General features: G+C 47.9%; 5 protein-coding genes and 1 non-coding gene across 12 annotated transcripts in view; 3 read left to right on the top strand and 3 right to left on the bottom strand.

Moving 5' to 3' along the window:
• Window positions 1-5,260: 5,260 nt before the first annotated feature.
• Window positions 5,261-30,488, top strand: BACE1 (beta-secretase 1). Its single transcript, XM_030837707.3, has 9 exons — window positions 5,261-6,045; window positions 20,159-20,247; window positions 21,752-21,968; window positions 22,468-22,605; window positions 23,310-23,444; window positions 24,428-24,529; window positions 24,890-25,039; window positions 25,303-25,474; window positions 26,340-30,488. Exons 1-9 carry the CDS (start codon window positions 5,794-5,796, stop codon window positions 26,579-26,581), a joined length of 1,497 nt encoding a protein of 498 aa, XP_030693567.1. The 5' UTR covers window positions 5,261-5,793; the 3' UTR covers window positions 26,582-30,488.
• On the bottom strand, window positions 23,012-81,122 carry RNF214 (ring finger protein 214). Of its 3 annotated transcripts, none has more exons than XM_030837653.2 (15): window positions 81,050-81,122; window positions 79,358-79,473; window positions 76,345-76,855; window positions 75,596-75,655; window positions 70,585-70,725; window positions 67,567-67,706; window positions 34,827-34,923; window positions 34,524-34,612; window positions 33,844-33,934; window positions 33,542-33,640; window positions 32,967-33,343; window positions 32,700-32,832; window positions 32,381-32,485; window positions 32,010-32,105; window positions 23,012-31,098 (listed from the first exon to the last, which is right to left on the bottom strand). In XM_030837653.2, the coding sequence occupies exons 2-15, from the start codon at window positions 79,468-79,470 to the stop codon at window positions 31,033-31,035; spliced, it is 2,118 nt and encodes a 705-aa protein (XP_030693513.1). In that variant the 5' UTR covers window positions 79,471-79,473; window positions 81,050-81,122; the 3' UTR covers window positions 23,012-31,032. The 3 variants fall into 3 exon arrangements, with proteins under 3 accessions (XP_030693513.1, XP_030693553.2, XP_060160081.1); XM_030837693.2 differs by having other exon boundaries at window positions 76,810-76,855; XM_060304098.1 differs by lacking the exon at window positions 32,381-32,485.
• On the top strand, window positions 48,997-49,134 carry LOC115844942 (small nucleolar RNA SNORA8). Its single transcript, XR_004036268.1, has one exon. It is a non-coding gene; the product is annotated as a small nucleolar RNA SNORA8 (small nucleolar RNA).
• A 129-nt stretch (window positions 81,123-81,251) lies between the features above and the next one.
• On the top strand, window positions 81,252-105,302 carry PCSK7 (proprotein convertase subtilisin/kexin type 7). Of its 3 annotated transcripts, none has more exons than XM_060304096.2 (17): window positions 81,252-81,752; window positions 83,313-83,434; window positions 83,873-84,355; window positions 85,083-85,217; window positions 85,824-85,989; window positions 87,175-87,265; window positions 88,169-88,223; window positions 88,678-88,816; window positions 89,622-89,722; window positions 92,186-92,353; window positions 92,804-92,911; window positions 93,329-93,431; window positions 101,481-101,637; window positions 102,329-102,423; window positions 103,239-103,332; window positions 103,548-103,665; window positions 103,914-104,167. In XM_060304096.2, the coding sequence occupies exons 3-17, from the start codon at window positions 83,885-83,887 to the stop codon at window positions 104,031-104,033; spliced, it is 2,121 nt and encodes a 706-aa protein (XP_060160079.1). In that variant the 5' UTR covers window positions 81,252-81,752; window positions 83,313-83,434; window positions 83,873-83,884; the 3' UTR covers window positions 104,034-104,167. The 3 variants fall into 3 exon arrangements, 2 of the variants coding, with proteins under 2 accessions (XP_060160079.1, XP_030693483.1); XM_030837623.3 differs by having other exon boundaries at window positions 81,253-81,752; window positions 103,933-105,302; XR_004035385.3 differs by lacking the exons at window positions 103,548-103,665; window positions 103,914-104,167 and adding an exon at window positions 102,662-102,743 and having other exon boundaries at window positions 103,239-103,284.
• A 250-nt stretch (window positions 105,303-105,552) lies between these two features.
• On the bottom strand, window positions 105,553-111,133 carry TAGLN (transgelin). Its single transcript, XM_030837721.3, has 5 exons — window positions 110,971-111,133; window positions 107,145-107,336; window positions 106,864-107,041; window positions 106,474-106,576; window positions 105,553-106,132 (listed from the first exon to the last, which is right to left on the bottom strand). Exons 2-5 carry the CDS (start codon window positions 107,322-107,324, stop codon window positions 105,988-105,990), a joined length of 606 nt encoding a protein of 201 aa, XP_030693581.1. The 5' UTR covers window positions 107,325-107,336; window positions 110,971-111,133; the 3' UTR covers window positions 105,553-105,987.
• A 1,811-nt stretch (window positions 111,134-112,944) lies between these two features.
• SIDT2 (SID1 transmembrane family member 2) overlaps window positions 112,945-122,636 on the bottom strand; it is a 16,882-nt gene continuing 7,190 nt past the window's right edge. For 2 of the 3 annotated variants that reach the window (XM_060304094.1, XM_030837592.2), the window contains 16 exons: window positions 122,300-122,371; window positions 122,073-122,153; window positions 120,892-121,010; window positions 120,518-120,591; window positions 120,344-120,410; window positions 119,716-119,789; window positions 119,448-119,571; window positions 118,585-118,702; window positions 117,960-118,096; window positions 117,650-117,758; window positions 117,341-117,417; window positions 117,120-117,166; window positions 116,753-116,858; window positions 116,012-116,122; window positions 114,485-114,598; window positions 112,945-114,411 (listed from right to left, as the gene is read on the bottom strand). In XM_060304094.1, the coding sequence (XP_060160077.1) occupies window positions 114,349-114,411; window positions 114,485-114,598; window positions 116,012-116,122; window positions 116,753-116,858; window positions 117,120-117,166; window positions 117,341-117,417; window positions 117,650-117,758; window positions 117,960-118,096; window positions 118,585-118,702; window positions 119,448-119,571; window positions 119,716-119,789; window positions 120,344-120,410; window positions 120,518-120,591; window positions 120,892-121,010; window positions 122,073-122,153; window positions 122,300-122,371 (1,493 nt within the window). In that variant the 3' untranslated portion in view covers window positions 112,945-114,348. The remainder of the gene's footprint in view (window positions 114,412-114,484; window positions 114,599-116,011; window positions 116,123-116,752; window positions 116,859-117,119; window positions 117,167-117,340; window positions 117,418-117,649; window positions 117,759-117,959; window positions 118,097-118,584; window positions 118,703-119,447; window positions 119,572-119,715; window positions 119,790-120,343; window positions 120,411-120,517; window positions 120,592-120,891; window positions 121,011-122,072; window positions 122,154-122,299; window positions 122,372-122,636) is intronic. The other variant, XM_060304095.1, reaches the window with a different exon arrangement.

The raw sequence follows: 122,636 nt of genomic DNA, 5'->3' as shown, positions 1-122,636 counted from the left end.
AAGGGTATAATAATATCTGTCATAACTATTTCTTTTTTTAATTTATTTATTTATTCAATTTTGGGCTGCACTGGTTCTTCGCAGCTGCACGCGGGCTTTCTCTAGTTGCTGAGCGCGGGAGGCCACTCTTTTTTGCCGTGCGCGGGCTTCTCATTGCGGTAGCTTCTCTCGTTGTGGAGCACGGGCTCTAGGCGCGCAGGCTTCAGTAGTTGTGGCTCGCAGGCTCTAGAGCGTAGGCTCGGTAGTTGTGGCACACGGGCTTAGTTGCTCTGCGGCGTGTCGGATCTTCCCGGACGAGGGCTCGAACCCGTGCTCCCTGCATTGACAGGCGGATTCATAACCACTGCGCCGCCACCAGGGAAGCCCTGTCATAACTCTTTCCAACAGTCTATTTAAGAAGGAAAAAATGACAGTGTGTAGCCCCTCCACAAACCCTGCCTGGCAGAAGGGTTACTACTAATATAATTTAAAAGGCTTTAGTTTTGTTTCCACGAGGGCAAATCTTCCTTTCTCTTACACGTCCTCAACCTCCAGAAGTTAAGAGCGGCAAAGACAGCTCTGGCCATTAAATTAATGGGAAAACTGGGGAGCAGAAAAGTGAAGAAAGTTAGTCGTTTGGCGAGGAGGATGGAGCCCTGGAGCAGCTCCTGGCAGGCTCCATGGTGGGGACGCGTCTGGCTCCTGCTAAGTCCTGAAACTAGTCCCAGCACCACTGAGGGCCTGATCCCAGGAGGAGGAACTCAGACTGCTGTTCCCGTGGATCCCAAAGCAGACATCCAGAATGTATTCATGTTTAACGTCAAGTCTCTTCTGTGGCAGTTCTGCCTGTACTTCCTTTTTTCTGCCTGCAGATGACAAATCATTGCTCCCCCTTCCTCTCCACACACCTTAAAAGTCTCACAGAGGAGCCAAGGGAGCAGAACGGGAAGGACACTGAGAGCTCACCAGTTCATCCACCACAGACCTTGCACAAAATCAAGGTTCATAAAACCATTTGCAGATTTTGTCCCCCTGTCCGAAAACTTGCAATCAACCTGGTTGACATTAATTGCCATGTTCCTCAGGTCCCTTGCTCTCTAATGTGGAGAGCTAATAAAATAAGGGTTACTATGGGATTAATGAGGTTACTCCACACAGATAAGCAATTTACATTTTATCAGGTTTCCCTATAGACTTGTACTTAGAAATGCAAACTAATTTTTAAATGCCCTTAGGCAAACATAATTAAGAAAGCAAGTCTTTGGGGGGAAAATAACAAAAATGACACACCAGTTGATATGCCAGTTAATATACCCAATGAGTGAGGAGAGAAACTGAGAATTTCACACAGTGTAGATTATCTTTTGCCATCAGGAATGAGCATTTAGGGGTGATTTTGTAAAGATGGGGGAGGAAAAAACCAAATCAGTCTCAATTATGCCCTACCCCCAGGTCAGAAATTTTACTGTTATAACTTTTTCTTCTCTTTTCATCCTGTTTACTTGTAAAATACAGAAAACCATCCACATAATAAGAAAGACAAACACTCAATCCTACCATTGTTTTCAAAAGATGTGAAATGTTCTTTCTACACCTTCAATTCACCTTATGTAAAATTGCAAACTGGGAGGACATCCCTGGTGGCGCAGTGGTTAAGAATCTGCCTGCCAATGCAGGGGACACGGATTTGAGCCCTGGTCTGGGAAGATCCCACATGCCACGGAGCAACTAAGCCCGTGCGCCACAACTACTGAGCCCACGTGCCACAACTACTAAACCTGCACTCTAGAGCCCGCGAGCCACAACTACTGAAGCCCATGTACCTAGAGCCTGTGCTCCGCAGCAAGAGAAGCCACCGCAATGAGAAGCACGTGGGCCGCAACTAGAGAAAGCCCACACACAGCAACGAAGACCCAACGCGGCCAAAAACAAATAAATAGGTAAGTTTATTAAAAAAAAAATTGCAAATTGCCCTTCCATCTTCCTTCTCTGCTTTATTTTCCCCCATTGCACATATCACCATCTGAAATGCTATGTATTTTATTTATTTATTGTCTGTTTCCCTGCATTAGAATGTAAGCTACATGAAGATAGGGATTCTGTTTATTTTAGTTATTGTTGTGTCCACAGTGCCTAAAACAGCCTTTAACATGTATTAGGCATTCAACGCATTTGCTGAATGAATGAATGAGCAAAAGAAGGAGGGAAGGAATTCCACACTTTAGAGGAAACCACTGTTGACATTTGGGTTCCCACATTTGCTGAAGGCTTTTTAATTCTTATGCAGATATAAATTTATATGCATACATGTATATGAACATGTGCATACTTCTTTAATTTTTATAGAAATGAGATCATAATGTACATATTGTTCTACAATAGGCTTTCTTTTTTTTTTTTTTGCCTGCACCATGCAGCATGCAGGATCTTAGTTCCCCGACCAGGGGATCGAACCCGTGCTCCCTGCAGTGGAAGCACAGAGTCTTAACCACTGGACCACCAAGGAAGTCCCTTTACTTTTTTCATTGAACATGTCATAAACATCTTCCAAGGTGAGTTCATAACAAGTTACTCCATTCTTTATAATGGTTACATAAGATTCAGTTGATTGAATGTCTCATGTCCCTATTGGTAATTTTTTTTTTTTTTTGCTTCCAAAGTTTTGATGTTGTACACAATGCTGAAATACTGTTGGATTTTTGTTGGATAGGATCCTAGAAGTGACACTGCTCAGAGTTTACATTTTTTACATTTTAATAGACGTTGCCAAAATTCTCTCTAAAAATGGAATAATTTATAGTCCAACCAACACCTTCACCAACACCAAATATTACCAATGTGAGAGGCAAAAAAAATTCTGATGATGTTATCTAAATATTGTTTTAATTGTGTTCTTTCACTATTAATGACTTTTTTTAAATATTGATTTACTTATTTATTTGGCTGTGCCAGGTCTTAATTGTGGCATGCGGGATCTTTTAGTTTCAGCATGCAGGATCTAGTTCCCCGACCAGGGATCGAACCTGGGCCCCCTGAATTGGGAGTGTGGAGTCTTAGCCACTGGACCACCCGGGAAGTCCCTCTTTTGCTATTAATGAAGTTGAACTTTTTTCATATATTTAGTGGCCATTTGAATTTCTGTCAAATACTTGTTCACATTCTTTGTTCATTTTTCCCCAAGTTGTTCGTGGCAGGCGGGGGGGGGGGGGGTTATTGACTTGTAAAAGCTGTTTGTATATTATAGACATTTACCCTTTGTCTCTTTATTGTGCAACAAATGTCTCCTAGTCTGTGACTTATCTTTTAACTTTGTAAACGTCATTTTTCTCAGAAGTTGTAGTGGTAATAACACTAATAGCTAACCTTCATTGAGCATTTACAATGTGCTAGACACCATTCTAAGTGCCTTACATGGAGTATCTCATTTAATTCCTACATTACAAAGTATGTACTATTGTTATCCCCTTTTCTCAAATGACAAAATTGAGACACAGAAAGAATAAGTAACTAGCATGGGGTATCCCAGTTACTAAGTGGCAGAACCAGAATTGGAATACTGGAAGCCTGATTCTACAGAAGTTTTAAAAATGTTAGTCAAGCCTGTCCATTTTTTTAAAAATATCTTCTGAGTTTTGTTAGAATTTCTTCAATATAAGATTTTTTAAATATTCTATTTTTTTCTGTAGTTTTATTTTTAATGTTAAGCTCTTTGACCTATCTGGAGTTTATTTGTAGATGAGTTAGGGATTTAGTTTTCTTTCCTCCCAAAAGGTAGCCAGTTGTCCCAACAACAGTTATTGAATAAATGTATCTATTTCCCTCTAATATGAATGCCATCTTTATCATATACACAAAATTCCCATACATATATCGATCTATTGATTTGTATTGTTTAACCTGTGTCTAACTACCGTATTGGTTAGGATATTTCTATCCATATTATATAATCTGCAAATAATAATCCTTTGCTTTCTAATATTTGCTCCATTTTCTCATCTTATTGAGTTAACTAGACTGATCTAAGCTATGTGGGATAAGAGTAGTAATAATGACCTTCTCTTTCCTAAGCCTGACTTTAATGGTAATAACTTTAGCCTGTCACTATTATGTTTTCTATGATTTTCTGTTATCTTGTTTAGGAAGTTTCCCCTTGGTTTTTCGTGGGGTTTTTTGTTTTTGTTTTATTTTTGGCTGCATTGGGTCTTCTTGCTGTGCGCGGGGCTTTCTCTAGTTGCAGCGAGCGGGGGCTACTCTTCGTTGTGGTGTGCGGGCTTCTGATTGCGTTGGCTTCTCTTGTTATGGAGCACAGGCTCTAGGCACGCAGGCCTCAGTAGTTGTGGCACATGGGCTCAGTAGCTGTAGTTCGCGGGCTTAGTTGCTCCGCGGCATGTGGGATCTTCCCGGACCAGGGCTCAAACCCCCGTCCCCTGCATTGGCAGGCAGAATCTTAACCACTGCGCCACCAGGGAAGTCCCTCTTCCTTGGTTTTTATCAGAAGGACTGCTGAATTTTAACAACAGCTTTCCACATTTGATAAATAATATGTTGATATAATCATATGTCTTTTCTCCTTCAAGCTAGTTTAGCTCTAAAGCTTTTCGTTTTAACCTCTTACCTATTAACATAAAGATACTTCTTGGAGTGATAACACTTTAAAGCTGACAACAGCCATTTACCCTCAGCTCACTGCCAGCACAGAAATCTGGATGGGCTTGAAGATTCACAGAACCTGGGGTGGAGGTCAGGGCAGGTAGCCCAAAGGCACAAAAGGATTCAGCTGAGAGAAGCCCCAGCTGGCTCTCACCTCCCTGCAGATTGCAGGCTCCAGTGAAGGCGGACTGCCCCCTGCACTTTCCCCTTTGCCCTTGCTTATTCCTTTGGCTGCGTAGAATACCCTTCTATCCCCCTTACTCTTGCTTCGCAAATCTCTGCTCTTAGAAATTCCACCCATTCTTTAAGGTTCAAATTAAATACCACCTCCTCCCGCTGAGTCTTCCCAGACCCCCCAGACGTCCCCCCAATCCCTGCTCCTTAATTCCCCATCATTTTGTGCGGTGCATATGCATTTTATTTCTCTCTGTAGCCCCAGGGCCTGGCAGCGTGCCTGGCATACAGTGGGTGCTCCAGAAATGCCCAATGAAAGGCTGACGGAACAAGAGAGGTCTGCCGCCACTCCATCCCGATGGCCCTTCTCATCCTGCCAGGGTCCTGCAGGGTGGACTCCATCTCGGCAGAGGGCATCCCAGACCCCTCACCAACCCCGGAAGCCGGGCTGTCTGCCACGGGAAGACTACACTTCCCAGCGATCCCAGGGAAAAGCGAAAACCCTTTGGCTTTGACAGCCGCTGCCACAAGTCTTTCCGTCTCCCCAGGCTGCCTGGGAGCTGGGAGCGGGATTATGGTGGCCTGAGCTGCAAACGCAGCTGTAGGAGCCCGGAGCCCCTGACCCTTCCCCTGCTGCCGCCCCGCCAGGAGGACCAGGAAAGCAGCCTCCGACCTGCCATGCCCGCCCCGCCCAGCCCCCCGGGGGGCCCGAGCCGGCCTCTCCCGGACCTCTGTTGAGGTTGGACCGCTGGCCAGATGTAGCCAGGCTCCGGATCCGTCTTCTCCCCTCCTGTCTCTCTGTGGATCTCTCCTGCCCGCTCCCCACAGCCTGGAGCCAGGGCTGGCCGAGGGGCCTGCAGGCGCTGGAGCCCTGATGTCTCACCGTTCACTCTCCTGAGAAGCCACCTCCAGCGCCCAGAGTTGGGGTCAGGCCACAGGGACGGTCGCAGGCTGGAGTGAGCCCAGAGCGCCCCAAGGCCAGGGCCCACCATGGCCCAAGTGCTGCCCTGGCTCCTGCTGTGGATGGGCTCTGGGGTGCTGCCTGCCCACGGCTCCCAGCCTGGCATCCGGCTGCCCCTGCGAAGCGGGCTGGGGGGCGCCCCCCTGGGGCTGCGGCTGCCCCGGGAGACCGACGAGGAGCCCAGCCGGAGGGGAAGCTTTGTGGAGATGGTGGACAACCTGAGGGGCAAGTCCGGTCAGGGCTACTACGTGGAGATGACCGTGGGCAGCCCCCCACAGACGGTAAGCTTGTCGGGCCAGCCCTACCCTCCCTCCTGCACGAGCCGAGGGGAGACAGGCTGGGGGTGCAGCATGCTGGCTCCTGTTAAAATGGGCTGCACGGTGCGGGCTGGAGGGACCCTCACCCAAACCTGTCCTCTGGGATCATACTGGCAGCAGTCAGCCCCAAAGCCCCCCTTCTCACTTCCCTTCCCCTCACAGGCTTCTGTCTGCCCTCCCCTCTCTCTCTGTCTTACACACACACATGGCTCAGGAAGGATTTGGGGCAAGAGAAACTTGTCAGTGGGGGGAGCCTGACCTGGAGAAGAGTCCAAACCACAGGGGTGCTGTGAACAGGTGTCAGCCCAGACCGAGCTTGAGTCTCCCAGCCCCACTGCTCTGGATCTTGGTCACCCAATCTTGGCATCTGGGGTTCTGACCATTGGTTCCCAGCATCTTGAGGACCAAGGAATCCTGGCAGGAGTTGGACCGGCCCTTTTCTCCCCGTGTCTGAGCTGCCACAGGACAGCGAAGCAAGGTTTCCGAGTTCCTTGTGACCTCCAGAAGCCCCGGGCTGACTCTTGCCTTCCCCTGCCCCTACTTCCTCCCCAGCTTTGCATCCTGCACTCCAGTCCCTCCCCTACCTGATGCCTCCCAAGTACTGGCCAGAGGGAACTGAACTGAGTCTGGGGAAAGGACAGCTCACACACTGCATAGAGCAAAGGAGCCAGAGCCCCCTTCTAAGCATGAGACTCCCTCCACGAGCTGATAGGTGCTCAGGGGTGGGGGATGGCAGCGACGGAGAAAACACTGCCTGCCAGCTCCCCCCATCCTTCCTGACAATCCTCCAAGGTACACTCAAGGTGGCTGGTTGGAGGTTTCACCCTCTGTACCTCCGACAGGGTAGGAGTGTGCCATGAGCAGCCCTCCGCGGGGTGCCGTGGCTGCCCTCTGTGAGCATTTGCCTCCTCTGTGGTTGAGCCCGGGCACGGGTGGCAGGATGGCTCTGTGTGTGCTGGTGAGTGTCACCTTGAATCTGAGCCCGCACATCTCTGAGCCACCCCCCTCCCCCTGATCTGTGTCTGGGAGGCTTGTCCTTGGGAGGGTCTGTGAAGGTGGGAGTGTGTCTATGGTGTCTATGGGCAGAGGGAACCACCACACTTCCTGGACTTCTAAACAGCTCTCACACCAGATCTAGCGGGAAAACAAGCCTCCGTTTCCCAATTACCTGATGGAAGCAAGCCTTCCGAGGTCCATGCCACCCAGGCCTACCTCCCACCTCTCAGCTGATCCAAGGCTCTGGTCTTCCCCACTTACCCCTCCTCTTGCCTATGTGCTGTAAACAGTCTTGAATCAGTGTAAGGACAGAGCCTGAATCCAGGCCTCTAGCAGCCTGAGCCAACAGGATGCCAGCTGTTGTCAGGGAGAAGGAGGCTGTGTGGACCTGGTTCCTCGTCCCGTTTCTGCTACTGATGCACCATGCAAATTGTGCAGAGACCCTGTGACATGGACACAGAACGGGGCTCTGGGACCAACAAGGGCTTTGGGGTCAGAGAGACCAGGAATTCCAGCTCCACAACCCACAGCTTTCCCTTTTCCCAGCTGTGTGTCCTTGGGAAAATTATATAACCTCTCTGAGGCTGTTGCCGTGTCTTTAAAAATGGGTGAAATGAGATCTCCTTTGGAAGGTGATTGTGAGGATTAAGGAGACTAGGCAGGTGAAAGCACCTAGAACAATGCACCTGGACACACACTTGTCCTCCAGTAAATGTGAAGTCACTTTCTCCTACTTGTCTGGCCACTCCTGCCTCTTCTGTGCTCTGCAAGGAAGCATAAAAACCTGGTTGTTCTGAGCCTCCATGTTTTACACGTAAAACATGTAAATGGGGGATCCCATTACTGTACTTCCCTGGACCCCTGAGATAATATGTACATCCCCCAGCCCAGAAACTGGCAGAGAGTAATTGCCCAATAAATGTCAGTTCCTTCCCGCTCCTTCCTAGGAGAAGGGAAAAGTGGGCTTCAAGTTCAGCACCAGTCCAGGAAGCCAGTGGCAGGGAGACCCCAGTTAGAGCCACCCTATGAGTTGGCTTACGGCTCCATACCTGAGCCAACGCCAGCCAGTCTGTGCTCTGTGGTGACTTGATTCTGCCCCCCGCAGTCTGCGAGAAGGATGCCCTTTCTCCCGACCCAGTGGGGTTGTTATAAGCACCAAATGAGAATGTGAAAGGCACAGTACTGTAAACGAGCAACAGTGAAACTTGGGGAGCACTTTCTATATGCCAGGCAATTCATTGCTGGTTTTGGGGGACTGATCCACAAAGAGACAGAAAATACATTTTCTACCTCAAGAGCTTAGTGTGGAAGTGAAGGTATAAGTGCTTGTACAAAGTAATCTGCAGCAGTTGTACTCAAAGTGAGGACCCCAGACCCTTGTCATCAGAGCCAGTTAGAAATGTAAATTCTCTGGCCCCTCCCCACACCTACTAGGTGAGAACCTCAGGGGCTGTGTCTCAAGTTTGAAAAGCATTGATTTATAGCAGTACCATGAGTGAGTGCTACGGGTGTTCTTTTTTTTAAAATTTTTTCCATCTATATTCTTTTAAGGGAGGGGTTCTTTTCTTCAGTTTATTTTTATTTATTTATTTTTTTGGCTGCACGGCATGCAGCATTTTAGTTCCCCAAACAGGCATCGAACCGGAACCCCCTGCAGCAGAAGTGCGGACTCCTAACCACTGGACCACCAGGGAAGTCCCTATAAGTGCTCTGAAGGAGGTAAAATCAGGCAAGGCCTCGTGAAGATGTGCTATGAGCATGGTCTTGAAGGATGGATAGGAGGGTCGAGACCATTCCCAGCACAGAAAAGTCCTCCCGAACTGGGATCGCAACTTCATTTGTGTGTCCACTCCTTCCCACCCTATCCCCTGAGACCAAGCGAGGACACAGTGAATGAAGAGAATGCGTTATGTGTGTTTGGGCTTATGCATGTTCATTCAGGAGACAGTGAGAAACCCAGGCCAGCTAATGTTACAGGTTTGGGTAAATAAGAGAGAACCAAGTGGCCAAAAGCCTTAAATGTCAAGCCATAAGGTTTGGACTTTGGTCTCTGCAGAAATAAGGGGGAAATTGAATTTATTTGTGCAGGGGAATGACAAAAAAGCAATCTTTTAGGAAGAGGCATCTGAATTTTAGAAAGAATGGAACTGAGAGATGCAGGCAGCAGGAGGCTCTGTCACAAAGGTCCAAGTGTGGAGCGCTATGACAAGGACAGAGTGAGGCTGTGATCAGGTGGAAAAAGGAGGGAAGACTGGGATGCAAGGCTCGGTGACATTGGTGTGAAGGGTGAGGAGGAAGGTGTCAAAGGTGATTTCAAGATTCCGATCTGGGATGAATTGGAACATGACAAGACCATTTGTGAGAAAGTTGGCAGGAGGGGATGGTTTAGGACTATGGGTGTACAAATATATCCTTGTATTTATGGTTACAGTTTATAAAAGCTTTTTAAAATTAATTTACTTATTTTTGGCTGAGTTGGGTCTTTGCTGCTGCACGCGGGCTTTTCTCTAGTTGCGGCGAGCAGGGGCTACTCTTCTTTGTGGTGCGCGGGCTTCTCATTGTGGTGGCTTCTCTTGTTGCAGAGCATGGGCTCTAGGTGCCCAGGCTTCAGTAGTTATGGCTTGCGGGCTCTAGAGCGCAGGCTCAGCAGTTGTGGTGCACGGGCTTAGTTGCTCCACGGCATGTGGGATCTTCCCGGACCAGGGCTCGAACCCACGTCCCCTGCATTGGCAGGTGGATTTGTAACCACTGCGCCACCAGGGAAGTCCTATAAAAGTTTAAAATATATTCTACATAGACTATTTTGTTCTTTACAGTAATTCCTGCAGTATATAAAAAGGTCTTACTATTTGCAGCTTCTAGCAGAAGAAATGGGGACTGAAAGATTAAGTAATTGGCAGGTCAGTAAGCTAAGACCGTGTCTCACCCTTGACCTCCCTACTCTTCCATACCACCTATTTGAGAAGAAGAGAGAGTTTATCAGAGATCCCGCTTCCATTCTCCTGACACCAACTCACGTCTTCCTTACTACACTTAGGAGCACGTGTCACTGTTTCTGTGTTTGTTTCCCTCATAAAACACCAAGCTCTTGAGGACAATGTCTTTTTTAATTAATGAATTTTTGTAGTGTTTTATTTCTCTTTGGCTAGTATCTATGACAGCGCCAGGCTCAGAACAGGCACCTAAAAAGTGTTGAGCAAATGAATAAATAAAGAGTAAGACCTTTCAATAGAACTGTTGATGGGCTGCTGTAAGTACAGAAGTGGAGATCTTGGAGAAAGCATTTTCATTCTCTTTGCTTAAATGAAAGGATATCATCTCATTATAACAGTACAAGCATCGCCATCCAAACACAGGCCAATAATTTATTTGTTAGGATTGAAATCTGGTGATGGTCAATTTTCAGTTTAACAAATATTTATTGAGCACCTACTTACAAAAGAGAAGCATACGTCATAGTCTCAGCCCTTGGAGTGCTCACAATTTGGTGTGAGACACAGACATGTAAACGCCTAAATATCACACAAGACCAAGTACATTTGGTACAAATAGAAGAACAGTGAGTCTTGGAAGTATAAAGAAAGAAGCAGCTACTTCTGACAGACTGTTAGGAAAGGCTTGCTAGAAAAGGTAGCATTTGAATATGGCCTAGAAAGATGAGAAAGCTTTGCTATTTGGAGAGTGGGGAGAAAAAACTTCGTAAAGAGAGACGTGAACTATGCTAAGAAGCTGGAAGCTGTGATAGGGATGCTGTGAGGCTGAGTGGGCGTTGGGTTTCATTCTGGGGGCAGCAGAGAAATGGTCTAGTGAATTCTGGTTTTAGGAAAACTGCTCCAGGGTGCAGGATAACTTGGATGTTCTAGAGTCCGAGACAAGGATTTCAATTAGGACACACGGGCCTGAAAGAAGATATAAAAGAGGAGAAGTCTTCAGAGAGCCAGCATTCACCTGTCAGGTCAACCAGGTGTTCCCTGTCCCTGATGGGTGAGAGAGAAGAGAAGAAGTCTCCCTCCTTTGAACTTCTCTGACTGTGTTTGCAACAGGACACACAGCAAAAGGAGCAAGCTTTTAAAGCACAATATAGTTTACCAAACTTCCATGTTTATTACTCTGCTTTAATTAAAAAGGGCAAGGTATTAGCATGTCTGTTTTGGGCAGGAGGAAACTGAGTCTCAGAGGGATTAAGTGGTTTGCCCAAAATTACACAGCTAGGGAAGAAGAGAGCTAGGGTTCAAATCCTGGTCTTTGGATTCCAAGTCCAAATACTTGCTTCTTTCCAGCATTCCATAGTCTGGGACATGTTGGTTGAGTTCGAGATGCCAGTGGACAATTCTTGTGGATGTATCCAGCAACCAGCTGAGAATGGGGAACTGGAAGCCAAGAGACAAGTTGGGACTGGACAGGTAGACTCAGGGGTCACCTGTAGAGAGGTGCTTGTGGAAGCCAAGTTAGCAGATGAACTTGTTTGAGAGAATGGAGAGAGAAGAGGAAAACGATTAGGGAAAGAATATCGGATGTAGACGAGGGATCAAGGGAGCAAAAGAAAATGATCAGAGAAGTAGAAAACTGTGAGGATTCAGGATCTCAAAACCCATGAAGATGCCAAGTGGTTTTCCTGACCCCCTCCCTAGAATGGTTTTCAAACTGAGATCTGTGGGGTTCTGTAAAGGGACCTCAAGGGTGAGAGAGAGGTTAAGAGAAAGGTAAGAGGCAAGACTGTACCTTCTACCTTTCCCCTCACCAAGCCCTCCCCTGTCCCACCTGCCCCCAAATCTCCCAGAATAGGTCAGCTTTTGTTGTATTTATACAGTGGAATTCCAGGTTTGTTTGATTGATTGATTGATTGAGTTCTGGTACTTAAAAGGTCGAAAACCTTTGAACTCAAAGAATCACCCTCCAAGTTAGATGACCCTGAAGCCCAGACCCCGTCAAGACAGTTTTGGCCTCAGGCACTGGGAGGCAACCTAGAGACTGGGGTTGGGCTTCAGTTGCACGTAGGCCTCTGCTGGGACTCTTAGGCTGTCCTTTCACACCTATCTCTTGCTCTTCCTCCCCAGGTCTGGAAAGAAAGAATTCAGCTGGGAGTGAGAGAGGCATTGAGAAAGACCGTGCCCCCTCACTAAGGTAGATGGTCAAGGGCCCTTCTTGGGTATCTCCAGTAAAGAGCTAAGCAGAAATTTTGGTTGAAAATCCAGGAAGAGAAACATCTCTCAGGGAAGCCCTCCTACCTGCCAACTAACTTCTCTGTCTGCTGGGAGCCATCTCGCTTGGGGGGCCTGGGCAGTGGGGAGTTCTGGAAAGGAAACACCATTTTCCTGGTCCTAGAGCTGCCCTGAGCTTCCCCTGGCAGGATGGGCCCAGTGGCTACCCTGTCTCCTGGCCACTGTAACCCCACTATGTACAGGCTGGATGTCTCCTTGGTTGGCCTCTCAGGCTTGGTGAACCCCACCAATTGTTCGACTCCAGCGCCTGTGGAGTTTTCACCCAATAGCACAAGGCATGAACCCTGGCATCTCCCAATGGCTCAAGCAAACAGACCTATGTGCTGAGCACAACCGGGTGCCATGGAGGAAAGTGGGCTTAGGCCAGAGATCAGCTTCATTCTCACCTGAGGACAGACTCAGAGACTATTACAGCCCCTGTAACCTGTGGACGGGACAAGGTTAGACAACAGGAACTGTCTGACAATGAAAAGCAGGTAGCAGTGGCTGTGCTACCCTCCAAGCAGGATTTCCCAGATGGGTTCCGTGGAGGCTGAAGGTGCTAACGAGACGCCTCGAGAGCCACCACAGGGAGGGGATGGAGACAAAGAAATAGAAGCTCTCCCTAAAGCAGAGCATCTCTGCTTTTTCTCTTTGGTACACTGGGATCCTGAATGAGATTGCAAAAGGGTTCTGCTGCTTGAAAAATAAGTTTGAAAACCATTGTCTTAGATCTTTTCTTTAAGAACAGACAGGTAAGCTTTTTGACCATTCGCATCATCATCTCATTTGAATAGGAAGCACTGATAGATATTAGTTGAGCTGGGTTTGAGCCCGGGGGAAATGGAGCATCCTGTCTAAAGGGGGAAGGCTGCCCTAGATAAGGTTTGGGATGACCCAGCCACCTTGGGATTCCTTTTAAAAAACAGCCCAAGATGGGGTGAGTGGCACCAGGGAGCCTGCTTGCTCCCAGGTATTGATTGCCAGCTTCAGCCTGGAGAGCGAAGTGGAAGCAGAGGATATGTCTGAGAAAGGAGTCCATTTCCATTGGGTCAGCTGATTTGGTCAAGGTGGGAGGAGCCTGGATGGGACCCAGTTGCCGGACTCAGTTCGAGGCAGGAGCTGTGTGCTGCGCTGGCTCTCAGCCAGGACCAGCTGCTGACTTGAGGTTCCTCATGTCCTTCCTTGCCCCCATCTCTCAGCCTCGGGCAAGCTCAGGTCTGGGAGTGTCCACTTAGGGAAGCAGATGAAGCTAACTCAGAGGACTCCGGGAGCAGCGAGTCCTGACATCACTCCGACTGCTCTAAGAACCTGGGTGGCTACTCAGTTTCGTGGGTACAGTGGGCATCCATTGCCATCATCACCATACACAGTACCGGATGGAAAATCACCCCTGCAAGGACCCTGGGGCTGAGAACTAATGGCAAGACTCTAGAGTCACAGAGACCTGCAGCAAATGAGGCAATTACAGTTAAAAACAATTGCTACAGAGCACCTACTGAGAGCTAGGTAAGAATTAGATAATAAGCACAGAAATGTGCTCCCTACCCTGTGGAACTCATAGTGTGTAGGACAGACAGACATTGGATAAATGGTTTCAAGTTGGATGAAAGGGTAGGCAAAGAAGCACAGTTGTTCTTGAGGACCTACGAGAGGAGGAACCTAATCTGGGCGGGGGGCATCAGGGCAGGACCTTTGGGAGAAAGAATGTTTAAACCACGACTTGAAAATTGAACAGAAGTTAGATGGAACGGGGAGAGAACATTTCAAGAAAAGGAAACGGCGTATGCAGAGGTGACAGATCATTGTGCTACTGAGAAACTTGATGGTGAGAGAGGGGAAAAGTGATAAGAGATGGTATTTGGAGTTGACCGATGGGTGGGTAGGGGCCCCAAAGTCAAGGATCTCAGGATTTAATTCAGGTAGTTTTGTAGCAGTTATCTGATGCAGTGTAACAAACTAAAACGAGAGCCGTTGCCTCTCAGGATTCTGTGGGCTGGCTGTGGTTCTACAGATCTTACCTGGGCTCCTCGTGTGGCTGCATTCAGCTGGTGGGTCAGCTGAGGGCCGGACTACGCCGGGCCTGCTGGACCTCTTTCTCTGTGAGGTCTTTCATCCTCAAGGAGGCAAGACTGAGCCTCCTCACGTACAAGCTCAGGGCCGCATTCCAAGAGGCCAGTCTCCCCAGTGCACAGAGCACTTAACAAGCCTCTGCTTTCCTCCTTTGCTGATGTCCCGTTGGTCAGAGCAAGTCACATGGCCAAGCCCAGCGTCCATGGCAGAGGGGATCGCACCAGGGCATGGATACAGGGCGTCGGATTCATTAGTGTAACGATCTACCATGTCTTTCCTTTCCCAATGAGAGAGACAGGAAGGCCAAGGAGATGAAAGAGAAGACTTGGGGCTTGGTCAGAGCCGAGGGGCTCTTGTCCTAGCTTGTGGCTTCTGCGTAAGAGGGGTTACGTTCTTATTTACCCTTGGTCTCAGTCTCCTCCTCTGTGAAATGGAAGAAAGGCTCCTACATCTCAGCTTCAGCTGAAAGGCTTATACTACGAGAATATAAGGGCTCTTCCCCCGTAAACTCTGAGGCCCACACAGAAGATAACAGACTTTCCTTTAGCAGGAGGAATTAAAGCCCCCTCCCAGGGACTCCCCAGCGGTCCAGCAGTTAAGGCTCCGAGCTTCCAATGTAGGGGCACAGGTTCGATCCCTGGTCGAGGAACTAAGATCCCACATGCCACATGGTGACGCACGGCAGGAAAAAAAAAAAAAAAAGCCCTTTCCCAGAGGTGTGTGAAAGTGGTAAGACCCTAGCGCAGGCTGCCAAGAAAGGTTGTGGATCTTAATAACTAGAGATCTTTCGGAACTGGAACAAGCTCCCATATCTCCAGGCCAATGGACAGATGACTCCTGAAGGCTCTTTTCACCCAGAAGAATCTAAGTAACTCCCATCTGCTAGTGAGAGCTGGGGCCAAGACAGGTGGGATTTGTGAACAAAGAGCTTACCCTGGACTCAGCAGCTCCACATCTGTCTCATTGCCCAAGATCTATTGCTGCAGACTCCTCCAGGGGAGCCTTGCCTGCAGGATGGAATGGGCAAGTGTGCCTTTCCCTGTGGGGCTTGTTAGCACTTCCCATGAAGCTGCAATCCCTCAGAGGCCCCCAGGGGCATATTTGTTTGTTAAGTGATTGGCACTGACCTAGCCCTGACTCCATGCTGCGGTCCTCTGGGCATCTAAAGGCAAGCTCTACAGGGACTTCTGAGTTGGCCTGGCCCCAAGGGATAGGGAAGAAGTAAGATGGCTCCAGGACTCCGGGCTGCCTGTATCAAACCAGGGGGGCTGGCGAGAGGAAGGCAGGTCTGAGCTAGAGCCACACCTATAACCTAAAAACACCCATAGTTTGGGGGCCACTGAGAGATCCCTCCCTCACCCCGAAAATAGGGTAGATTAGCTCTTTCTCCTTTTTCCTTTAAGCATTCATTAATTCAAGAAATACTTATTGCCAGCCACTGTGATACCCAGTAGGGAGACAACGGGGATTTTTTTAAAAATTAGATACAAGGGGAGATGAGATTCAGTATGACATTATAGTGGCAAGTCCTACAGAAGCATTTTAATCAGAGAATATGACCTGGTCTTTCTCCCTTAGGAAGTCCCTTTTTTTTTTTTGGCTGCGTTGGGTCTTCATTGATGCACGCAGCTTCTCTTGCTGCACACGGGCTTTCTCTGGTTGCAGCGAGCGGGGGCTACTCTTCGTTGCGGTGCGCGGGCTTCTCATTGCAGTGGCTTCTCTTGCTGTGGAGCATGGGCTCTAGGTGTGCAGGCTTCAGTAGTTATGGCACGCGGGCTCAGTAGTTGTGGCTCGTGAGCTCTAGAGCGCAGATTCAGCAGTTGTGGTGCACAGGCTTAGTTGCTCCACGTCATGTGGGATCTTCTCGGACCAGGGATCGAATCCGTGTCCCCTGCGTTACCAGGTGGATTCTTAACCACTGCGCCACCAGGGAGGTCCCTAGGAAGTCCCTTTTGAGCTCAGACTGAAGGATGATAGGAGATGAGTAGACAAAACTGCAAGTGGAAAGGAGGATAATCCAGGCAGAGTGAATGACCAACAGCATTTGCGGGAGGGACCATGGCTGATTGGAGGACCTGAAATGAGCCCAGTGTGGCTGGTGGGCAGAGGGCTTGGGGGAGTATGGGACAAGCTAGGCTGGCTATGTAGGCAGGGCTGGACCATGAAGGGCCCTATAGGAAATGTTAAAGCTTTAAGTCTTTATTATAATAGCAAAGGAAAGCCATTGACACGGGAGGGTAACTTGGTCACATCTGCGCTTTGAAAAGATCATTCTAGCCACAGTGCAGAAACAGGTTGGAGAGGTCAACAGTGGATGTACCAAGATCAGTTGAAAAGCTATTGTGGTATTCCAGGATGAGATGATGATAGCTTGGCCAGGAGTGGCAAAGGAGGTGGCAAGAAATGAATACATTCGGAGACTTTCAAGAAGGTTAATTGGACAGGACTCGTTGATGCCTTGGATGGAGATGTGAAGAAGAGGAAGGTGTTTGGATGTCTCTGAAGTTGCTGACTTATGGAACAGATGGATGGTGACTAATGTAGGAAACTGTGAAGAAAAAACAGATGGGCAGGACCAGGTAAGGTCAGCCATGGACATCCTGAATTCGAGGTGTCTTTGAGGCAGTTCGAAGGGGAGGAAGGGGCTAGAGCTGAAAGCTCAGGAGGTATAAGGACATAGGTGGTAATTGTAGCCGCTGCCATGGATGAGATGGCCTAAGGACAGAGTAGAGCAGGAGGGGAAGAGGACCAATACCCAGGCCTTGAGAAGTGAGCCTGCAAAGTAGACAGAAGATCCTATCAGAGAGGTAGGAGGAAAGCACGGGATAGGGTGACAGGGAAGAGTGTTTCAAGGAGGGAGGGGTCGGCAGCGTTGAATGCTCCAGAGAGGTCAAGCAAGATGAGGATTGATTTGAAAACCGTCTTTTGTATTTGGTGACACAAAATCATTGGTAACTGTAGTAAGGGCTGTTTTATAGTGGAGGGAGGGATAGAGGCGAAACTCAGTTTGAGAATGGGTTGAGGAATGAGTAGGAGGTGAAGAAATGAAGACAGCTTGGCCGAGAACTTTGGTTGTGAAGGGAGAGGAGAGAGAGGGTAGCTGGAGGCGGATGTGAGATTAAAGATTTTTTTTTTTTTTTAAATGAAGAGACAAGCATTTGTAAATGCCAACAGGAAGAATCCAGATTTGGGGGTGGGGGGTGTGGCATGAGGGGTGGATCCTCCTTAGGCAGGAGGAGGGATTGTAGAAAGGCAGGATGGACGACGTGGGAATGATCTTGTGGGAGATGGGGGGAGGGGTCATCTGACGGCCCCCTGCTGGGTGAAATTAGAGGGGAGGGTGTCTGCTAAGGTTGGACGCACGCAAACCCTCCTCCTTCAGGCTGCCCAGGGGGCTCATGATAGAAATGTTGGAAGGACAGGATCAAAATCACTTCTCTCGGAAGCAGGATCACAGTGCAAAGGGCAAACAGACAGAAGGACATTTGCTCAGGAGGAAGAGGCAACTGTTTATTTTGGTTTCCCTTTTCTGTGTGCGTGGAGGGTGGAGAGGGGGCAGCAGAGAGAGCAGTGGTGGCTTGAATTCCTGGTATTGGGGCTGGGGGTTTAAAGAGAGAGCAATGGGAGGGGAGGGGTCATTCCTCCCCAGGCTTGACCCCCTTGGGGGCGGAGTGGGGAGAACTTCCTCAGGTGAGGAGAAAGGCTGGAACTGGAAGGACACCAGGGATGATGGGCCCCCGGGCTGGGGGGGGCGAGTGGCCTGCAGAGAGGGCTCCTCCCGTACAGGACAGAGAGGAGTGGGGAGGAGGGGGCCTGGATCAGCCGAGCCGAGCCCCCAGATACAGCTCCATTCCAGTGTCAAAGGTGGTTGGATTCTCCTAGAGCCGGCCAGGTACACACACTCCAGGCGGTCCCCCCTACCACCACCGGCGCCAGCGCTGTGGAGGAGACCCTCTTTCTTTGGGGTCCAGTGATAGCAGGGGCGCCTGTAAGCCTGAGGCCAGCCGTGGCGCGGAGACCAGAGTCCTGGCAGGTGGGAGAGCGGGTTCTGGGGAGTGGGTGGGTGAAGAAGCCTTTTTAATCATTAACCTGGCTGATTGAAATCTGAACTGCTGTGCCTCTAGCACTATTGATTCTCTGAAAGCACAGCATCTGGGGCCAGTGGCTGCTTAGAGACCGGGGAGAGGGACACCAGGGAGAGGTAGGGGCGGGAGGGAAATGGGAGGCAGGCCAGGAGTGGGGGCTGGGAAGGAGGGAGGAGGCAGGGTCAGAGAGCTAGGGGACAGTGGCCATGGGGAAGCCAGGAAGCCTGAGCGGCCGCTGGGGGAGGTGCGGTCAGCAGACCTACCACCACCGAGAGCAGGAAGGAGCCGGAGGATCCGGCAGAGGGGACGAAACACAGTGACCTGCCCTATGTGACAAGGTCGGAGCCTGCAGCAAGGCCAAGTTCAGCTGACTTCACTGCACTGAGGAGAGGTGATGCAGAAATGGAGGGCCCTGAGGTCAGAGGAGAAGCTGAGGTGAAGGACACACAAGTGGGCAGGAGAGGATTCACTTGGACTTCCCTGGTGGTGCAGTGGTTAAGAATCCGCCTGCCAATGCAGGGGACACGGGTTCGAGCCCTGGTCCGGGAAGATCTCACATGCCGCGGAGCAACTAAGCCCGTGCGCCACAACTGCTGAGCCTGCACTCTTAATAGCCCGTGAGCCACAGCTACTGAAGCTCCTGCACCTAGAGCCCGTGCTCCGCAATAAAAAAAAACACCGCAGTAAGAAGCCTGCACACCGCAATGAAGAGTAGCCCCCACTCGCCGCAGCTAGAGACAGCCCACACACAGCAACAAAGACCCAACACAGCCAAAAATAAATTTAAAAAATAAATTCATTAAAAAAAGAAAGAGGATTCACTTTATAGATTGCTGTGTTTTTGAGGACAGGGGCCTTTCCTTTTTGCCTGTGAGGATATAGGAGGCATCAAAAAAACGGCTGACTGGCTGAGGAGGGGTCAGGCCATCTCAGGAGGAAGGAGGACAAAGTAGAAGAGACGTAGAAGGAGCTGCACAGAAGGAACAGCAAGACAACACCTGTCCATCTTCAATGAGCCAAAACCAGGGCCCCGAGGAGATGGCTTTTCACCAGGACCTCATACAGGGCTCCTGGCTATAGTCCCACTATTTCTGACAGTGGGACTCATAGGTCTGTGTCACCTCTGAGACAGAAGGGGGCCCTTCATGGGGAGCCACATTCTGGCAGCCAGGGTCAGAAACACGTGGGCCTCAACATGCCATTGTGGTCCCCACAGCGCCCCTGGTCAGTGCCAGCTCCTAGAATAGCTCGTCTCTGAGCTGGAGGGGGATGAGCCAGGCTGCCTGCCGGTGATGTGCTTCCCAGGAGAACCAGAGAGGAGGGGAAGGGGCAAGCTCTGCAGACAGACTGGGCCAGTACAGAGTGAGGAAGGGCATCTGCAGGTAGATAGAAATAGGAATGGAAACACACACACACACACACACACACACACTCACACCAGTTATATGGCTCTGATGACACAGAAAATGTTCCAATTCTGCAGAGAAGACAAAAGCAGACACAAGGTTTCTGAGGCCATGCTGAGGGCGTCACAGGACCCCATGTTCTGACTGTGCTCATGGTACTAGCAGGGCCAGCCTGTCCAGTCCTGCATCTGGAAGCTTCACCCTGGACACTCCAAAGGAAGACCACATAGCCGGGGGATGGGGAGGGTACCGGACAATGAAGGGAGTGAGTCCAGGCCTCCTGTCCTAGCATCTTTCTCTCCCTTTTCTCTGACAGCTCAACATCCTGGTGGACACAGGCAGCAGTAACTTCGCAGTTGGGGCCGCCCCCCACCCTTTCCTGCACCGCTACTACCAGAGGCAGCTGTGAGTGCGGGGAAAGGAAGGGGGAAGGCTCTTCCCAAGGATCCAGGGCAAAGGAGGGTCGGGGGAGGGCTGCAGGGAGAAGGACCAGCTCCACAGAGCCTTTCTTCCTGCTGGGCAGGAGGGAGGGAAAAGAAGGCAACAGTGACCAGAAGAGAAGAGTGCAGGGGCTGGAGGGTTGAGGAGGTAAACTATGGGAAGGGTAAATTGAGGGGCAGCCAGGAAGTGCGTCAGCTCCGAGATAGGGCAGCTTCCTGGGGGAGGGAAAGCAGGAAGGAGAGCAGCCCCAAAGCTCCCAGTGCAGTCTCGAGGTCTCCTTCTCTCTGCCTGAACTGGGAGGCCCAGGGACTCCAACCCACACCCCTCAGTGGCTCTGGTTTTCTGACGCCACCACCTAAGTCTAGGCTGAGCAGGCTGCAGTGACAGCTCCCTTCGCTGTGTCCTCGCCTGGGGGCTACTCTTGGTGGCTTTGCACGGTTCAAGGAAGGGAAGGAAGAGCCTTCCACGGCTCCACTGCCTGGCCTGATATCAGGGACTGAAAGCTAAATGCTTCCCTGCCTCCCGGGAGTTCCAGCAGCTGGACTTAGCTAACAGGTGGGAGGGAGGGTGGAAGTGGGTTTTTAAGGTAACAGAGGCAGTGAGAGATGATCTGGGAGCCCCTTTAACAGAAAAGCAGGAAGTGGCGAGAGGCCATCTAATGTCTGAGGTGTATGTGTGTGTGAAAACATGTGAGTCTAGACTGACACCCCATTCTTGGACTTCTAGGCAAATGCCAAAGGCGCCTTCTTAGGTCCCTTGCCCTTTAACTTCCCTATCTAAAGAAAGCAGTCAGGGAAGGGGGCATGGCCAGGGTCCATGAAAGGGAATTCATTCCAGCTGCTTGCCCGTGTCCCATCACTGCCCCCATCATACACACCAGCCCTGGTCAGAGGCGTGATTCCACACAGGTGGGGGTGACACGTGGTGATAAGCATGCTCCATCCGAGTGGTGCGTCTTGCCTGCTCGCCCTGCTGAGGTGCCCGTGCAAACTCCTTCCTTGGAAGAATTTGCTGAAGAAGTTCCATGCTCACCCGCTTGGTACTTTCTCTACCACTCAGATGGTACCACTGGGTCCCAAGGCAGCAAGAGTCAATGGCTCCTTTTCTTGAAGAGCGTGATAAGGTCAGGGGGCGGGGAGTGGGAGATGCCCGCTAGCTGTCCCTTCAGCAGCAGCAGTCACAATACACAAAGCTAGACTTGTTCTTCCAGGGCCTGAGCTCCAGATCTAGGAATACGAGCTATGGACACAGGAGAGCGAGCGCCAGAGACAGCTCCCCACGTCTGTCTGCAAGGTCACTTATTCTGTTCCCGGTGAAGGAGCTACGGATGTTCTCTCGAGCAGCCTGACAGCATCCTGTCTTATGTAGACGACCGAGATGAGATTCGGCGTCTGGGAGTAGGTTAGATGCTGGCTCCATGTACCAGCTGTGGTTACGCACCCAACAGATCTCTGCCTGCTTTGCACAGGTCCAGTACATACCGCGACCTCCGGAAGGGCGTGTATGTGCCCTACACCCAGGGCAAGTGGGAGGGGGAGCTGGGCACCGACCTGGTGAGCATCCCCCACGGCCCCAACGTCACCGTTCGTGCCAACATCGCTGCCATCACTGAATCAGACAAGTTCTTCATCAATGGCTCCAACTGGGAGGGCATCCTGGGGCTGGCCTACGCTGAGATCGCCAGGGTGAGAGGAACAAGGGCTAGCCCTAGACACTCTGCCTGAACGTTGCACACTGCATGCTACACAGGGACCAACATGCTACACAGGGACGGAGTTACGGGAGAGAAGGGGAGGGAACTGAATAAGGGAGGGAAACAAATCAGTTTAAAGAATTACTTTACAGGTGGATAGGGTAGCAGTCTGAATTTCATCCCTACAGAGGGCAGAACTATGGTGACAGGTAGAGGAACAGGCTATCTTTTCTATTGACACTAAGATCTTTAAGAATAAGAGAGGCCCCCGTAACTCTGAAACAGGTTAAGCAGATGGGGATCAACGATCCTACAGATCTTTCCTGTTTGCATTGCCAGCGTGTCTTGCTGTCCCTCTCTCCACCAAATCTCAGTACCTCAGGATGGTCGTTCCCAAGGAACATCCCCCAAGTTTTGCTTTTGCCCTCCCATTCCTCTTTCCATTAGGGCCCTCTGTGCGAGGATTCACTCCTTGTCTCTCTCTGTCACAGCCTGACGACTCCCTGGAGCCATTCTTTGACTCGTTGGTAAAGCAGACCCACGTGCCCAATCTCTTCTCCCTGCAGCTCTGTGGTGCTGGCTTCCCCCTCAACCAGTCGGAGGTGCTGGCCTCAGTTGGAGGGAGCATGGTGAGTAGGCCCTAGGAGAGGGGAGGCCCGGGCACTGGGCAGAGACGGGAGCACCTGCTGCCTCCCTGCCCTCTGAGGCCACACCACAGCCTCGGGCTCCACCGCTGAGAATCGAGAGAAACCTCTTCATGTTCCCCACCTCCATTTTTCTTTTTCTAGCCTTTTCTTCCTTGCATTATTCCAGAAGGGACTTGAGGCTCCTGTGGTAAACTTGGAAAGGATGACAGATGATTAGGAAAATTTCAAAGGAAATGAAAATAAGGCCTCTCAAGTCAAGACTGTTCAGTCTGCTGATGAGAAGGCGGAGATGTAAGGAGTGTAAAAGTCTATTTATTAATTCATTTAGGACAACTGGTGAACTCTATCTCCAACAAGCAGAGAAAATAAAACTTACAACAGAAGCAAATTATCATTCACTCAACATTTATTATGCCAGCTTAGGTTTAAATAACTTTACATCAAGGGCTGTGTGATTCTGAAACAATTAAAAATCCTGGAAAGCCTTTTCCCCTGAACACATCCTTTAACACATTTAAGGAAGTATCGGTCGCTTTACGGCGTGGTTTGATTAGAAGCAGGAAGATGAGAAAGGTGAGGTGCAGAGCGCCTTGCCACCCCAGAAATGACTGATCCTATGCTTGCCCTCTGGGTGACTTGTTGTCCTTCTGTGTTGGCACACGGGTACTGGCTCTTCTGCTCCCTAGATCATCGGGGGTATCGACCACTCGCTGTACATGGGCAGCCTCTGGTACACACCCATCCGGCGGGAATGGTATTACGAGGTGATCATTGTGCGGGTGGAGATCAATGGACAGGATCTGAAAATGGACTGCAAGGAGGTAATAAAACCTGGGGGAGGCAGGGAGAGGCAAGGGGGAGGCAACATCGCGTGAGGCCAGCCCCCGAGTTATGAGGCTGGGAGGATGAGGTTGAGGTGCAGGGCCTGCAGGAGGGTTGGGGGCTGAGCCTAGAACAGCAAGGAGCTTAATGGTCACATGGCGGGACCTGAGGTTTGGGGCTAGGGACTGGCTTAGCACTTCCCCAGAGGCTGCATGGCATAAGGTCTGGTACGGAAAAAAGCATATCTGGACTCCGGTCACTGCCTTGCTTTATGACCTTGGGCAAGTCGTCCGCGAGGCAGTGTAACATGACGTAGTAGAAGAGTCTGGCTTCGGAGTAAGAAAGACCTGGGTTTCTAGCTCTGCTCTAGCTATGTGTCCTCAGGCAAGTTACTATTTTGTGTCTCAGTTTCCTCACCTGCAAAACAGAAGTAAAAACAGCTTTTCCAAAGACGGTGGTGAAAATAGAGAAAGTGAATAAAGTGTTTATCCCAGTGCTTGACACACAGCAAGACCCAATAATGGCAGTTAAACTATTTGGGTGTTCCTTACCTAGATTCTTCATGTATGTTAACTTAGAACAGATACAAACGTATTATGAAAAGTTAAAAGCATTATACAAGGTATTTTTATTTTCAAGATTTAGAGAATGTCTACCCACCCAAGATAATAAGAGTTAACATGTACTGACTGCTTCCTATGTGCAGGGCACAATCCTAAACACTTCAAATATATTAATTAATTTAATGCTCTTTATTTAATAACTCTTTGAGGTAGGTACTATTATTATCCTCATTTTACAGATGAGGAAACTGAGGCACAGATGTTAAGTAACTTGCCCAAGGAGATCCACCTAAGAAGTGGCAAAGCCAGGATGCCAACCCAGGAAGGACCCCAAGCAGTCAGCCTCACCCCTCCAATTCTGGCCAAAGCCTGGCATCAAGAAGGCTTTTGATGTTCTAACCCTCTCTTCTCCCTCTTAGTACAACTATGACAAGAGCATCGTTGACAGTGGCACCACCAACCTTCGTCTGCCCAAGAAAGTGTTTGAAGCTGCTGTCAAATCCATCAAGGCAGCCTCCTCGGTCAGTGGGACTCAGGACAGGGGTACAAGAGATGACAGAGTGTCACAGGAAGTCTGTGAGAGGCACGTTCCTCCACAAGAGCCAAGATGTCTACCCTTAGATCCCTCTACTTAGGTCTCTTAAACAACGGTTCTCTGCTATGGGCCTCAGCTTGCTCAGCACACAGTCCCCCAGCCCAAAGTTTTGGCCTTACTCTCTTGCTCTCTTCCTCTAAGCCTTGGGTTTCGGCTGACCTTTCCCCAGTTTGGATATTTCATGGAAAAGCAAGTAAAGGGCCCAGTAAGTGTTATCTGAAAATGGGAGAGGCGAGATGGTGAAAGAGGCCATTTCCTCATCTTTATCCTTTTCCCATCAACACAGACGGAGAAGTTCCCAGACGGTTTCTGGCTCGGGGAGCAGCTGGTGTGCTGGCAAGCAGGCACCACCCCGTGGAACATTTTCCCGGTCATCTCACTCTACCTAATGGGTGAGGTCACCAATCAGTCCTTCCGAATCACCATCCTTCCACAGGTATGTCCCTGGCCTGAATCAGGTGGGATCCCAGGACGAGAACAAAGGATATATTGAGAAAGAGTGAGCAGGCATGGCTTCCTAGAACTTGGAAGACAAAATAGATGAGGATCCAGCGGTAAAGGGCTCTGGGAAAAACCAGCCTCTCGGAGCTCAGGGCTGGCAAAGGGAAGGGCAGCCTAAGGGCATCGATACCAAGAAGGCAGAGATGGGGTGAAGGGTGGAGGAAGACATACTCTCACTCTTTGCTTGCTTATCCTTAGCAATACCTGCGGCCAGTGGAAGATGTGGCCACATCCCAAGACGACTGTTACAAGTTTGCCATCTCACAGTCATCCACGGGCACTGTCATGGGAGCCGTTATCATGGAGGGCTTCTACGTTGTCTTTGATCGGGCCCGGAAACGAATTGGCTTTGCTGTCAGTGCTTGCCATGGTGAGAGCACCAGGGACGAGGCTGTGGGGTCAGTCTATCCCCGTTCTCCCTGTCCAGTGGTGAGGGTACCCGGGCCCCTGTCAGTCTGGGAGGGAGTAACAGTTGCCTCAAGCCAGAGTCCACGTATTGTGTAAAAGCTAGTGTCAGTGCTTGTGCTTTTTTTTTTTTTTTTGTGGTTCGCGGGCCTCTCACTGCTGTGGCCTCTCCCGTTGCGGAGCACACGCTCCGGACGTGCAGGCTCAGCGGCCATGGCTCACGGGCCCAGCCGCTCCGCGGCATGTGGGATCTTCCCGGACCGGGGCACGAACCCACGTCCCCTGCATCGGCAGGCGGACTCTCAACCGCTGCGCCACCAGGGAAGCCCCGGTGCTTGTGGTTTTTTTGTATCGCCTGGCATGCTGACCCCTGCCTGGACTGGCAACCTCTGTTGGAGACCCAGAACAGCAAGAGCTGCCTCGGCACCTTGGGAAGCTCTAGATCCAAGGGTGGCAGGCTGGCCTATCGTGACCCTGTCAGCTGCCGTATGCCGAGGTTGAATGCTACTGGCAGGGTCTTGCAACTGAATTTCAGCAGGAGCAGGTGAGTTTACTAGGTATATGTAGGGCTGGCTTTTTGGTCAGCTTAGAATGACTGACTTTTAGGGCCCTGTCCTATTGGACAGGTAGACAGGAAAGGGTTGTTGTCCCCAGTGGCCTGGAGGAGAGCCATGCCTCCACGTAGCAACGGCTTTCTGTCCTGCTCCTAAACATCTCCCAGGAGGGAGACTCTACGGCCTCCTCAGGGCCGGTTTCAAGGCCTGTCCCGGGAAGTTCTTTTGGGTGTGTGATCCAAACTGCTCTGTGACTCACATCTGCCCTTTCTCCAGTGCACGATGAGTTCAGGACAGCAGCGGTAGAAGGTCCTTTTGTCACCCTGGACATGGAAGACTGTGGCTACAACATCCCACAGACAGATGAATCGACCCTCATGACCATAGCCTATGTCATGGCTGCCATCTGCGCCCTCTTCATGCTGCCCCTCTGCCTCATGGTGTGTCAGTGGCGCTGCCTCCGCTGCCTGCGCCATCAGCACGATGACTTTGCTGATGACATCTCCCTGCTGAAGTGAGGAGTCCCACGGGCAGAAGAGAGAGATCCCCCTGGACCACATCTGGTGGTTCGCTCTGGTCACAAGGAGGAGACACAGATGGCACCTGTGGCCAGAGCACCTCAAGACCCTCACCCACCCACAAATGCCTCTGCCTTGACAGAAAAGGAAAAGCTGGCAAGGTGGGTTGCAGGGACTGCACCTGTAGGAACCAGGAGAGGGAAGAAAGAAGTGCTCTGATGGCGGGAATACCCTTGGTCACCTCAAACTTGAGTTGGGAAATTCTGCTGCTTGAAACTTCAGCCCTGAGCCTTTGTCCACCATCCCTTTAGATTCTCCAACCCAAAGTATTCTTCTTTTCTTAGTTCCAGAAGTAAGGTGACCCCAGTGTGTGTCTCTGCAGTACCCTAGCAGAGAAAGGGCCAATCTTGTTTCCCTGCTGGCCACAGTCAGTGGGAATGGACGCACCGTTTGCTGTTTGCTTTAGAGATAGGGACTGTATAGACAAGCCTATAACATTGGTGCAAAGACTGCCTCTTGAATTAAAAAATAATTTAAAAATAATTTGTACAAATAATTTGTACAAATGGGGGTGGCTGGACGAGGAGAAGGAGAGGGAGTGCAAAGACAGGGAAGCTGGGATCAAAGCGAGGCAAGGCCAGAACATGACCGCTCGCCAGTCCCAGTTTTAGACGGCATCTCCAAGATAAGAATCCCACCTTCTAAGATGGGTGTTGCTTCCCAATGTCTTCTTTTCTGTGGTTGCAGCCTGACCAAAAGTGCGATGGGAAGGAGGGCTTCTCTAGCCAAAAAGCTCTTTTTAACTCTCTTAAAGGAAAAGTGCCCACTAAAACGTTCCGTCTAACAAATGAATTTCTACCTTATTAATTCCTTGTCCCTACCTGAACCTTCTACCGTACACGTGACTGGTAGCACTGAAACATCCCCAACCCTGGAAGCCCCAGGTGCCCTATGGGAAAGCAGCTGGAATAGAGCAAATATAACAGGGCTGCACTTTGTCTTCCTGGCTACCTGTTCACCCCCTCCCCCAGTCCTATTTCTCCAGAGCTTTGTAGCTGAGGTGCTAAGAATAGATAGGAAACCTCTCCTATCTAATCCTTGAAAGCAGACTCTTGAAGATTCATTCAACAGGGATAGAGTTGATGCCCTATACCCCCTGCCTGGAGTTCCTCCTGTTCAGCTGTAAGTGGTAGTAAGATCTTGACATAATACAGAGCAGTTTCGTTGCCTTCTCCCTGTCTCTAAGGTCTCCCTCATTTATTCGGCTAAGGCATCCCACAGTGGCACTAGTATTATACCAAGAATGTCAGGAACACAGGCTTTCTGGCTCCACCAGCATCGCATTCAGTATCAAGGCTGCGTGGAAAAAGGATGACAGCCTCCGGGCTTCCTAATTCCCTTCACCACAAGAGCCCCTGATGGAGGCCATCCTTTGCCCCTATCCTGCTCTTTATTCCCCGCTCCTAATAGTACTTGGGTACCCAGGCTGGTTCTTGGGCTAGACAGTGGGGACCAAGTTCATTTCCTCCCTATCAGTTCTAAGCCAGTCGACTATGATACCAGTGTTAATGGGAAGAGCTGAATTTTCTTACTATTCCACTGGATCCTATTCCTCTCTGGTCAACACACTGCTTCCAAGTATGGGACCCTCACAGCGTAGAATTACCTGATGAGGGAGAGGGAAATACAAAGAGGGCCTCTGGAGATCCTGGCCTCGGCCAGCTGCCCACAAGCCATAAACCAATAAAACAAGAATACTGAGTCGCAGTTTTTTATCTGAGTCCTCTTCATTCCCACTGCACCTGGTGCTGCTTTGGCTGACGGGGAACACCCCATAACCACAGAGACTGACAGGAAGACTGGAGACTGTCCACTTCCAGCTTGGAACTTACTGTGTAAATAAACTTCCAGAACCGCTACCGTGAAATGAAAATGCCACATTCCACTTTATAATTTCGACCCACGTTGGGGAAAACCGGTTTTTCCCCAGCTCTTTCCAGGGTATAAAACTCAACCCCTTCCTTAGTAAGTCTCATTGTCCTATTTTTTTCGTTGAAAGAGAAAACTTATACTTATTTTTCTTTTAACAGTTTCTTCCTTTCTACCCTGAAACCGTGAACTCTGAAGTGTAAAAAAAAAATCTAGACAACAGCTTCTTCCTTGTAAAAATATGTATTCTATATTTCTATTTTTAAATTCTATGCCAGAAAAATGACTGTCCCATCTCCACTCCCTGCATCAGGGGCCTTCCCCAGGGGTCTGCACAGCTTGTACCAGTGCAGGCCAGTGGAGAGAGGGAAAAGGGAGAACGAGGGTGGCCAAAACTTAACTGTTGCTTTCGGATTGATCCTGAACAAGAAGGAGCAAAGAGCGACGATGAGTCCCGGCCCCCACGCACACCCTCCACCACACTGTCTTCCTGCTGCAGCTGGTTTCCAGGGGCTTTCACTAGGAAGCAGTTAAGCCCCCCATCCCCTCCTGTTTTCTCTTTTCTCCTTTGGTGTCAAAGATTTGTAGAAAAGAAACAGGATATTTTTTAGACCCACTTCTAATTTCTATATTTTCATTGGATACTGAAAAATACTGCAAGTGGCCCAAAGGCTGCTGCAAAGTTAAGGGGAGATAAAATCTTAAGATTACAAGATAAAAAATGAATCCCCCCCCCCCACCAAATGAAAAGAACAAAAGAACTGGTCTTCCATTTTGCCACATTCCCTGTTCATGATGGCTACCAAACTAGAGTCATTAATATTTCATTAACCAAAGAAAGTGGCTCATCTGACCTCTACAGTGGGGAGTACTCAGGCCATTTCCATCACCCTAAAAGATGCCAAGGAGATCCCAGGAAATCCATTTCCTTACACTGTTGCCAGTCAATAAACCGGGAAAAGTAAGACCAGAGAAGAGAAAGAGTATGTTCATGAGCTGCTAGGCAAGGATGAAAGACAAGGAAGAGTAACATAAAGAGAGAGGAGAGAATTATTTGGCTCTGAAAGGAAAAATCTTTGCTACCCTCATATGTACTACTAGTGCGAGTAAGCATTTCCAGGTCCCAGAATGGGAAAAATTCACCTGTTGGTAATATAATAATATCCTTTCCTGGAGCTAATTTTTTTTTATTACTGCTTAATTTTTACTTGTTTAATTCCAAAAGAGAAGGGAGCTGAAGCCATTTCCATTAGGAGTAAAGATAAAGCGACAGGAAAGGATTCAAAGCTGTAATAGAAACGCAGCTTTCCTCGGTATAAACCTAGAAACTGGAAGTGCTCAATAAGCAGAGGTGGAAAAATGACCTCGCTCCAGACAGCTACCCACAGAACAAATGACTTATAAACCTGAAATCTAACCTCCCTTCTTCATAGCACTTTGGTCTCCATTTGTCCCAGGACAGGAAGCATGTCCCCCATAGCTTTCTTGCTTCAAAAATTCAAACCCATATCCCAAGATCATCCGGAAAGGAATTTTGCACAGACATCTCCTCACCCCAGTGCCTGCCTGGAACTCACCCAAGGTCACCAAACAACTTGGTTGTGAACCAACTGCCTTAACCTTCAAGGGGAGGGGAGATAGCTAGACTAGAAGACCAGAAGTGAAGGGGAAGTGGTGAGGACTTCACAAGGTTGGTCTGAAGGTTGGTCTGTGAAAGCTTGATCAGAAGCCAAGTCAGTGGTGGAAAGGGATGGCTTGGCCCAGGAAAGACCTGTGGGCTATGCTAGTTTCTAAAGAGATGGCTATCCAGGAAGTAGGGTGGACAGAAGTTTGTGGAGGCATGGGGGAAACGGGACCTGGTTATGTTGTTATTCTTGGACTGTGAATTTTGCTGATGTAAACAGACTATTCTGTAAACCTAATGTCTATGTACAAATAATGAGTGTTAACACAGTAAAATGTTCAACGAAAAATCAAACTATCAGGGTTATATATTTTTTCCTCAATCAGTCTCATTTTCTCCATTTGGAGTAGGGGGGCTAGAATAGCACTGAGGCTTCCGGAGGCTTTCAATAAGCAAGGCATCTGGCTGGACAGCAGGTGAGCACCAGGGTTCAAATCGGCGTACATGAGCCTTAAGAAAATGAACTAGAGGCTGAGCCAAATCAGAGCAGGGTGGCCTTAGAGCAAGAGCAGTTTCCTAGATGGTTTTTATATTGCATCTGAAAACAGCCCTAGGCAGGAATATCATAATTTCAAGGCCAAATTAAATACCATCTTACCTACAATCTGCTTCCCCCAGAGGAACTGAAAGGTGAGGGGGACAGACCATTTCTGCATAATATACATACTTTCATTTACGAACATCTGGATACAGACTTTCTATACACACATTACCTATATAATAAAAATGTACATGGCATGAGTATATGTCACTGTATAAATATAGAGTTTTAGAAATCTTGAACCCGCGCTTCCTGTTCACATCAGTTTCTCCTCTTCTTCCTCCCCAGTCAGGTCCGTCATTTAAGAGTTGGACAAAAGGGACAAGTGTCATTTGTGTTGGTCTGGGCCCAGAATTTGATACACTGGAAAGAAAGACAGACATACCTCAGGTTCATCAGGAAAGACGGAGGGAAGGAGGGGAGAGAGCGCTGTTAAGGTTCAACAGGTCTAAGGGATGTTTACTGAGTCAGAAAAGCTCACTGGGGGACTGGAAGGGCTGCTTCACTGGCTTTTACCGCCAGAAGAGTCTTCAGAGCAGGTGAACCTGATCTTGTTTTACAGGGAACATTAACAATCAGCTAATGACAGTGAGAAGCTGCTTCCTGCTGACTGTCTACAGACTTGCTCCTTCTTGCCATCTATTTAGCCTGAGATGAGCTTCCATCCCATTGCCCTCAAATCTTATTCAGGATTTTCCCTTACCAAGAATTTAGATATAAATTCAGTTTCTACCTCTTAGAAAAACAAAATGAACAAAACAAAATAGTAAAAAAAAAAAAAAAATCATCCCTGGTGCTAAGAGATTTAACTCTGTCTGGTACCATCATAAAAGACAGGAATAACTTGTCAGTTTGTGAAGCTAATCTCTAATAGGTCAGCCTTCCAACTATTTTATTAATGGAGTTACTAATCTCATATTCAGGTTCCCTATTCCATTCCTCTCATCTAAGCAAAGTCTCTTGGAAATGGTACGTCTGAAACAATGGTTAGATATGTATATCTTATTGTCAATTTTCCAAGGCAGTGACTATCGGTGTTCTAGTATGAACTGTTTACCCAGTCCAGTCCCCTACAGGGAATGGGGTAGAAGGAAGCTGGGAGAGCCTAGCTGCCAGTATTCTGAATTCTGCTGACATTTAAGCCACGGTTTACTGAAACCTTATGTTTAGATATTAACGATGAGCGTCAACACTGTACAATGTTCAAGAAAATTAAACGATCTCAGCTGTCAAAAAGAAAGAGTGGAAAAAAGAGGAAGGCATGCAGCACCCACCTCCTTGTGCAGCACATGGGTGCATGCCATTGGGTGCAGCTCACTGGGCTGGACAAGTTTCTGGCACATTAGACACAGTTTACAGGTGGCTGGAGCCTGTACAGCAGAGGAGGGACAGTCAAAAGAGTAAGGAACCTCTGGGCCTCCTTGCCTTATATGCCCATGATTCCATCTACTCTTTCCATGTAGCAAAAAGATTTTACACCAAAAGAAAGAAAAGTTCCAATACAGAGTACCTGCATTTTCCCAGCTGGGGCTGTCAACAACCCAGCTGAGGAGATGACGGCTTCTTCCTGCGCTCCACCTATAAACCCACTCCCTCCTCACCCCCAGCTTCTCCACATCCCAGTTTTCAAAGAATAGAGTCTTACATGTGAAGACCTCCCAGGATATGAAACTTGGGCAGAAGGCAAGAACATTGGGGTACTGATTTGGGCCAATGGAGCAGGGAACAGGGCCCGGATCCGACCAAGGGGCTGTGGGCAGAAACGTTGTCACAGTGAGGGAGGAACATCTGAGAAACAGGGCATTTAACAAAGAGAAGTCATTCATTTCCCAGCGCAGCAAAGGAAGAAAGCAGGCCAGATACCCCCGGCCGCAATGCTTCTTCCCACCCCAAATATTTCTGAAATCTACCTCTTCCCCAACATCTCCGCAGGTCTGAGCTCTCCGCCAAGTAGCTTTTCTTACCTGAGCACTTGCTGCCACCCGCTCGTGCTCTGCCAGTCGCGCAGCTACCAGCTGGATCAGCTCCTCCATGGTCAGACCTGCCATGGTGGTACGTGCTGTCTTGATCTGCTGAAGAATGTTGGTCATCTGGGCCCTAAGAAAGAAAAATGTTGAGGGGGAGAGATTCTATACTACACTCATGAGGAATATCTATGAAACCTCTCCTATTTTAACCCATAAACATTTCTCTGAAAAACACTTTTAAAATTAATCCTTAAAGATACTTACTTATTGCATTGTGGAAACCGAGTAAGCAGCTTCTCCAGAATCTTCTCCAGTTTGTCTACTGGTTGGGGCCGGGTAGTTTCAGTAGAAGCCTTAACACCACCCAAGCCTGGGGGAGGTGGGATGGAGGCGGCAGGGGGCACGTGTGGACCATGGGGGCCGACAAGGGAACCCAAGCCAGGGCTATTTCTCCCATGGGAGCCAGGAAGGGGTGGGGAAGGCTGGTTGGGCTGGGAAAGGGCAGGGTTCAGGATCGGGAAAGACAAGGAACGGGGATCTGCACTGGGCATAACCATGGGCATTGTGACCTGCCCAATGGAGAAAGGCATCCGAGGAGCCAGAGAGGGACTGGGTTGAAACACCTGAAGCATGAAGTCTGTCTGCAGAGGGGACGAGGTGGAAGACAAGTGGGAGAGAAAGAAAATGAAAGTTTAGGAAACTGGAGCAGAGATCAGTGAGCAACTGTTTCTTGTACCAAATAAGGATGGTCCCGATATCTTCATAAAAAGAACAAGTGAAAGACTCTAGGCTCTGCCACCAACACACAAAGGTAGACTCCCCAAAGCCAGTGCTCTTACCTCTGATGGGGGTGGAGGCAAAGTGGGAGTCGGGATCTGAGGAAGGCTGCTCAGCTTGGCTCCATTCCTCACTAGCTGGATATGACTATTAAATTGGTCCTAGAAAAGAGAGAAAAGCAAGAATTATCCTTTACTGCTGAGCAGAATGAGCCTGCCTAAAAAGAGAGCACCATCCTATATCAGGAAAGCAAGAGGAGTGGTAGAACAGGCCCTAAGGGCAATGCAAAAGGTCCTGCCCTATCACCAGAAGTGTTTAAGCACAGATTAACTCTGACTCAATGATCGCGCATCACCACACTTACCCGAACATTCTTTTTCATTATCCGAACTCCATTCAGTCTTGTCTCCCACTCCTGTTTGGAACGAACTGTCTCTAGTGTTGGGGGAGTTGACCTTTCAAGAAACCAACAGTAATTTACAGAATTAAAGAAAACCCAATTCCTAACTCTCTGAGATAGCAGAACAGTAGCTGGCTAATGGGCCTGGAGAGAAGAGGTCGGAGCATGTGCAGGAGAAGGTCAAGGTTCTAAGCCGTTTGCCTCACTTTAACTCCAGCATCTTGCAAAACAAGTATTGGAGAAAGCGGACCAACCACAGAGAGAGGGCTCTTGTCTGGCTGAAAATGCCACGGGGGTCCTCAAAATTTCACGGCAGAAAGAGGAGAAATGACTGTATAAGAAACAAATCTCCAAAGACATTTGTTATGCTTGACAGCATAAGAGATACTGTTTATCCAATTGGAAATAATACAATAAAAAGTACAAAACTATAAGACTGTAGAAAGGGAAGAGTCAGAGAGTGAGGAAGTTTAGAGTATGGGAAGAGAAATCACTGAACAAATTACTATCATACAGAGATGACTCCCCGTGAAGACAGAATAAGTGCCAGACTAGCTGGCCCAGGGCTTCAAAACCTAAAAAGAAATGCCTCCAAAACACAAAACTGCAGGGTCATTAAGACCCCAGAAATGGAAGGTACTTACTTGAGGTAAGTAAGGTGCAGTTCTGCCTCTTTTTCTGCTTCTTCTAGTTTCAATACCAACAACTCTTTCCGACTCTCTAGTGATAAGATCTAAGGAAACCATACACACAAACACACACACACACTTTATTAATTTTACGTACACAAAGCTACCCTTAGATAGTTAAAACAATGCTTAGTGGCTCTACGGCATAATACTTAAATAGCTTAGTGTGCAGTATTGATGCTATACCAAAAGTACACACCATCTGGAAGCCCAAAATCAAGACCTTCAACATAGCTTCAACATAGCGGCTATTCTCACCTCTGCCTTCCAGGCACGTTCTGTCTCTTCCATAATGTTCCGATTTATTTCACCATCTTGATTCTTGAGTCTATCCAGTTCCATTTCCCACACTTCTCTGTAAGGTAAGAAGCCAAGAACAAGACTTAGGAGAGAAAGACAAGCTTGCTAAGGAACACCAAGGCGAAAGTAAAACCTGAAACTGGTCTACCTAGTATGTTAGAGGAAGTGTTACTCTAAGTATTAACTATAGATATATACAAATTATGTTTAAAGTGGTCTGAAATTGTATAATCACCCTATATTTGAAAGTAAAAATGTTCACATCTCCATTTGCTAAAATAAAGTTACCCAGAACAAAGTGCGTACTTAGAACCAAAACCCACTGAAGGCAGAATGTTCTTCTATGATCCAGGAGTGCTCAAATCAAAATGGCATTCCTCTGACTCCTTGTCTTTTGGTATGGGTACTGAAGAATGCAGGACTAAACCCAAAATACTTATCCCTAAGGCAGCAATCACTAATTCACTACTAACCACAGAGATACTGGCTTACTGATTTTCACACAATCTTAGCTATAGTAAACATTCTTCAAAAGGAAAAAATGTTGTCTTCATACCTCAGGACTTTTCCTTTCCATCAGTTTCCTTCATTCTTACACCAGCTCCCCAGCCCCATCCCTAGAGTGTAATATACACCCTTAGGATTAGGGTGACCAACTGTCCCAGTTTGCCCAGGGATGAGGGATTTCCCAGGATGTGGGGTGGTTGATCATTCTACTCAGGACCGAAGATGCCAACAAAGGAACAGAACCGGCAGAAGAATTTCCCTGTATTACACTTGACTGTAATGTAATGAGTTACATAGCTAAAAGCAACAGGATTACCCAGATCAGTGGACAGAATAGTATGGAGATGTGTACATTATTTTCACTGAATTTCTAAAAGGTGAAAATAAGAAGAAAAGATTGGGAAGGATTCTGTCTTAAAAAAATGTTCCCACTTTTCTACGGTGAGAGAAATAATTTTATTCATCTTCTGGTTTTTTTAGTAACCTTAAATATAATATGAAAGGAAAAAATCCACTTAACATAAGTGTTTCAGGTCCCTTTTTTCATTGTCCAGTTCTCCACACACCCCTGGCTAGCTATTTCATAAAGTACAAGTGTGTATGTCTGTGTGTCTCTTACACACACATTCATTTATTGATTCACTAACATCCGTCTGGCCCTCTGCTGACAAGGTCAACTCATGTAATAGATACAGCTAGGAGGGCATATTCTTCCTTCATCTCCATGTGTTGTCCTCTCCAAATAAACTTCCTGCCAGAGGAAGAATTCTCTAATAGTTCTTTTTTTTTCTTTCTCTAACAGTTCTTTAGACAAAGGTTTATAAGTAGATGTATTTTCCTAATACAGCACATATTCCTCAAGTGAAAAAATATATGAGGAGTCAGAATCCTCTTACCATAAGAATATGTGATATACGTTGAGGGGTCAATCAGCGGTCCATTTAGCCTACTAGACACTCTGTGACGATGGGATGATTGTAGGAAAACATGGCTGCTGCTTTCTGTGAATGATGCTGTTCTTAAAGACTATCGGTGTTCATCGAACACCTCTAATTTTCATTAAATTCATTTATCAACTAGGGATTACAATTATATTAGAAAAATACTGCCACGTCCACAGGGGACATCCCACAAATTCACACACAGAAAAATCTTCTTCTTTGGGCATCTGGCAACATCTATCTCCTTGGGATCCAACAAGACAAAAGGAACTACTAGCAACCACAACAGAAATGGTTAAGGAATTCTTAAACAGTCATAAAAATGGTCAGCCTTACCATACGTTCACTAGCCTGTAAGATATGTAACAGATTTCACTTCACTAAGGGGTACTAACTGCAACCCATGCTAGAAAAAAAAAAATCACTTGCCCATAGTAGACGCCCAAAAAATCCTTGATATAATAGAAACCACTGAGTATGTTTTAACTCTTTAAATGCTTGGTCTAATTTCTTTCAAGTCCCATGCTTCTGTTATTTTGCTTAGCTAGTTTAAAGAATCAATGGTTCCAATGAATAAATCCTACCAGACTGTACAAGTCTGACTTGTCCCAATACGTTTGCATACTTTAAAAAATTAATTTTGCTTTTCATCATGTAAATAATACAAATTATAAAAAATTTAGAAAATACAAAACAGAAAGAGTCTACTAATTCAAAACAATACATGCAAGGGCTTCCCTGGTAGCACAGTGGTTAAGAGTCCGCCTGCCAATGCAGGGGACACAGATTCAAGCCCTGGTCCGGGAAGATCCCACATGCGGCAGAGCAACTAGGCCTGTGCACCACAACTACTGAGCCTGCGAGCCACAACTACTGAGCCCATGTGCCACAACTACTGAAGCCCATGCGCCTGGAGCCTGCGCTCTGCAACAAGAGAAGCCACCGCAGTGAGAAGCCCGCGCACTGCAACAAAGAGTAGCCCCCGCTCTCTGCAACTAGAGAAAGCCCGCTCATGGCAACGAAGACCCAATGCAGCCAAAAATAAATAAATAAATTAAACAAAACAAAAAAAACATGCACCCCAATGTTCATAGCAGCACTATTTACAATAGCCAAGACATGGAAGCAACCTAAGTGTCCACTGACAGATGAATGGATAAAGATGTGTATACACACACACACACACACACACACACACACTGGATATTACTCAGTCATAAAAAAGAATGAAATAATGCCATTTGCAGCAACATGGATGGACCCAGAGATTACCACACTAAGTGCAGTAAGTCAGACAGAGAAAGGCAAATATCGTATATCACTTATATGTGGAAGCGAAAAAAAAAAAAAAGATACAAATGAACTTATTTACAAAACAGAAACAAACTCACAGACATAGAAAATAAACTTATGGTTACCAAAGGGGAAAGGGGGAGGGAGGGATAAATTGGGAGCTTGGGATTAACAGATACATACTACTTTATATAAAGTAGTTAAACAAGGTCCTACTGTATAGCACAGGGAACTATATTCAATATCTTGTAATAATATATAATGGAAAAGAATCTGAAAAAGAATGCCCATACATACACACACACACACACACACACACACACACACACACACACGTAAAACTGAATCACTTTGCTGTACACCAGAAACTAACACAACATTGTAAGCCAACAATACTTCAATTTAAAAAAAAAAACAGAAAGAGCCTAATACAGAGGTCCCAACTCTTCTACTTACTGGTTGTATGACCCTTGACAAGTTACTTAATCTTTCTAGGCCTCAGTTTCTTCATCTGAGAAACGAGTAGGACCTACATCATGCGACTGATGGGAGAGTTCACTGAGAAAACACACATGAAGAATTTAATATGGTGCCTAGCCCATGGGAAGCATCCAACAAATTGCTCTACAATTACAATTGCTCTACGCACAAAAAAATCATTATTATACTTCTTTTCAGTCTTTTAAAATAAATTTGTATATTTATATATGCATATGTAACATATAAATCCATCATATACGCTTTTCAAACAAAAACTGTGGTTTTTATCTTACTTTTTCATCCTAATGTATTTTTCCATATCATTAAGTATTCTTCAAAACTGTGATTTTTAAGTAACTATCCATTGTACATATATCCCATTATTGATTTAGGTATTCTCTTATTTTCAATTTCACAATTATAAATATTATAATGAGCATCTATCTGTGCATGTGTACTAACATAGGTTAATGATAAAAGTAATTAGATTTGAGAGGAAGCTTCTCACAGCAGTTAAAAGCACAGCTTCTGGAGCCAAACTAAACTCACAGTTCAAACCCAGACTATTACTATCTACTATCTGTGCAACCATTGGCAAATTACTTAACCTTTGCCTCATTTTCCTAAAGAAAAATGGGGATAATAAAATAATCTACCTCTCATACAGAGCCATTATGCAGGTTAAATGAGTTAATACATGCAGAACATATAGGACAGTCTCTGCCATATAGTAAGAACTTAAGAAATGTTAGTTATCATTTGGATGTTAGAGAAACTAAAATACGTGAATACATTTTTTTCCACCAAAAGTGGTGGTAGCAATCATGTGATTTTAATGCAGAGAAGCAGATGATAAGTGTCTTGTGAAATATTCTCAACAGTCAAAGACAGAACTAAAAATTAAGATGTTGAGTCCTCAGCTGAAATACCTTCCTTTCAGAATATATTATACTCTAAACAAGGCAAAAGGAAACAAAACAAATACCGGTGGATGCATTAATATAGATAGGAGTTGGCTGTCCTGAATTTGAGTTAGGTTATAAAAGTCTTTTCTCTGAACTGAAGCTAATACAAACCAATATATTGGGTGGGCCAAAAAGTTTATTTGGTTTTTTCCGTAAGATGGGTCCAGTAGCGCTTAGTTGTCTTTAACTTCATTCGAGATAATTTTGTTAGGCTGTATTGTGACTACTGTCATATCAGCATACGTTTAAAAAAAAAACTTATCAAAATTGGTGAATTTTTGTGTAGCCATTTTAATATTGAAGATGGAAGAAAAAAAGCAACATTTTCGGCATATTATGCTTTATTATTTCAAGAAAGGTAAAAACACAACTGAAACCCAAAAAAAGATTTGTGCAGTGTATGGAGAAGGTGCTGTGACTGATCAAACGTGTCAAAAGCGGTTTGCAAAGTTTCATGCTGGAGATTTCTCACTGGACGATGCTCCGGTTGGGTAGACCAGGTGAAGCGGAGAGCGATCAAATCAAGACATTAATTGAGAACAAACAATGTTATACCACTCGGGAGAGAGCCGACATACTCAAAATATCCAAATCAAGCGCTGAAAATCATTCGCACCAAATGATTTTTGCACCACATCATTGGTTATGTTAATCACTTTGGTATTTGGGTTCCACGTAAGTTAAGCAGAAAAAAACCTCTTGACCATATTTCCACATGTGATTCTCTACTTAAACGTAACAAAAACGTTCCATTTTTAAAACAAATTGTGACAGGTGATGAAAAGTGGATACTGTACAATAAGGTGGAATGGAAGAGATCGTGGGGCAAGTGAAATGAACCACCATCAACCACATCAAAGACAGGTCTTCATCCAAAGAAGGTGATGTTGTGTATATGGCGGGATTGGAAGGGTCCTCTATTTTGAGCTCCTTCTGGAAAACCAAACGATTAATTCCAGCAAGTACTGCTCCCAATTAGACCAACTGAAAGCAGCACTCGATGAAAAGCATCCAGAATTAGTCAACAGAGAACACATAATCTTCCATCAGGATAACGCAAGACTGCTTGTTTCTTTGATGACCAGGCAAAAACCGTTACAGTTTGGCTGGGAAGTTCTGATTCATCTACCATATTCACCAGACATTGTACCTTCGGATTTCCATTTATTTCAGTCTTTACAAAATTCCCTTAATGGAAAAAATTTCAATTCCCTGGAAGACTAAAAGGTACCTGGACCAGTTCTTTGCTCAAAAAGATAAAAAGTTTTGAGAAGATGGAATTATGAAGTTGCCTGAAAAATGGCAGAAGGTAGTGGACCAAAACGGTGAATATGTTGTTCAATAAAGTTCTTGGTGAAAATGAAAAATGTGTCCTTTATTTTTATTTAAAAACCAAAGGAACTTTCTGGCCAACCCAATAGAACGAATGAGATCAGACAAAAAGAGAAAAAACTTTACCCTGAGATGCACTGCAAAGTTTTTGTTTATGAGGCTAGAGTTCTTCCTTGATTCAATTTAACTCAACATCTACTAAGCAGCACAATGTCACATTTCTGCTAAAAGCTGGGGATATAAAGATGCCTAGTTCCTGCCCCCAAGCAGCTCACAATTCAGTAACTTTCCAAGTGAACAAAAGGAACAGGAAATTCTCGGCAGATCAAACAGCATATGCAAATGCCAAAGAGAAACAGAGCACCAAGCAGAGGAAATAGTCCAGGCAGTTCAGCAGGCAACGGATATATAAGTAGTCTGGGCTGGGATACAGATGAGAGTGTCACTAGCAGAGATAGTAGTAGAAGCCCTAGGTATGGAAGAAATAATCTAGAACAGCAGTTTGCAAAACACAGTCCATGGTCCCCAAAACCCTTTGAGGGCCTGGTCTATGAAGCAAAATTAGTTTCATAATAACACTAAATTCATTTGCCTTTTTCACTCTCATTCTTTCATGAGTCTACAGTGGAGTTTCCCTGAGACTACACAAAGTGTAACGAGATCATCACTCTGATGGCTAGTGGAATATATGCTTCTGTATTCTAACGTTTTCTAGCATTTTTTAAGGTAGTAGGTTTAGGGTATAATTTAAGGTATTTTCCTTCTCAGTACTTCTGTTTGTGCTCTTACAGCTATCTTTAGTTACACTTACTATAATCTCATTACTATTCAATAAATCATTACTGTAATATTTCAAAGTTCACACATCAGGTAGAAACAAGTACTTTTTGTTATTTTGTTTTACAATAACACTTCAAAAATTTTTGGAAAACTCTTCTCAATTTTTAAATTATATCTAAAATGTATTATTTTAGAATTTATTTTTTTCTAAAATAAAAGAAAATTTATTTGTAATTTTTCATTTATATTTAAGAATGAATCATTGACTCCAAACAGGGAGATTAGAAGACTTACTTTTTCAACCCACAACTGCAATACATACATTTAAAGATACTAAAAAAGATGCAACTGGCCTAGAGTTATCTGACTCATGGAAAGGAAGAATCTACTCCAAAAAAACTAGGCAAAATTGTAAATATGAAACCAAAGTATGACAAGAGTCATCTTTCTCTTGACTTTATAGATGTTAATAATTTATCTTACTGTATCTTAGGCAACACAACATTTTCTAATTATATTATGCCAGTTAAGTTATAGTGACATTTTGAGATCAATCATTCAGAATTTAAAGAAAAAGTAGTTGAATATTTTAAATGCAGATGTGATGAATTCTTTACAAGTCTTAAAAATTGTTAACACCTTTCAAGTTAGAAATGAAAAAGCCACTGAAGCATCTTAGGGTAAGTTACTGTACTTCCTTAACTGGAGAAGCACGACTTGGTACAGGTGACATTGCTATATGCCTGCTGAATGAAGTCAGTAAAATAAATCATGGCAGTGCCCCTTTTTTAATGATATATTAATTCACCAAATTAAAGATTTTGCTGCAAATTTGAAGACTTGGTTAATAACTCATCTGCAGAATTGTAATTTTACTTTACAAATAGACGAATCCACAGACAAGACTAATCTTGCTATTTTGTTTACATTCATCTAGCATTGGCACCAACTAATCACTGAAGATGATGTCGTGTATGAATTCCTGGCAACAAACACAAGTGATGCTGACCTAATCCAAGATGAATAACTCTTTTGAATCTCATGGTTTATCTGAGAACAATTGTGTTGATACTTGCACTGCTCCTACTTGTATGAAAATTATAGTGGATACAAATATTGGCACCATACACAAATGAAGGCAGTGGCATCAAAATTATACTACTAGTCATTGTATTCTTTACTGCCACACACTTGCAGTTGGGAGTGGGGGGGCACTTTTACTTCAGGATGCCCTTGATGAAGCCATCAAAAGTAATAATCCTCTTAAATTTCAACCCTTAAATACATAACTGTTTAATATTCTGTTTATGAAATGCTACATGCCAAAATACAATGGTTGCCTTGAGGAAAAGCACATGTGAGACTGTTTGAGTTGAAACTTGAACTAGCCTCTTTTTTCATGAAAAATCATTTTTACTTAAAAGAACAACTGAGAAACTATGGTTATTTGAATTTGAGTACTTAGCAGATACGTTCTTGAAAAATGAACAAATTACTCTTGTTATTTCAAAGAAAACAACTGACAGTGTTTGTTGCCAACAATAACATTTGAGCTTTCAGGTAAAAATCAGAATTTTGGAAAGTCTGCATGGGCCACTGGGAGCTTGAAGGCTTCCCATTACTTAAAGACTATTCTGATGAGATCCACAGTGATATAAACAAATGTGATTCTTCTTTTTTTTTTCTTTTTCTTTTTTGGGCCACACCATGCGGCATGCGGGACTTTAGTTCCCTGACCAGGGATCGAACCTGTACCCCCTGTATTGACAGCAGGGAGTCTTAACCACTGGACCATCAAGGAAGTCCCAACAAATGTGATTCTTTAAACATTGTATAATAAAATGTATCAACACTTGGAAGAGCTGCATAACTCTGAAGCAATATTTTCCTAATTATCAATGCATTGTTTTACCAAATCAATGATGGGGCCCACTTGGAACCCACGAATTGGTATAAAGATTATTTTAAGATGAAAATACTTGTAGACTTCCAGGGTGGTGCAGTGGTTAAGAATCTGCCTGCCAATGCAGGGGACACAGATTCGTCTGGGAAGATCCCACATGCCACGGAGCAACTAAGCCCGTGCACCACAACTACTGAGCCTGTGCCCTAAAGCCCGTGTGCCACAACTACTGAACCCACGTGCTGTAACTACTGAAGCCCGCACACTTAGAGCCTGTGCTCCACCACAAGAGAAGCCACCGCAATAAGCCCGCGCACCGCAACGAACAGTAGCCTCCGCTCGCCACAACTAAAGAAAGCCTGCACAGAGCAACAAAGACCCAATGCGGCCAAAAAAATAAAAAATAAAATGAAACAACAACAAAAAGATGAAAACATTTGAGATTCAACAGACACAGGAAAGAAAGCCTTCTCAGAGCTTTCTCTAGCTAACAGCAGCAATTTCTGGGAAATAAGACTGTCCTAAACACCTCTTCAGGGCAGAGCTACTCCCAGAAGAAAGAATGTGAATAAAACCTACCCTCAATCTCTTCTCCAGTGGAATTTTATGGCCCTGAAGGAGACGGAGAAACTATTCATACCTGTACATATAAATATTATCACAAATTTAAACTCCTGCTTGTTCTCCTGAAAACCCATTTATCCTTCCAAAAGCCCAGAAAGTGTCCTTTCTCCCCCACTTTAAGAAGTCATTTGTTCTCCCATAAGCCCCAGATTCTAACTATTCCTTTGAGCTACTCATTGCTGAATTATTTCACTATATGCATGTTGCATGCATAAACTGGGTTTTTTCTCCTTACTCTGTCCTTTGTCAGGTTAATTCACAGGCCTCAGAAATTGAACTTACTAGGACAGAGGGAAAAGGTTTTCCTTCCCTAGCCAACACAGTTAAAAGATCCACTCAAAGTGCAAGTTAAGACAATGAATTTTAATAAAACAGTACAAAATCACTGAAGTGGTTTCAGTTTCCACGATGCAACGAAACTTTAAGAAACTATCATCTGTCAAGTTTTGGAGCACTGTCAAAGAAGAATATTCACAGTTATCTAAAAAGTCTATTAAAATACTTCTTGCTTTTCCAACTGCATACCTGCATATCACTAGATTTTCTTCCTGTACTTTAACCAAAACAACATATTGCAGGAGATTATATGCAGAGGTAGATAGGAGGATTAAGCTTGTTCCATTAAAGAGGCTTACAAAAATGTAAACAATGTCATTCTTCTAACTAAACTGATTTTTTCTTTTTTCGGTTAGGCAAAGATTTCTTGGGACACAAAATGCAGGAACCACAAAAGAAAAAACTGGTAAACTGGACGTCATCAAAATTTAAATTTTTGGAAATAAAAGAAATTCAAATTGGAAAGGAAGGAGTGAAACTGTCACTGTTTGCAGATGACATGATACTATACATAGAAAATCCTAAAGATGCCACCAGAAAGCTACTAGAGCTCATCAATGAATTTGGTAAAGTTGCAGGATACAAACTTAATATATAGAAATCTGTTCCATTTCTATTCACTAACAAGGAAATATCAGAAAGAGAAATTAAGGAAACAATCCCATTTATTACCATCACATCAAAAAGAATAAAATACCTAGGAATAAACCTACCCAAGGAAGCAAAAGACCTGTACTCCAAAAACTATAAGACACTGATGAAAGAAAATGAAGAAAACACAGATAGAAAGATATACCATGTTCTTGGATTGGAAGAATCAATACTGTTAAAATGACAATACTACCCAAGGCAATCTACAGATTCAATGCAATCTCTATCAAAATACCAAGGGCATTTTTCACAGAACTAGAACAAATAAATTTAAAATTTGTATGGAAACACAAAAGACACTGAATAGCTAAAACAATTTTGAAAAAGAAGGTCAGAGCTGGAGGAATCACGCTTCCTGACTTCAGACTATACTACAAGCCTACAGTAATCAAAACAGTATGGTACTGGCACAAAAACAGACCCATAGATTAATGGAACTGGATAGAGAGCCCAGAAATAAACTCACACACTTATGGTCAATTAATCTATGACAAAGGAGGCAAGAATATACAATAAAGAAAAGACACTCTCATCAATAAGTGGTGCTGGGAAAACTGGACAGCTACATGTAAAAGAATGAAATAAGAACATTCTCTAACACCACATACAAAAACAAACTCAAAATGGGTTAAAGACCTAAATGTAAGACCAGATACTATAAAACTACTAACGCAGGGGTCCCCAACCCCCGGTCTGCGGCCTGCTACTGGTGCATGGCCTGTTAGGAACCGGGCCACACAGCAGGAGGTGAGCAGTGGGTGAGTGAGTGAAGCTTCATCTGCCATTCCCCAATGCTCTCATTACTGCCTGAACCATCCCCCCCACCCCAATGGACAAAATGTCTTCCATGAAACCGGTCCCTGGTACCAGAAAGGTTGGGGACCACTGTCCTAGAGGAAAACACAGGTAGAACACTGTATGACATAAACTGCAGTAATATTTTTTTTTGGATCCATCTACTAAGTAAAGGAAATAAAAGCAAAAATAAACAAACAGGACCTAATTAAATTTAAAAGCTTTTGCATGGCAAAGGAAACCACCAAGAAAATGAAAAGACAACCTACTGAATGGGAGAAAATATGTGAAAAGGATATAACCAATATGGGATTAATATCCAACATACATAAACAGCTTATACAACTCAACATCAAAACAAATAAACAACCCAATTAAAAAATGGGCAACGTGTGCCACAACTACTGAGCTTGTGCTCTAGAGCCCGTGAGCCACAACTACTGAGCCTGCGTGCCACAACTACTGAAGCCCGTGCTCCTAGAGTACATGCTCCGCAACAAAGAGAAGCCACTGCAATGAGAAGCCCATGCACCACAATGAAGAGTAGCCCCCACTCACCGCAACTAGAGGAAGCCCGTGCACAGCAATGAAGACTCAACACCGCCAAAAATAAATAAATAAATAAATTTATTTTTTTTTTAAAAAAAGGGGCAAAAGAACTGAATAGACATTTTTCCAAAGAGGAAATGTAGATGGCCAAGAGGCACATGAAAAGATGCTCAACATCACTAATCATCAGAGAAATGAAAATCAAAACCATAATGAGATATCACTTCACACCTGTCAGAATGGCTGTCATCAAAAAGAACACAAATAACAAATGTTGGTGAGGATGCAGAGAAAAGGGAACCCTCATACACTGTTGGTGGGAATGCAAGTTGGTGCAGCCAATTTCCATCTGTGGAAAACAGTATGGAAGTTTCTCAAAAAACTAAAAGTAGAACTATCATATGGCCTGGCAATTCCACTCCCGGGTATATATCCAAAGAAAAACAAAAACACTAATTCGAAAAGATACATGTACACCAACGTTCATAGCAGCATTATTTAAAATTGCCAAGATATGGAAGCAACCTAAGTGTCCATCAACAGATGAATGAGGGCTTCACTGGTGGCACAGTGGTTAAGAATCTGCCTGCCAATGCAGGGGACACAGGTTCAAGCCCTGATCCAGGAAGATCCCACATGCCACAGAGCAACTAAGCCCATGCACACAACTACTGAGCCTGTGCTCTAGAGTCTGTGAGCTACAACTACTGAGCCCGTGAGCCACAACTACTGAGCCTGTGTGCCACAACCACTGAAGCCTGTGTGCCTAGAGCCCATGCTCCACAACAAGAGAAGCCACCACAATGAGAAGCCCGCGCACCGCAACGAAGAGTAGCCCCCGCTCACGGCAACTAGAGAAAGCCTGTGTGCAGCAACAAAGACCCAACGCAGACAAAAATAAATAAATAAATAAATTTTTAAAAATCTTAATTTCAGAAAATATTTTTTAAAAAAACAGATGGGGGCTTCCCTGGTGGCGTAGTGACTGAGAGTCCGCCTGCCGATGCAGGGGACGCAGGTTCATGCCCTGGTCCGGGAGGATCCCACATGCCGCAGAGCGGCTGGGCCCGTGAGCCATGGCTGCTGAGCCTGCGCGTCCGGAGCCTGTGCTCCGCAACGGGAGAGGCCACAACAGTGAGAGGCCCGCGTACCGCAAAACAAACAAACAAACAAACAAAAAAACAGATGAACAAATAAAGAAGATGTGGTATATATTCTATCTATCTATATTCTATATATATATAGAATACTACTCAGCCGTAAAGAAGAATGAAATTTTGCCATCTGCAGCAACACAGATGGACTTGGAGGGCATTATGCTTAGTGAAATAAGTCAGACAAAGACAAATACACTGTGTAATATCACTTACATGTGGAATCTAAAAAATACAACTAGTGAATATAGCAAAAAAGGAGTAGACTCACAGATACAGAGAACAAACTAGTGATTGCCAGTAAGGGGAGGGGGGCAATATAAGGATGGGGGAGTGGGAAGTACAAACTATTGGGTGTAAGATAGGCTACAAGGATGTACTGTACTACACGGGGCATAGAGCCAATATTTTGTAATAACTGTAAATGAAGTGTAACCTTTAAAATTGTATAAAAAATAAATTTTTTTAAAAAATTAAAACTTTTGCATTTCAAAAGACACTGCTACAAAATGCAAAGCAAGTTATATACTGGGAAAAATATTTGCAAAACGCATATCTGATAAAAGGACCTGTATTGACAATACTCAATAAGAAAACATGTTTTTAAATGGGTAAAATATTCAAATAAATACTTCACCAAAAAAGAACAACAAATGGCAGACATGCACATGAAAAGATGTTCAACATCAACAGTCATTAGGAAAATGTTGGAACTTCCCTGGTGGCGCAGTGGTTAAGACTCTGTGTGCCCAATGCAGGTGGCCGGCAAGCTGTAACTAAGAAGCCCGTGAGCCGCAACTAAGGAGCCCATGTGCTGCAACTAAGGAGTTGGCGAGCAGCCACTAAGAAGCCTGCCTGCCAAAACCAAGACTGGGCACAACCAAATCAATGAATTAAAAAAAAAAATAGTTGGGGCTTCCCTGGTGGCGTAGTGGTTGAAAGTCCACCTGCTGATGCAGGGGACACGGGTTCGTGCCCCGGTCCGGGAAGATCCCACACGCCACAGAGCGGCTGGGCCCGTGAGCCATGGCCGCTGAACCTGTGCGTCCGGAGCCTGTGCTCCATAACGGGAGAGGCCACAACGGTGAGAGGCCCGCGTACCACACACACACAAAAAAAGTTATTAGAAAAGTGCAAATTAAAACCACAATGAGATACTACTAAACGCTTATTAGAATGGCTAAAACTAAAAAGACTGATAACACCAAGTACTGGTGAGGATACAGAGTAACCAGAACACTTATGCATTGCTGGTGGGAATGCCAAATAGTAAAGCAACTTTGGAAAACAGTTTGCCAGTTTCTTATGTTAAGCAAACATATGGTCCAGCGATTCCACTCCTAAGTACTTACTCAAGAGAAAAGAAACATGTCCACATAAAGACTTGTACATGAATATTCAGAGCAGCTTTATTTATAACAGACAAAAAATGGAAACAACTCAAATGTCCATCAACTAGTAAATAAACTTGGTATAATCTTATAAGTAAATGCTACTCAGCAGTAAAGAGGAATTAAATTACTGATACATGCAAAAACATAGATAAACTGCAAAAGCTTTATCTTAAATAAGAAACAGACAGAAAAGGCTATATATTCTCTGTTCTATTTACATAAAGTTCTAGAAAAGGCAAAAGCTACACTGAGAGAAAGCAGACCAGTGGTTGCCAATGGCTCAGGAAAGAGGAGGCAATTGATTCCAAAGAGTCAGGAAGAAGCTTTCTGGAGTAACGGAAATATTTCATACCATGATTGTGGTGGTAGTTATACAACAGTATACATTTGTCAAAATTCATCATTTAAAATGGGTGAATTTTATTGCACCGTGTGGTACCTGCATTCAGCAGTTTATTCTGCTGGGAGTTCAAAGGACAATGCTAATATAAATTCAGTATCTGGCATCATCGTTTTTCTTGGCTTTGTGCATGTTAAACCTGGTATTTTTACTGATACAGTATTCCTATAGTTTCTCATACTGTTCAGTTTGACATACTCTTCAATAGAAACTGATGCTTCTCTTTTTCTAGAGTGTCTAAAATTCAGAACCAGGCTGATCCATCTTGTCTGACCCTAAACATGGTCCTAAAGTAAACTGCTTGAGAAAACTGGATCCCAAAGATTACACGTGGGGAATTTTTGAAGTGTGTCCATATTTCACTAGAGAGCAAAGAAGCCCAACTGAAAAAATTGTGGCAAGACTGACTGACAATGATAACTGTGGATTGGGCAAAAATTCTTGAAAGGACTATCTTGAAGAGTATGACCCAAACACTAGGTTATGGAATAACCTAGAGATTAAAGGTTAATGCTCTGTAAGTTGAGAACCGGTGTTCTATATAATAGACAAATTGCTTATCAAAGAGTTTTTAAATTTTAAGTAGAAAATATAAAGAGGGCTTTAAAAATTGGTAAGAAAGTGAGTCAACAGTGCCCAAAGGAGAGCCCAGTAACTGTGTCATTGGGAGCTGCTAGGAGAGTGGCCCATGGAGAGGGGCCGATCACCTTCCTATGACCTGGATGCTCTTCTCTCCAGATCCCAGACCTGGCTTCAAGCACCATCCACCTGCCCGAGAACCCTCCCTGGTCTACTCTGTAACTCCTTTAAATTGTGTGCTCAGCTTTCCTTAGTGAGCCTAGCAATGAGAGGAAAAAAATGAATTCTTTTTCTGGGAGAATCAGGGAGACATGGATAATAATAGGCACTAAAAATCTTTATGGAATGGGACACTGAGGACATAACTATAGCAGAAAGATCAGTGACAGCTGACAAGTGGCAAGGAAATACTTAGTTAGGGAAAACGAAATCACTGCCTTCTATACCAAGGCAGGGTTTATCTGCTTCACCTGTTCCTAAATAAGCATGTTAATTCTGGGGGAGGATCATAAGAAATACTTGTAGACAAAAGTTTAAAAACATGTAACCAACCAAGAGTAAAAAGAAGATAAATCTGGTGTGACTTTTCATTTACTGTTAGCAGAGTTAAGACAATGATCACATTTAAGTATTGTGTGGACTAGAAATTTACCCTGGCATCATGCATTGACATTTTTTTGGTCATTTTAACATAGCTTACTTATGTAGAACAATTTTGGCAGTATATCTTCAGTCACAGGTAAGACTGTAGGTGGTGAGATCGTAGACAAGCAGTTACCTAAATTTAGTGTTTACATTTTTGATGTTTTTCACTTATTGGATTTTTATTAATATGCTGACTAGTTTATCTACTTGACCAGTCGTTGCATTAAAAAGTTGCTCTTTGGGGTTTCATTGCCTTGATGTTTGAGTGTAATCTAACATTTTCACAAAGTGTTTATTTTGCATGACCTTAACAAATGTTTTAACCAATTAAAAAAGAAAGCAGGATGTTGTTGACACTGTATGTTGAAATGTTAACATTTTAGTACTTACAGTGTTTATCAGTCTGCAGTATTGTGTAATTAGTAATTATTTCAGGGGCGATACTTCGTTCCTTTTCACGTGAGTAGATGCAGTATAATATCACTGTATACTGTATCACTGTATTCTTTAGATTGAGAAAACAATACAAAAGTTGCATGCTAAAAAAAAAAACCCACTAAGGTGCTTGGCAGTGGGTGGAATCAGAAAATGTGAAATTTCTCAAAAACTTATTGACTTAAATAATTTTGCCTATGTTACACATTAAAAAAAAAAAAGAAAAACTTTACCCTTTTTCTTTTCTTTTCTTTTCTTTTTTTCCTTTTTTGGCTGCATCACATGGCATGTGGGATCTTAGTTCCCTGACCAGGGATTGAACCCACGGCCCCTGCAGTGGAAGCATGGAGTCTTAACCACTGGATCACCATGGAAGTCCCCAAACTTTACACTTTTTGTAGGAAAAAAAACGGTGTATTTTACATAAAGTATACCTCCTTAAAACTGAATTTAAAACAAGAATTTACAACCTCCCCTTCAAGGCCACTGCCCTAAACCTGCTCCACTTCCTATATTCATCATCTCTGCCATTCCAGCCATCTCACTGTCACTACTCCTCTTCTTCCTCTAACAATCAACAAATCTCAGCAATCCTACCTCAGAATACCCCTCCTTTCTCTTTCGCTGCCACTGAGATCAGGCCCTCATTTTATCTTGTTAAAACTGTCTTCCTGACATAAGTTTATCTGCACTTTAGCACATCTAACGTAATGCAGCCACAGTCGTCCTTCTAAAAATTAAATCTGGAGAGTTTCCACTTCCACTAAGGGCAGAGTTGCTCCTAATAGACCAACCATTTCTGCAGATAAAAAACTATAGATTCGGGCTTCCCTGGTGGCACAGTGGTTGAGAATCTGCCTGCTAATGCAGGGGACACGGGTTTGAGCCCTGGTCTGGGAAGATCCCACATGCCGCGGAGCAACTAGGCCCGTGAGCCACAACTACTGAGCCTGCGCGTCTGGAGCCTGTGCTCCGCAACAAGAGAGGCCACGATAGTGAGAGGCCCACGCACCGCGATGAAGAGGGGCCCCCGCTTGCCGCAACTAGAGAAAGCCCTCGCACAGAAACTAAGACCCAACACAGCCAAAAATAAATAAATTAATTAATTAAAAAAAAAAAATCTAGTGGTTTTCAAAGTGTTGTCCTGGACCAGCACCTGGGAATCATAAATTCTTTAAAAAAAACAAAAACAAAAAACTATAGATTCTACACAAAATGTAAAAAAACACCTATCTAAAGATACTAAAGGGGGCTTCCCTGGTGGCACAGTGGTTGAGAGCCTGTCTGCCGATGCAGGAGACACAGGTTCGTGCCCTGGTCTGGGAAGATCCCACATGCCGCGGAGCGGCTGGGCCAATGAGCCATGGCCACTGAGCCTGTGCGTCCGGAGCCTGTGCCCCGCAACGGGAGAGGCCACAACAGTGAGAGGCCCGTGTACCGCAAAAAAAAAAAAAAAAAAAAGATACTAAAGAACAAACAAAAACCAGGAGAAGACCTGACAACTGGAAGAAGTAAATACCACTATTGTTTCTTGTTTTCTTAATGGCTATTCATCTTTCACCTAAGGACAAACCCCAGACAGCTCTGTGCTGATGACTAAAACTGAGATAGAAGCCTTGCAGTCTTACCAGCTCAAGAGCCAAAGGACAAAACTGGGAGCTACCATAACAGCTAGAAAATGAGGGAGAAATCCCCAAAAGATAAAAGCCACAAATGGGGAACCCCCAATTCTGCATATAAATCTATCTAAATCTCTGGATGATCCCTGAACCACGCATGCACAGAAGAGACTCCAAGGAACCCATCTACAGATAAATGAACTCAACAGAGACCACAGCTGCTGCCCACCAAACATGTATGTATGATGTTTAACCTCAACCAAGGAAATAGCCTGATAAAACAAATTTAAACAAACAAACCACAAGATTTAATGGAGGAATACAACAGAATCCAGAGTCTCTACAATGTATTATTCACAATATTCAGGATTCAACCCTAAATTACCAATGTACAAAGAAACAGGAAAAGCAGGGTCTGCAAACTATGGTCTGTAGGTCAAACCCAGACTGCTATCTATTTTTGTAAATGAAGTTTTATTGGAACACAGCCATGCTCATTTTGCTTACTTACTGTCTATGGCTGCTTTCATGCTACAACAGCAGAGCTGAGTAGCTGTGACAGGTGGTCAGCAAAGCCTCAAGTATTTACTATACGGCAGTTAATCCCTTCCCTCTACCCTGAGCCACTGGCAACTGATCTGCTTTCTCTCACTATAGTTTTGTCTCTTCTAGAACTTCACATAAATAGAATCATACAGTGCATACCTTTTGCGTCTAGTTTCTTATTTAGAATAATGCTTTTGATTCTGACTCCTGGTCAAGAAAAAAGGCAATCAATAGAAAGGACTCCAAAGAGACCAAGATGTTGGAATTAGCAGGTAAAGATTTAAGGCATCTATTTTAACTATGCAAAAGAACATAAAGGAAAAAATATGCTCACAAGGAGTGAACATATAAGAACTCTTCACGGAGAAATAGAAACTATAAAAAAGGCTAAACTGAAATGAAAGAACTGAAAAATACAATACTGGAAATATAAAATTCAATGCATGGGCTTAATAGACTGGAAATGATATAATAAAAAGTAAACTTGAAGACACATCAAGAGAAATTATCCAATATGCTGAACAGAGTAAAAAAGAATTGGAGGGCTTCCTGGTGGCACAGTGGTTAAGAATCCGCCTGCCAATGCAGGGGACACAGGTTCAAGCCCTGGTCTGGGAAGATCCACATGCCACAGGGCAACTAAGCCCGTGTGCCACAACTACTGAGCCTGCACTCTAGAGCCTGCAAGCCACAACTACTGAGCCCACGCGCCTACAGCCTATGCTCAACAAGAGAAGCCACTGCAATGAGAAGGCCGCGCACCGCAATGAAGAGTAGCCCCCACTCGCCGCAACTAGAGAAAGCCTGTGCCCAGCAACGAAGACCCAACGCAGTCAAAAATAAATATTAAAAAAAAAGAATTGGAAAGAAATGAAAGAGCCCCCATGAGCTATAGGACAATATCAAAAGTTCTAACACATGTGAAAGTGGAGTCCCAGAAGGAAAGGAGGGAATGGGACAGGAAAAATATTTGAAAATTATGTCAAAATTTCACAAATTTGGTGAAATACATAACTTTACAGAATAAGCAGCTGAGAAAACCCCAAACAGGTAAAACAGGAAGAAAGCCACACCTGGGAAAATCAAAGTCAAACTGCTGAAAACCAAGGATAGAAAACATTGAAAGAAACCATAGGGAAAAAATGACACAGTACACAGAGAGAAACAACTGTCACTGACTTCTCATCAGAAACAACAGGAGACAGTTTATATTAGAAGAACACCTTCAACTGAGTAAACAAATTGTTGGATATTCACACAATGGACAACTACTCAGCATTAAAAAGGAATGAACATCGATATCTATTTTAAAAATTGATTCAATAATTAATAACCTTCCAAAACAGAAAATACCAGGCCCAGATGGGTTCACTAGTGAATTCTACCACACATTTAAGGAAGAAATTATACCAATTCTCTACAATCTTTTAGAAGACAGAAGCAGAGGAAATACTTCCTAATTCAGTCTATGAGGCCAGCACTTACCCTAGTACCATAACCAGACAAAAATAAAAGAAGAAAAAGCTACAGACCAATATCTTTCATGAACACAGATGCAAAAATCCTTCACAAAATATTAGCGAATCAATACAAAAAAGTATAAAAAGAATCATGACCAAGTGGGATTTACCCCAGGTATGCAAGGCTAATTCAACATTCAAAAATCAATTAATATTATCCATCACATCAAAAGACTAAAAAAGAAAAATCAAATGATCATGTCAACAGATGCAGAAAAAGCATTTGACAAAATCCATCATCCATTAATGGTAAAAATTCTCAGTAAACTAGGAATAGAGGGGAACTTTCTCAACATGGTAGACATCTACAAAAAAGTCTACAGTTAACATCATACTCAAGAGTGAGAAACTTGAAGTTTCCCAAGATCAGGTACAAGGTAAAGAAGTCCCCTCTCACCACCCCTTTTCAACATCATACTGGAAGTCCTTGAAAATGTAATAAAGCAAGAAAAAGAAATAAAAGGTATACAGACTGAAAAGGAAGACATAAAACTGTCTTTGTTTGCAAATGACATGATCATCCACTTATAAAATTGGAAAGAACAGACAAAAAAACCCTCCTTGAACTAATAAGCTGTTAAAGCAAGGTTGCACAACACAAGGTTAATATACAAAGGTCAATTGCTTTCCTAAATGCTAACAACGAACAAGTGGAATTTGGGACTTCCCTGGCAGTCCAGTAGTTAAGACTCTGCACTTCCAATGCAGGGGGTGTGGGTTCAATCCCTGGTCAGGGAACTAAGATCCCACAAGTCACATTGTGCGGCCAAAAAAAAGAATAAGTGGAATTTGAAATTAAAAACACAATTATCATTTACACTACATACACTTAGGTATAAATCTAACAAAATATGTACAAGATCTGTATGAGGAAAAGTACAAAACTATGATGAACAATATAAAGAAGAACTAAATAAATGGAGAGATATTCCATGTTCATGGAAAGGAAGACTCAACATTGTCAAGATGTCAGTTCTTCCCAACTTGATCTACAGAGTCAACACAATCCCAATCAAAATCCCAGCAAGTTATTCTATGGATATCAACAAATTGACTCTAAAGTTTATAAGAAGAGGCAAAGGATCTAGAATAAGCAACACAATATTGAAAGAGAAGAACAAAATTGGAAGACTGATGCTACTCAACTTCCAGACTTACTATAAAGCTATAAAATCAAGACAGCGTGGTATTTGTGAAAGAATAGGCAAATAGATCAGTGGAACAGAACAGAGAGCCTAGAAATAGAACTCCATAAACACAGTCAACTGATCTTTAACAAAGAAGTGAAGATAATAAAATGGAGCAAAGAGTCTCTTCAACAAATGGTGCTAGAACTGGACATCCACATGCAAAAAAAAAAATGGATCTAAACACAGACCTTACACCTTTCACAAAAATTAACTGAAAATGGATCATGGACCTAAATGTAAAATGCAAAACTATAAAACTCCTAGAAGACAACATAGGAGAAAACCTAAATGAATGATATAACACCAAAGACATGATCCACAAAAGAAATACTTGATAAATTAGACTTCATTAAAATTAAAAACTTCTGGTAATTCCCTGGCAGTTCAGTAATTAGGATTCCACGCTTCCACTGCCAAGGGCCTGGGTTCAATCCCTGATCAGGGAACTAAGATCCACAAGCCATGCAGTGAGGCCAAATAAATAAATAAAATTAAAAACTTCTGCTCTGTGAAAGAAAGTATCAAGAAAATCAGAAGACAAGCCACAGACTGGGAGAAAATATTTGCAAAAGACACATCTGACAAAGGAATGTTATCCAAAGGATACAAAGAGCTCTTAAAATTCAACAATAAAACAAACAATAAGGAAGTTCCCTGGTGGCCTAGTGGTTGGGATTCCAGGCTTTCACGGCCGTGGCCCGGGTTCAATCCCTGGTCAGGCAATTGAAATCCTGGAGGCCACACAGCACAGCCAAAAAAATAGGAATAAAATTAAATTTAAAATATCATCTCTCAGTTTAAAAACAAAAAAGATTTTAAAAATGGGCCAAAGACTTTAACAGACACCTCACCAAAAAAGATATACAGGTGGCAAATGAGGATATGAAAAGATGTTCTACATCGTTTGTCATCAGGGAAATGCAAATTAAAACAATGAGATACCACTACATACCTATTAAAATGACCAAAATCCAGAACACTGACAACGACAAATGCTGGCGAGGATGTGGAGCAACAGGAACTCTCATTCATTTCTGTTGGGAATGCAAAGTGGTACAGCCACTCTGGAAGACAGTTTGCCAGTTTCTTACAAAACTAAACATACTCTTACCATATGATCCAGCCATCACACTTCTTGGTATCTACCTAAAGGAGCTGAAAACTTATGTTCATACAAAAATTTGCACTTGGATATTTATAGCAGCTTTATGCAAATTGCCAAAACTTGGAAGCAACCAAGATGTCCTTCAAAGATGAATAAATAAAAAACTGTTGTACATTCAAACAATGGAATATTATTCAATGCTAAAAAGAAATGAGCTATCAAGCCATGAAAAGACATGGAGAAACCTCAAATGCATAGTACTAAGTGAAAGAAGCCAATCTGAAAGCCTACATATTGTATGATTCAACTATACAGCACTCTGGAAGAAGCAAAACTATGGAGACAATAAAAAGATCAGTTGGGGAGTGGGGGATAAACAGGCAGAGCACCGAGGATGGGCAGTGAAAAATACTCTGTATAATAATAAATATATGTCATTATACATTTGTCCAAATCATAAAGTGTATAACACCAAGAGTGAACCCTAAGGTAAACTATGTACTTTGAGTGATTATGATGTGTCAATGTAGGTTCACCTTTGGTAAAAAATGTACCACGCTAGTGAGTAACGTTGATAAAGGGAAGACTACGCATGTGTATGGGCAGGGGGCATAAGGGAAATCTCTGTACCTCCCTCTCAATTTTGTTGTAAACTTCAAACTGCACTAAAAAAATTAAGTCTTTTAAAAAAAAGCAATGAACTACTGATATAGTTCACATTCATCACATCATAGATGAATCTCAAAAATGTAAGTGAAAGAAAGGCACGAATGTCTAGAAAAGATAAGTGTAATCTACAGTGACAGCAGATCAGTGTTTACCTGGGAATGGTGGGGAGGAAGCACAGTGATTAAGAAGGAATACAGGGGGCTTCCCTGGTAGCTCAGTGGTTGAGAGTCTGCCCGCCGATGCAGGGGACACGGGATCATGCCCCGGTCCGGGAATATCCCGCATGCCGCGGAGCAGCTAGGCCCGTGAGCCATGGCCGCTGAGCCTGCGCATCCGGAGCCTGTGCTCCGCAACGGGAGAGGCCACAGCAGTGAGAGGCCCGCGTACTGCAAAAAAAACAAAAAAACAAAAAAACAGAATACAGGGAAGATTTTAGGGTAGTGGGTATGTGCTATACCTTGACTGTGTTAGTGTTTACATGTGTGATTAATTTGTCAAAACTCATCAAACTGTAACTTAAAATAAGTGCATTTTATTGCATGTAAATTATACCTAAATTTTTTTGATTTTTTAAAAAAATCTGAAGGATAATTCTAAGTTGCAACAATTAAAACTATGAAAATTTCCCAAATACTTTATTCAAGAAAATTACAACTCTTTCTAATATAGCATAATCAACAGGCATGTAGTTTGTCTTTATGATGCATGTTGCCAGTGAATTAAATAGATGTGTATTCTGGGTGGAAAAGGCCAAATTAAAATGGAATTCTAAAGAATAGTCAATGAATTAACATTCAATTCACAAAATAAAAACGTAGACCTAAATCTAATCATATCAATAATCATATTAAATACAAATACACTAAAAGCCTATTATTAAAATTAAGCTTGTCAGAATAGATCAAAAAGAAAGACCGAGTTATATGTTGTCTACAAAACATATAAAAATGTAGATAGGTTGAAGGTAAAAGATGGCAAAATATATACTGTGTAAAGAGTAAGCATATATAACTGTAATATCTATATTAATATTACATAAAATAAACATTAAGAGTATGACCAAGATAGAGACATTTCATAATGATAAAATGTCAATGTCAATGATGAAGATAATTCATCAAGAATACATAACAATCATAACTGTATATGCATCTAACAACACAGCTTCAAAATATAAGAAACAAAAATGGACAGAATTAAAAAGAAAAACAGAAAAATCTATAATCACAGAGATTTTAACATCGCCCCCTCAGCAACTGATATAACTAAATTTTTAAAATAAAAAAAATACAGAATACTGTTCCTCAATAAAAGTAGACATAAAAATCCTTCAAAAATATTAGCAAGTCAAATCCAGCAATATATAAACAATAACATATCTTGCCCAAGTTGGGTGTAATCACAAGAATGGAGAATTGGTTTAACATTTGAAAATAAATCAACGTAATTCACTATATTAACAGAATAAAGGAGAAAAAGCATTTGATAATTTTAACAGATGCAGAAAAACCATTTGATAAAATTAAGCATCCAATCATATTAAGAACTCTCAGAATATCTGTTGTTTTTGTAGAAAATGATAAGCTGCTTCTCAAATATATATATGTAAGTGCAAACAACCTAGAATATCCAAAGCAATCTTGAACAAAAAGAAGACGACTTTGGGACTTCCCTGGTGGGGCAGTGGTTAAGAATCCGCCGGCCAATGCAGGGGACATGGGTTCAATCCCTGGTCCGGAAAGATCCCACATGCCACGGAGCAACTAATCCCGTGCACCACAACTACTGAGCCTGCGTGCCACAACTACTGAAGCCCTTGCGCCTAGAGCCCATGGTCTGCAACAAGAGAAGCCACTGCAATGAGAAGCCCGTATACCACAACGAACAGTAGCCCCCCCACTCACCGCAACTAGAGATAGCCTGCACACAGCAATGAAGACCCAACGCAGCCAAAAATTAATTATTTTTTTAAAGTTAAAAAAAAAAAGCAGAAGACTTTGCATAATCTGACTTCATGACTTACTATAAACCTATAATAATTACAACACTGTGATCTGACATAAAGATAGGCAAATATATCAATGCAATAGATTGGTACTGTACTCAGAATAAACCCACTATTTATACAAATGACTCATACTGCCATTTGGTTTTTGGCGAAGGTGTCAAGCAACCCAATGGGGAAAGTCTTTTCAACAAATGGTGCCAGAACAACTGGATATCCACATGGGAAAAAATTAACTTCAACCCCTACTTCTCACCATACACAAAAATTAATCTGAGATGGATCAGAGACATAAATATTAAAAGCTAAAATGATAAAGCTTCCATAAGAAAACAGAGGAGAACATCTTTGCTACTTCAGGGGAGGCAGAGGTTTCTTAGGACAGAGAATGCAATACCTGTAAATGGAAACTTGATAAATTAGACATCATTGAAAGTAAATTTTCTGCTCACCAAAAGATGCAATTTTAAAATGAATAGATAAGTCAGAGACTGGAAGAAAATTTTCACGGAACATGTAACTGACAAAAGACTATTTGGAATATGTAAAGAGCATCTACTATACAGTCATAGAAAGCCAAAACCTCAATTCCCGCAAAAAAGGTGTGCGTAGGGGGGAATATTTGACAGGACGCTTCACAAAAACAGGTAAATTAATGACCAGTAAGCACATGGAAAAAGTGATCAACATCATTAGTCACTAGGGAAATGCAAATCAAAACCACAATGAAATACTACTGCACAACCACTTGAATGGCAAGGATATGAAGCAACCCAAACTCTCAAACATTGTAGGTAGAGTATAAAAAGGTATATCCACTTTGGAAATATGTTTGGCCTTTTCTTATAAAACTAAACATATACCTACCCTACAACCCAGCAATTGTATTCCTAGGAATTTATCCAAGAGAAATAAAAGTATATGATCACACAAAGACTTGCACTTGAATATTCACAGCTTTATTCATAATAGTCAAAAACCTGGAAACTGCTACCTACCATCAACAGGAAGATGGATAAACTGTGGTATATTAACAAGAAGAATACTACTCAAGAATAAAAAAGACAGCATGAAAACTACCAAAAGCATTATGCTGAATGAAAGAAAAGAGTACATGTTGTATGATTTCATTTATGTGACATTCTAGAACATACAGAATTAGTCTTCGATAAAAAAGTCAGAACAGTAGTTACCTTTGGGAGTGTAAGGACAGGGAATGACAGGGAAGGTACATGAGAAATTATCTGGTTTAATCATAGTATTCTCTATATCTTGATGGGCTTTGAATTACAAGGGTATATACATTTGTCAAAACTCACTGAATGGTACAACTTAATATTTATATATTTAACTGCATATACAATTTATTACCACAAAAAAGGAAACACAAATAATATTAAAGTCTAATTAATGATATACAAGTTTATGAGTTTATAGGTGAACTTACTGATGACTACATCTTACTCTAATATGCATAAAAAACAAGATGGACTGATGAATAGATAGAGGGAAAGATACTGTTGAAACAAATTTAATAGAACGTTAATTGCTGAATCTAGGTGGTGAGTGTTAGTGTACGATACTTGCAGTTTCTCTGAATGTTTGAAAATTTTCATAATAAAATATTGGGGGAAAAATCAATCCAATAACCTAATTCCTCTACCTAAAAATCCCTATTGGTTACATTCAATAATTACCAATAGCGGGACTTCCCTGGTGGTGTAGTGGTTAAGAATCCGCCTGCCAATGCAGGGGACACGGGTTCGAGCCCTGGTCTGGGAAGATCCCACATGCCGCAGAGCAACTAAGCCTGTGCATCACAACTACTGAGCCTGCGCTCTAGAGCCCATGAGCCACAACTACTGAGCCTGCACACCACAACTACTGAAGCCCGTGTGCCTAGAGTCCATGCTCTGCAACAAGAGCAGCCACTGCAATGAGAAGCCCACGCACCGCAATGAAGAGTAGCCCCGCTCGCCGCATCTAGAGAAAGCCCGAGTGCAGCAACAAAGACCCAGTGCAGCCAAAAATAAATAAATAAATAAATTAATTAATTATTTTAAATTACCAATAGCCTTTAATCAGACCTGGTTCTCATTTCCTACCCTATAGTTTCTGACGCTGTTAACCACCTTCTCCCGTTGAAACCCTATACTACTATTTTAAACTGCTTCCTTTTCCTTCTCTGATTATTCTTTTTGCCTTCTCTTCCTCTTTCTACTCCCAAACTGCAGGTGTACCTCAAAGTTCAGAACTGAGCCCTACTCTATACTTTTTCCCACAGAAAATTCACTCCTATCATTTTAACTATCACCTATATGCAACTCCAAATGAAGACATAGCATCTCTTCTGTATTCAAGTCTCCCATTTCTAATTGCCTACTAAGTATTTTAACTTGCATGTCCCGTATCATCAAAAGTATTACTTTATCCTCAAAATTTAGAACTGGTATTCTACTTCCCGATTACTGTCCATGGCGGCACAGAGTTACCCAGGGTCAAAACAATGAAGTTATTTTTGACTTCTCCCTCTGTCCTAATCCTTAAAATAATCCGACACCAATCCCTCCTAAATCCATTTCTCCCTTTTCATTCAACCACCATTAGTCTTATAATAATTCTTATAAACTCACTTTATTGTTAAGAGCTTACTGGTTGATGTCTCAGCCTCTGTCTCTCCTCATAATTCATCCTGCATACTTCTAAAACACCTCCAATTATGTAACCCGTTTATATAACTTCTATGATTTCCCGTATCTAAAAGAAACTATTACGTGCTCAGCAGAAAAAGTTAAACAAGATGTGTTACTTGCCGTGGTAGCAAATCTCCAAAAATGGAGTCATCCCAGTGAACCAGGCCTCCTCCTCGCAGTCCCCTCCCACACTGAATCTGGGCTGGCCCTGTCACTCATGTTAACCAACAGAATGCCACAGTAGTAGCACTGTACTGGTCCCAAGTCTATGCCTTAAGAAAGCCTGGAAACCTCCACTTTTGTACTCTTGGGAGCCCTGAGCCACCAAGTAAGAAATCTGGCTCCTTAGCTGGAAAGACCACCTGGAGAGGAAAAAGTCCTGAGACAGCATGGAGAGATAGAGTGAAAAGGCCTAGACATCCCAGAGTCCCACCGGAACTCAGCTTTCCACGTGTCCCTGCCAAGGCAGAAATATGAATGAAGCCATCTTGGACATTCCAGCCCCAGTTGCCACATAACGGCAGCTACAGGAAAGACTCCAAAGGACACTAGAAGAACCATCCATCTGAGACTCAATCAACCCAAAGAATTGAGAGAAATAATAAAATATTGTTGCTGTTTTAAGACACTAAGTTCTACAGTGTTTTTTTGACAGCGATAGATAATCGAAATACCTGCCCTCAAGAAGCTGACTATATAATGTGGGAAACATTCCAGTAAACACAAAAGACCATCAGAGGTCAGTGTTATGACAGAAGCATACACACCGTGCTAGGTGAATACGGAGGAGGGTCATCTAAATTAAATGGTCAGGGTGTGTGAAGGGGAGGATAAGGGGAGTATCTGGGAAAGCTTTCTAGAGCAGTTGATACAGGCTGAGTTTTAAGTGAGTTCAGGATACAACATGTAGTAGTTAGGTATAAACTAGCATGGTGGTTTGGGGGAATGGTAAAAGATGCAGCTAGGGACATAAACAGGGACTAGATAATTGAGGGCCTCTTATAGTAAACTAAAGAGTTTAAACTTTACCCTAGGAACTATGAAGGACTTTAAGCAGGGAAATGACATCATCAGATCCGTATTCTTTGACAGATTTCTTCGACAGATTTGTACTAGACCAATTAAAATGGAGGAGACTGGAGGCAAAGAACGTTTAGTAGCCTGCCTCAGAATCTAGGAGAACTGACAGAAACCTGAACTAAGAGTGGCAGAGTGAATGGAGAGAAAGGGACAATTAATATTAAGAATCTACAGGACTTGGTAAAGCAGAAAGGGGTTAAGAGAAGAATTCAGAATGACTTGGTTATTCGGCTTAGTCACTGGAGGAGAGTGTGGTGTCACTTACGGAGAAGTGGGAAAAGCAAGAGGGAACAGGATTCACACACAGGTAGTTTAGACTCAGATACAAGGACAGGAAGAAAAGATGGATGTATCTGCTGATAGGAAACTGAAGGAAGGTTTACTCGATGGCCCCTATTTTTTCAGTCAAATAAAAGGCAAGATCACTTGCTAAGACTAAGGAGAGAAGTGGTGGAGACAGAAAGTTTAGAAAGAGAGGTAATAGTTAGGGACAGCCCTCAGAGGAAGAGGGAGTCCTGAGGGTCCGGGTGTTTTTGAAAGTCAAATTTATTCTGTCAAATTTATTCTGGCCTCAAGACACACAGTGTGATCTCCTGCAGCAGCCCTCAGCAGCCCAAGTATAAGAAGAATAGAGATAGATGTAGGAGGGGGCAGGGTGGGGGGGTAGGTGTGGGGGTTGACTTGGCCCAGGACTGGAGTACTATGGAAAAATGAAAGGAAAGGAACAAGCCTCCACAGAATTGATGGTAATGGTAAGGGAGAAATTCAAGTAATGGACCATGAGTCCAGTCTGGCTAGGCAAAGAAATGCTTCCAGGGAGCTGGAGGACTGGGAGAAACTGGAATGAAGTCAAAAAACAAGAAAGAGGTCTTGATGTCAAAGTGTACATTTACTGGGAATGAGACAGAAAGCTGGAAGGACTGAAGGCTGTGGTCAAAATACAGGATGCTGAACAGTCTGGCTCACTGCTTTGCACCTAAGAAATACTCACTAGATTTACTGATTGCCAGACAAGCTATTAGGACTTCAAAGCATACCAGTTAAATAAACTAGCATTTAGTGAGAAATTTCCAAAAAGAATCCTCTTGTACCCTGTCAATTTCAATATAGCATAAACTCTTATACCACATCCAAAGTAATGCTTCCAACATTAACTCCCTTGATCTGCTATTTACCTATCACTCTATCACGAGTTCATCAGGCAAGCTCAGAGCATTTTAAAAAAGAAGACCCGGGCTTCCCTGGTGCCGCAGTGGTTGAGAGTCCGCCTGCCAATGCAGGGGACACGGGTTCGTGCCCCAGTCCGGGAGGATCCCACATGCCGCAACTAAGACCTGGTGCAGCCAAATAAATAAATAAATATTTAAAAAAAAAAAAAGAAGACCTTTGGTTGATATTGCAATTTTTCGGCTACTGGTCCCAACCTACCTTTGTGAATCAACCGATGATGTCTCTTAAAGCGCAAGCTCACCATCTTTATTCAAGAAGAGCCTTATTTGCTATTATTCTCGATGAGTCACTATTAAAGGCAGGGAGCTTAAAAAGAAGTTCGGCCGTAGAAGAGAACTAGCTTGGAAGCCTCACCTTTCTAATACCAGCAATAATCTTGAAGGATGCAAGCTGGAAACTAGAAAGTGTCCCCACAAAGGCAAGACAATGTCCATTATAAAGCAGCCAAGTGTCAAGGAGAAAAAAAATCAAATACGTGACTAAACTGAATATTTGGTCTTTTTTTTTTGGTCAGTTCATCGTGTCTTCTTTAAAAATTATAATTACAATAAAAAACACAGTAATTACCTTCAAACAGTACAAAGCACTTAGCAAATTTCTATTACGTAAATTCATCTATAATATCAAGGTGAAATTTAATTTCCTATCCAGTAATTCAACAAATATTTGTCCAATAATTATCAGTATATAGCACTGAGCTAAGTGTAAAAGAACACAAAAGAGTAAAAAAAAAATTTTTAAATACATATGAAGAGGGAGAGTCCAGTCTTTATCCTCAAGAGGCTTACAATATCAATGGCCAGCCAAGACATACACAGGTAGAAAAAAATGTAGAGTACAGTATAATACAAAAATAAGCAAAATCAGGGGGCTTCCCTGGTGGCGCAGTGGTTGAGAGTCTGCCTGCCGATGCAGGGCACACGGGTTCGTGCCCCAGTCCGGGAAGACCCCACATGCCACGAAGCGGCTGGGCCCGTGAGCCATGGCCGCTGAGCCTGCCCGTCCGGAGCCTGTGCTCCGCAACGGGAGAGGCCACAACAGTGAGAGGCCCGCGTACAACAAAAAAAATTTAAAAAAATAAAAATAAAAAAATAAGCAAAATCAGCAGAGAGCTGTATAGATGTTCTGAGGAGGGAGAGATTAGTTCAGGAAGAACTGGATAAGGAAGATTTTACAAAGGAGGTAGAATTTAACTTGAAACTTGTAAAGTGGGTAACTAAATAAGACATCTTATTAGAAAACCCCATTATTTCCCCAATTTTCCAAGCCAGAAATATGGGCGTTTCTATAACTCTTCCCTCTCCACCTATTAGTGCTACCCCTAACACCTTACAAATGGATTCACATCTCTCCTCCCCACTGCAGCACTTCAGTTTTGGCCACCATTATTGTAACGCAGATAAGTCTCAGACAGATAAGTCTCCTAACTGGTCCTCTACACTACTCCAGTCTATTCTCCAACTGGCATCATCATCTATCTAAACTGAAAATCTCTATTTACAGTTGCCAAGATAGGGAAGCAACCTAAGTGTCCAACAACAGATGAATGGATAAAACAGATGTGGTAATACATACATACATACACACACACACACACACACACACACACACACTGGAATACTACTCAGCCATAAAAAAGAATGGAATTTTGCCATTTGCAATAACATGGATGGACCTGGAGGGCATTATGCTAAGTGAAATAAATCAGATAGAAAAACACAATACTGTATGTCATCACTTACATGTGGAATCTAAAAAGTGAAAAGAATGAATGAATGTAACAAAACAGAAACAGACTCACAGATACAGAGAACAAACAGGTGGTTGCCAGTGGGGAGATGGGGAGGAGGGGCAAGATAGGGGTAGGGGACTAAGAAGTACAAACTACTGTGTATAAAATAAATAAGCTGTAAGGATATAGTATACAGCACAGGGAATACAGCCAATATTTTATAATAACTTTAAATATAATCCATAAAGGTTTTAAATCACTACGTTGTACATCTGAAACTAATATATTATAAATCAACCATACTTCAATTAAAAATTTTTTAATTAAAAATAAATAAAGTGCAAATCTCATCCTCTGATCCCCACCCCTCCTTAAAACTCTCTAGTCTCTCACTATCAGGGAAAATCTCAAACTCCTTACACGGGATCTGAGCCTTTGTGATCGGGCTTCTGCCTCCTCCACTAGCCTCATTCCTCTCTACCTCAGGTCTCAGTTGCTAATCTCTCTCGTCTATACGTCCCCTGCCTGCAATGTCTTCTTCCCTATTCGTTGCCTGGCTAATTTCTCCCTATATCTAACCCCACTCCTGCAACTTTTTCTTTGAAAATTTCAAACCAACAGAAAAGTTAACAGAATAGTCCAGTGAACACATGCCCTTCATCTGGATTCACCAGCTGTTAACGCTTTTTGCCACATTTACTTTACTTCTCCCTCTGAACCACCTGAAAGTTATAGACATCATGACAACCCCTAAAACTTCAGCAAGTATCTCTTAAGAATAAGAACCTTCTACATAATCACACACAAAATATTTACCATTGATACAATATTACCTAATACGTAATCCATATTCAAAATTTCCCAATTATTCCAAAATGTCCTGTCTTATTTATCATCTTTCCTCATTTGCTGAATCATTTTCCAAGTATCCCGCTACTTTTCACTTAGCTCTCGGACACATTAGCAAGCCAAGATTTTCTTGATAAATAAAAATGCATTTTAGTAGAATTTAAATAAAATCACAATATTCACAACTATTTTGACTTCCAAACAGGTCACATTAAGAAACTTAGAAAATTGAAACTATGACCAAATTCTATGCCCGCCTTAGCCTTGCTGCAGTACCCTGAAAAGGACACAGATCCATTAAATAGCTTTGCAAACAGCTTGCAATGTTAGTTTGAAATTTGGTTTTGGTGCTGAATTTAACATAATCAAAGTAGCCTCATAGCCTAAACTGTCAAACATCAGATAAGGCAAGTGAAATAGGTGTTAGATATATATCAAAATCCTGATCAGACTTTGGACCAAACAATGAGCTGCTGTTATTTCAATGTACTGATGAATCCCTGAAACATTTTTTATTAAATTTAACATAGGGTGCTGAAAAAGCTAAAATCACTCAAGGATTTTAATTTGTGCACTTGTTTTTCAAATAAAAATTAGACTGAAAGAAAAGAAAGTAGAAACACAAATAGAACCGGCCTGTTATGTACAAACACACACACATAAACCCAGGGTTTTTATTCTTAACAGCATCATTTACCTTCTGCCCTTCTCACAAAGCTTCTCAATTTCAGCTTTCAGATCCTGCTCCTTCTGCAAAAACTCCTTCTTTTCTTTCTCTATCTTCTTCTTTGTTTCTTCTCGCTTTATTGTTACGTCCTGGATAGCCTTTAATATCTCCTAAGTCCCGCACAATTATAGTCACACACAAATAAAGAAGGAAATGAATTAGTTCTTTTGGTCTGAAGGTTACTTTCAACTATCTCAAATTAACATATTGACTTTAGTGATTTCAAATTGAATTGAAGGAATCTGGTGATGAGTAGTCCCAAAAGCAGTCAAAAAAGTCCCAAAAGGGAGTAAGTTATAATAAAGCAGATTTCAATTCAACAGGAGAAAAGAATTTCTAACAATCACAACTGTTCAAAAACGGAATTTACTGCCTTGTGAAGCAATAAGCTCTCCATTACTGGTGCTCATATAAAGGCTGAATGAACACCTGTCAAGACTGCTGAGAAAGGCATTCTTGCACAGGGTGGGAGTTTGCTACTTCCAACAAATATGGTTTTGTTTTGTTTTGTTACGGCTCTACTTTATTATGCGTAGGGGTTACCTTTGTTCTTTTTAAATTATTTAACTATATACATATATATTTATAATAAGAAGTCGAACAAAAAGTAATAAAGTTAAGTCACCCCTAATGCACACCAATTCCACCCATAAAGTAATCAATGTGTTAAGCGTTTTGTTCTATGCTTTCACATCTTTCTCCATTCTTACACAAATACATGTGTACTTACGTACGTATTTGCTTTTTTGTTTTCTTTATAATGAGGTAATTTTATATACACTATTCTGCATCTTGCTTTTGTTCACCTGACATGAGCATACTATCGATAAATATAAATCAAATTAAAAAATAGCTGTATAACACGACATGACATGTATATAACGAATTTAGTCAACCAGTCTCTGTTAAGAGTCCATCCTAAAAAAAAAAAAAAAAAAGAGTCCATCCTGTTAAGGCTGATTTCAGTTTTCTTGTAACTACAAATAATACTACAATAAACATCCTGTATGCCTATATTTTCATACAAAAGCTTTTATTTCTGTAGAATAGACTCCTAACAATGAGACTGCTAAATCAAGGTATATATACATTTTAAAATTTTAAGTGACAATTCCTAATATCTTTTTTCTTCAGACTTTATTTATATACTTATTTACTTGTTTATTTATTTACTTAACTTTTTGGCACGCTGCACGTCATGCGGGATTCTTGGTTCCCCAACCAGGAATTGAACCTGTGCCCCCTGCATTGGAAGCTTGGAGTCTTAACCACTGGACCACCAGGGAAGTCGCCCTAATATCTTTTCTAAAATGGTCATACCAATTCACACTCCTACCAATGTCTAAAAAGAGTTCATTTTTCCTTACCTTTGACAACTTATTTCATTTTTCCCAATCTCTTGGGAAAGAGGGAGGAATGGTATCTAGTAATTTTAATGAGCATTTCACTACCTCCTGTTCTTTTACTGTTTTTATTGTCTGTCTCCTCCAACTAGAATAAGCATTCAATGAAGGCAGAGACTGTTTCGTTCACCACTAAATCTTCAGAGCGTACATCAGGAACTCAAAAAATATTTGCTATACAAATGGATCGACACTAGTAAGGCTGAGTTTATTTTCATACATTTGTTACCCATTTGCTTTTCCTCTTCTGTGAATTACTGTTTGTGACTGTTATGGGCAAAATAATAACCTCTTCCCCACAAAAATGTCCATGTTCTACTCCTTGGAACCTATGTTACCCTCCATAGCAAAAGAGATAGGGAGACAATCCTGGATTATCGGGGTGGGCCCAATCTAACCACAAATGGGTCTTTAAAAGCAGAGAAACTTTCCCACTTGTGATCAGAGGAAGATGTGATTAGGGAAGAACAGTTACAGAAATGCAACGTTGCTGACTCTGAAGATGGAGACGGGGGCCACAGGTAAAGGAATGCAAACAGCCTCTAGAAGCCAGAAATGCAGGGAAATGTATTCTCCCCTAGAGTCCCTAGAAAGGAATGCTGCCCTCCTAATACCTTGATTTTAGCCCAGTGACACCCACGTTGTACTTCTGACCTACAGAACTGTAAGATAATAAACGTGTTGTTTTAAGCTCTAAATTCACAACTTGTTACAGCAGCAATGGGAAACTATTACAGTAGAAAACTATTACAATAGGAAAGTAATACAGTAACTTTTCCTGGTTTCTCTAGATTGTTTGGCTTTTACCATGAATTTGTAGGAATCTCAGAATGTCATCTTAAACCCTTCGTCATATGTGCTATAAATATTTTCTCTCAGTCTAATATTGATCTTTTGACTGTTTTCTATATCATTTGCCATGCCAAAAAGTTTAATTATATATAATTAATTTTAAAAAATCTTCTAGGTTTTCTGCCTGGGTTAAAATGACCTCTTGCAACTTCAGGTATACAAATATTCTTCTAAATTTTCTTCTGATTTAAAATTTTTTTCCAGTTTTTATATGTATATTTTTAATTTACTTAGAATTGTATTTTTAAATATAGTGTGAGACAGGAGTCTAATCAAATGACTTTCCAGGTAGGCAGTCAAACAAATATATTAAATAAATAATCCTGGGCTTCCCTGGTGGCGCAGTGGTTGAGAGTCCGCCTGCCGATGCAGGGGACACGGGTTCGTGCCCCGGTCCGGGAAGATCCCACATGCTGTGGAGCGGCTGGGCCTGTGAGCCATGGCCGCTGAGCCTGCGCGTCCAGAGCCTGTGCTCTGCAACGGGAGAGGCTGCGGCAGTGAGAGGCCCGCGTACCGAAAAAAAAAAAAAAAAAAATCCTTTCCTCTCTGAACCAAAATAGGAGTGAGAGTTTGGACGAGATGCCCTCGAAGGTTCTTGTTTATCCTTAAAATTCTATGATAACCATTAAAAAGTTAAATACTGCTTTTTTATTTCTATTAATTTGAAAACAAAATTAAAGTCTGATTAGGGACTATACTTTACTTATTGCCAATTTTAACATAAGCAGAATACCTGGTGATTCTTCATTTCTTCTTCTCTCCTTTGCTGAAGTTGCTTTAATTGCACTTGGAGCTGATTCTCCACTTGCCTCTGCTTGTCCAGGACCTCCTGGTAACGCTCCTTCAACAAGGTTCTCTCTGTCATCATTTTATCCTATTGGTAACAACAGATGAGAAGTTTAATTCGCCAATTTCATTGCAAGAAACATTCACCATGTCCCTGTTCAAGGCACCATGCAGGGCGCTATGGCTGCAGTGTCCGATGCTGTAGCTAAATTAATTAGAATAAGCAAATGTAAACATCCAGCTCCTCAGTCACCTTACCACATTCCAAGTACTCAGTAGCTACATGTGAGTAGTGGCTACTATACTGGACAGCACAGATACAGAACACTTCCGTCGTTAAAGGAAATTCTATTGTACAACACTGCGCTAAGATGGAGGGTGGCAACCTATGGCCTGTGGGCCAAATCCAGCCATCAACTGTTTTTGTTTTTAAATTTTATTTATTTATTTTATTTTTGGCTGCATTGTGTCTTCATTGTTGTGCACGGGCTTTCTCTAGTTGTGGCGAGCGGGAGCTACTCTTCATTGCAGCGCGGGGGCTTCTCATTGCGGTGTCTTCTCTTGTTGCGGAGCACAGGTTCTAGGTGTGTGGGCTTCTGTAGCTGTGGCACACAGGCTCAGTAGCTGTGGCGCAAGGGCTGAGTTGCTCTGCGGCATGTGAGAGCTTCCCGGACCAGGGCTTGATCCCGTGTCCCCTGCATTGGCAGGCAGATTCTTAACCACTGCGCCACCAGGGAGGTCCCACCGTCTGTTTTTTTTTTTTTTTTTTTTTTTTTTGCGGTACGCGGGCCTCTCACCGCTGTGGCCTCTCCCATCGCGGAGCACAGGCTCCGGACGCGCAGGCTCAGCGGCCATGGCTCACAGGCGCAGCCGCTCCGCGGCATGTGGGATCTTCCCGGACCGGGGCACGAACCCGCGTCCTCTGCATTGGCAGGCGGACTCTCAACCACTGCGCCACCAGGGAAGCCCCCACCGTCTGTTTTTATAAGTAAATGTTTTAGAGGAACACAGCCATACCCGACAGCTGGCTGGCTGCTTTCACACTACAACAGCAGAGTGGAGTGGTTACAAAAGAGCACATACAGCCCACAAAGCCTAAGATATCTACTAACTGACCCTTTATAGGCTAATTTCCCTGCAGTAGGGAATAAGAGAAATAAGGTATTTTATCTATTAGGAGGAAGAAGAACGAGCAAAAACAAAGAACAGATCAACTACTCAAAATGCATCCAGAAACTGGACTCCTTACTGGTCATTAGCACTACAAATTGGCAGATCCACCAAAGAGTTCCGGGGCACTTGGTATTCAGATTGGTCAAATCGGCAAGCTCTCATATAAACAGGGAGCAGAAGTAAAGCTTCTGGGACTTCCCTGGTGGTCCAGTGGGTAAGACTCCACACTCCCAATGCAGGGGGCCCGGGTTTGATCCCTGGTTGGGGAACTAGATCCCGCATGCAGGCTGCAACTAAAGCTCTCGCATGCCACAACCAAGACCCAGCGCAGCCAATAAATAAATAAGTCAATAAAAGAGGTGAAGCTTCTAAGGGTCACAGTTCAGCTCTGCCTCCCCCACATTAATAAATCAAGAAAAGTAATGATTACCTTTCAAAGGAACACTGAAACTTAGAGGGTCAATTTAAAGCACACTTGGTATAAGGTAACTAGTGTAAAATTTAAACAGAGCATTAAACTGAATTTGTTCATTAGACGATAACTACTTTCAAAGAAAAGAAAGGTTTTAGAAGTGAATAGCGAAAAACTTGATCACACTATGATAATAAAAAAATAAGCTCTCAAGATGGGACTTTAGCTTTGGGATAAGCTAGTCCTTAGTCCATGTACTGAAATGTAACTAAAGCTCCCTAAACAGATGACACCTTAGCATCATAACTTTAAAGGGATTCTAAATCTGAGGTCTATGGATAGGTGTGTATAAAATTTTTTGAGATGAGAATTCAAAGTTTTCAAAAGATTCTGAAAGAGGACCTTAACCCAAGAAAAGTTAAAGGTTAAGAACCAATTGATGAAAACTAGTAGATTAGAGGATTCTTTTCTTCTCTCTCTACTTCCTTATGGTACCTCTCTGTCCATAATACATCCTTAAAAAATTTTTATTTTATTTTTTTTTGCGGTACGCGGGCCTCTCAGTGCTGTGGCCTCTCCCGTTGTGAAGCACAGGCTCCCGATGCGCAGGCTCAGCAGCCATGGCTCACGGGCCCAGCCGCTCCGCAGCATGTGGGATCTTCCCAGACCGGGGCACGAACCCGTGTCCCCCGCATCGGCAGGCGGACTCTCAACCACTGCACCACCAGGGAAGCCCGATAATGCATCTTTTTAACAACATAGGATGGGAAAAAAAACTCTAGTCTTCACGGAAAGAAGTCTCAAGGTACATACTATTAGTACATACAAATGGATGGCTTAAAGGCATACAGCAAATTACTTGATACAATTCTCATCTTAATAAGCCAAAGGGTTACACATTGTTACTTTGTTTCATTGATGGTGAATTGGTCCTGAGAGGCAGGAGTCACAATTTCAAATGCAGGCAGTGGGCAATTACTGTAAATGCATGAAAAGGGTAGCAAATAAAACAGGAGCAAAGTTCCCTGTATTGCCACTAAGCTTAATACCTGCTTAGTCCCAATGCCTTTTTAAAAGCATGTGGAGGGCTTCCCTGGTGGCGCAGTGGTTGGGAGTCTGCCTGCTGATGCAGGGGACATGGGATCGTGCCCCGGTTCGGGAAGATCCCACATGCCGCGGAGCGGCTGGGCCCACGAGCCATGGCTGCTGAACCTGCGCGTCCGGAGCCTGTGCTCCGCAACGGGAGAGGCCACAACAGTGAGAGGCCCGCGTACCGAGAAGAGAAAAAAAAAAAAAAAAAAGCATGTGGAGAACTCATTTACAACTAAGAATGTTAACCGTCTGTTATGCAATGCAAATGAAATACCATGTTCTACTGCTGTCAACTTACTACGGTGTTTTGTATTTTGGTTGTGTACTAAAATATAATCATATTGTGTTTTAAAAATAATAATAATAGGGACTTCCCTGGTGGTACAGTGGTTAAGACTCCATGCTCCCAATGCAGGGGGCCCAGTTCAATACCTGGTCAGGGAACTAGATCCCACGTGCATGCTGCAACTGACGGTTTGCATGCCACAACTAAGGAGCCCTGGAGCCACAACGAAGGAGCCCACCTGTCGCAGCTAAGACCCGGTGCAACCAAACTAAATAAATATTTAAAAAATCATAATAATTTAAAAAATTACAGCATGTGGGCCACACCACCACCCAAAAGAATACTGCCAAACAAAACACAACTCTGGGCCTCTTTTGGCCTAATGGCTTGCCAGTTTCCACCCCTGTTTCAGACTGATGCTAAAGCTTATCTATTACCTCTTAGTTGGCCCCTTCAATTGCTATATGGTCAACAAAACCCTGCCTTACAACTGTGGGGACCAAATAAACACTCCATGTAAAGTGTTTAGAATAAATGCTCAAGAAAAGGCGACTTCTCCTCCTTCTCCTGGAGGTTCTCTCCTAGCCTGGTTCTCACCCAGCACATCGCCATCAGGTCTCTCATCTCTATGATCTTTTTACTTGCCTGTTATAAATAACTCCTGAGTTGCTACTCTCTATTTAAAAGTTTTCATGTGGTTAATGTACTCCAATAACTTACTTCTTTCCATCTGCCCCTCAATTTCTTCAACTTGCACCAAATATCCACTTTCTTACCTGGTTTTCCTCTTTATTTCCATTCAATTAACATATCTTACCCTAAAGACCCCTTCCTGAACTTAGGGTGCCTTTTCTAGCATTATCCTTCCTCTTGAAAAATGGACATTCAGATATCCACACACTTACAGGGTGGAAGTTTTGCCACAAAATGCCAGGGAAAGATCAAGGGGACCACTTTAACAAAAATAAATGTGAAGTTCTCTAAGTTTTAAAAACCAATTACCTATTTTTAAGTAAAAAACAGATTTAAAAAGTGATGCTCAAAAAAAAAATAATAATTACCTAGGCATAAAATTGGAAGATACAATTAAACAATACATGAGAAAAAGACCTGATGGAGTAAAAGTGAAAACTCCACAGTGTGACGATGTCAGCTTAGGAAATGGTGTGTAGAATGTCACCACAGAATGACACAACAGTTCCATTGTATAGTGAAGTAATTACACTGTATGTGCATTACTACATTTAGCTCTCAGGATCACATTGCAAAAGAAACATTGAGAAGGTGTAACATGTCTAGGTGAAAAAGTAACCAGGTTGAAGAAAAGACTCAAAAATATATCATATGAAGAAAAGAAGAATGTTAAAAAAACATCTGGGGGGCTTCCCTGGTGGCGCAGTGGTTGAGAGTCCGCCTGCCGATGCAAGGGACATGGGTTCGTGCCCCGGTCTGGGAAGATCCCACATGCCGCGGAGCGGCTGGGCCCGTGAGCCACGGCCACTGAGCCATGGCCACTGAGCCTGCGCATCTGGAGCCTGTGCTCCGCAACGGGAGAGGCCACAACAGTGAGAGGCCCGCGTACTGCAAAAAAAAAAAAAAAAAAAATCTGGGGATGTTTCACCTGGAAAGGTTCAGACTTAAAGGATAAGAGGAAAAAGCATTTAAAAAAACATTTTGAATATATTTTGGGCTAACAAGTAAAGGGATTTAGATTTACTCTACGTAGCTCAAGAGAGAACTATAACAAGAAGTTTTAGTGGTTCTGTTCTCACCTCATAATAAGATCTAACAATAAGAGCTATTTTCAAAATGCAATATGCTGATTCATGAGTAGTAAGCTTCCCGTCTCTGGAGGTGATCAAGTAGAAGTTAGCTGACCATCTGTCAGGGATTTTATAAAGGAGGTTCCTGCACCTTTTCCAACTGAGATGATGTGACTCTAGATCTTCTGCATTAATGGTTTCATACATGAACAATTGCAGTTTAACTACTTACCAGATTCTTTTCAATATCTTGATCTGTGTTTACCTCTGAATCAGCCGTCTTAAAGTCAGTCTATAAAGAAAGAAACAATTATATTCAGAACTGTTCAGAGACATTCTAAAAGGCAGAATTGCTCTCGTCCTTTCACTGAGAAATCTGCCACAAGGAACTGAGAAGTTAACTTTTTACTCTCTCCCCTTATCAGCTTCATAGCAAGAGAACTGTAGTTCTGGCAAATGTCCACTGACATCCATGTAGCATGAAGCATTTACCCCACAAAATAAGCTGAACAAGACCCAACAACTGATGGAGAGACAAGCTCGAGACTCAGATAAGAATTTTGGCCCCTACAATTTACTGTGCTCATCCTTCCTGCTACAAAAAAGCACACCAGTCACTAGAAGGCAGGATACCCCGTACTTCTTAAGATATAGGTCAGAGAATTAACAAGGATTCCTCCTGCAAGGTCGAAGACAGGAAATATGAATGCTAATGACCTACGCTCATCAATTACTCAGTGAAAGTGATTGTATGTAGGTCATGAAGCTCCTGGTCGCCACGATTAGACACGGGCTGTTACTTATTGAACACCAGAATGAAGTCATCACAGAGCACCGTATGAAAACAGTATGAGAGTTGCCAGTAAAAAAACGAGACAGAGTAGTTCTCTACCAACTATGAAGAAATATCTCCTGCCCTCAAAAAAAAAAAAAAATTAAAAGCCCAAATTCCGTTTTAGTAGTAGAAACTTGATACTTGACCTGGACGGCAATGTTCTGAGAAAGCTTCAGGGAAGAGCTATCCTGATCATCATCCTGATCCACTCTGACTCCTTCAACCCCATTTGCTGGAGGCACCACAGGTGGGAAATCCAAGCCTGTGTCCCTGCTCCCTTCCTTTAGGATGGAGGCTTGTGGGGCCTTCTCTTCAGGACAATTCCCGGAGGCAAGCTGCTTTGTATCGCACCCTGCCTTAAGAGACCGAGTGGCGGGGTGGAGGCTCTCCCGGAGGCGTGTGTCCCCCTCCTCTCCCGCTGTGCTGGCCACGTCCTTCAAATCAGACTGAGACCCACCGCCAGAGAGACAAAGGGCCGTAGCTATCAAGTTTTCTCCTAAAACCGCCCGGTGCGCTGCTGAAGTGTCACCTGCTGATGAACCAGGATTCTGCTCTGGGTGTTCCAAATGGGCATTTCTGTTATTCTCCTTGGTTATCGTTTGGTTACTTACACTCGACAGAGGCGAGTTCTTGTGCTTCTGTGCAGGGTCTTTGGGGCTATCAAAAACATAAGATAAAAGGTTTCTCTCTTCACCCAATCTTAAAGAGGCTTAAATATATAATACTTTTAACAGTATTAGAACAGTAGAAGAACAAAACAAGACTTGTTTTGTTCTTCTACTTTTAACAGTAGAAGAACAAAACAAGACTATATAAACCCCTCCAAATTAGCCAACTGAAAAGGAACTTAGTTTCCACCCAGTGATTTCTGTCCCACATGCAGGGAGTATGGTGTGGTGGTGAAGAAGCTGGGTTCAGGAGACAGTCCGCAGTGAACGGTCACACAGAAATGACGCTGAGGAGCCAAAGGTTTGGGGGGATGCAGGTGAAATAGCCTGCTGTTACTTAGAATATTTCATTTAGGTACATGTACTAATTTTGTTCCACATATTTTAATAAATAAAATATTGATTGAGAAATATTGTTTTAAATTCCACTCTCGTTTCACAAAAATAATTTTCATTCAAATTCATTTTACAGATCTTTGACCAGAACCACCAACAGCTTTCCAGAGCACATCATCTTCACTTCAAGTTGACTGAAGTACAGACGATTTTGAATCCAAAATTGAAGCTGTCAGCAGAACTTTTACCCCAGATAACAAATATACACACATGTATACACTGAAATCGTTGTTTCATTGTTTGCTACAACCATTTACCATACTGCTTTTAAGAGATCTTCAAAACCTATTTACAATGACATCCAACATTCACGACTGTAAGTCTTTTACCAGGAATAATGTGTGTTAAATTCCTTTGCTATTAAAAAACAAAACAAAACAACTGCTTCTGTCAACTATGCCCTTAAGGACTCCAAACTAGTACTGACTTAGGCTTCAGGTCACTGTGCCTTCCTTTCCTCAATAGTACCTACTGTTCAAAATAAAACAACAGAGACAGCACCTTGTGACGTGAAAAATCTTTATAAATACTCTAAGCTGATTCCTTGCTGGGGGTTAAGTGGCGGCGGGGGGGGGGGGGGACACTTAATTATAAATTTGGGCAGATACAGTACCTGGGTGTGAATCCTGACTCTGCTACTTACTAGCTGTTTAACTCTGGGCAAGTTACTTAACTTCATTTGTAAAACAGAAATAATATTACCTACCTAATAAGATTATTGTGGGGATTACACGAGATAAAGCATCTGGTGTATTTAGTTCTGGCACACAGTAAACACTCAATAAACCTTAGCTGTTATTATTATTACTAGTAGTATGTGTCTGATTTTATTTATAAAATGAAGATCCAAGTTTATGGCTAGGTTGACTTAACATTTTTCCCCATTACCCACTTAATAACAAGTGACAAATAATAAATACAAATGTAACAGATTTGTTACATTTATTAAGTACGCTGGAGTCAGACGAGCCTGGGTTCAAACACTGACTCCAACATAGCTTGGTAACCTTAGGCAAGTTACTAACCTCTCTGTGTCTCAAGTTCTCTCACCTATAAATGGGAATAACAGCATTAGCACCTACCTGCTGAGATTGTTGAGAGAATTAAATGTGTTATCTATTGTATTAGGTCCTAGGTACTCTACAAAAGAGTTGACATAGGGGACTTCCCTGGTGGCACAGTGCTTAAGAATCCACCTGCCAGCGCAGGGGACACAGGTTCGAGCCCTGGTCCAGGAAGATCCCACATGCCACGGACCAACTAAGTCCGTGCACCACAACTACTGAGCCTGCACTCTAGAGCCAGCGAGCCACAACTACTGAGCCCGCATGCCACAACTACTGAAGCCTGCATGCCTAGAGCCCATGCTCCACAACAAGACAAGCCACCGCAATGAGAAGCCCACGCACCGCAACGAAGAGTAGCCCCCGCTCGCCGCAACTAGAGAAAGCCCACGCAGCAACAAAACCCAACACAGCCATAAATAAATAAATAAAAATTAAATTAAAAAAAGAGTTGAGGTAGTATACATAGTCAACCTAGTACAACATTATACATAACAATGTTTTAAGCACTGTAAAACAAGGTTGGGTATTCATAATTCCTGTGCTCAAGAGTTTAGCTGGAAGGCGAAATACATACATGAAGCAGTAAGCCATATTAATAAAGCTATCTATTTACCTATAGATAGACATAGATACATATACATGTGTCTATATACATTAGATATAACGTGTGTGTGTATATATATATACACACACACACACACATACAGATGTAACATATAAACATATAAATAAACAGATAGTCCATGTAGGAGAAGGTGGGAAATATTTGCATTTTCAAATGAGTTTGATCCCCCGTATTTTAATCTGTTTATTCAACAAATAATTAGCATGCCTGCTGAGTGTCAGATACTGTGTTGGGTACCAGATATACAAATATAGATCAGATAGTCCCTACCTTTAAAAAGCTTCATCTAAAGCAATGTCACTAGAGCTAAAAAGGGGAAAGACGAACTACACTTCCATAAGAAGCCCATCTCCAAAGCCCTTTACCCAAAAGAAATCTTCCCAGTTGAGAGTCCACACGTTACCTTAGACCGTCTGGGAGAACTTCGTCTGGTTTGGAAGCACATACACTAGACGAGGATTCCGGAGGACTGGGAGCAGTGGCCACCACGCCAGCGACCTCAGATGCTGCCATCATGCTCTGCACATTCAGAAACAAAGTACAGGCTACAAGTTCCAAAATTTCAAAACAAATATATCTCACCCTCTCAGAATGTCCATACAACAGAGTCATATCAGGAAAGAAACACAAAGAAAAAGTTGGGCTCCAGGAGAAAACACTTAAGGGTATTCTCTAGTAGGATATTAAAAGAGCCATCACATGCAATAGGGATATCGATCCTCACACGTCACTATATGTGTATATGTATGTGTATGTATATATATGTGTGTGTATATATGTGTATATATATATATATATATATATACACACATATATATACGTATATGTGCGCAAAGCTTTTTCACTTTAGGAGAAATGCAGTCTCACAGACCATGAGAATCTTCCAAATGATCCACATGCCTACCTACCTTGCCTAGTATCATTTACAAAGGATGTGATTTGGGGCCTAACATCAATAATAGCTTATGTTTTAAAATCATTTTATGGCTGTTACATTAAAAGCATTCTCCATTAATTTGGAGATGTTCGTGTGAGAGAGAAAAAGCAATATTTTATTGGGCAATCCAAGTATCTTTCACTTTTACTCTGGGTTCCCCACAGATGGGAAAAGTCTGACAACCACTGACTGAGGAAAGTACAGACTCTTTAGAGTTACTAAAGGTGCCAGAGTATGAGAATCTTGGTTACTCCAGCATGAAAATGAGAAGCTGAAAAACACGGTAATCCAAGTAACAGATGTTGCAGGACAAACTCACGCCTTCTATGGTGAAGAGGAAGAAAAAAAATGAATATTGGGGCGGGGGGGGGGCGGGTGGTTGGTGGTGTAACACAGGGTTAGTTTAAATTCTTGTTTTTATTTTAATAGCATCCCAGGTACATCCCTGACCCTCCAAGAGCGCATAGGGCAGGCACGGAGGCTGGGCTGTGTCCACACTTCAGTCCCAGGCCAGAGACCCCCTGTGCCTCAGTTTCCCTCATCAAATTATACGAGGCTCCGGGGAGAAAACAGGCCCCAGATCGCCATTACTGCTCGCACAGGTGCAAACATCCTGCCCCATCAGGGCCCGGGCCGGGGGTCCTTGGCGCCCGGGAAACGAAACCACAGGGCACGGGTCCTACGTGCGACTCCGTGGCTGAGAGCCCAAAGGGGAGAGGGACAGGGACATCTGGCAGGAGGCTGCGGCAGGGGGCTTTAAGTCGAAGGAGCCAAGGGAAGCCCCGCACCGCAACCCGGCGGCGACCAGACGGCGACGCTGGGAGCGACGGGTCCTCGGGGGGAGATCGGGGGACGGTCGCGAAGGGGACAATGGGGGGAAGCGACGCCGGTGGTCCCGGCCGCCCTCCACAGGGGGCTGGCCCAGCCTGCAGCTTCCTCCGGCCAGAGCCCCTCCGCACCTTGCCCTCGCCCCCCGCCCGGCTGCCACCCCCGTCCCACTTCTAGGCCGGGACCCCCGCCCCCCATCCCCGCAGCTCCCTCCACGCCCCCCGCCCCGACCCCAGTCCCTCGAGCCGCAGCCCCCGCCCGCGCGCCCGCCCCGCACACACCTCCCGCGCCGCGCCCCCGGGAGGGAAGGGGGGGAGGGACGGGACTCACCTGAGCGGGCGGAGCGGGGGGAGGGGGCGGCCGAGCCTGGGGGGAGGGGTCGAGCGCCGGCCCGCGCGCGACACCTCCCACTTCCGGCGGCACGAGCGGCGGGGGCGAGGCTCGGCCGGCAGAGGAGAGGCCGCGGTGGCACTGCGCCGCCCCCGACGGCGCCCTCTGGCGGCCGGAGCCGGCACCGTCAAGGGGTCGCGGACGCTGAGGAAGCCCCTAAGATACTAGTGGACTTCTCCCGGGGCGAAGGGACTAAGGGAGATGCGACCGCGAGAAGGAAGGAGACTTGGTGGAGGGAGGACCCCCTCTAGGAAGATTACAGGGAGAGTCGGGGTCATGACGATCAGAGGAAGAACAGGAACGAGGTGTTTTTAAAGGTCGCAACCGAGATGCCCTTTCCAGAGGACACCATGAAGGAGAGGACCGTCCCTATAGAGAAGGTCCCTCTTGAAGATGCCCCGAGAACTCGGGGCGGTGGGCCCCCGCGAGAAGCACCCACACACGCTGCTCTCTCAGTGGAGGATGCCCGAAGGAGCCGGCCCCCTAGAGCCAGTTGCTCCCGGCTGGTCGGGCCGGCCGGGGGACCCGTCGCTGATTGGCTGCGCCGCTGGGCGGAAGTGATGCTACTGTCACTGGCTTCTCGGGCTCCCGGGAAGCCGTGAGTTTCCGCAAGGAGGCGGCGGCAGCAGCTGCGGCCAGGCGGGTGAGTTGAGAACTCGGTGGGGGCGGGGCATTGGAAGTCCGGGTGGCCTAGAACAGGGGGGCAGCCGGTGTCTGAGGACGAGGGAGCCGCACAGAGGGCGCCTTCAGTCCCGGCTTGGGGGAGCCCAGGGAGACGGGGCCACGGAGTCTTGGATCCAGGATAGTGTGGATCCTCCGAGGAGAGGGGCACATTGCACGGGGCAGTCGAGGCCAGGGAGGGGGAAATCAATGAAACTGACCCCGGTACGCAGCCTGGTTTCTAGGAACAGGTGTAGAGGTTGCGAGGAGGACAGTCTCTTGGGAGCAGAATCTTGGACTCTGGGCTGTCCGTATCATTCCTCTCCTCTCTTGGCACCTCAGAGCTGTAAAGACACGCCTAGCAGTTGGGTGAAGTTTGAGATCTACTTTCAGAGGGTATTTAAGTTTCCTTACCCAGAAGCCTAGGGTGAGGGCTGGGGTGGGGTTAACGTACCGCTCTGCCAGAGGGACTGGAGGATGTAGTGGTCAGGTTTCTCCTCTCTTCCGGAAATCTATGGGCTCTACTGAGATTGAAGGAGCCTGCCTAGTTGGGTCACTATCAGGCTATCTAACAAGATTTTTGTATGCACACTGGGAAGGACACCTGAACATCTTGGGACACTCGACGCTGCTGGAGCGCAGGAAGGAATTTGCCCGGGAACCTCAGAGGAAAAGAGAGAAGGAGATATGTAGATTTGGGGAGGGAAATGTTAGGTGGCGGAAGTCCCCTTCTCCCTTTCCAAAGAGACTTCGGTAAAATACCCATGTTTATGTAATGTTTTGAGACTAATCCATTTGCATATTTGTGTGGGTACTAAGCCCTACCTCAAGGTGACCCCCCTACACCCCACCCCCGTAGAGAGCAGATGCTTCTGAAGCCCAGCCACCAATAGGGACACACATGTTCTGTCACCCATTCACCTGTCTCTGTCCCCACAGTTGCCCACCAGTTCTCATTTGGCCCTTCTGTCAAACCATGGGTGGCAGTCCCAGGTTTAGAGCTTGAGCCCTCACTTCTCAGCCAACTTGCTGAGCTAGTGACTAAGAGTAGCCCTTTAGTGCTGCTTTCCAATCACCCCTTCTCCCCAGGGTGTCCACTTGCCTCTTACGCCTGTTCAGTTTTGTTTGCATGCTCGGGTTTTCCCCATTTCACCCGCCTCCCGCCTACTCTTACTTCCCCTGGCATCCACAGGTACAGAAATCAGGAAGTTAGCTACTACCCCCTGGGCTTCTAGGAAGCAGTACCACCTACTTTTTCAAGAGGGGTTTTTGCTAAGAGTTCAAGCCCTCTTCTAGGCATCTAGGAAAAAAAGAAAAGACTATGGCCTGACGTTTAGGTCGAGAAGTACGGTTTCTGGATTATATACTGATCTGGCCTTACTGGACCAGTTCGGTTCTAGTCTGTGACCTATTTGGGATTCCTGGAAATGATACTTAATCACTTGCAGTTTCTTTGATCACGGATCCTAGAGTTCATGGCCAGCCTCTGCTTGCTCCACTGGGTTTGGGAGGACACCATTTCTTGTTTTCTTGGGGCCTACAGGTCTGCAATCTGTGCCTGGAGTCACCACTGCTCACAGCGAAAGGGATGCCTTTTCTCCGTTTGCACAAAATGAGCGTGAGGTGGTTAGCCAGACCAGGAGCTCAGCCTCACTCAGGGTCCAGGTGGGAACGGGGCCCCACTGCGGGGAGTTAGCCCTCAGGACAAGGGAACCAAGACGTCAGCTGGGGAAAGATTTCTGTTGCCTCTAAAGAAGGGAGGAGGGTCTCTTCTAAAGAACGGTCATGACTCTGCCAGGAATTTGCAGGAGTCCTATGACCTCTGAGCCCTTTTCATGGCAACAGTGGGAAAGAGCAGCACGGTGCCTGTTAGCAACTAGACATCCTGCTTGATCATCTAGTGATAATCATGTCACTGAGGGACCCCCCGGGGTTCGTGCTGGCCCACGCTGCCCCTGGGGGCTTATCCCTGTTGGTCAGAGATAACTGTGAATAACAGGAGAGGATCACATGTTTAATGATTTAAAAGGCATGTCTTAGGGATTTCCAGGTGTGCCGTGTTATCACGTTCTTACCTCTGGTGTCCTTTCTCTTTGTCTGCAGCCTACTGCTCTGATGCCCAAGGGGAGGCAGAAAGTGCCACACTCAGATGCCCCCCTGGGCCCCAGGCCCATTTGCCTCTGCCTGGAGCTAGCCGGGCTCTTCCTACTGCTTCCCTGGGTGATGGGCCTGGTGGGGGCAGGTGGGCCTGGGGCCCGGGGTCCGGAGGGGCTGAGCTGGGCGGTGCGTGTGGACAGCCCAGAAGGCGAAAGGGAAGAACAGTCGCTGGAGCAGCGGGCAGATGCCCTGGCCCAGGCGGCAGGGCTGGTGAATGCAGGACGCATCGGGGAGCTCCAGGGGCACTACCTCTTGGTCCAGCCAGCAGGGCACCAGCAGGCCCTGCAGGTGGAGGCCGTCCGGCAGCAGGTGGAGGCCGTGTTGGCCAGGCACGAAGCCGTGCGCTGGCACTCAGAGCAGAGGCTGCTCAAGCGGACCAAGCGCAGCGTCCACTTCAATGACCCCAAATACCCGCAGCAGTGGCACCTGGTGAGTCCAGCCCTGCAGCTTCGGGCCTCAGATGCTGGGCGGGGGGTACCCCGTGCCTTAGTGGCCTCTTGTCTGTGTTACTCTTCAGTGTTCCCCATCCTTTGCCTGAGGAGACATTTCTGTGGGCTTCCACAGTGGGCTTCGTCCTCGGGCTGCACCTTCCCTGTGCTCATATCCAGAGAGCCGGCGGACTGCAGTGGCAGGGCGTGGGCCCTGGGACCAGGCTGCCTGGGCCGCCTGCCACTGACTAGCGTGTACCTTTGGGTGCACTGTTTAGCCTCTCTGTGCCTCACTTTCCCTTTCTGTCAAATGGAGATTGTAATGGTTATGGTTATGGTTAAGTGAACTAAGGTACTTGGGCCCACATGGGAAACGCTTTACAAGAGTTAACTAGTAACGTTATATTATACGGTGTTAATATAATGTGTATCATATGGCCTATGAATTATATTGTCCAACCCTTGACCCTAGCCACCTTCTCACCCTTATTGCCCATGAGTGATGCCAGGCTTTCCTGGAGACCTCGGCTGTGGCAAAGCTCTCACGTGTCCCTCCTTAGCTCTGTCCCCACCTACCCTTATTGGTCTACAACCTCTCTCTGGCTCCTTGACGGCGGCCAAGAGTGCACAGGGGCTGCTCGCTGTAACTTGTCTCTCCGTGGGCTATGCTGTGTGTCACTGGATTCCCAGGGCTCAGAGAACAGTTCCTGACCCTGTCTCTCCTGCAGAATAACCGGCGGAGCCCCGGCAGGGACATCAACGTGACGGGTGTATGGGAGCGCAATGTAACCGGGCAAGGGGTGACCGTGGTGGTCGTGGACGACGGTGTGGAGCACACCATCCAGGACATCGCACCCAACTATGTGAGTGGCACTGGAACGACCCGTCCCATCCCACTGCCGGGCCTTATCTGATTCTTGATGTTCCCTCAGGCCTGTCCCCTTTCTTAGAGGTCATTGGGCCAAATGAAAGGGCCTGGAAGGTGGGATGGTGTTCTCCATCTACTCCTTTTCCGCAGCCAGCCTTCCAGCCTGGTAGCTAAGACACTGGACGTGGCTCCAGCTCAGCAAGGGAGACACTTCCTGGTTCCTGCTGCCACTCCCTGCCCTGGGGAGTAAGGAGTGGCCCCTGCGGGCAGCTTCCCTCTCTGCACAAATTCCTTAAAGCCCGACTTTTAGGTAGCCCCAAACCTCTTTTATCCCAGGCTTCCCACACCATGGAAGCGGCTCCTAGGCACATCTATAATGGCCAAGAGAGAAATTTCCCAAGAGCTGCAGTGCTTCTCAGTTTTGCCTCAAGGTGTCCTGTCCTCATATCTCACAGCCCATGTGGTTTGCAGAGATGGGCCCACAGTGCTGGCTTAGAGCCCCCAAATCCCAGTTCCCCTCTCTCCCTGAGCTCCAAGACCTGACCCCTTGTAAACCAGCGAGTGACCACATGCCCCGCCCATCCCCCCCACCTTGTTTCAGAGCCCCGAGGGCAGCTATGACCTCAACTCTAATGACCCTGACCCCATGCCCCACCCGGATGTGGAGAATGGCAACCACCACGGCACGAGGTGTGCAGGAGAGATCGCTGCCGTGCCCAACAACAGCTTCTGTGCCGTGGGAGTGGCGTATGGGAGCCGCATAGCAGGTACCTCTAGTCCAGCCTCGGTACCTTCCTCCTGTGACAGCTGTCCATCCTCTGTCCCTCCCCCATGAATTCCAACCCGACTTTATTTCACTTTCAACACACAGCAGAAAGCAAATGTTAAGCTTATGAATAGGTGTCTGCAGGACTTATCAGTTCATTGATTTTTTTCAATGCACTGTGTTTCCAACATGTTTTTAGCAGTGAACCCCACTGTATAAAACAGCTGAAAGTATGAAGTGCTCTGGATGGGAGATGGAGGCCCAGGCCCCACCTACGCAGACGACTCTTCCCTTTTTCTGATCATGGTTACGCCCTGTCAATGCTCAGCTCACTGTAATGATAACTCCTTATACTCATCCATGCTGTATTTGTATTTTAATGGTTTACCAAGTGCCTCCTGGTCTGCCCTTCCTCCGTGACCCCCGTGTGTCTGTGGAGGCCCCTCTCCCTTCTCCCAGCTCTCCCGTTCCCAGCCCTTCTGATGGTCACCGTCTGCTCTCCAACCTTTCAGGAGAGCGGAACAGCCCTGGCCCCCGCTGGGGTGGTACTGCGGCTCCTCTGCCTCTCGGTCTTTGTCCACTGAGGCAGGTGAAGGGGATGAATGGGGACACGCTGTCCGCGTGATTCCTCATAAATGCTTGGGACCTGCATTTCCGAGGTTGGAATAGATTGGCTGTATTCCTCTTACACTCCAGCAGAGGTCAGCAGCCCTCTCTGCGAATGAGGCTACAGAGGGAGCCAGAAACCTTCAGGGCCCAAGTCCCTTCTGAAAGCTCCATTCCGCCCTATGTGGTCACCAGGATGTGACCCACCCCATTTTATTGGGTGAGATTAGGCATCCGTGAGAGGAGTAATGCTGATGAGTACCATCTGTTGAATACCCTCTGTGTGTCGAGCACCACTGCAGTGTTTGACATGATTGAGGATGCACAGAAGAAGGGGACCTTGGATTCCCTACGTTCTAGGCTCTGCATCTTCCCACCGGACCCCAGGATCCTTAAAGTCTAAGATTTAGCATTATGTTAAAAAATATTTCCGGACAGGTACATGCACATGGTATAAAAATTCAAAAGACCCAAGAGCACTTAGAGGAAAAGTAAGTCTCCACAGGGGGCCCCCCAGCACCCAGCTCCCCGTCTAGGGGACCAGCTTTATTGAGGAGCCGGTATGGCCTTCACCGCCTAGGTATCCGGGTACTGGATGGACCCCTGACAGACAGCATGGAGGCTGTGGCGTTCAACAAGCACTATCAGATCAATGACATCTACAGTTGCAGGTGAGGCAGAGCCAGGAACAAGGTGAGGGGGCCAGAGGCTCGGGCCCTGGGCGAATCCTCCAACCAAAGAACAGCAGGATGGGCTGACTCGGGCAGGTCCCAGCAGGGCTCTCCCCACTGGGTTCAGCCTGTAAGTCCACTGCCCTCATTTCTCCAGACCCCCAGCGTCTGGGTTCTCAGTCTTAAGCCCCTTGTCACCCCAGTAATCAGGTTGCCACACGAGGAGTGCTCCATCCTGCCTCGTGTTTATCTGTTTATCAAACTCAGAAGGCTCTGGAAGAAATTGGGCATTCCTTTCCAACCACAGCAGAGCTGGACACCCAGCACCACCCCCCAGAAACACACCTGCAGCTCCAGGTTACGGTTATGGCGGGGAGGGGGTGTTTGATAAGGAGGGGCTGAGGCTGGGCTGCCCCCCAGCACTGATGGTACCTGCTCTTCCCCAAGTACCTGCTCTTCTCCTGTAAATGCATGGCATTATCCACACGGACGTTTCCTTTCAGAGAAAGAATGGAGAACTCCTCAGACCCGAGAGCTTTCCCAGATACTCCCTTCGCTGGTGCTCTGCCATCAAGCCTAGCGTTAGATCCCTAGGTCCCATCCATCTCTACCACTCTGTACTCCCCGGGGACCTGAGAAAGGGTTTTTAGGGTCAGGTTAAAGTAGTCCTAAACTGGGAAAGTTTCCAAGGACAAGAAGAACTTTAGCACGTACTTCTGTTTTCCACTTCGGAGTGAGGGCTGGACCTTTGACCCCTGTGTCCTTTCATCGTGGGAGTCCGGAGCTGGAGCCCTTGGGAGGAGAGGAAGGGCCCGGGCGGAGGGACGGCTGGCTGAGCCTGGGGGGCCTGGGTGGGCAGCCACAGCCTGGCTCTGGCTCTTCCCACTGGGTGTCTCTCAACAGCTGGGGACCAGATGACGATGGAAAGACGGTGGACGGTCCCCATCAGCTTGGGAAGGTAACTGGGGACCGCGTGGAGACTTGGGAGACCTAGGACCCCCTCTTCATTCCGTTCCTGGAACTGCTTCCGCCCCACCCCCATTTGCAGGGCCAGACCTACCATGTAGCCCGGGCACCTCCTTTGGGAAGAGCGCTCCTGACCTGGGGTTGGGGGAGTGTGGAGGATGTTCTTAGAGAGAAATGGAGCAGTGCTTTGAGATTGTTTCGCTCTGGTTGTGTGCTTGGCTCCCCATTTCTGGCCCTACCCTCTCTGATAAGCAGAGCCCGTGCACCATACAGCTGTTCCACTAACAGCCTCTTCACCTTGAGGCCATCTTTAAATCTGTTTCTCCCATGTCCAGTGCCCTTGGCTTTTTTTCTTTTCCTTCTAGAAGGGGAGGAAAGAGTGAGCGGCATGGAGGTTGGGGTCTTCCTATGAACTCCTCAACTGACCTGGACGTTTTGCCCCTCAGGCTGCCCTGCAACACGGGGTGATCGCTGGCCGCCAGGGCTTTGGGAGCATCTTCGTGGTAGCCAGTGGCAATGGGGGCCAGCACAACGACAACTGCAACTACGATGGCTATGCCAACTCCATCTATACAGTCACCATAGGTAGTGGCCTGGTGGCCCCGAGTGTGCATGTGTGCTCACGCCTGTGTGTGTGTGAGAGAGAGAGACACTCAGTCGTGACGGGACCGTGTATGTGGGTGTGCCCCCAGCTTCCATGGGTCTGTCTAAAAGTGTATGCATGATCTGCTCTTCTCTTCAGGCTCTGATAGTTAGGAGGGACTAGCCCTGCTCTCGGAGGATGTCAGGACTTCCTTAGAAGTCATACCCCGGAGCACTTTCCACCCATCATCGGGGATACCAAGCCCACCCCCCGCCTCCACTCCCCACAGCTGCTTAGGCCTCTGCTTTGGCCTCTCTTCCATGGGTCCCTTCGCTCCTGCTTGAAGCCTTCCCTGACCCCCAAATGCCCTTTGCCTGTGCTCCCTCCCATAGCATTTAGCATCCCGGTTGTTTTCATTTACTTACCCGACCTCCTCCCTGACTATGGGCTCCTTGAGATCAGGTCTGTGCCCTTCTCCCATGGCCCCCATGCCTCACACAGTGTGCGACTTATGGTAGGTAATTGATAAATGTTGAGGAAAATGCATGTGCGAATGGATGAGTAGGTATTGAGGTGGAACGCCCCCCAGATGCACCCTGGAGCCTGTTGAAAGAATGGTCTTAGGGCGCAGAATACCCTCTGCCATTTGAGGCTGCCTGTCCTGGTGAGGAGTGTGGGTACTTGAAGGACTTGGACCACTGAGATCATTTTTTAAACTCAGGACAACCCCCCAGGTGATAACTCAGAGATGACTCTGGTGTTATCAGGCCCTTATCTCTGCTCCCATTTCCCCTACTCTGTCCCCAGGTGCTGTGGACGAGGAGGGACGGATGCCTTTCTACGCAGAGGAGTGTGCCTCCACGCTGGCGGTCACCTTCAGCGGTGGGGACAAGATGCTCCGGAGCATCGTAAGCGCCCCCCGCCGGGCCCTCGGGTTCCTCTTCCCTAGCAGATCTGTGTCCCTAAGGGTCTGCCCCTGTTGGAAGAATGGAGCTGAGGACTCTAAATATATCTGTGTAAAGGGGTTTTATCTTTAAAATTTTAACTTACAAATATGCATGTTATCATAGGAATCACATTGATTAAGTATCACATTGATTGAAACGTCTTCCTTTGGTAGAACATGGTCTTTGGCTAAATTTCTGTGGCCTTTATAAAAAAAGGATCATCATTCCACTGCTATGCAGCCCTTATGTAAATACTGTGAGCTCTGTTCCTGTTCATCCTTGGGAGTAAAGCTAGTGGTTGTCGGCACGGAATGGGCGGGAAAAGGAGTCAGGAATGTCTCAGTCAGCCCGAGAGACAGCTCTTTCCTTGGAGCTGGAGCTGGAGCCACAGCAAACAAGAGGTCGGAGCAAGGGAGTGGAGTTTCTCAAGCTGTGGAAACCTGTGAAAGAATTCAGGGTTCCGTGCCTACACCCAGCTGGCCGAGCTTCATCCCGTCATCCTAGAGCTGCCTGCCAGTCCCCAGTGCCCCGAACAGAGGGATACGGGGACAAGGGGCTCTCGGGGCAGAGCTGGGCTGCAGCCAGGTGGTGTCACATTTCTCCAGCGGCTCTGGGTTGGGAGCGCTCTCCAGGGCCGCTGGGAATTAGGCTGCTTCCTCTGGGTCACATTCACTTTCCCAGAGACTGAAATTCTGTTTTGCCACTAAATGACTTTGGTCAGCACAGTGTTTTAAGGCTCAGGGCCCGGTGACCCCAGCCCCTTTCCCCACCCCGAGAGAAGAAAAAAGGGAGCTGACTAAAGTAAGTGGGCAGGAGGCTTCGCTCAGCAGGCGGGGGTCTGGGTGTGGAGGGCACCACCCACGCCCACCCCAGGCCAGGCTGGGTTGGGAGGACGAGCAGGAACATCCTGGCAGAACTCTCGGGAACCTGCTCGACCCGGCCCCAGCGAGGGACCGCGAAGGCTGCCGAGCACAATGGTTCCTCTTACTGTGCGCCACCTGCCTTTTTCCTCCTGACGCAGCTCCGCATCTCACCCCCACCCCCACCACGTTCCATCTGAGCTATAAATTGTCCGGAAATGAAAAGAGAGTTTGTTTAGCCAGGCTCCCATCTTTGGGACGCTCTTGCCTTGGAAACCAGTTGCCAGTTTCTGTTCAATGACCAGCTCGGTGGGGCTGCCTTCCTGAGGGCGGGCACGGAGGTACAGGCTGCCCGCCGTCTGCTGCCCGGCCCTTTCCAGTGGCTGCCTGGGGCTCCTGCCACAGGCAAGTTCATAGGCCTCACAGCTACACACTAGACTGTCACTGTGAGGCTGTTTCCGTAGCAGGAAAAAATCAACCTGCTCCCTGGCACAGACCAGGCTTTCCACCCTCACTGAGACTTCCACTTGGAGAGTTTTTGCCTCCTCTTCCATGCACACGAAGACTGAGTGAAAATGACATGTCTTGGCAGCCTCTGTAACAGCTGGAAGGCGAGCAGTGAGTACAGTGGAGAAAGGGCAGCTCTTGGGAGAAGTTAGCACCTTGGTATCTGACCCAGGAGAGAAGCTTGGAAGAAGATTTTCTGGTCTTAGCGTGGGCACCGCGTGCCAGATCCGGAGGGCCCTGGCCTGGAGCAGGTTTAGGCAGGGCCCCCTCGGCTAAACCCTCTGTGGCTCCAGGGTGGATTAGAGCGTGAAAAGAACTGGATGCCAGACAGATGCTGTGTCTCCCTGACCCCCGCTCTCACCTCCCACCTCAGGACCACAGGTGGAAAAGGGGGGACTCGTGGAAACCACCCGAGGCGCCAGGCCCAGAGCAGGGAGGCAGGGAGGCCTGTGGATCGCCCCGGGCCAGGGTGGGCAGGGGGTGTAGATGCTACACCCATGCTGAGCCCACGGGTGGACGAGGGGACAGCTTCCTCCCCCTGGGAACACGCTCCCTTTGTTCGCACGGATGTCACTCCAGGCCCTGTCGCTGAGCCGCCAAGTTGGATTTCCTCGACCGGTGCCGTCACTGTTGTCCCCGCTCCAGCTGGGGCCCAGGAGCTCCCGGCCACTTCCTCTGTCTCCAAGGGCTGTGGGGCTGGAGGGGCGGGGCTGGGGTTGGGTGGAGGATTTGGGAAGGGGTCACCAGAGGAGCCGGAATCAGGAAACCATCCTCTGCACGTGAGGCCTCTCCCCTCTCTCCAGCTCCTTTCCGCCCCCTCCCCCACAGTAACCAGACCCCCAGAGTAACTTTTTAATTCTTCTCAACTCTCCAGAGATTCTCTTGTTAGGCAAAGAAGGAGGAAGAATCTCCATCATCCCGACCTGCTAGACATTCAGCTCTCGCAATGGAAGGGCCCCCGGAGGCTCGTGCTGAGGCCCAGCCCCGCACCCCTCCCTCCACAGCACCTGGGAACAGTCCCTAACCCAGTCCCCGTCCTCTCCATTCCGCTTCCCAGGTGACCACAGACTGGGACCTTCAGAAGGGCACAGGCTGCACCGAGGGCCACACGGGGACCTCAGCCGCGGCCCCTCTGGCAGCCGGCATGATAGCCCTGATGCTGCAGGTGCGGCCCTGCCTCACGTGGCGTGACGTCCAGCACATCATCGTCTTCACAGCCACCCAGGTGAGATCCTCGCAGGTGGACAAATGGCCTGGCCCAGCCCACGTCAGACTTTCGGTCCCAAGGACTTGGAGGTTTCAGGAGGCTTCAGGTTCTAGGTGTCCCAGACGTTGGGTGCCAAATCCCGTCCAGAGTTGCATGTGCACGGAACAAGTGTGGGGACCCCATCAAGACCACAGACCTAAATTCACTCGCACCTGTTCTGCGGCTGCCCTTTTACCTGCAAAGGAGAGCTCCGGCTGGGCTCCTGACTCGAGCCTGTGGCTCCTGGCTCCCTCTCTAGAAACAGGCCATTGGGCTGGTGACATCACAGGCCTTTGCCCTTTTGTCCCAGCTTTCCTTGGGAAATCCATTCCTAGCAGCCTTGGTGGGAGAGTCTGGACTGGATCAGCTAGCAGGGCGAGCAGGGAAACTTAAAATCCGAGAGACTAACCGGGACCCCTGTCCTCTCAGTATGAGGATCGCCGCGCGGACTGGATCACCAACGAGGCCGGCTTTAGCCACAGCCACCAGCACGGGTTCGGCCTGCTCAATGCTTGGAGACTCGTGAACGCGGCCAAGGTGAATAGGTGTCCTGCGTGGAATGACGAAGGAGGTGGGGAGAATGCCTAAGACACTGCCTGGCACATCGTAGGTGTTAATAAATGCTCGTTCATCTGAGACCCCTTTTACAAGTGAAGAAGCAGGCTCAACACTATAATTAAAGTTTCTAAACTGTCGGTGGAGAGTAAATGGGACCTGAGTATCGTTTGGAGCCCTCAGGGTGCTCTGCCCCTCATCTGCTGTCCTGGACACAGCATTTCCTTGCTTTGGTGCCATAGGGAGCAGTCCAGGTGGTCCGCAGGAGCCTCGGGAGCGAAGGAAGGTGGTGAGGAAGGGGGAAATCAAAAGAGCAGTGCCCTAGGGGCCAAGTAGATGAGAGTGGGTGTGTGGGGTCCATCTTGTTTGTTCATTCGCCGTCCCCCCTTCCTTTCATAGATCTGGACGTCTGTCCCTTACTTAGCTTCCTACGTCAGCCCCGTGTTGAAAGAGAACAAGGCTATCCCACTGTCCGCCCGCCCCCTGGAGGTCCTGTGGAATGGTAAGCAGTCAGCAGAAAGGGGGTTAATCGTGGGCCTGAGGTTTGGGGCGGGGTGATGGGGAAGCTAAGCTCATCCTCCCTGCCGGATCCTACCCCCGTCCTGTAGGAGCTGAGCTCCAGCCAAACCTGTGGAGTTTTCTTTGACCATTTTAGGACATGTTGCTGCTTCTGAGTTGGCTGGCCCCCCGGGTGCTTAAACGAGACCTTTCTCCTGAGTTACTGGTGGTGGGAAGGACTGCCGAGCAAGCGATTAGGAAGGCTGGTGGGAGGGCTGGGACTGGGACCTGGGAGACAAGGCACGAGTTGAAAGACTTTCCTTTGACTTCCATGCTAGGAACGTGCCAGATGATCCTCTGCAACCCGGTGGCCTTTGGCTGGAATGAGGGAGTTGAGAATGTCTTCCTTTGATTCTCAGGCTTGTCTAGTACAGAGAGAGTCAGCTGGGGCCTGTAGGGGGAGGATAGAGGAGTCCCTAGAGGGCTCCCTAGACTGTGGTGGCCCTCCCTCTGCCCACGCGTCCATCACACCTGGGGCCGCTAGGACTCTCTGAAGGGGTGAGGGCCGTGTGTTGTCAGTCAGAGATGTCGTCTTACGTTGAGCACAGAGGTTGAGCCCCTTCCCAGAGAAGAGGGCAGCTGGATTGGGACACTTGAGCAAGAGGATCTTCTGTCTGCAGATTTCCCGGACTTCCCACTGGGGAGTTTTCCTCACCTCCAGTTCCTTGGGGGTTTTTTTCCTCAAGGATTTTTGACAGGCAGAGTTATTCCCTAATTTTTGTGAAGATTGAAGCGTGTCATGCTTTGTACACAAATGGAACTGTTTTCGCATTTCCCATCCTCCTAGGAAGTGTTCAAACCACAACAGTGGCAAAAGGAGGAATGGCCAAAGATGGGAGCATGGAGGGGAGGTGGAGACGGCATCCCTGGGGTGGAGGTTTCACTGGGAATAGTCCTGTTGTCTCTCTCCCTAACCATGTCCAGCACTTGCCCAGTTTCCCCTCTACGTGGAAGGAAATCCATGGGCCCAGTTCATTGCATTTTCCGTAAAAGGAATGCTGTCTTGGAAAGGGCATAAAGCGTCAGCCAAGGCAGAGAAGTGCAGGAACGTTCCCAGGAATGCGGTTCAGTAGGAACCTCGGGGCTTCGCACGTGCATGTCTTGGGGACAGTATGTCTTTTCACTTGCACCTCCCATCCAGGGCTGCTAACCCGCAATCGCATCCCTCAGATGAGGGGGTCGACTTAGGGTCCTTCCCAGCTTCATCATCTTCTGCTTCCCACTAACCAGGGATGTTCCCCAGCGTGTCTAACAAACTTCCCTCGGTATAGAGGCATCTGGCACCTGCTCGTTTGTCACTAGGAAGCAAGAGAAAGAAGGACAGGTTGTCCTGGGCAGAGGAGAGTGGGAGGTGGGGTAGTGGGGAGAGAAGGACGGAGAGAAGGGAGGTGAAGACCCGGCGAGTTTTGCCAATGGAGCCCTTCGTTGGTTTGGAGGGCAGCAAGCGGACTGCCGATCTTCAAGATCAGCAAAGGTGTCTTCCCCTCTGCCGTGACCCCATTCACCCCTGAGCAGACAGAACTGAAGGTTCACGCTTGTGGGCGTGCTTGGAGGCTGCAGAAAGTCCAGTTCACATAGAGCTGAGCATAGTCCCGGACAGTTAGTAAACCTCTTTCCCTATAGCCAAGCAACAGTCTTTCCCACCAAGACCTGGGTGAGTCAGTGTCCAAGGGCTGGAAGGTGAACTTTTTTGTAAGGTAGAAGGAACTGAACATCCCTGAGATGGAAAAGGGGTGCAATACCACTAAGACTCTGGAGCAGTGGTGTCCAAGAGAACTTTCTACAATGATGAAAATGTTCTCTATCTGTGCTGTGCAATTCATGTGAGGTTATTGAAGATTTTAAATGTGGCTCGTGTGGCTGAGGAACTAAGTTTGTGTGTTATTGTAATTGAATTTAAATAGCCACATGTGGCTGGTGGCCACCTTCTTGGGCAGGGCAGCTCTAGAGCAAGACAGGAGGAGGATGTAGGGGGAAGGGGATTGGCGCCCCTTGGTTCCTTTAGCTCTGACTCTGGGTCTGAAATCTCTACCAGAGGGTGAGAGGGAGGGCGGGGTTTGGGAGGAGTATCCAAAACACAAGGGAGCCTGTGTGTATTTACAGAAGATTCCCGAACACCACTTGCAATTACCCTTTTATCCTTGTTTACAGCCAGTGCTGGTTCCCCCTCTGGCCATGCTTGAGTCCTGTTCCTTCCTGGCTCTGAATCTTCCTCTCCTGCCCAGTCTTTCTCTCCCCACTGATTCCTCCTCCTGCCTTCAAACACCCTCCGAGCATCTGTTAGGAAACACTTTTAAGTCTCTGCCCCCCTCCAACCAGTAACCTTTTCAAATGAATTAACCAAAGCAATTGCTCGCCTTTATCACACCCTCTCCACCGCTGAAGACTTACTCCATCACTCACAGCGCCCCTCTCCTGCTCAGACCAGGGGCCAGCTCAGAGCCCATCCTTCTCAGCCCTCTTGTTCTCTGACTGGACTAACGAGACCTGTGTGGCAGCCTCCCTCTTCCTGCGGCTGCAGTGACCTCCTTTGCTCCATGGCCCTCTTCTGGCTTCTCTGCCCAAGGAACTTGGTTTTTCTGTTCGCTCTCCTCACTACTCCCAAACCAAGAGTGCCTTCTACGACTCATTCCATGTTCTTGACCCTCCCTCTACGTTTTCTCCCTCGACGGCACAGCTGTGTTTATGGCTTCCGCTGCCACCTCTCCACAAATGATTCCTAGATCAACATCTCTTATTCTGATCCCTAACCAGTGAGAGGGGTAGAGATTTTTCTGGCTTCCGCAAGATTATGGGCAAATAAATCCCTGGGATCTTCGGGGTGGGGTGGGGCGGGGGGAGGGCGGTTGAAAAAGACCCCAGCTTGCCAAAGGCAAAATAATATGATCATCATCAACTAAGATTTGAGTGTTTAGGTGCCAAGCACTGGCTTAAGGATTAACTCACTTAATTCTAATAAAACAGTTCTCATGTTGCCACATGGCTGGCCACCCAAGTCGCTGAACACCCCAATAAGGAAATGCATGTAACGTGCCACTGCGTACACATGCTAACACAGACAAGCACTCGCGGGGCTCTTTTTGGATTCCATTCTGTTCTGTCGTGCTCTATAACGTGTCATTTACTCTCCGTTAGGCCCTTATCTTCCATGTTAACACTCTCCTTCAACTATGCCAGGAATATTTTCCTCCATCTTTCTATACCTAAATCGCTGTGTGCTGTTGGACATCCCATCAGTACTTTACGTTTAAAATGTACAGCATCTTAGATTTCATTATCACCTATCGACAGCCAGCTTACTTTCCAAGTTTCTCTCATTTCTGTCTGTGCCATCACCATTCCCTAGGCTCCCAAACTTGAAACTCGGGAGTTTTCAATCCCACTGTATCCCTTGCCTCTCCCTAGGTCTTCCTCCAGCCCTCAGAATTTTGTCTTTCACTTACTTCTCTGAAATGTCTCTTGATTGATTGACTCATTCATTCTACAAGTATGTGAGACCTACCTCATCCCAGGCACTGTACTAAGTTCTAGGGATTCAGAGATAAGACACGATTCCTGCCCTCAGAGAGCTGCTCCCAGTCTGGTAGGAAAGACAGTCCCTCCTGCAGGTAGAGCGCAGTGTTACAAGCACTGCAGTGGAGATGGCGCAGGTGCCTCTTGCCACCAGGGAAGACACAGGAGGGTTCTCAAAGCAACTGAGATTGACCTGAGTCCCACCAGGTAAGCTAGCCGGGGGAAGAGGCGAGGAAAGGGACATCCAGGCAGCAGGGGCAACACGTGCAGAGTCGACGGTATCTTCAGGGAGCGCAAGTCACGTGGTGTGGCTGGAGCGTGGCTCCTGACTGGCAGAGGAAGACTGGAAACTCAGGTGGTAGGGCCACATGGAACTGTGTCTGCCATGGTAAGGAGTTTGGCCTTTATCTTGAAGTTTGTGGGGAGCCTTCGAGGTCAATTATCACCAACTGATGTTAGCAGTAAGGGAGAAGGAGAGCAGTTAGAGAGATTCCCGAGGCTTTACCTTTTAGAGATACATGGGAAATCTTCACTAATGAAAGGATATGATGCCTGGCGATTCTGTCAAAAGAATCTGGGGAGGGGCTTCCCTGGTGGCGCAGTGGTTGAGAGTCCGCCTGCCGATACAGGGGACACGGGTTTGTGCCCCGGTCCAGGAGGATCCCACATGCCGCGGAGCGGCTAGGCCCGTGAGCCATGGCCGCTGAGCCTGCGCGTCCGGAGCCTGTGCTCCGCAATGGGAGAGGCCACAACGGGGAGAGGCCCGCGTACCGCAAAAAAAAAAAAAAAGAGAATCTGGGGAGGGGAGAAGTGGGGATCATCGATGAAACGAGATTGGCCATATATATTGGTAGTTATTGAAGTGAGGTATTGAGAACATCTGTTTTCTCCATTTATATAGGTCTGAAACTTTCTATAGTAAAAATTTATATATAAAGGTGTACGTATACAGATGTACGTCTATATACACGCACCTGTATATGTGAAGATTTCTGAATTTTTAGCTGGAGTCGTTGATTAGATGGTGGCGCTGTCACATGAGATTAAGAACCCAGGAGGAAGAAGAGGTTTGGGCAAGGACTATGGAGTGTGAAGAGCTGAGGAAGAGAATTTGGGCTCTGCTGTGTTTGAGGCTTCTATGCAGCATCTAAAGGTTGTATTCAGAAAGCAGTTGAATAAATAAGTTTGAAAGTCTAGACTGGAGATAATGGTTTGGGAGTCACCCGCATAAAAATGGAAGAGAAAGGTCTGGGAAAGAAGGAGATCACTAGGGTTGGGGGTAGACAAGGATAAAAGAGGACCTAGGACACAGGCTGACATTAAGGGGGTGGACAGAGGAAAGGGGCCTCAGGAGAAAACTGAGAAGAGATGCCTGAGGTTGGAAAAAAAACAGGAGGATGGTGTCACTGGAATCTAGGGTAGTTCTGATGGGAGTGGGCAAGCGGGCAAGGACTGAGGGCGTCCCTGGTTTATCAAGGAGGCCATTGGTGACCTTAAGAAGAATACTTTGGGACTTCCTTGGCGGTCCAGTGGTTAGGACTCCGTGCTGCCACTGCCAAGAGTACTTTGTTTCAGTCTGTTCATGGGGGCAAAAGCTAGACTGCGGTGGGTTGAAAAATTCGTGGGGACAGAAGAAGATTCCTGGTTAAAGACGGTGAATTGAACACGTGCTTTTATCTCTGCTTACTCCCAAAACCTCACCAAAGTGAGAATAAAGGAATAAAAGTGGTATAAGCACAAGGACAAAGAGAATGAGAGGCGAGACCACAGCAAAGGAGAGATTGCAGCACATTTTTGGAAGACGGAAAACGAGTGGAGAAGTGGGCAGGGCTAAGAAAGTTGCAAACCAAATACCTGTAAGGGTAAACCTAGGCAACAGGCTCGTTTCATGCCTCAGAATCCCCAAAGGCTCAGGACTCGGAGGCCCCATGCACTACAGAAGGCAGAGATGAGGTGTGAGAGTAAAACGAGAGATCAATTAAAAGGTAGACTCCCAGGTGTCTTCTCCCATCCTTAGCAGCCTTATCCGGGCAGGAGTTGGGAATTTCATTCTCCAGAGCCCGGGGCCCCAGGTACAGCAGAAAATAAGAGACAGAGAGTGTACCTTAAAATGATAAACCATGGAGACTTCCCTGGTGGCACAGTGGTTAAGAATCCGCCTGCCAATGCAGGGGACACGGGTTCGATCCCTGGTCCAGGAAGATCCCACATGCCGTGGAGCAACTAAGCCCGTGTGCCACAACTACTGAGCCTGTGCTCTAAAGCCTGCTTGCCACAACTACTGAAACCCGTGCACCTAGAGCCTGTGTGCCTAGAACCCGTGCTCCGCAACAAAGAGAAGCCACCGCAATGAGAAGCCCGCGCACTGCAGCGAAGAGTAGTCCCCGCTCACCGCAACTAGAGAAAAGCCCGCACACAGCAACGAAGACACAATGCGGCCAAAAATAAAAAGTAAACAAATTTTTTAAAAAAATGATAAACCATGAACTATGACGGGGACACGTTACAGATAAACTAATTCTCATAGCTAGTAAATGGCAGAGCTGGGATTTGAACCCAGGCTGGGTGGCTCCAGAGCCCATGCCATTAGCACCAGCAGGCACAAGAGTTGAGAAAGGGTTTATTTCACCGGCAGTGACAGCACAGAGTCCTAACCACTGAACAGCCAGGGAATTCCCCGCTGTTTCTTCTTTGATCAGTTATCCACGCTCACATCGGCTTACCCTTAGAATCAAGCATTTTAGCTGGGCTTCCTGTCACCTGTTTCTTCTTCCTACTCTGATTCAGCCCACTCACAGCTGTTGAGAGTAACCTTCCTTTAGCACTTTTTTTTTTAAAACTCTGTCCTTGCTCGATAATCTCTAATAGCTCTCAGTTGCTTGTTTAAAATAAAAATTTTAAAGCCCTTCCCATGCTAGGTCCCCTGCCCATACTTTCATATTCTCTCTGAGCTTCTTCATCTGTGAAATGGGGGTGCTGCTCTCTGCTTTGCCTGTCGGCATGAATTAATGAAAGGAAAGTTGCTTTGGAAAGAATCATTTCTCATTGCAGCCTAATTTCTTAATATTCCCCAACTGAGTCTTCCACTTCAGTAGTTTGGTGGGGTTTTTTTGTTTGTTTGGGGGTTTTTTGACTTTTTATTTTGAAATAATTGTAGATTCACAGGAGGTTGCAAAGAAATGTTCAGGGAAGTCCTGTGCACCCTTCTCCTGATGTGAAATGTCTTAATTCTAGGACAATAGCAAAACCAAGAAAATGATATTGGTCCAATGCAGAGCACTTATTCAGATTTCACCAGTTAGACTCATATTTCTGTGTGTGTGTGTGTGTGTGTCCGTAATTTTACCACATGTATAGCCTTGTGTAATCACCACCACAGCCAATATCCAGAACCACTGCATCCCAAGACTCCTCAGTGCCACCCCTTTATGGCCACACCCATCCCCTCTGTACCATCCCTAGCACCTGGCAACCACTAATCTGTTCTCCATCGCTACAGTTATGTTATTCATGAATATTACGTAAATGAAATCACACACTGTGTATCCTTTTTTTTTTTTAACATTTTTTTTATATTTATTTATTTATGGCTGTGTTGGCTCTTTGTTTCTGTGCGAGGGCTTCCTCCAGTTGTGGCAAGCGGGGGCCTCTCACCATCGCGGCCTCTCTTGTTGCAGAGCACAGGCTCCAGACGCGCAGGCTCAGTAATTGTGGCTCACGGGGCTAGTTGCTCCGCGGCATGTGGGATCCTCCCAGACCAGGGCTCGAACCCGTGTCCCCTGCATTGGCAGGCGGATTCTCAACCACTGCGCCACCAGGGAAGCCCCTGTGTATCCTTTCGATATTGGCTTTTTTTCATTCAGCACAATTTCCTTGAAATTTTTTCACTTCAGTAGTTTTTTTTCTTAATTTGTATTTCCTTCAGTATGAAACTTGTTCATGTCCACCTCTGCCTTTCTACATGCCATTTCTCCTTCTAGAATACCCTCTACCAACACTCCACCAATCGTATTCACTTCCTCCCTCTGAGTGTGTCTCACGGCTGCCTAAACCCATCTGACTCATCTCTGTTCTAGCATCAGTTATGTAGACCGCATTGCATATCATTTTCCACTTGCACATAGAAGGCGGAGACCATGTCCAACTTTTCTCTCTATTCCCAGCAGCTAGCACAGTGCCTGAAATGTAGGAGGTACTCAGTAAATTATTTTTTGGGTGAACGAATGTCGGAAATTGCTCCGTTTGGTTCTTCCATTGTGTCCTGGGTATATGTTGTCCTCCCAACTGGACTCTAAACTCGATTGTAAACTTGAAAGCAGCAACTGCGTTCCATTTACTAGTGTACATGAGGTTCAGTCAGGGTTGCCAAAGATATTTGTATGTGTCTTCCATGAGTATGTTCCTTTGTCTGTTGGGGTGAAGTGAGGGCATAAGCGTTTGTGGGGCTGGTTTCCCAGCTGCCCAGCCTGACTTCCCACAGTCAGCAGGATGGACCTGGAAATGTCGGGGCTGAAGACCCTGGAGCACGTGGCCGTGACAGTCTCCATCACTCATCCACGACGTGGCAGCTTGGAACTGAAGCTGTTTTGCCCCAGTGGCATGATGTCCCTTATTGGCACCCCCCGCAGCTTGGACTCGTACGTACACGTGCCCTCACCTGAGCTCTCTCTGCGACAAGGGCCTTTTCCAGGAAAAGATATGGGAGGAGTGGACACTGGCACTGCCCTAAGCTACCGTGGCACTGGCTTTATTACCTTCTTTGTTCAAGTGCTTACAATGTGCTCAGCACTGCACTTGAAATATAGTTTCTTTTCTTTTTTCATCTTTATTAGAGTATAATTGCTTTACAATGGTGTGTTCGTTTCTGCTTTATAACAAAGTGAATCAGTTATACATATACATATGTTCCCATATCTCTTCCCTCTTGCATCTCCCTCCCTCCCACCCTCCCTATCCCAACCCTCTAGGTCACAAGTTTCTTTAATCCTAGTAAGGACCATGCAGTGTAGACTTTGTAACCCTTTACAAATGAGGAAACAAGTCACAGAGCTAGTTAAGTGCCTGAGAGAATAGCAGTAAGCCTAGACCTATGGGACTCCCAAGCCCGTGTTCTCTCCACGTTTGCTTTTTCCACTACACTACGTTGACACAGGTCCCTCAGCCCCTGAGATCCCAGGGGCAAGGGCCAGCACTTGAGGGCCCTCCATGGCACCCTCCCGATGACTGTAGCTCAGACAACAACTGCTACTACAGTAAGAAAATGCTTTGGGGCAAAGCGGTCAGTTCCCTGCTCCATGCCTTCCTCTGTCTCCTCTGTTCTTGCCCCAGGGACCCCAATGGCTTCAATGATTGGACCTTCTCCACTGTGCGGTGCTGGGGGGAAAGAGCGAAAGGGACCTACAGACTCGTCGTCAGGGATGTAGGTAAGCCTGCCTGCCCCCCACCAGGGCCCTGCCTTTCGTGATTGTCATCTGGTCCCTCTGGATCTCAGAGTCCCCACAGAAATTGTCCCAGGTGGAATACATAGGGTTGCCATCGGACCAAGAGGGTAGATGCCAAGACGTAAGCCCCACCCAAAAAAATGGGCATTGATACCTAGAACGGTTAATTTATACTACCTCTCATGTTCCTTGGAGAAGTGACTGATCCATTTTTCCTCAGGATAGCAACAAAAATTCCTTGTTGAAACCACATTTCAAGTTCTTTCTCATATAACCATCCTCTGGCCAGCCCTGGTAGGCAGGTAAGGGCAGGACTAATTTTCACCGTTTTTTTTTTTTTTAAACTGAGGCCCACGCAGAGGTTTGAAGTGACTTGTGTGAGGTCACACAGTATCTCAGTGAGGACTGGAAATTGAACCCAACCCTCCCAACTTCCAGCCAAGTTAGGTGTTCATCACCAGACTGGTGGTTTTCAAACCTTCCTTTAATTTAGCTGGACTTTTTTTTTTTTTTTCTTCCCAAGAAAAATCCCAGCTGAAACCCCGAAATATGTATGTATGAAAGAGGCAAAACTTCTCCACTTGGGAGTGCCACCTTTCACCTCCGCCTTTCCATTCCTAAGGGCACCCCGAGAGGCACGTCTGCAGTACCCTGGGGTCAGTGGGACACAGGTAGACAACTACTGTGGCCGCTCATGTGGTCTGAGTCCCTCTGGGTGGCGGGGTGGGCAGGGCCTCTGCTGTCTGTGTGGCCAACAGCGGGGCGTGGCTCACGGACCACCCTGCTTGCGGCTCTAGGAGATGAGACGTCCCAGCCTGGCATCCTCCGGCAATGGCAGCTGACCCTATATGGCTCTGTGTGGAGTCCAGAAGACATCAGGGACAGACAAAGGTAGGTGTAGACACATGTGTCAGAGGGAGGGGGACTCACGGGGTCAGGGAGAAGGCCACTTAGGGAGTGCCACCTCCCTGGGAACCCACAGCGTGGCCCTCCCCTGTTTGCTGTGGGGCTTCCGTCTGTCTGGCTGTGAGGTGGGCGGATGGGCGAGGCAGGCGGTAGAGGAACCAAGCTGAGTAGGGCATCCTCGTCTCCTTTCTTCTCCACAGGTTACTAGAAAGTGCCATGAGTGGGGAATACCTGCGCGATGGCTTCACGCTGCCCTGCCCCCCCGGGCTGAAAATCCCGGAGGAAGATGGCTACACCATCACCCCGAACACCCTCAAGGTACGAGGGCCAAAACCCAAGCTGCAGGCAGGCAGGAATGTCCTGAGGGATGTGGTCCTTGGTGGGAGACTCAAGGTGACTTGGGGAGTGAGGGGTTGGGAAGACCTAGGTCCCCACGCTACAGGCTAACTCTCCAGGGCATTCCTTGTGTGGGGGGAACAGGGGGAGTGGTTTGGGGTGGGAGAGGCAGCCCCTAGGAAGAGAGAGAGTTTCTGAGCCCATTGTTCTGGGAAACCACCCTTACACAGGTGTCTGACTTTCCCCCAGACCCTGGTGCTGATAGGCTGTTTCGCCGTCTTCTGGACCATTTACTACATGCTGGAAGTGTACTTGAGCCAGAGGAATGTGGCCTCTCACCCAGTCTGTAGGAGTGGACCCCGCCACCGGCCCCAGCGCAGCCGAACAGCCAAGGAGGAGGGGACAGAACTGGAATCAGTGCCCCTTTGCAGCAGCCAGGATCCAGGTGGAGTGGGGATGGAGAGCGAGGGCCCTCCCGCCACCTCCGGGCTCCACACCCCAGACCTGCTGGATCAAGGGGACTGGAGCCTGTCCCAGAGCAGGAGTGCCCTGGACTGCCCTCAGCACCTGCCCCCAGACCTGCTTCAGGCGAAGGAGGCGCAGATTTGCTGACCTTGGGCCTGACAGCCAACGTGGGAGAGGCTCTAACTTCCTAAGACTGGGGAAGCTTGGAAAGCGGCTCCGCAGGCCCGGGAGCTCTGGGGAGAAGGCAGCCCCGACGCTTCCACCTGGGACCAGGGGCCTAAAGAGCGCCTCTGGCTAAAGACCACACTCAGGGAGGGCAAGGGCCTTCGGAAGGTACAAGCGGAGCCAGATTACAGTCTCGCAACAGCCATGGAACCTTCCTCCAACCCAACGGGAGTTTTTGGTGAGAAGGTCCCGGACAAGGGATTGGGGCCCCTGCTGGGCAGGTCTCCATCCTTGTTTCTCCAGGGCAAGCCAGTGGTGTCGGGCACAGGGACCCTCACCCACACATGGCCAGAAGAGCATCTCAGCAGAATCATCACTGGGGTCACTTGGGAAGAGGGCTTAGGGGTGGAGGCTGGGAAGAGCCCCAGACACGCCTGTCCTTTTAACGACCCAGGGGCCAGAAACAGCAGACTTTTCCTCTCTCCCCCTCACCTTCCAGCCTAAGCCTTGGACCTTGGCATATGGGCACGGCAGTCAACCCTCAGCTCGGCACACGTGCCCTGGAAGCAGCGGCCTCCATTAGCCCTGATCAGAAGCCAACCTTGAACACACCCCTGACCCCCTCACCATCATGCCCACCCTTCATCCTGAAGGATCGGTACGACGCACCTGGCAGGGCTGGGGCACATCCTGGGGGAGTCTGTGGCAGGACTGGGACAGGTGTCGGATCAGTCACTGGCCCTGCAGCCCTGCGACCACCCGTCTTCCTCTGCAAAGTGCTCAGGGAAATGGCCGTGCCTGCCGGAGGCCAGCCATCTGCCTGGCAGGCTGCGACTCTTCCTCCCATTCTTGGCCTCCTCCCCTCTTCTGAGCTAGTTGGTCGATTTGAATTTTTTTTTTAACGCTTAAGATTTGGTTTTCTCTTTTCACAGCAACATTTTGTTGAATTTTTTCTGCACAGCTTTTCCAAAATAAAAACCTTCCTCACAGTTCTGCTCCTTCCCATCTCCTTTCTGCCGCCTCCCCAAAGCTAATGCAAGTCTCCAAGTTGCTGCTCGTTCCCTTCAGTCCCGAGATTCACTCTCCTCTCCCAGCCCCTGAAATCCTGGAACTCGAGGGGTCCTTCAGAGGATGGCAGCCAGGAACACACGTCAACCCGAGCTGCCGGCCTGTTCCCTGCTCAGATTTCCTGTAACCGGAACGGAAGTGAGTAGGGCAAATCAGACGCTGCCAGCCAGGCCTGAGAAAAGATTGATGTATTTTTTTTTTTTCCTTTTGAATTTCAACCCCCAAAATATTCCAGCAAAAAACCCGGGGGCGGTTGGCCTGGGTCTCCTTCTATGAGCGTCAGCCGCCCAGGAGGACGGTGGACTTGCCCACACCCAGGCCACTGCCAGCCCACGTCTCCCCTGCTCGGCCCGGGAGGGAGAGACAGTGGAGCTGGCCGGGAAGCTGGGAGGTGGGCCAGGGGAGCAGTGCTTTGGGGTCAGAAGTTGGGCTGAGGCTGAGGGGTGCGGGCAAGCTGCCCAAGTGCAGTCACCTTTGCTCAGTGACGGAGCCTCGAAGCTTGGCCGGGGCTGAAGGAACTACACGGGTGTGGGTGAGGCTGGCGAGGCGGGAGGGCTGCGGCCGGCGAGCTGGGCGAGGGCGGGGCCGGGGGCCAGCCCTCCACCTCTAACTGATGATCTGCCGAGGTCGGCCGTAGCCTGTCATGCCAGCCTGGGAGGCCCCTCTGTTGCTGCCCATCTGTAGGCCGATGACATGCTTTCCCTCCTGCAGTTGGCTCTCTGTGAATTCCCTCTTATGCTCCTGGGCTTTCCTAGGAGAGGAGGAACCAGGTCAAAGACTTGCCAGGACTGTGTGTTTTCCAGCCATCTTTGGTTTCCTGTGTTACTTCCTAGGCCGATCCCATTCCCTCCCCATTTCACCACTCGTTTCCTTATCTAGCTTGCCCCACAGCACAGGCTATGGAGACTGGCTGAGACAGGAGGGTAGAAAGGGAGGAGTCAAGAAGTAGTAGGGACCCATTTCCCCCCATCCTAGACTTTCAGTTCATACCTTCCTGGCTATCTGCTTCCCCAAATCACTGTACTAAAGGGTTAGCCCGTCTCCTGCAGAGACCCAAGCTCAGGGTGCAGGGAAACCCTGGTGGCCGCGTACTTCATAAACCAGTTGGGATCTCCACGGTAGTGTCCATCGTTCTTGGTCACTGCCAAGCTGCCCAGGGCCATCAGGGTCCTCTGCACCGCTGCCAGGTCTTTGCCTGTGAGTAGAAAGAGGGGAGGGGAAATGATCTTCAGGACTGTGTAAACAGGACTCCAAGGCAGAGCCTGCCCACACCTCTCAGAAAATTGGCCAACCCGGGGCAGAGTTGGTCCTAAAATCGAAAGAGGCACAGTAGATCCCAGGGTACGCCCTTGCGGGTGTGGGGTTCTCCTGGCGTATCCCACTCCTGCTGTGCAGAGCCATCATCATGGCAGTTTTGATCATCCCTCGTCCCTGCCTCACCCTCCTGTCCCCCACCTGCCTCCACCCCTCTTCTCTCTGTACCTTCAAAGAGGTCAACAGTCTGGAACATGTCAGTCTTGGTGACACCATAGTCCTCAGCTGCCTTCAGGAACTGAGCCACCTGCTCCATCTGCTTGAAGACCATGGACGGCGGGTTCTCAGGCACCTTCACCGGCTTGGAGCCATCCGGATACAGGCTGTTGACCAGCTTGCTCAGAATCTGCCGGGTGTAGAAGGTAGCTTGGCACTCGGTTTGGGGGTTCTGCCCCACAACTCCGGCAGGATGGCATGGACCCAGCCCCCCTGCCCCGGGTGCCACTCACCACGCCATTCTTCAGCCAGACCTGGAAGCCCACACGCCCATGGTCTGGGCGCCCCACGTCGGGGCCGCACTGCGCTATGATCCACTCCACCAGCCGCTCCTCTATCTCCTCGTCGTACTTCTTCTCGATTTTGGATTGCACTTCACGGCTCATGCCGTAGGAAGGACCCTTGTTGGCCATGTTAGCGGGGAGCTAAAGCAGCACAAGCCGGAGGAGGGAGAGGCTCAGAGAACAGCTCTGCTGTCCCTGGTGCCGGGCAGGTCTTCCAGCTCTGTGTTGGGCAACCACCCTAGCCGGTTATCTACCTCCCCTTGCTTCCTGGTTTTGTTTCCATGGCACTGCTCACCCGGGCCAGCTCATCCCCTCAGTCCACGGAGCCTCTCTGAACTTGGAGGCCAGATCTTTGGCAGTCTAGAGCAGGAGTTAGTAAACTTTTTTGGTAAATAACCAGACAGTCATTTTACTGATGGTCATATTTTAGGCTTTGCAGGCCATAAGGTCCCTGCCACTGTAACACCAAAGCAGCTTTAGGCAGTGTGTAAACAAGTGAGCATGGCTGTGTTCCAATAAAACTTTATTTACACGAACAGATGGCAGGCTGTACTTAGCCCATGGGTTTGATAACCCCTGGTCTAGAGCATTCTTTCTTTGCCAAGATTGACCATGGAGGCACTGCAGAGGCCTTTCGGAAGAGGTCACATTGCCCCTCAAAAGAAAGCCAGCAGATGTCTTTGTCCAGTGAGGCGGTTTGGCAGCTCTGCCCAAAGTTATGGAGGTTCCCAGAAGTGGGAACTCCAGCACTCAGCCTCTCTACCAGCTCAGCTCAGCCTCCTGCCTGCAGCTACAGAGGCCGAAGCTTACCCACCCCTGGAAAGGGCTAGGAAACCAGCAAAGCCCAAGAGCTTTGGGCCAAGAAGCTGCATTTCCCCGGGGAGCCAGATGAGCGAGGGCTGCGAGCTGGCATACCCACCGGCTGGCCCTCGTGCCCTCAGGCTCTCACCACGGTGGGAGCCTGAGTAACCAGGAAGACAGAGCTCTCCAGGGACGTGAGCCAAGAATCTGCCAACCAGAGCATGGGAAGCCCTCCCCGTCCAGACCAGCAGCAGCTGCTGCCTTAGGGCCTGGGGCTGGCCTCGCTCAGGAGAGCCCTACCAAGGGAGGGGAGGCTGCAGGAGCAGGGCCAGGCAGGCAGGCCGCTGGGCAGACCAGCATGCGGCCAGCCAGGAGGAACCTGACCTGCCTCAGGTATCACCCTGGGGTGGTGCCAGAGTTCACCCTTCGAAGAGGAACCAAACGAGGCCAAACCATCCCCTGGCCCTCAGAGAGGTCGGAGGTTGGGAGGAGAGAATGGTCTGCGGATGGAGGTAGTCAGCGCGTTTCCTCAACTCCCTGTCTTATCAGAGCTGAGTCCCTCTCCCCACCCACCCCCAGGGGAGGCAGTGAACATCATCGCTTCACATGGGCCCAGCTCAGCCGCCAAACTGCACTTGCCCGGCCCTTCTTTCCCTGCAACCGACAACTCCTCTGAGCTCGAATGCCCCGTCTCTGCAGTGAGGATAATGTTATCTACCCCAGAGGGCTGGGAACATTCCATGAGGCCCTGTCTGTGGCTACCGAACACACTGCCTGCCCCTCAGCGGAGCTCCTCAAAATGTCAGTCCTTTGTCCCCAGAGCTGGTCTCCTGGTAGCGACCTGGGAGAGCCAGCCCCTGACCAAATGGTGAAAAACAGTAAGTGTTCTTCCAGCTGCAGCCTCCACCCCTGTTCAAAATCATTCCCTGAGGGGACAACGAAATTTGAGAGGAAGAACAGAAGAAGGGGGCTTCCCTGGTGGCGCAGTGGTTGAGAGTCCGCCTGCCGATGCAGGGGACACGGGTTCGTGCCCCGGCCCGGGAAGATCCCACATGCCGCGGAGCAGCTAGGCCCGTGAGCCATGGCCGCTGAGCCTGCACGTCCGGAGCCTGTGCTCCGCAACGGGAGAGGCCACAGCAGTGAGAGGCCCGCGTACCGCAAAAAAAAACAAAACAAAACAAAACAAAACAGAAGAAGGGCTCCTCTAAATTCCAGCCACTGGGCAACTCACTTCTCTCTGAGTCTGTTTCCTTATTTGTAAAGTGAGGGCCAAAGAATTCAAAGGCCAAGTCCCTCCCTTCCCCACCCCGCTGTGTGTCTCATCCCTGCTTCCCAACCTCCCGAGGACCCCTGGGTGAAGAACTGTGGTCAAAATACACAAGCAGCTGGGACCAGGCCATCCTTCGTCTTGGCCTCCCACCCTCCCTCCTCATCTCAGCCTTCACCGTCCCATCCCAGGCAGGCAAGGTGCATCCCTGTGGTCCAGGCACCACCACCCTCCCCACCTTCCATGCCCAGACCTTCTTGCCTTCCCCTCCCCACCTCCCCTCCCATCTGCCTTCCCCTCCCAGACCTCGCGCTGGGCCCGTGAGGAACAGGGTGCCAGCAGTGTGTCCCCCACCCCTAGCTTCCGGTCTCAGGAGATTCAGGACAGTCAAGGTGTCAAGGCTCACAGTGACAAGTACACAAAGTTGCGGCCCCTAGATCCAGAGACAACATTTGGGTTTTGATCAGAACAAAGAAGGGGGATGAAAGGCACCCCCGCCTCCCTCCTGGTAGAGTCTGAAAGTGGAGGGTTCCAAGAATCCCTCAAAGTCCTCTGACAAAGCCCTCCCCAGGCCCACCTTGGAGCTGCTGGGGAGGGGAGGGGTGAGGAGAGGGTGAGGGTGAGGGCGGCAGGGCGGCCCACCCAGGGGCCTTTCTAGGCAAAGCCCCCTGGGACAGGATAGACAGGGCAGCCTGAGGCTCTGCTTTGACCCTCCTAGCCTGCGGCTCCATCAGCCTCCCCTCCCCTGAGAAAAATACAAGCCCAACTGCAAAGCTGGCACCAGCAGGAACCCAGAAAAACTGGCAGAACCAGGGGTCTCTGCAGGACTGCTGTGCCCCTCTCTCTTCAGAATAAAACACAGCACGTAGGATGCGCACACGTGGATCTGAGAAGGCAAGAGGGGTGGCTCATCTGAATTCTGGGGACAGAGGAGACCTTTCCGACTCACTGCTGCCCTTTGAAGAGCCACCACTGAGGGGAAGCAGCCAGACCCTTGGGGAAGGCCCTGCCCGCACCACCCAGGCTATCATTCCAAAGCTCCTGGAGGTGCTCACCCCCACTCCTCTGCCCAGGGTGGGGGTGGGAGGGGCTCCCACTCAGAGTATGGAGGGAGCTGTGTGCCTGGAAAGGCAGCTCTCTCACTGGCCCTGCACCCTGCCACCCCAGCCTGTTCCAGAAGACGAGTCTTGTGGTCCTGCCCACTGCCGCAGTGGCTACCCAGGGGCTCTCTGATGCTGCTCAGGACCTGGGGACCCACCCGTGGGACACTGCTCCCCAGCCCTGGTGTACCACGCGCCTCCTCACCTCCTCGGACATCCTCCCAGGTAGATAGCAGACTACAAGACCTGGGTCTAAACCAACACCACCTGGAGCCTATCACACCCCCGTGGGTGTGACTATGGCTGAAAATGGGGAGCCTCCCTCACCCCAGTTCCCAGGTTTCCACCATCAATCCCTCTGCACCAGCCAAGTCTCCCTGGGTATTTCAGTGAGCCCAAGGCTGCCCAGTCTAAGAGATACGGGACTCTGGCAATCCCATCCCACCCATCAAGCTAGGACCAGCTCCGCAGGTGGAGATTAGGAATGCGTGCTGGAAGAGGGTGGGCTGCCCCAGGCAGGGCACCCGAGGCCTTGCCAGCGATACACCCACCGCTACTGCCAAGCCCCAGCCCAACTCCCCTCCATCCCCGGGACAGATGTACTTACAGGCGTTCCTTGGTGCTCGCAGGAAGGAGTGAGCTCTGTCTGGACTTGGAGAGACAGGACGGGACGCTGGCTGGGTGAGGGGTTTAAAGGGCTGCCACCGCGGTGATGTCAGCCTCCCCGCTGCTGGCTCGCCCCGGTCCCCTCCCTGCTAGAGGAAACTGGCTCCTTCTCCACCCCCAGCCCCCCCAGTGACTCCACACAGGCTCCATATTTGGGGAAAGACACCAAGTTGGAGCAGTCTACCGGGGGCTGCCCGAGACATTCTCTGCGTGCTTTGGAGATGGAGCGGGCGGGGGCGGGGCCGCGCTGCCGGCGGGTAACAGCCGGGAAAAGCCTTTTATGGACAGGACCGTGAAGGCTTTCCCTGCTGTCTGGACTTACGGCTGCTCCTTCAACACTGTTTCCTGCCTCCGAGTTTGAGGGGAGGGGGAAATTCAAGAGGGGGCCGTCCAGGCAAAGAGGAAAGAGGCTAGGGGCCCCCCTCCCTGAGGTTTGTGGGGGACTAAGCAGCCACGCTCTCCTCCAGGGGCTTTTGGCTCCAGTGGGAGATAGGAACTCACCTTTACTGAGGACGGGCTACATACCGGGCACTTTGCACATCCGCTCGTTTCATACTCACAGCTGCATCGTGACAGCGAAATTACTATCCCATTTTACAAATGAGGAAACAAGGGCTCGGAGTGCATCTTACCCAAGGTCACGTGGTAAGTCTTGAGTGGCAGAACCTGGGCATCCCTGCCGACCACCCCGCCCCCTGCTCAGGTTAAGTTTACAGTTGGGGTGGGTCTTGAGTTCCACGCTTTAGCTGGGGGTGGGATTTGAGGGTTCCGCAACAGCTCAGTTGACCCTGGCCCCATCCAGGGGGTCTCTAGGGCCTGAGACACCAACACTGGGGTAGGAGGTTCAGAGGCTGCTGTCATCCCTTCCTCCCTTTTAAACAGTCCCTACCTACCCTGGAAAACAGACTGGACCCCATCACCCAGGAAGGAGACCTGCTCAAATCTTGCTTCGGGGGTGGTGGTGGGGTACCGGGAACGGATAGGAAGTGAAGAAAGGTGAGAGGCCCCCAGTGGGGTCTCTGGCCTGCCTGCTGTGGCACCACCCCATCCTAGGGCAGCCTGGCAGGGAGGGGCTAACACTCTCCACCACACACCCAGCAACACCAGGAGAGGGACGGCCGGGCCAGGCAGTCTAGGGAGGGTCTGCCCACCACAGCCAGCTCCCGACGCCAGAGCCTAGTGGCGCGAAGAGCTATATTGCCCCCTAGTGGCATCTGCGGGGAAGAGCACGGAGAGGAGCTGGGGATCGGCTAGAGAGGATCCCAGACCTCCGGATGTGTTCTGAATTCACCAGCTTCCCCGCTCCCCGCCCGCTCCCACCCCCACTCGCTCCCCATCTTGTCCTCCTTAGCCTGCGGAAATCTAAATCAACCTTCCAGGGTCATTTCAAATCTCCTTCCTCTTGGAGCCTGCATGTCATCCACATGCCCACTCTCCCACCATCCATCACCATCTGGTGTTTCCAGAGTACCACCTGTCCATTAAAGCAGGTCAGGGAGTACTGCCTGTGCCTGCGGCCTGCAGCCCGCCGAGCTGGGAGAGGCTCAGATCAGAAGTGAAGCTCGTCTGACTGGTGGGTGGGGACCAGGTGGGCAGAGGCTGCTGCCATTTGCCAGGTAAGGGGAGACTCTCGGAAGTGAGATGGCACAGCTAAGGCTTTTTCACTACGCTATCCTCTCCACCCTCATGGCACCTGGCATGGAGCAGGCCCCTGGTAAATGGTGACTGAATTGATGCCGTTGCTCAAAGGAGAGAAAAAAAAACGTGAGGGCATCGAGGGACTGCTATTCCCGATGGGACTGGGGCTTGGAAGAGAAAGGTAGACCAGAAGACCTGGGAAATGGGGGCGCCCTGCCCCACCCATCATTCTCAACATCTTCACCCAGAAAGAGGGAGCAAAGATGGGCCCAAGAACTGCATCTGGTTGTTTCTTTAATTGAATGCAGACTCATTCATAGAAAACAGAAATGCAACCATAGCATGGAAAGACATTAAACGGAGCTCTGAAAAAAGATCCAGACCCTCCCTCCTCCTCTCCCCAGCCCAAAGGAGAGCTATAAAAACAAGCTGAGGAGAATAAAACACATTCCCATCCCCAAGGCAGAGGCCCGACCTGACCTCCCCCGACCTTGGCATCTAGAACAGACCAGGTAGGGCGAAGAGGATCCAAGGCGCAGAGCAGCCAGGGGAACCGGAGCTGGGGCAACTCAGTGTAAACTCCAAGATTTCATATGTGTGCATGTGTGCGACTGACACAGAACTTGGCTGAAGACTGGACGGAAACTTAGAAGCCAGCCCTGGGTCCTAGAGTGAGGCTGGACCAGGGACATAGAGGGGAATGTCATGTCCCTTCCCTGAGCCCCTTTCTAAGATAGGCACTGGGGCTCCCGTGGCCGTGGAGGCGGCGGGCCGGGCTGGGCTCTTTGTATCTCCCCTCCTTCGCCTCTGGACATTCTCGGGCAGTGTCAATGGCACTGAAAGGCCCCCAACTGGGGCTTGGCAGGACTAAGGGCCTGGAAAGAAAAAGGAAGGGAAGGAAAGTGAGTTGCTTTTTCCCTCCAATCCTGGTGCCAACATCAGTCTGGGAGCTGACGGGATACGAAAGTGACCTCTGAATTCAGTCCTTCGATCAAAGGTGGTTCTGACAATGTGGGCTGACGCTCGTTGCTAAAGAGCCAGCCCTGAGCACAGGTCAGAGGTAGGAGGCAGCACTGCCTGGGACCCCTCACAGGCCTTAGCACCAAAAGCCCAGCACCAGCTGGCCGGTCCCCAAAATCCGACAGCCCCATCCATCCTGGCTGAGCTGAGTGGGCAGTGATGGCAGCCAGATGCAGACCCAGGAGTAGTGGAGAGAACCCTGGTGCAGGACAGAGAATCAGGCCCCAGACCAGGGCCCTGGAGTGGAAGCTCGGGGAAGAAGAAAGGGCTTTGGGTCCCAGGCCAGGGGGGAGGGGAAGGATGGGCAGAATGCAAGGCATGAGATGGGCAGGCAACACTTCCCTCCTTTCTTCTGCAGATGACAAACAGAGAGCTGACGGACGGGGACCTGCAGAGGGCCCCAACACTGAGAAGAAAACAGCAATTTGGCCAACATCCAGGGTTTCAGGGGGGCAGGCCTCCTCCCCGGCAGAGGGCAGGAACAAGGCGCAAGGCCACCCTGTGACTGTCCTGGGCCAAGCCTGGGCTGGACCTCGCTGTCCCACGGCCACCTGGCACTGGGCAGCAGGGCTGGGACTCACGTCCCTGGCACTACGGAGGCTCTGGGCAGTGCGGCAGAGGAGCTAAGGGCCCAGTGAGAGAAGCAAGGGCCCGGCTCCCACTAGAAGACGTAGATCTTGTCCCGCTGCACTGTGTCCAGGTCATCGTCCAGTGTCAGCAACACCTGGAGGGCGGATGCGGAGTCAAGCCCAGGAAAGGAGGCCACCTCCGCCTCCTCTCCAGCCTCCCCGACATACCAGGAATGACCCAAACATGGCGATGGAGGAGAGGAAGTGCCAGATGTCGTGGTCATCAAAGAAGTCGAGGAGGATGCAGTCCCGGTTGTGCTCCCGGGACTCTGCAGGGGTTTTCTGGGGTGGAACAGGGAGAGCTGCCTGCTGACACCGCCCAGGGGAGGCTGGGCCAGACCAGCTCCCATCCCCTCCAGGCACTCTCTGTTCCCAGTTCCCAGCCCCAGCCCTAGGCTGGAGAGCACCTTTTTTTTTTTTTTTTTTTTTGTGGTACGGGCCTCTCACTGTCGTGGCCTCTCCCGTTGCGGAGCACAGGCTCCGGACAAGCTCAGCGGCCATGGATCACAGGCCCAGCCGCTCCGCGGCATGTAGGATCCTCCCGGACCGGGGCATGAACCCGTGTCCCCTGCATCGGCAGGCGGACTCCCAACCACTGCGCCACCAGGGAAGCCCGTGGAGAGCACCCTTTTTCAGGCTCACCCCTTGCCCTCATCTCCCACACCTAAGAATTGGCCTTTAGTTGCAGACTGCTCCCTGAGAGCACTGGTCATGATTCCCTTGAAGGACTAGAAGGCCACCAAAGCCTCCTAACTCCGTTCCCTGCCTTGGACTCCGCCCCCGGCTCCAATCAGTCCTCCAGGGCTCCTCCCGGCTCACTTTCTCTCCAAAGCACTATTGTCAGCTCACACGGCCCTGCCCGAGGGTGATAGTAGCCAGGACCTGTGGGCCATGACCCGAGGCCCTCGAGGTCCGCCATTATCTCCCCAACCTCCGTCCACCAAACACTGGCTGGACCTCACTCTGTGTCTGGGGGCCGTCCGTGCCATATGCTGAGACCACAGAGATGACCAAGAAAGCTCCGCAGCGCCCTCAAGGAGCTCACGGTCTTTACCCGGCTCCCAAGCGAATGCAGTCACTGACCCCTAAGCTGCCTCTGCCTCGTTACTCAAGTCACGGCACCTCTGGGCCACAGGGCCCTTCCCCATCAGCCAGGGTCTCTAAAGGCCAAGAGCAAGCCCTGCCTCCTCTAAGCAGCTTTCCTGGACCTCCTAACTCACAGAAGCCTTTCTGTCCTCTGCCCTCCTACACATCCCCTACCTGTCTAGTCTATTACCCTTCATTGTACTATATTGTAAAGAAAAGCCAGGAACTGACAGTCTCTCTCTTTCTGGAACTAGATTGTAAGTGCTTCAAAGGCAGAGACGCTGCCAGACGTCGTTCTGATCACAGCAGGTGCCCTACGAGGCAGAGGGAAGAGCCTGACACCTCTGGCTTCAAACCCCAGCTGTGCCACCACTGGTTGTGTGACCTTGGGCAGGTCATTGGGTCTGTCTGAGCCTCCACTGCCTCATAAGTAAAATGGGGATACTTCCACACTGGCATGGTGAACGGTAGGAGGACGAAATGAGAAAGCAGCTGTGAAAAGCACGGGCGATGCTCACAAACAATTTTTGAAAAGAGAACTGGCTGTTTGTGGGCTCACGATGAGCCTGTGGGCGACTCCCGTAGCCTCTTGGCAGGAGGACCACTCACCTGCCAGGTGCTGAGCCCCTGGAAGAAGAAGAAGAGTGCAAAGCCCCAGACCACCGAGGTGCAGATGATGCAGAGCAGGGGAATGAGCTTGATCCTCTCCCCGCTCCGGAGCTGGGGGGAAGATGGGGAAGAGCAGCCTGAGGGCCCTGCGCCACTTCCTGGCCTGCCCTGGAAGCGCCGTCCCAGGCTTTCAGGATGGATGCTTTAGGAAGCCTTCCTGGATCCATCCCATCACCCTACACAGCTCAACTGGTCCCCACACTAGCAGCCTGGTGTCCTCACCCCTGAGGCCCACCCTGGCTGGGCCTCCATCCATGTGCCCAGAACCCTGTGCTGGGGGGTGTACGGCCTGGGGGCTCCTCTCACGGTGGATGGCACGAGGGGCCCTTGGGAAGCACCTAGCCCTCGGAGGCCCAAGCCCAACACAGACTCAGCAAGCCCCACCTCCTCAACCCCTTCTCCACAGAACGGGGCTCTTGTCAGCTGTGGCCTCAAGTGCTACCAGTTCTACGGGCCATACTTAGAATACAGAAGGGGCTCAGGAAACGGGTCTGAGGATATAGCTGGCTCCCGGGGAGTACGTGCAAGAGACTAGCCTCTCCCCTCCTCAAGAGTCAGTAGCCTGGAGGGATGGACAGAAAAATTCTCACTCCCTCTTGGTGCTGCCCCAGGGAGGCTGTGCCCATCTCCCTCCCCACAAGGCAGAGCCGCTGGCTGAGGGGCTCAGCCAGCCCCGCTCACCTTCATAATGATGTAGAAGGCAAAGTAAAGAAGCAGGTTGCAGATGCCGATGGCCAACAGGTAGGAGGCAAAATCATTGGGACGCATGATGAGCCCATAGGCAGCCCTGGCAGGAGGGAGGAAGAGCTGGTGAAGCAGGGGAGGAGCAAGGAAAGGGCTCTCCCTCCCCACCAACCCATGTTTTATGAGGATGTGGGGCTGGGTTCAGAGGCCCACAGAAGATTCTAGAACCCCAGGGGCCAACACCTCTCTCTCCAGCCCCCATGTCTCATGCCCAAATTTGTCCATGTTCCCCACAGAAGCCCATGGCTGGCCAAGCGCCGAGCTGCCCACCCAGCCTGGCTACACAGATGATGGCTGGACTCACAGTGACCAGTTGATAATGTTGCCCATAACCAGCAGCACCATGCGGTCCTGGAGGGAAGCAGAGACAGGGGAACTGAGAGACAGGGAGAGAAGTGGAGGGAGCCCCGTCAGAGGGTCCCCACCCCGCCCCTGGGCTCTCAGCTGCGCTCCGAGTGCCCCCCAGTGGAGGGAAGAGGAAGAGTGGAGATAGAGGAGGAGGGGCCCGGGGAGCTGGGCAGGTACCACGTAGAGGGGCCCGCTGCACTGCCGGATGCAGTCCGTGTAGAGCACGTGGAGAATGCGACGGCAGATCCCCGAGTCTATAAGAAGGGAAGGTGCTGAAAGGCACGGGCACCCTTTTGTCCCGGCCCCTGGTCTGTGCCAGCTGAGAGGACCCAGGGCCTCTCGGGGGCACAGCTGTGCCAAGGCCTCATTGAATTCCGTACCCAGTGACTCCCCTGGGCCCCCTGTGAGAGGGCAGAACCCAAAAGCCTCCCGTGAGACCAGGTCCCCGAGGCCACCAACCCCAGCAGGCCCCAGGCGAGCGCTCACCCAGCTTCCAGCGGCCCATGTAATAGAGCTGTGTGCTGAGGAGCAGGGTGGCAATGATGTGAATGACCGAGAAGATGACCCAGAATGCTGTGTTCCCTTTGCCGAAGACCTGTTGGGGCCACCAAAGGCAGGGCTGAGGAGAAAGCTGCTCTCCCGGCCCGCCCTTCCTCTGGGAGAGCCGGCTCTAAGCCCACCAGGCTGGGAGAGCACTTTAGGGAAGGAGCAGGGCTCTCTCCTGCAGGGGTGGACGGGGGTGTGTGCACACGTGTGCACCTTTCCTACAGGTGAGCAGAGCAGGCCGGGGCCTCACCACGCCCAGCACAGAGAAGAAAATGACGATGGCCAAGCAGGCATAGGCGCTGTAGGCACTGGCGTTGATGTCTGGGTGCCGCTTCTGGTACAGCTTCAGCATGCAGAGCCCCGCGATCATGTACATGAATGACGTGTCTAGGTGGAGGGACGTGGATGTGAGCTACGGAAACATCTGCGGAGCCCGGGCATGGAACCCCGGTCCCCACACCTCGTCACAGCCACTGAGCAAGCTGGTGGCGGGCTGGCGCTTGAACTGCAGCTCCTTAACTGTCCCTGCCACGCCCGACTGCCGCCCCACTGGCTGTCACCCACAGTCTGACTTCCCCTGACGACAAGGACAACTTAGTCCGAGCACTCTGAGGTCGGGGACTGCATCTTAATTATCTTTGTTTTCTCAGTGCGTGCACGTGCCTTTCCACAGGAAAGGCTTGACAGATGTATGAAACAGCATCCAGACGCTTATGTTCTACAAGCTAGGATGCGTGTTCACACAGGTCCTCCAGCCCTGGAGTCGCCCACATGGCTGTATCTTGGGGATCCCAATCCCTGCGGGTGAATGGGGGTGGCAGACTCAGGCAGATTCCTGTTGAGGTTCAGCCAGGGAAGAGGGAGGCCCCGCTCACCAAACTGGAAATTGGTATAGTTGGGGCAGACGTGATAGCAAGCGCTAAGGAGCCCCTCCATCATCAGGGCCGTGCCCATGGCATAGAAGAGGCCAAAGTGCTTGGGGATCCCACATTCCTGTTGCGGAGAGAGAAGGGAAGGGAGAGATGAGGTAAGGCGGGAAGGGAGGAAGGAAGGGGCCCTAAAGAGGGAGATCATGAGAAAGGAGTGGGATGGGGGGTAGAGTGGGTATTTAGCAAGGGCAGGGCCAGGCTGGGCACAACAAAGCTGGGCAGGATAAGACTGGACAGGGCCGGGCAGGGCAGGGCTGGGCAGGGCCAGGCTGGGCTGGGCTGGGCTGGGCAGGGCTGGGCAGGGCCAGGCCGGGCCGGGCCGGGCTGGGCTGGACAGGGCAGGGTAGGGCAGGGTAGGGCAGGGCAGGGCAGGGCTGGGCAGGGCAGGGCAGGGCTGGGCAGGGCTGGGCTGGGCAGGGCAGGGCAGGGCTGGGCTGGGCTGGGCAGGGCTGGGCTGGGCAGGGCAGGGCAGGGCTGGGCTGGGCTGGGCAGGGCAGGGCAGGGCAGGGCTGGGCAGGGCTGGGCTGGGCTGGGCAGGGCAGGGCAGGGCTGGGCAGGGCTGGGCAGGGCTGGGCTGGGCTGGGCAGGGCAGGGCAGGGCTGGGCAGGGCTGGGCTGGGCAGGGCAGGGCAGGGCAGGGCTGGGCAGGGCTGGGCTGGGCAGGGCTGGGCTGGGCAGGGCTGGGCAGGGCAGGGCAGGGCAGGGCTGGGCTGGGCTGGGCTGGGCTGGGCTGGGTAGGGCTGGGCAGGGCCCTGCCTGCTAGGAAGGGTCTGGGCCTGACGCCTCAGCGGGCAGGCGAGCGCTCCTCACCAGGGCGTAGAGGTCGTTGCGCAGCAGGGCCCGGTTGTGGTTGATCTCGCGCTGCAGGATGACCAGCAGGAAGAGCAGCCCCAGCAGGATGTACCCCAGGTTGCTGAGGATGTTGTTGAAAGCGCTGGAAGGGGCGACAGCGGGCACGTTGCCTCGGCCTCATGCCCTGGCCACTTCCCCACCCGAGGCGGGCATTTGCAGAGCCCCTGCCCCTGCCCTGGTTCACCGTACGACGGGAAAAGGGGCCTCCTCCCAAGTGGATCCCCACCTGAGGTTGCCTAGAGGGTGGGCGCAGAGGAAGTTGTAGTAGCAGATGTCCTGGTTCCCTGTGACATTCACCACCTGCAGCGCGAGCAGGGAGGGGGCACTGCTAAAGTGCCTCAGTCCACAGCCTGCGCCACCACCAGTCACGTTCTGCAACGGATGGGAGGTGCCGCCACGGCCAGCAGGTGTGCGCACGTGACACCAGCAAGCCCCACTTTTGGTAAAGTCACTGCCCCCCTCGCTAGGTGTGGCTGAAAACCCTGAGGCATGACCATGACGGAGGTTCTTGCCCCACAGTACAGAGAAGAGGGAAGGGAAACCGAGACTTACAAAGTCCCAGCACTTTTGTTTCATAAATCCCCATGACCTGGGGGAGGGGCCACCACTGCTGGCATGCTGCCCCCATTTTGCAGATGAACCGACTGAGGCTCAGGGAGGTTGAGTGACTTGCTTAAGGCCACCCAGCTGGTAAGGCAGAGTTGGGATGGGAACCCAGGACCCATGACCTAGGACCTGTGCTGGCTCCAAAGCCGCAGGCTGGAAGGCTCTGCACTGGGGCATCGTCCCAGCATGGGGCAGCTCCTCGAGGGCATTTAGCTTGGGCCCTGGGGAGCCGGCCCCTGCCCACTCACCGTCTGGTAGGTGATCACCAGCTGCACCACAGGAAGTGCATAGAAGACAGCAATGGTGGCAATGTTCCTGAGGAGTGGGAGGGCGGCAGTGAGGTGGCAGCACCGAGGAAGAACCCGAGAACCCACCGCACCGTCCTGCCAATGACAGGAAGGCCGGCCTGCTCCCCCACTCACCAGAAGTAGATCTGGTACTTTTTCCGCAGGACGCGTTTGTCCTTGCGTGCCAGGTCAGCCACGCAGAGGTATTGCTGGGGAGAAGCTGGAGTGAGCCCCCTGCCCCACTGCCCCAGAGAAGCCCCTCTCGCCCAGGTTAGAGGAGGACATGGGGGGGCCTCCCTCCCACAGGCCAGAATTCCAGCAGGCCGAGTTCTGGGCGGTCCAGAGGGCTGGGAGCCGAGTCAATTTCCCCTGGAATCTGTGCCACCCCAGCAAGCTCCTTCCCTTTGCTTTCATAACATGCCACCCAGTGGCGAGATACGCTGGGGCTGAACACACAATCTCCCTTCCTTGGGAACCCGTGACCAGGGCCAACCCACGTGGGGTCACACCTTGGTGCGAATGACATTCTTGTCTGAATCGATGTCGGCCAATGTGTCATAGTCGTCCTCCTCCACGGAGCTCATGGAGTCCAGTCGTGGCCGGGTGCCCACAGGATCAAGGGAATGGTCTGGGGCAGAAAGGGGAGAAGGGTAACCTAGTGGGCACAGAACCCAAGGTCTGTCCCCACCCACCTGGGACAATTGTCACAATTACTAGGCAGTGGGAAGAGGCAAACTGTGGGCTCAGAGCGGGGTTAGAGGTGGGCTCAGGCCTGGGGAGGAGGTATCGGGTGCTCCTAAGTCCTTGAGGGCAACAAGGGTGGACTCTGCGAAGAGGCCACCAAACAGGGACCGCTCCAGCCCTGCCGCCTCACTGAGCTAGGCTTCCAGGCCAGGACACCGAGCAGACCCCGGGCCCCAAACACGAGCAGCAGGACTGAATTTGGCAGAAGTCACGCTGATTAGAAGATGCCCAGCTGTGTGGGTTCTGAGAAGACACTGCCTTGGCCCCCACTGGGTAAAGACCCAGTGGGCCCTGGGGTGCAGGCAAGGGTGAGAGGCTGCCTCCTCTCTAATCCTTTATCCTGTTCTTTTCTTGTGCCTTCGGAAGCTTCCTCCTGTAACCTTGCTGACCAAAGGCCCCCAGGGCCAGGACATGACACCCCGGCCCATGAGCCCCAGAAGGCCAGAGAGTGAGGTGCTGGAAAACACAACAGCCAACCAGAATATCTGGCCTGGGGGAGGCTGGGGTACCAGCTTGCCAGCATCAGGGGCCAGTGCCTGCCTATCTCAAAAGACACACGAGCTAGCAATTATTGGCATTAGATGGGGAAGCCATGCACAAGCATCTTTATGGTCCTAGAGCCTTCTGGCTCCAGTCAACCGCCCTGGCAGGAGCTGATTGGTAGAGCAGCACTCGCCCTCCCCACATCTACCCATGGCAATGCACAGCTGCCGCATCTGGCCAAAGGGGAGGCGCCGCTTGAACTGGTCGTGCCCTTCAAAGGAAAGGGAAAGTTACCGGGGAAGTGGGACCAAGGAGGAAGGGATGAGAGAGGAGAGGGGTGGGGAGACAGCAAGCCCTTCCCTGGTTCCAGCGTCTGGCAGAAGAGGCAACTGCCCACCGTCACGGTTCGTGCAGCCAGCACCAGCCCTGCACCGCACAGCTCTGCCCCGCCTGGCCCACTCACCCTGGTAATTGTAGGAGAGGTCCCCAGGGCCCGCGCTGCCAACCAGACCATCGGTGGATCCAGTGGAGCCGGAACCATTCTCTGTAGGGAATAGTAAATGGTGAGGCAGGCAGAAGAGACCTCAGGGCAGGGGACTCTGGACCCGTCTCCAGGGGGCGCCGAGGAGGCCACCCTGGAGGTGGTGACCCGGCGAGTGGGCAAGCATGAGCTCAAGTGCGGACGCGTACCAAAGGAGCCGTAGTTGTAGCCCTCGTACGGGGAGCTGCCAGGGAAGGAATCGGCCAGGACCCGAGGGTGACCTGCAACAAGAAGTCAGGGACCCCTTACATTACCTTCCTCACCTGCAGGGTGCTACCAGGCTAAAATGAGAATAATGTACTAGGAAACCTCTTGCACATATTATAGTAGTTTAGTATTTAGCATACTGATTAATATTCAAAGCCCTTTGTTACCATGAAAAATTAAATATATAGAGTATATTGTGGTTATTAAAGTATGTATGTATACACTTTAAAGGTTTTTCAACAGAAATGTTAAAACAAATTTGCAATGCTTAATTATTCT

This window comes from Globicephala melas, chromosome 8, assembly GCF_963455315.2.
Source record: "Globicephala melas chromosome 8, mGloMel1.2, whole genome shotgun sequence".
In the NCBI taxonomy this organism is placed as follows: Eukaryota; Metazoa; Chordata; class Mammalia; order Artiodactyla; family Delphinidae; genus Globicephala; species Globicephala melas.
This window is presented reverse-complemented; position numbering and strand designations above follow the sequence as displayed.

Coding starts and splice junctions, on each gene's coding strand:
- BACE1 (XM_030837707.3), top strand. CDS start 5,794: ATGGCCCAAGTGCTGCCCTGGCTCCTGCTGTGGATGGGCTCTGGGGTG. Junction 20,248..21,751: donor CGCTACTACCAGAGGCAGCT/GTGAGTGCGGGG, acceptor TGCTTTGCACAG/GTCCAGTACATACCGCGACC. Junction 24,530..24,889: donor CCATCAAGGCAGCCTCCTCG/GTCAGTGGGACT, acceptor CCATCAACACAG/ACGGAGAAGTTCCCAGACGG.
- RNF214 (XM_030837653.2), bottom strand. CDS start 79,470: ATGATGGCAGCATCTGAGGTCGCTGGCGTGGTGGCCACTGCTCCCAGT. Junction 76,856..79,357: donor GTTCTCCCAGACGGTCTAAG/GTAACGTGTGGA, acceptor TGTTTTTGATAG/CCCCAAAGACCCTGCACAGA. Junction 31,099..32,009: donor CCCATGTGCTGCACAAGGAG/GTGGGTGCTGCA, acceptor CTTTCTTTCCAG/TGTATCAAATTCTGGGCCCA.
- PCSK7 (XM_030837623.3), top strand. CDS start 83,885: ATGCCCAAGGGGAGGCAGAAAGTGCCACACTCAGATGCCCCCCTGGGC. Junction 88,817..89,621: donor CATCTATACAGTCACCATAG/GTAGTGGCCTGG, acceptor CTCTGTCCCCAG/GTGCTGTGGACGAGGAGGGA. Junction 101,638..102,328: donor ACCCCCCGCAGCTTGGACTC/GTACGTACACGT, acceptor TTCTTGCCCCAG/GGACCCCAATGGCTTCAATG.
- TAGLN (XM_030837721.3), bottom strand. CDS start 107,324: ATGGCCAACAAGGGTCCTTCCTACGGCATGAGCCGTGAAGTGCAATCC. Junction 107,042..107,144: donor TCTGGCTGAAGAATGGCGTG/GTGAGTGGCACC, acceptor TACACCCGGCAG/ATTCTGAGCAAGCTGGTCAA. Junction 106,133..106,473: donor GATCCCAACTGGTTTATGAA/GTACGCGGCCAC, acceptor CTCCTCTCCTAG/GAAAGCCCAGGAGCATAAGA.